The 136123-nt window shown below is 38.1% G+C and overlaps 2 protein-coding genes across 2 annotated transcripts; one reads left to right on the top strand and one right to left on the bottom strand.

Annotated features, from left to right (window-relative positions):
• The first annotated feature begins 15099 nt into the window (after positions 1–15099).
• On the top strand, positions 15100–25820 carry LOC104088052 (carboxylesterase 15). Its single transcript, XM_009592692.3, has 2 exons — positions 15100–16019; positions 25362–25820. Exons 1-2 carry the CDS (start codon positions 15364–15366, stop codon positions 25687–25689), a joined length of 984 nt encoding a protein of 327 aa, XP_009590987.1. The 5' UTR covers positions 15100–15363; the 3' UTR covers positions 25690–25820.
• A 49511-nt stretch (positions 25821–75331) lies between these two features.
• LOC104110753 (D-lactate dehydrogenase [cytochrome], mitochondrial) lies at positions 75332–110392 on the bottom strand. The gene is made up of 18 exons (XM_070191364.1): positions 109866–110392; positions 109152–109251; positions 108562–108662; positions 107658–107706; positions 105987–106079; positions 104854–104968; positions 102314–102374; positions 92325–92361; positions 92195–92256; positions 90440–90536; positions 85493–85567; positions 84850–84958; positions 83030–83139; positions 78897–78959; positions 77613–77692; positions 77378–77508; positions 76205–76248; positions 75332–75662 (listed from the first exon to the last, which is right to left on the bottom strand). Exons 1-18 carry the CDS (start codon positions 110126–110128, stop codon positions 75543–75545), a joined length of 1710 nt encoding a protein of 569 aa, XP_070047465.1. The 5' UTR covers positions 110129–110392; the 3' UTR covers positions 75332–75542.
• Positions 110393–136123: the final 25731 nt, after the last annotated feature.

Genomic DNA, 136123 nt, shown 5'->3' on the forward strand with positions numbered 1-136123 from the left:
TTCTGGAGGATTTAGTGGATTCTACTCCTCAGCTATGACCCATCACGACGGAGGCTCGGGCGGTCGGCCAGTCTAGTCTGCACTTCAGACTACTCATGGTGCTCCTGTTAGTTAGGGACCTCAGGGTACTCATATGGGGCAGTCATCTTTTAGTGCACCACCTACATAGGTTTCCTATAGTGATTATTATTCCAGTTATTAGGCACAGACTCAGTACCAACAGCCATGCCCGCAGAGAGGTTATTGTAAGTGTGGCGATACTAAGCTCATCATGAGAGATTGTCCCGGACTCGGGAGAGGTGGATTTTATCATATCACTCAGGTTATGGGCTCAATTCCAGATTCTACTCTACCTGCACAGCCAGCTAGGGGTGGAGCACAGGTGGGTAGAGGTCGCACTAGGGAGGCCCTATCCGTTGATATGCTTTCTATGGTAGGGTTGAGGCTGTTGCACCAGATGGTGTCATTAAAGGTATGGTTTCGATTTTTCATAGTTGAGCATCAGTCTTATTTTGATATGGTCCTGTTTATCGGAGTGATTCCTCCTATCTTGCTTCACATATGGGTATGTTTCGTAATTCTTGTACTCTACTTATGTGTTTACCCCTATTGAGAAATTCTATAGTGGTAGCCCATGTCTATTGTTTTATTTTGTTCACCATTGAGAGTTATAAGACTAGGATGAATTTTTTGTTACTCATTATGGTAGGTTTTGATGTGATTTATGGATGGTTTGGTTACGACTTATTATTTGGGTGCTCTACCAGTATGGGAAGTCTGTTATGTGTTGGGATTTTATTTCGCGAAATTGAGTTAGTGGAAGGTTTCGGTTGGTGTGATGTGTATTCTACTTGTGATTTAGAGTTAAGGATGGGATTCTCGTATTTTCGTGTGGATTAATATGTTTGGACCGGGGTATGTGTCGCGGTGGAGTTATATTACGAAGAGATCCTTGTGATTAGTTCATATGTTTTGTTTCTCCCTTGTGGAATGGATTCGTAGTATGATACCGATGGAGAGTTGTGCCTGTTGGACTTTTTCGATAGTACTCTCATATGTTTTTCTTTCCATATTCAGTCATATTCGAGTTGTGCTTGTGAGTTTAGATTGCGAGGTTTGTGCCCATGTGGAGTTAGGTGTGACTTGTTAATTTGGGTGAGTGGTTATGAGATCTTTATGTTTCTTGCACCGTTATTAGCATTTTGAAGGTTTGAGAAAAGGTTTTAGTTGATATGAGGTTATTTGCCGGTGTTGGATTCGATCATGGGTAGCTGTTGTGGTTAGAGATGTTATTATGGGCATATGGGCGACATATTACATCGGGTTGTCATCTCTTGTGGGTGTATGCATGAGTTGTTGCAGCTGGTTGAGGTTGATACCGTGTTTTAATGTGGGAATCAGGTTTTTGGGGTATGATCGGATGTTGAACATTTGGTTCTAAGGCTAATCGATATAGGTGGAGGGAATAATCTTCAGTTGAGATGGTGTTGGCGGGCTTATGTGGATTGGGGTGAAGTGGGATAACCCTCGAGTATATGTATGGTGATTTCATTCGGTGATTCCATGGCTTCGGAACCATTTTTGGCACGTTCGAGGATGAATGTTTGTTTAAGAGGGGGAGAATATAACGACCCGACCGGTCGTTTTGAGATTTAGCATTCCGTTCAATAGTTTAAGGTCTTGGGTAGCTTCGTATTGTGTATTATGACTTGCCTGTATGGTCGGTTTCGATTTCCGTGCATTTCAGAGTTGATATGGTAGGATGATTCTCATTTCAGAAGCTTAAGTGATAAAAGTTGTCTGGCGTTTTACTTTTATGTAGATGACTCCGGAATTGTGTTTTGATGATTCCAATAGCTTTGTATGGTGATTTTGGACTTAGGCGTCTGTTCGGATTTGGATTTGGAGGTCCGTAGGTTAATTTGATGCATTTTGGTGAAAGTTGGAAAGTTGAAAGTTTTGAAGGTTGAGAGGTTTGACCGGGAGTTGACTTTGTTGATATCGGGTTCGAATTCCGATTTCGGGAGTTGGTATAGTTCCGTTGTGTCATTTGGGACTTGCATGCTAAATTTGAGGTCATTCCGAATTGGTTTGATAGGTTTCGGCGCGAGTTTTGGAAGTTAAAAGATCATTAGTTCGTTAGGCTTGAATTAAGGTGTGATTCATAGTTTTGATGTTATTTGACGTGATTTGACGCCTCAAGTCGGCCCGCGTTATGTTTTGGGATTGGTTGGTGTAATTGGACGGGGTTCTGGGGGCCTCGAGCGTGTTTCGGACGAGTTTCGAGTCATTTCCATGTTGTTGAGGAGGTATGGTTCTGGTGCTTTGTATCATCACATTTTGAAGCGCAGATGCAGAATCGCTTCTGCGTGATTTTTGTCGCTTCTGCGAGTTCTTGCCTGGTCAGGCTTTCCGCTTTTGCGGGTAGGCGAGCACAGGTGCAGGGTCGCTTCTACGGGCAGGCGACCGCAGATGCGAGTTTTTGGCTCAAGGTGACTGTCCTCTTCTGCGGAACATTTTACGCTTCTGCAGTATCGCAGATGCGACTTCCTTTATGCAGATGCAAATTTTGTGTCTGGTACGCTATCATCGCATATGCGAGAGCCCACATGTGCTTCTTTGTCCGCAAATGCGGAATACCTGGGCAGCATCATATATATCGAGGGTTTGGTTATTTTTATCACTTTTGGAGTTAGAGATCTCGGTTTTGGGCGATTTTGGAGGGGATTTTCACATGTTGGATTAGGGTAAGTATTTTTTACTCGAATTTGGTTATATTTTATGATTACCTCTGTGTTTTTATCAATTAATTAGTGATTTGAATTGGGAAAATTGAGGATTTTTGTAAAAACTTTCTACAATATAAATGATGATTTGAAGGCCGAATTAATATCGGAATTAGATAATTTTGGTATGGTTGGACTCGTATCGGTATGGGTGTTCAGATTTTATGAGTTTTATCGGTTTCCGAGGTGCGGGCCTAGGATTGATTTTTGGGTTGACTTTTTGGTTTTCATTAAAGATCAAAGCTTTATTATCCGGAATTGATTCTTATAGCTTTTATTTATGATATTAAGTTATTTTGGCTAGATTTGAGTCATCTTGAGGTTGTTTCACACGAGAAGGTCATTTTAGAGTATTGATTTAGCTTATTTGAGGTAAGTATCTTACCTAACTTTGTATTGGGGAACTACCCCTTAGGATTTGGGATTTATTGTATTATTTGAATTATGTGAAAGATGTGTACGTGAGGTAACGAGTGCGTACTCAGACTTATTTGTTGAAATTGACCGGTTTAGACTCTTAGGCTTCTTTCATGTATTTACGTGAAGTTGTCAGCATATGTTATATCTTTTATTTGTCAAGTTTGCTCTCACATGCTTTATTTGAAGTTGTTAGCACATGTCATATCTTTTACTTATCAAGTTTACTCTTATATGCTTTATTTGAAGTTGTTACCTCTTTTATTGTTATGTGGCTTCCTTTATTGTTGAGTTATTCTTAATTGAAATCGTTGTTACATGATATCCTCTCGTGCTTATTTATTCTCATGCATTTAGAAGTAGTTGCTAGTTCATGCCGTATCTTTCATTGTTAGCTTGTGTCATATACTAGAATTCGAAGTTGTTCATTTCATGGAAATACCTTCATTATTGAGTTTATTCTTAAGAAATTAATTGAAGTTGAAGTTATTGAAAGTCATTAACCCGGTTTAGTTGAAGTTGTTGTTTAATGGGATATTATTCATTTGTTGAGTTATTTTTCCCTGTTCATTTTGTTGCTATTGAGATTTTTTACACGTCGTGTTTGAGCCGTAGGCTATATGTTGTGGTGATATTGTTATTATTGTTTTGGAAAGGTTGTGGCCTATGGGCACTTGTGGTACGAGTTGATATGTCGTGTTGTTGTGTTATTAGCATGTGTGAATTTGTTGTATGGATTGATTGCTGTTATGCGGAGCATAAGGGTGGCATCCCACGGTTGTTGTTATGCGGTGCATAAGACTTGTGAATAGCTCTCCTCAACTTAAGGCGCACCTACTCCTTCTCCGGATTTACCCGGTGAGCACAACTCTTACTCGGGTAGGTGGTGCCGTTTTCCGGCAACGCAAGCTTGAAAATAAATGGAGAAGTCATTCATTCATAGCAGAAAAAGCGCTCACTCACTCGTATCTGAAAAGGCAGGCGGGGGGCTCTCTATCCGTGGCATCTCACTGTTGTGTTTATGCGGAGCAAAAGGATGGCATCTCACTATTGTGGTTATGCGGAGTATAAGGGTGGCATCTCACTATTGTGGTTATGCGGAGTATAAGGGTGGCATCTCACTGTCATTGTCTGGGCGGAGTGATACGGGTGGCTATCAGAGTGATATGGGTGGCTAATGATATTTTCAGGGCGGAGTGATACTGGTGTCTATCGGAGCGATAAGGGTGTCTATTATAATGTTATCAATACAGAGAGTGGCCATGTCAGGGATGATATGTGATGGGGGCACTATGTTGCTGATATTCGTGTGATAGTATGATTTTCCTTGTGTATGTCATACACCTTACGTGACTTGTTGTGTTGATTTCAATGAGCTACTCGATGTCTTTTATATTACTTGTTGACTTGGACTAAGATAGTACACTCGCACAAGCATACACCGTAGCATGCCACTTATACCAGTTCAGGAATATGAATCTTAACATTTATTGATCATTCCCATGTATTCTTGTATTATCTGCTTCCATTATGACATTGAGCATGTGACCACGTTGAGCGGATTGTGATAGTGAGTTTGTGACCACGCCGGCCGGATTGTGATATTGAGCTTGTGACCATGCCGGGTGGATTGTAATTGTGAGCCTGTGATCATTCCGGGCGGATTGAAATATTGGCACGTGAGTTGTCTGTGCAGTTATGATTAGTAATGTAGGCACAAGGTGCCGTGAGCATATGTTTTGTGGTTTGAGACTCGTGATATGTGATTATGAGATGAGGTATCTCGGAGTAATTCGTTGTAAGACTTGTGTTAGAACGGCTTGATTAATTGGTTGTCATGTGTTTTCCTTTTTTTGTTTTACTGGTACTTTAACATTGTTCTTATTACCTTACTGTTTATATCACATGTTGATTCTTGTTTCCATTTACTAATTCTTGCTTTCATTATTAGCTTTATACCTCTATATTGCAAAGGTTATTTTGACTAGTAGGTGTCTTGACTTGTACCTCGTCACTACTCCACCAAGGTTAGTCTTGATACTTATTGGGTACCGACCGTGGTGTACTCATATTACACTTATTTATATTTTTGTGCAGATCCGGGTATTGGAGATATCGGACTTAGGCAAAGTTAGCTTCTTGATCGCGAGGATTCAAGGTAAAGTTGCTTGGTCGTCATAGTCCCTTGGAGTCCTTTCCCCCTTTATTGTACTATCAGCTTGCTATCCGAACAGCATTGTATTTCGATTTTTGAGATTTGTCTATGTATTTCGTTGTGAGACTTATGTTAGAACGTCTTGATTAATTGGTTGTCATGTGTTTTCCTTATTTGGTTTTACTGGTACTTTAACGTTGTTCTTATTACCTTACTGTTTATATCACTTGTTGATTCTTGTTGCCATTTACTAATTCTTACTTTCATTATTAGCTTTATACCTCTATATTGCAAAGGTTATTTTGACTAGTAGGTGTCTTGACTTGTACCTCATCACTACTCCATAAAGGTTAGGCTTGATACTTACTGGGTACTGACCGTGGTGTACTCATACTACACTTATTCATATTTTTGTACAGATCCAGGTATTGAAGATATCGGACTTAGGCAAAGTTAGCTTCTTGATCGCGAGGATTCAAAGAGTTGCTTGGTCGTCATAGTCCCTTGGAGTCCTTTCCCCTTTTATTGTACTATCAGCTCGCTATCCGGACATCATTGTATTTCGATTTTTGAGATATGTCTATGTATCCAGCTAGAGTTCGTGACTCTGTATTACCTAGTCTTGGGAGGTTGTTGTGATTATTGCCGCGCAGGCTTGTTCACCTTTATTTTGCTTTTTATATTAAACTCTGTTTTAAATATCATTGTTAAACTAGCTTAATTGTTGTAAGTAATCGGCTTTCCTAGTCTTAGAGATTAGGTTCCATCATGACGCCTAAGGCGGGATTTTGGGTCGTGACTAGTGGAAACCAAAGCAGGTGCATGACGAGATAACTCTATAAACCTCATAGCATACTCAAACACAGTCATACCCCTGGTGAAGCTGTTCGAACTCGGTGCGCAACTCATCCCTGCGGGTCTGTGGAACAAACTCTCACAAGAAAATATCAGAGAACATGGACTAAGTAAGTGGTGATGTGCCAACTGGCCTGCTCGCCTCATAAGCCTGCCATGATCGATATACCGACCCCATAGCTGAAAAGTGGTAAGGTCCACCCCGCTCGGCTCCATCGCACCCATAGTACGTAGAATGTGGTGACACTGATCCAAGAAATTCTGTCGATCCTCAGAACCCATCCACTGAACTAGGGAGGACGGAACTTATGAAACCTCTCCAAACTTCTCTGCCCCTCAACTGACACAACTGGCCATACCTCAGGCTGAACTGCAACTACTAGTTGTACCGGCTCAATACCTGGTGTCTGATAAGCATGAGTCGGCTGCTCTGGTATACGATCGGCGAAAGTCTGGGCTCCTCCTCCAACTTGTGAAGTAGCTGGTGCAACTGTAATCAACCCTACCTGAGCCAAAGTCCCAAACATGCTCAGGAAGTATGCCAAGGTCTCTTAGAGCCCTGATATAGCAATAGGCTGCACAGGTGCTTGTTCAACGTGCTTAGGCTCCTGATCCTTAACTGGAGCTGTAGAGGCTCCAGAACTGCTGCTTTGTCAGGTGCTCTAGCTGTAGCACGTGCCCCTCATCGGCCCCGGCCTCTCACAGCTATAGCAGAGGGCGTAGGTGTCTGATCATCCGATAAGGTAGATCGTGTCCTCACCATCTATGAGAGAATAGAAAGACAAAGGCTCAAACCCTAAAATCAATAAATCTGCACAATAAGGAATGAAAGAAGTGAAATCCTTCTAATAGTTCTGTAGCCACTCGAAGATAAGTACAAACGTCTCCATACAGATCCACAAGACTCTACTAAACTTGCTCGTGACTCGTAGAACCTATGAACTTAGAGCTCTGATACCAACTTGTCACGACCTAAATCCCACCATAGGGGTCGTGATGGCACCTAGTCTTTAAAACTAGATAAGAGGACATAAATGTAGAAATAAAGGTAATACAAGTCAAAATGGCGATAATCAAAACATATCCCCAGAACTAGGTAGTACATAGTCACGAGCTCTAACAGAATACATGAGAATATCTCAAAATACAGTATTGTTTGAAATATATAAATAGTAGAAATGAAGTAAAGAGGTGACTTTGAAGCCTGCAATCAGAACATGCAAGGATACTTTGAAGTCTCCAATATGTAGAATGTCTCACTGATAATCAGCCTGATCCGAAGTACCTGTATCTACACAAAAATGTGCAAAAGCATAATATGAGTATACCACAATGGATACCCAGTAAGTATCAAGATTAACCTCGATGGAGTAGCGATGAGGTTCAAGTCATGTGATACTCACTAGTCAAATAATTTGTGCAATATATCAAAGAAACCGACAACAACAAGTATAATTGAAAGCAACAACACCAATCCCCTAGCATGTGTGATAAAAACTCAATGTACTAAAACCCATCTTTGTCAACAAAACATCAAATAGGAGTGGGGCTTATGATAGAATATCAAATACAACCAATAAATCAAAGTAGTACAAGACAAAAACCTTAAGAAACAAACATGCGATTAAAATATCAACCCCGTCTCAACACAAAAACAACATCAAGTAAGACACCCCGGAATATCGCATAACATCATCAATAATGCCACCCTTTTTATGCTACATGTGTGTATAACAATGATATGCCTCCATTATTTCATCACATGCGCATATAGCCACTCTTAATTTGCCACGTGGGCAGCCCGAGACAATGCCACCCTTATATCGTCCCACGCACACAGCAATAGACATAATCGCACGACAAAGACCTCGTGCTGACACCCCCAATCAATCCGCTCAATATGTCTACATGTGCCACAATATCACAAATAATAATTTCATCAAGATATAAGCTCATAACTTATTAATAAAGTGCACGAAGACATAACATTAACATAGAGGTGATTAGGGGGTGTTCAATAAATAAAGCATGACTATGGCTAAGTCACTGTAGTGATTATGATCATGAAGTTAAAAAGTGGTTTAAACATGTTTCATGTAAATTTCATTATCAATTTAAGGCATATTAATAGCATACGGTCCAATCCAGTCATAAATCACATATAGCACTCGTGTACACGCTCGTCACCTTGTACATACGTCACTTTTCACATAACACAATTTGGAAATTTAGGCTAATTCTAAGGGATATTCTCCCACATAAGGTTAGGCAATATACTTACCTCAACAAGCTAAATCAGTACTCTAAAAATCTCTTCCCGTGTGAATCAATATTTGGACGGCTCGAATCTAGTAAAACTAACTTAATAATATAAATAAAAGCCATAGAAAACACCCCAAACAATAAAGCTTTGATCTTGAACAAAAATCAAAAAGTGAACCCGGACTTGCCTCCCGGAACCCGACAAAAGTCATAAATTATGAACATTCATTCATTCCAATAAGAGTCTAACCATACAAGTTTCATCCAATTCCGACTCCAAATCGGGGTTCAAATCCCTATTTTTCATTGAGAAAAGTTTTTACTAAAATTATCAATTTCTTCACTTAGATTCATCATTCAATTTCTAAAATCAAGGTTGGATTCATGAATAATAATCAAATCCGAATCAAAAACACTTACCCCAATCCAAATCGTAAAAATCTCCTAAAAATCGCCCAAATCCAAGCTCCTAATCTTAAAATATGATAAAATAACTCAAACCCTCGAAATAGGATATTTAATGAACGTGCGTGCCCAGTTATACACTTTGGGATCGTGGGACCTACTTCGCAATCGCGAAGTATATGCCAAAGGCTGCTCCAGAAAATACTACACGAACGCAACATCATGAATGCGATCGCGATACACCAATGCTCAAGCTTAGGAGAATGCGGAACCCTTTCGCGAACGCGAAGGCTAAGCCATCTGACCTCCCCAGTCAAACCTAGACACTATGTGATCGCGACCCACAAGCACGAACGCAAAGCTTCAGTTGCCCATCTTCCGCGATCGCGACCTAACCTTAGTAAATGCGAAGAACAAAAGTCTACCAGCTACCAAACACCCTCCACGATTGCAACGTCCCTTCCATGATCGCGATGAACACCAGCACACCAGAAGACAGCTGATCCAAAACAAGGGGAAATGGTCTAAAACCACTCTGAAACATACCCGAGGCCCGGGGACCTCATCCAATCATACTGACCAATCCCAAAACATAATACATACCTACTCGAGGCCTCAAATCACACAAAATAATATCAAAACTACGAATCGCACCTCAATCCAAACTTAATGAACTAATGTGAATTTTCGAATTCAAAACTAACGTCGAACATGCCTAAACAACTCATAATGACCTCAAATTTTACACACAAGCCATGAATCACCATACAAACCTATTCCAAGGCTCAGAATCTCAAACGAACATCGATAATCACAAAGTCAACTATGGGTCAAACCTGTGAACTTCTAAACCTTTAAACTTCTAATTGTTGCCAATTAGAGCCAAATTAACCTAAGAAGCTCCCAATCCAAATTCGGACATATGCCTAAGTCTAAAATCACCATCCGAACCTAACGGAACCATCAAAACTTGGATTCGAGGTCAAATACACAAAATTCAAATTTGATCAACACTTTCAACTTAAGCTTCCAAAATAAAAACTAAGTGTTCCAACTCAATCTGAAACCTCCCCGAAACCAAACCAACCATTCTCCCAAGTCACATAACAACAAAATACACCTACGGAAAGCATCAAATAGGAAAACAGGGCTCAAATACATAAAACAACCGGCTGAGTCGTTATATAAATACGACACACTAACATGACATGTGTTGTGTTACTCACCCACATTTGAGTGCGTAAACTTGACTTTTTTTTACGCAAACACAATTGCAACTTGTTTTGTATTATTTGTCCCTCTCCCCTTTCTTCCCCTTTTTCTCCGGCAAATTACTACCGTTCAGTTAAACCATCCCTACTGCGTTTCACCCCACAGAACACAGAAGAAAGTTTTTTCCTCGTTTGTCTTTTCTTATTTTCTATGTACTTTTGTCTGTTCTTCTCTTGGAAGATCCAAATCCATGAATTTGAAAAGATTATCAATATATGACCAACAATGTCTCTTAAAATATCTCAAATCAATGAACTCCTTTTGTACTTTCATTTTCCTCCGCTTAGTAAAAACAGAGGACTAAAATTTTGTGCTCCATTGAGAGAACTAAATCAACATATTTTTCTCTCTCTTCTCCTCATCGACCCACAAATACTGTGAGAAATTATATGAATTTTTAAAAAAAAATCAGAATCAAAGAAACCAATTATAGATGATAATAATAATCAATTAACCTTTTCAAAACCAAATTAATTTGAGTGTATTACCAATAAATGCTGAATCCAAACCACATATAAAATCCTTGACTTTGATCAAAGGAGTAAAGCATCCAAAGAAAATAAAGCCATCTTATTCTCCTTCTCTCGAAGAAGCCGGGAACTGGAAAAGGGAAAAGGGGCGAGAGTATGAGGGCTTTACTCATAGGTGAAGCAATGATTTAAAGTTTGTATTCTAAATTTTGCACTAAATTCATATTTCGTCTCAGTTACTGGATTCACAATTAAATATTTATACATATTTAATAAACCTTCTAATACAAATAATAATATCTAAACAAAAGCTACTGATATTTATCCAAATAAGTACCTAATACTCTATAGCTCTGCCAATGTCTTTACTCTGTCGTGGAAAGAGGTAGGGAAGAAAAAAACCCAAGGAGAGGGAGAAATGGTGGGTCTAGTTGACAAAAATTATAAATGTGGTGGTTGAAGAACCAAATAGGGGAGGAGGATATGGCGGCATCATGGTGGTTATGGGGGTGAGGAGGAAGGTAGGAGAGGGGAAGGTGATGGGTCTGATTGTTGGGGACCGGAGGATTTGTAGATTCAAGGTGTATTTGTATTTACCGATGTGGCTCATTTTTCATTGGTTATTTTGCCACATAATTGTGCAACTAATATGTACATAAAGATAGCTCCAAAATAGAAGGGCAAGACAAAACACAAATTAAAATAGAAGGCATTGAAATGTTATAGGTGTATACGGTGAAAACCTGTCTCAGAAGATGAGTGAATTAGGAAGCGACACGTGTCAATCAATAGTGATTCAATCATATTGACACCGGATATAAACATGTTACCGAATAAGAAGAAATTCAAGATATGACCGTTGCAGTAACGTTAGAGAAGACCCCAAGATTCCTCTCGTCTTAATTAGCCTTTATTAAGTTGTATTACCCTTTAGTATTCTTTATTGCCTTTTTACTACCTTTTATTGTAGCATTAATATAAGTAATCAATTGATAAATCATATCTCTATTATAAATAGAGATTTTCATTCTATTGTAAGACATCAAGAAACACTGATAGCAAAAGACTGGTATTATTTCTCTCAAGTTTTACACCAGTGTTACTGAGATTTTCTAATTATTCTTGATTCCGGTGGAAACATTCTGAAGCACAGGCTTGTCTTTTATTTAATTTTATATATTTTAATCTCTTTGTTCTTTATTACTTTATTTTATCGGATCAATTTAATCCACGTGTCTATAAATCATGATATAAATTCAATTGTACCGTTTTTACAATAAACAGTTTGGCGCCCATCGTGGGGAATAGATAATTGTGGTGTTATTTTGATATGTTCATTTTATATTGATGTTCTTTAAAAGTTTTTTTGTTTTAATCATACTATAGTTATGGCACACAATGATATCAATAATTCGCTTAATGTTGGAACAAACTACAACGGCGAGCCCGTGGACAATCTTCATGATGGAAATCAACAGGATGGTTCAACTAGTGAAACTCGTCTCGATGGGAATGAGCCAACTTCTAACCGGGTAGAAATAAAGATTCGACATGAGAGGAGTCCTACCCCTGATGATATGGATGGTGAGCCGGTGGCTGTTATCGTAAAATATCGAGAGCACAACAATAGAAAATTATGGACCATCTCTCAAGACAAGATCGAATAATAACTAGCTTCAACAAGCAATATCGGGGGCTTCGAATAATTCAAATGGTGGAGTCTGAGTCCCTCCTGGTGTCCCTATAAATCAAATGGCACCAAGAACCGGTAATACCATTACCCGGGGGAAGTTCATAAAAAACAACAGACAAGCATGCGGTGTGGGTAGCGGATCTGGAAATGAAAACAATGCAAACGATTCTTTCAAAGCCGAACTCATGAGATGTATGAGAGAAATAAATTCTCAAATAAATCAGAAGTCTAAGGAATTTCATGCCCAGATAGATCAGTTCCCGAGAGCACCTCCGGTCCTAAAGGGCCCGGACTCAAAAAAGTATTTTCAATTGCCGTTCAAACCGAGTGCAGCTCCATATTTAATTCCAAAAGGATTCAAGATGCTGGATATCCCAAAATATGATGGAACATCGGATCCACGGAAACATGTTATAACTTATACTACAGTTGTGAAGGGAAACGATTTGGCTCCACATGAGATCGAATCAGTCTTGTTAAAGAAATTTGACAAAACCCTAACAAAAGGGGCTTTCACATGGTATTCTCTTTTTCTTGAATACTCAATTGATTCTTTTGAAATGCTTGCAGATTCTTTCATTAAATCTCATGCTCCAGCAAGGAAAGTGCAAGCTAGAAAAATCGATATATTCACAATTGCTCAAGGAAACTCGGAGTTGCTACGAAAGTTCGTGATAAGGTTTCAAAGGGAACGCATGCTATTGCGGCAGTACCGGATGAATGGGCAACAAAAGTATTTACCAAGGGTCTCAATCCCTTAAGCTCTTATGCCTCGAGGAAGTTAAAGGAAAGTTTGTTAGAATTTCAAGCAACAACGTGGAAAGATGTTCATAATAGATACGAGTCAAAGATTCGTGTAGAAGATGATCAGATAATTAAATCGACATCTTCTACGGACCGGAATCAAGGTCAATTGAACTTTGACAAGAGGCATTCCAAACATCAGTTTGAACTATACCCGTCAGGATCACGGACTGACATGAGGCAGGGGCGTACCCAAAGCGAGTCGCCAGAAAAATAACTTTGATGAAAGACAATAATATCTACGGAGGTTGGGGACCGTTGCATCACAGTAATAGAAATCGCGACAATAAGTACCATCTGAAGATGGCTCCGGAATAATTCATACAGGTACCAGAGATAGCCCGAACTGGCTCTGGAATAAAGAAAAGGACTGGGGACTGCCAGATCAGCCCCGAGGAAAAATAAATCATAATAAAAAATTGATTAGACCCAATAAATGCAAGTGCGGTCGTAGTACTCTTGCAAGATATTTTTGTTCATTTTCTGTAAATTGTTGTACATACAAAGTTGTAAACACTTGTGTACAGTCATGAATAGAATAAAGAAAAACTTTCACTATCTAAAAATATTCTCGTATATGTTTGAATGAACAAATTCATTCTTAATATTTGCTCATACTTATAAGCAAATAATCATTACAAATCCGAATATTTGTGCTCGGATGAACATGAAACGTCCTCTTCATAAGCACCGTAAACATAAGGGCCCTCTCTTATGAAGCCATCCAATCAAATGGCTAAAGATCGGATGTCTTATTTCCCGATTATAAAGCTAACCGGAAGCATTAAATTTCCGGACTTTATGAAAACCAGAAGTACAAAATTCCTAGTCATTAACATACCCGGTCTTAAAGGTTGGGAGGTTGTATATGTTTCCGGGTATAACTAAAAATTCAAGAGTCAAAACTCAAAGAAAAGCTTTCGAATGCAACTAAAAACCCAAGAGTGAGAAACTTAAAGAAAAGTTTTCGGGTATAATTAAAAATTCAAGAGTTAAAATTCAAAGATTAAAAGTTTCGGGTGAATACTAAAAACCCGAGATCAAGTTTTCTGTGATGGTGGTACTTTTTCAACGCCAATCGATCATCAATGAAAGAATAATAAGTGGTGGAGTTGTCATTTGAATCCCTAAGTCTGCACTCTTTTTTTCTTCGCCCGGTTTTCATCCCGATTAGATTTTTCCGGCAAGGTTTTTAATGAGACAGTAACGAGGGTGAAAAACTTTCACTTCCCGGTCACATCATAGTGAGTAACCAGAAAGTGGTGAGACTATTTGTATACGGTAAAAATCGGTCTCACAAGATGAGTGAATTAGAAAGCAACACGTGCATGTCAATCAGCAATGATTCAACCATATTGACACCGGATACAAACCTGTGGCCGAATAAGAAGCAATTCAAGATATGACCGCTGCAGAAACGTTACAGAAGACCCCAAGATTCCTCTCGTCTTTATTAGCCTTTATTAGGATTTATTACCCTTTAATATTCTTTATTGCCTTTTTACTATCTTTTATTGTAGCATTAATATTGGTAATCAATTGGTAGATCACAGCTCTATTATAAATAGAGGTTTTCTTTTTATTGTAAGACATCAAGAAATACTGATAGTAAAAGACTAGTATTCTTTCTCTCAAGCTTTACACAAGTGTTACTGAGATTTTCTAATTATTCTTGATTCAGGTGGGAACATTCTGAAGCATATGCTTGTCTTTTCTTCAATTCTCTTTACTTTAATCGCTTTGTTCTTTATTACTTTATTTTATCGGATCAATTTAATTCACGTATGTATAAGTCACGATACAAATTCAACTATATGTAAAAAAAAAATAGGAGTGGTAGTTAATTACCAAGAACAACCACTTAAAATGTATCCAAGGAGATGTTGACACCGACTTTGCAAAACTACGTTTAATTTTTGGGCCATGTACGTGTAAGCAGAGTGGTTTATTCCCCCACTTTTTCTTTTCCAGAACCTCAAACGAAAAATAAGAGATTTTGTGTTCTCTTTCTGGCTGACAAATAGGAAATTTTCATTCCACACCCTGTGCAAATTATACATTTGCATGTGGTGGGCGATTTTCAGCACTAATTTTACCAAAAAGACCCTTAGGATAGTTCAATTGAGCCACATCCGTCGGTTTATGCTCCCTATTTATAGTCCTTATTTCCAGATTTCCTTCACCTCTGTGCCATCCATATCTTCCTAACCAAATTTTCACACATAAACAAATATACACATAAATATGGGCTCTCTTCCTCATGTAGTAGAAGACTGTTTAGGTATCCTTCAACTTTATAGTGATGGCTCCATTTTCCGATCAAGTGACGAACAAATTGACTTCAAAATTACTGTCCAAGACGATGGTTCTGTCGTTTGGAAAGATTGCCTTTACGACGAAAAAAACAATCTCTATCTCCGTCTTTACAAACCTAAATTAGCAAACAAGCTCAAAATAGTCTACTTTTTTCATGGTGGAGGTTTCTGTGTAGGTTCACGTACGTGGCCTAATTGTCATAACTGTTGCCTCCGTCTTTCCTCTGACCTACAAGCGCTTGTCATCGCTCCCGACTATAGACTGGCGCCCGAGTTTCGTCTGCCTGCTGCCATGGACGATGCCTTTACGTCCATGCAGTGGCTGCAGAATCAGGTGTTGTCGAAAACGCCTGATTGTTGGATGAATGAAGTAATAGTTGATCGAATTTTTGTAATTGGAGACTCATCTGGTGGGAACATGGCGCACCATTTGGCCCTGAGGCTCGGGGTTGGCTCGCCTGAGCTGGCGCCGGTTAGAGTACGGGGTTATGTTCTCATGGCGCCATTTTTCGGGGGGAGTTTGAGGACTAAGTCTGAAGCTGAGGGACCTGCTGAACCTTTCTTGAATGTGGAAATTCTTGACAGGTATTCAACTCTTTCTTATATTTTATTTTTGTCTTTGCTCCTTTTTCGTTTTTTGCATGGTCATGACTCATGAGGGCCAAAGAAAACTTTAAAGATTATTTTGACTAGTTAATTACTAGGAATTGTACTATTTTAACCATCATCGCCATTATCATGGAATCAGTGGCCACTAAGAGTAAGACACCAATATGGTCAAAGAATTGAATGATGTTCAACGTAGCTAGCATGAACTTTGCATCCCAAATGGAACGTTCCATTTAGTTGCTTTTAATTTGTCGATTTAACTCTTTATTACTCCTTTCATTTCTTTGTATGCGATGATATTAGACTGAAAATAAAGTTTAAGGAAAAAAAAAAGGGTATAGCTATAAAGTTATATCATTAAAAGTAAAACAAAAAATTTAATATTAGATAGCACAAATATAAATCATTCTTTTTAGAAAAGCAAAGAGTCACATCAAATAAAAACAAAAGAGGTAATAACTTTTTTTGTTGAGGTAATACTTTTTGATTTTATAAATAGGTATATATATTTTCAAAATATAATCAAGAAATTCAATACTCTATATATTTCGAACTCCAAAACATTGACAAAAAAGGAGGTACCTTATAGTAATGCCAAGTCTATGTTTTTAATTAATATATTTCAAGAGAGGTGGGTTTCATGCAAAGATATATATATATATATATATATATATATATATATATATATAGACTGGCATTGTAAAATTATTTTACATTTTCAATATATATTACTAATATTTAGTTAGTTAGTAATTAGTAGTAATACTTATTTTAACGATTTACTTGTAATGACATAACTTTGGGATTATATTTACGTCGTCTTGATATAAAAACCTTAGTGCAAGCTGACATAAGAAATTAGATAGGTCTAACCGCCATAAAATTAATTTGGATAAAAAGGAAGAAACCCTATTAAAAGAATTTGTGTGCGTTTATACGTTAAATATATTTGACCAAGATTCCATAAAGAATTAGGAAAGATTTTACATCAACATCATCTTAGCACGATTACAGTCCTTTCCCAATAAATACAAAATCAGTTGATTAGTATATTCTTAAAATCGTGACTGGGATACCTTGCTTTCTAATAAGAACATCTTTTATTCTTCTCTTTCAATTACTGAGCAGATTGAACGAAAATCTATGTACCTTGTCTATATAAGCACGTCTTTTGCCTTGGAGAAATCTGTACTTGTTCCGGTTTGACATCCTCGTTCTTGTATTCCACAAAATTTTATCCAAATACATGAACTTAATCAAAACTAGTATTTTAAACACTTCTAACCATTGACCAAGCTGATGTGGCATAAATATAACAGAGGTGGACAAAATACTTGGTATGCACGCTCATAGTGAGCATGAAATGGTGGCTAAATCAGAAAATGATAAAAAATTAAAAAGAGAAAGGAAAAAAAAAAGTATAACAACTCATATCATCTTTAACCCATCAGCCTCTTCGATTTTGGCGTTGGCACCGCCGCCTTCTCCCGTTCCACCATCACCATCTCCACCGCCACTACCTCCTTCTACTCTTCCATCATCACCGCCACCTCAATAAATTTTAGAACTGTTTTTGAGCCATTTCTTTTGCCGCCACACTACCACCTCCACTATGACAAAGAACTGCCTCCTCTTCTCCCTATTTCTCCGTCAATTCAGTCCAAATGGGAAAATAAATAAAACAAAAATCTGATTATTTGAAGTGTTGGTGTCTATTTTGGATGAATTTTTGGAGTTCTCAACTGGGTCGAGCTCAATAGATTTGATGATTTGGTTCTCAAAGGCAATCTACCACCAATATAAATTGGACTTTTACAAGCCTTCTTGTCCACAAATTCCATGGCCTTAAACAATTCAAATCCTCCTTTGATGTTTTCTTTTCGTTATCCTTAAAGATTAAAGATTTGCGGCTATCGACAAAATTAGTTGTTGAATTATTACTCTTGGTGCATAATTTGGATTGGTACATTGAGTGAATTTGGGGTTTTTGACTTTTTGTAATTTGGGAAGAATAGAGTAGAAAGAGGAAGTTAACCAGAGAAGAAAACCTTGAAGGGTGGAAAAAGTAGCTTGTCACCGTGTGAGAATTTGTGAGCTTTCAAGGGTGAAAACGGTGGTGAATAGTGAAAGGCAGAGAGCTGAAAATGCGAAGAGAGAAGAAAAGGTGTGGGGTTCTTTTTCTTTTTTTTTGAGAAAAATCAATTGATTTGAAGATTTTATAAACAGTAAATTTTTGTAAAAGTAAATTATGATATGAATATTATTTATCTAAGTGGATCTGATGTGTCCTCCATATCAGGGAGAGTGAACAACACACATTATCGGAGGTGTTTAAAATATTAGTTTTGATCGAGTTCAAATATCTGAATAACATTTTATGAAGTATAGGGATCGGGATGTCAAATCAGAACAAGTACAAGGTGTCTCCTAGGCTATTCTGCCTTTAATAATCAATGTGAATTTACATAAAATGCAGGATAGCCAACATATTTATTAACTGTGGCTTATATTTAACAAGGATCTTTACGTAGAAACTAGTGTTAATCACGTTATAAAATAAAACTTCCAAGAAATTTGTAAAAAGATAAGATAGTGACAACTCATGATACACATAAAAAATAATCCACCAGTTCCATTATGTGGTCCTAATTTTGTATATTAGTTTGTTTAGAAAGTATTGGCACATTCCTATCTTTAAAATAATAGTATAATTTAACTTTAAACTTATCATTTTATTGTTATTGAAATGTCTTTATAATCATAAAAATCTCATTACAAATTTAAGACCACAAATTATAAAAGTATTTTTTTCTTTCTTAAATTTTATATCTAAGTTAAGCGATGTCACATAAATGGAAATGGGAAAGTAGGTGGTAGTCAATCAACTCCGGAAAAATCCCATCTAAGAAAATCTAAAATATACATGATTAAAAGAAACGTAATTACACATTCTTCATAAGCACTATATGAAGAAAGAGTGTGAATGGGATCTTATTAGGCTCTTTAGAATGAAAATGACAGAACCTTGTCATTGTGATAACTGATAAGGATTGATAAAAACTTTAGTGGGATTAAGACAATGCACACAAAGGGATATAAAAACAAAAGGCTTTAAATCAAAAGATAATGTTTAAAAAATTTGACTCTTGGTGGGTTGTGGAAGCATTGGCTTATGGTGTCGAGGGAAAATCTACTAAACCAACTATAGGCCACATCTCAGTACTTGCCATTTCCAACTATCAAGTGTTAGCCCCCTGAGTAGTGGAGATGTGACTTTCTTGGAATATACCTCTAAAGGTACTCTCTTTTTGGATTTGAAATGCTTTTCCAAAATTAAATTCAACTTTATTTAGGATGCATTTGGTATGAAAGAAAATAACTTTCAGAAAAATATTGTTTATAAGTCATCAATATTTCGGTGTTTGATTGTATAAAAATATTTTTCGGGTAAAATATTTCCCACTAAAAGGTGAAAAGTGACTTCCCTCACTTTTTGACGACAGTCATTTTTCTTCCCAATTATCTCAATTTTTAACTTTCTATCACTGCCTTAACCAACACCTAAATGTTATTATAAATACACAAAATTTCATCAAAATACTAGCTTCTGATTTGTTAATATCAATCTTTAATATATAAATGCTTTTTATGGAAATAATATTTTCAACTCTCCAACCAAATACCATAAAATATTTTTCAGAAAATAAGTCTTTTTTTTTTTTGAAAAATAATTTCCACCATACCACACCCAAAGTTTAAAAAACGCTTTGTTCTTTCGAAAATCAAATCTAAATATTATTCTAGTCAGAGAACAATTCAAATGCACGTTTCTTCACAAAAATAGCATAATTGTTTTGTTTACATAGAAGATAGTCCAATTACAACATTTATCCTAAATATTTTTTTCCAAAAGAAAATTTTCATAAATAATTAAATAAAAACCAAATTCAAATGCCTAACGAAGCTTTTCTTTGGAAATAGTCTTTTATTCTTCTGAATTTTCATTTTTCTTTACCTTCTCCTGTCAATTTAAAGAGGCTCACATAATGAAGAGGTAATTAAGTTTAGATGATTGTGTCATAGTTCCCTTTTTTTGAAATGAGCATGATAGTATACTTTAACCCGTATAAGGAAAGCAGATATCCACGTATCACGAAAAGGGAGGAGGGAGAAAACAAATATATAACAGTCTCTCTTTTTATTTGTACTAGCACAAGATCTTTAAACATTTTGTAATACTAGCCGTATTTTAGCTTCAATGAGTAAATTGCTTCTAAAAGTCACATAAACATTATTAAAAATGTATTTGAGTTATAAATTAAAAATATAATTAAATAAATTAGAATTGAATCTTTTGGTTAGTTAGTGCACGAAAAAGGTTGCATCCTATTTTATAATTTCTAAAAGATGATAAAACTTGTAAGTCAAGGGAAAGTTAGAAAATTATTTGTAAGTATCTACACTACTAGAAATCCGGTAAAAACTGACCAACGTTGGTCGGTAATGGCCAAAAATCGATCAAAATGCGACCATTTACGTGTGAACAGTATTTTTGTGGTCAGAAAGGCATACCGACCAAAGTTGGTCGGAAATTACCGACCAACTTTGGTCGGTCAATTAAATTCAAAAAAAAATTGAAAAAAAAAAAAACCGACCAAAGTTGGTCGGTTTTTTCGGACCAACGTTGGTCGGTATTTTAATTATGTAATAAAAAGATTCAGCATCTGGGAATCGAACCGGGGTCTGTACTGTGGCAGAATATTATTCTACCACTAGACCATTGGTACATTTTATTTTAAGACAGTCTTTTATTTGATTTATACACTTTAATTATATTTTCGCACGAAAATTACCGACCAAAGTTGGTTGGTTTTTTTAAATGACCGGCCGAATTAACCGACCAATTTTGGTCGGTTTTTTTAATATTAATTTTTATTTATTTTAATTGAAAAACCGACCAAAGTTGGTCGGTTTCTTGAAAAATAAATTTCGCGGGACTCAAAAATAGTTTCCCACATTTTTGCGCCAAAGAAAACCGACCAAAGTTGGTCGGTTTCGTAAAAAAATTAAAAAATAAAATATTTTGAAAAACCGACCAAAGTTGGTCGGTCGACCTTGGTCGATTTTTGCCGAATTTCTAGCGGTGATAGTCTAAAGATTGGCTACATAGTTATATAAAATTAAAAAGAATCATCATTTGTCACACCCTACAGTTTTGCAAATAACAAAGATCAACAAAATTAGAAAAGAATATATAATCAAAAAAACTTTTACCCATATAAATAATTCTTTTATTTGAATTGTGTATCTAATTATTACTTATACTTTACTGCAGTTGAACAATGTATTCGGCTAAAAGAATCATTTGAACTTCAAGTTTAATCGTAAATTATTATTTTTACTATAACAATATTTTGAAGTGAGCCAATGCCCATCATTGGAAAGCTAACCTCAAAGTTCAAGTTCTTTTATTTCTACTCAAACTTAATGCTACTTCTTTTATTATAAAATAAGAATTTTTAACTGGGAATTTTGTTTTCGCTTTGATATATTCAAAAATAAATAACAAACATGAAATCTATCATAATTTTACATTTTCTAATGAAGGCGTAAAATATTTAAATTTGATTGGGATAACTCAAAGTTCAAAACCTCCTATATCAATGCAAACTAAGTACTACATTACTTGTTATTACTGTGAGTTTAGTCATAATTTTTTATTGGAGTACATAAAAAAATAGCTTCCCTATATAAAGAGACGTTGTCAAAAATTCCATAACAATAAAAGTAATAATTTTGTAGTTAAATTCAAAGCCTTAATTTTTTTAAATAAATGTTTAGTTCAGTAAAATCTTAAAAATAATTGTAATATGTGTGACCCAACTCCTACTTATAACCAAACATGGAAAATGAAATACTCATAATACTAAAAAATAGTTAAGACGATAATGTATGGTGGATAAAAATTATGATAAACAATGTATGAGGAGCAACATTGTATTTTTAAAAATTATTTTTCTTGTTTTAAATGTGAAGTTGTTATTAGAATTCAAAATTTTAAGCAAAAAGATATATTAAAATTCAAAATATTTTCTACAAATATCATTTCGTCCTTTTATTTATTAATTAATTAACAGCTTAACTTTTTGACCCATCTCTTTTTCCATTTCCTTTTCTTGCCATCTCATCTTTCCTTTCATTTATCTGTTCTGATTTCTTCTTATTACTCTTTCAAAGGAAATATCAGTTTGCCTCATGTACAACATCAAAGTAAAAATTCCAAGTATTAACTTCGTATACATTAGTTCATTAAGGAAGTAAAATATATTTATTATACATGATTCAAATAAGAAATTTTTTTATACAAATATAATCTTATAACTCTAATTTAATTCCTAGATATTATGAAGGAAAGATTTGATAATCATAATTTTATTTGATTTCAAAGTTCTAAATATTAAAAGACTATTTCGTCTAATGCGAAATATATTTTTAAAGGATAAGACGAATAACATTTCGTTAAGGGTCTTCATGCTTTTAATATAATATAGATATAGATATAAATATACTCACAACATTCAGTAGTACTGTTATTGACTAAAAAGTTAACTTTATGTGTTTTATTCAATTTTAACACTAGCATTATTTAGTAGAAGACGCTATTTTGTATAAGTCAAATTAACATTTTTAATTTCGTGTCTAATTAAATAGTACTGCCACATAAATGAAACGCAAGAGTATGTCTTTAATAGTTTGCATTCTGGTCCTATTCTGTAGCATTTGCTGCTGTCAATTTGTAAACTTTACTTTCGCTATTTGCTACTCATGATTATTGCCAAAAGCTATTCCCGTTCCCGTTCATGTCCCACCTCTAACCTGCACTATTGATCTCACATTCCACCTAATTTACTACTATTTCTTTTTCTGCTTTCTTTCTCGTATTTTGTTGAAGAATAATTGGAAATATGGATTGATATATAATGTGCGGAGAATCAGCTTTTCCAAATTCTGATCGTTTTGAAAGAAAATAATGTGTGGTCATGGTTCGTTTCTACTATAGTCTATATGTATCTGAGACACACTTGATGTTAAAGTTAAGGGAATTTAGAAAAATATATCTTATTTTTCTTTTTCTTTCTCTAGATATCTAACGTAATTTTAATTTCTGTATAGGAACTTTCTTAAAGTAATATTACAACATGGACTAACATAAGATTGTATAATGCAAAGTAGCAGAAGAATATAAGTACACGAGTCGTTAAAAAATTAAGTACTTTGGTATCGTCTTTCCTTGTCTTTTTTTTTTTACACTTTTTCTTCTATTCAATGAATTTTAAGAGGAACGTAACTCTATTGTTCCATACAGGAGCGTACGTAGCATTAAGGTGACGGGTTCAACTGAACTCATAATTTTGATGCGGAGTATAAATCTATATGTAAAAATATACTAAAATAGCGACAAATAGTAAATATCAACTTATAGTTTTAAAAATATAAATAATTTAATGCTAAAAATCTTAAAGGTTGGAGTTATAAGGTTTAAACCCTAGATCCCCGGTTCCATATAACATAAATTTTTGGAGGATATGCTGAATCTGTATGCTTTATCTTGAGTTCAGAAAGTATTTTAATTGGAGGAAAAAGGAGTGAGAGTCATGGGTTCGAACTTATAAAGTGGAAACTAAAACACTTGAGCTCCCTCTCTGTTCAATTGAAAAAGGAAAATCCCAAAATTCGTATCTCAAATAAATAATATTATCTTAACTGTATACAATTGGAATGTCAAATGCTCACTTTCTGTCTGAGCATGACTAGATAATCACAAAGAACAGACGGCAAGTTTTTATTATAGGTAATGGCATGAGCTCGAGCAATATATATATATATATATATATATATATATATATATATATATATATATAAAAATAAAATTGGCGAGCTTTATGTCTTTCCAGAAGATATCCACTTTTAGAAGATAAGGAAAATGATTCTCTCCGGGTTATCTCAACAGTTATTAGATAAAATCACGCTTTAAGGATATGTATGAGCTAAATGAATGTTTTCTCTAGCTTAAAACAACTTGTTCTTGATTCATTTGATGAGCACTACACATTTGTGTCACGTATTAATGAGACAATAATAAGTATAAAAGTTTAACTTAATAAAGAATTTTGCAAAAGGTTGTTTTTATGAATTGACGCACATGGACTAATGCATCAGTAGGTCCGCGTAGAACATGACCAAACCATCTCAAACGTTTTCTTGTTTTATTGTTAATGTGTGATATTTGCACCTTCTGCCGAATATGTTTTAATCTCATATGATCGCACATTCCATCTTAGCATTCACATCATTCATCTTACGGATATATTGGATTTTAGAAGCCCAACATCCACTACTATATTATATTGTCGGTCTTATAATTATTTTGTAGAACTTATATTTCAGTTTGATAGGTACCCTTCTACCACATAATACCTTGGTAGTACTTCTTTATTTCAACCATCCGATTTTAATTCTATGAGTAATATTTTCATCTATCATTTCATTCTCTTGAAACAACGAGCCTAGATATCTAAAGTTTTTCTACATTATCTAACAAAATGTGTTTAATTGCAGGACAATGTAAAAACTAGTTACTAGATAAAAAGTTTGTTAAAGGAATGTACTGTTTTATTTGCAGTGTAGCATTCCAAGGAAAATAGTACTCCCTCCGTCTCAATTTCCGTGGAATCGTTTGACTAGACGAGGAATTTATGAAAAAATAAGAACTTCTGAAATTCGTGGTTAAAAACAAGTCTTAAATATTTATGTGGCTATAAATTATCCCATTGATAGTAAAAGTGAAATTTTTAGTTAAATTAATTTTAAATATAAAAAGAGATGAATTCTTTTTAGGACGAACTAAAAAAGAAAGCCTGCCACATAAATTGGGATATAGGCAGGGGCGGAGGCAAAAGCCGAGCTGCGGGGTCGGACGAACCCAGTAACTTTTGTTCAAACAATGTTTTTGTATTAAAAAATTGCTAAATATATGCAAATATTAAATTTAAAACACAGTTACTAACCCATGAAGTCGGCATTCTAAAACCTAGAACCCATAATTAAGGTTGAAATCCTGGCTCCGCCTCTGAACACAGGGAGTATTTAATATCGTTCTTGAGTCAGTTTCATATCATCATTTGTCTTTCTAGCTGTCAATGAAAATCGAAGGAAAAAATGAGTATGAAACTTTGCTTCCTTTTTAATACGAGTATATACTTTATATATGTTTATCAGTTTGGAATTGTGCTCTATAATCGGCTAACGATGTATTAGGTTTTGGAGGCTATCACTTCCAATTGGAGCGACTGCAGATCACCCATTAGCAAACCCTTTTGGGCCATTAAGCCCAAGCCTAGAGCTCATGAAGCTTGACCCACTACTGGTAATTGTAGGAGGAAATGAACTTCTCAAAGATAGAGTTGAAGATTATGCAAGGAAGTTGAAAGAGCTAAAGAAGGAAGTTGACTATTTTGAATTTGAAGGAATGCAACATGGGTTTTTCACAAATGACCCTTTCTCACAAGTTGCAAATCAAGCTTTGCAAGAGATCAAATATTTCATTTGTAGGAACTCTTGTATGAGTTATAACAGCACAAGCTAGCCATATTTACTCTAGTTAGTGCTAGAGAAAGTATGTTATTTATAATATTGGATTGAAAAGGGTTTTAAATAGAGTGACATCAATAGCCGAATTCAACCTTGTTAAGGATTAAGGCATATTTGTTGTTGTTATTATTGTGTAAGGTAGTGTTAAATGGTTGTTTACTCTAGTTAATTAGTTACTACTCAATATGTATGGGATTTGAAGCTGGGGTTAAATTGTGAATTAGGGTTGTTAGGCTTGAGGGACTTCCCTATTTCATTAGAATTTAAAAGAGCGCTGAAGAAGCTTTATTTCAGTTGGTATGTGTTACTGAAAGGTTTGAATAAGTAATTTTAAGAAATTATGACCATATTTTTAAAATTACGAAAATAATGACCAAACTAATGAACCAACAGTATAATTTGATCTCTTAAATCGTTATGGTGCATTTAACAATACTAATTTCGAGATACGTGCGTTACACGTGTGTCCAATAGAAGTTATACAAATAGTATAATTGAAGTATAATGAGTAACAGAAAATATAAAGGCAAAGAGCACAAGCTTGAAAAAAGATTATATTATTTGTAAAGAATCAAAACAAAGCTAAAAAGTTATTTTTATAAACTTTATAATAAAAAATCAATATTTACTAATCAAATATGTAGTAGCGTAAAAGAAAAATATTATAGAGTTTATGTATTATCAGAGTAATTTTGGAAAAATATATTTTAAATCCTCTCACTTTATTTAAAAGAAATAAAAGAGGGCTGTTTAAGAAAGAAAAGGAACAAACCCTTCATCTGAGTAGAAATTACTCGAGTAAGAGAATGGAATTCAAATAAAACCCAAGACCACAAGTGAATGTGAAAAATACGTAAAGTTTAAAATGACTATACTACGTAGGCGTTTGGACATAAGAATTATAAAATTCGAAAAAATGGCGAAAATTTTTTTTAAGTGAAAATGATATTTGAAATTTAGAGTTATGTTTGGACATAAATTTCAGTTTGGGCTGTTTTTGAAGTTTTATGAGTGATTTGAGTGAAAATTTTGAAAAACAGCTTTTAGGAATTTTTTAAATTTTTGAAAATTTTTAAAATACATATTCAAGTGAAAATTGGAAATTTTATGTTAAAGTTTTTTTTGAAAAAAACTTTCATTAAATTTTATGTCCAAAAGGCCGGAGTCCGTGTGATGACAATAAACGTGGAAGTCTTCTCCTATCTTTGCTTCTTCCATTAAATGACTTATCCAATTGTAAAAGGTCATCTAGGAATTGGTATTCTTAAATTCTGGAACCCTACCTCCTCTGCATAACGACAATTGTTTGATATAGGATGATATAGCTTCAATTTAGTTAGTAGCACCAACATTAAGGTTAGAATCCATATACCTATAGAAATTAAAAAATTAAATAAATAATGGCAAAGAAGGAAGATGTTCTTTTTAACTTTTTAACATAAGTACTGGAAAATATAATTAACCAAAAAGAGAATGTCACCAATTTTTGAATAGTTCAAATAGATCATTTAATGAGAGGTGATTTTACTTTTAGATAGAGGGTAAATTGGTCGTTTAGTTTTTGAAGGATATCTTAGTAAATTAACTTTACACCAACAAAACTTCATTCTTATAATATACAAGGAGGACAGAGCTTTCGATTAAGTATTTGTGTGGGTCTAGCTCTGCTTTCAAAGGATTTCTTTTCTTAGCTTCACCGACATAAAAAATAATTCATGTAATAATGTGATATGATAATTTACGGATTCATTGGAGCCACTTAACTTTTGATCTCCGGAATATGAATATTGTAGCTATTCCCTGCTTAACCCGCTTTTTGATTTATATGAGATTCTGAAAAAGGGAACAAATTGACCCTAGCAAATAGTTTGATGCACTATTTATTTTTAACCTTTTGAGTGGAATGCAGCAAAAGAAAAGGAAAAATAATTGTGGACTGACCCCATCCCCTCCACTCCATAGGAACTACAAGATCGTCAGCTTAGAACGTCAGCTTAAGTATACAAACCACGTATTACTAGTAATAAGGGAGGGGTAGGGTGGAAAAGTTAGCCGAAAATTTGTGAAACAAACGAAAATGCATAATTTTCTTTGAGAAATACTGGGGAAAAAAATGACATTACTTTATTTCAGAATATCATGAAAAAATTACCTATCACTATTTGTTCTATTTTCAAAACTGTGCAAAACAAAAGGAAAAAAGAAAAAGAAAATCACAGACTGTGCTTGCTTATAAACGGATTGCATTTCTTTGTCTCCTTTTTTGTATTCTAGTTGTAAACTGCAGCTTCTTCGTGCTTCCAATTTTCCATCCGGTGATCTACACCGCTTTGAGGCCGAACTAATGTAAAAATTTAATGGGGTAGTCAATTTTTTACCCTTCATCACTTCCAACTATGCCTTATAAAAAATAGTTTTTAAAAGGTATTTTTGGGACTCGCTCGGGACTCGCACCTGGGCGGGGCACTTGCAAAACGCCATGGGACTCATGTATGAGGCTTAGTTCTGCGAGGCTTACGCCCCAAACGTCCGGTCATGCGCCCTAAACACGCCTAACGCCTAACGCTCGGGGCTCGCCTAACAGTTCTAACGCAAATCATATGTCGAATTGCCTAATTAATATCATCGACCTTCAAAATTCTTTAACAAATTAATGATAAAAGTTCTATTCATCGATAGAAATATGAAGATTGAGCATAACTCTAATAATGAGACATAGTATTGCGAATTTATATCTTCACTTGTTATTGGTCGTGTCTTAGTTCATTTGTCCCTCATTGTTATACACTTTTATTAATTTGATATCTTAAACAAATTTGTATTTAATCATGAAGGTGTAATATTTTAATTATCGTACTAATAAGATTTATTAATTATTTACTTTTAGGAAGGTAAAATGTGAAGTTTGATCATTTTTTTTAAAGAAATTGTAAGTTTTTAATTATTTGAAAGTTAAAGACGCTATACGTGATTTGTATGCACTAGTTATACTTAAGAATCATGATAGATATTTTTTTTTATGAGTTCCTTTAATTTTCTTTTAATTTTTAACTTTTAATTTATATCACTACGAAGACAAGTTCGAACAATTCTTAAGTTATAAAGATTGTAATTTTATTTTAAACTAATTAATTAGCAAATACTAAAAAGCAGTAAAATTATCAACTAACAAGGATGAAATTGAAGACAAGATTAAGGAGGCTAGAGTTATGATTTCTCCAATTTTCGGAATCCTTCTCGCTACATCTCCTATAATTTCGCTAAGTATTCTCTAATGATCGTGAGCACTTTAAGTATCGTAATTCTCTCCCGGCAACTACAATAATTTACTAGACATATTTTCCCGAACTACGCTAGCTGACACTATCTTACCACTCACTATGATCACACCATGTCTTTGTTATTCCTAAACTCACCTTTAAACCAGTTGTATTGATTCCTTCCATATGTTAGGAGTGACATTATTCAACAACCACATATATATGTACCCTTTCCTAAGAAATACATAATAAATAGGCACAGCCAATTGATGGTCATTCAATCAACTGAAATAAGCACGTAGTTAAACAAGTAGAGAAATTCAAAGGCTAAATTATATTAAATGTAATAAAAAGTCATCCTCCAAGAGGTTTCATCAAATCCTAGATAAAAGAGTTTATCTACTCATAACCATACTAACAATCATGATAATATTCGAAAGCATTAAATCACATATTAAGGAAGAACAGAGAGAAAACTCTTGTTATTCGTTGCTTTCAAGTGTTCCCGCAACCTTTTGCCTCTCCAATAATGTCCAACTCCCAAAAACTAGCTTTAGAACCCCTTTTATACATGTTGGGGGCGTGTAGGACTGAAACTACTAAGTCCCATGTAGCGACCTGGACCGGTTATTTTGAGTGTATTAGCCCATATCTACTAATTTATGCTTCCTCTATGTTGTATTGAGGTTACGTGTTTCGCCGGGGTGTTTGGTTTTGGTTTCGGGTGAATTTCGGAGTGAAATAGGACACATAGTCCCTAAGTTGGAAGGTTAAGTTGTAGGAGCTGACCGTAGTTTGACTTGTATGAAGACGACTCTGGAATGGGGTTTTGAAAATTCCAATAGCTTAGTATGGTGATTTGAGTCTTAGGAGCATGTCCGGATGTTGATTTGGAGGTCTGTAGGTAGTTTTGGCGTTAATTGGCGAAAGTTCGAAATTGGTAGAATTTTGGGAAGTTTGACCGGGAGTAGAATTTTTAAGATATCGGAGTTGAATTCTGATTCTGGAAGTTAGAATAGGTCTGCAATGTCAATTATGACTTGTATACAAAATTTGGTGTCAATCGGAATTGTTTTAGTATGTATCGGCGTCGGTTCCGGAATTTGGAAGTTCATAGTTTCTTAAGCTTGAATTTGGGTTGCGATTCGTTGAATTCATATTGTTTGATGTGATTTTTGGCCTCGATTACGTCCGTTAGGTATTTTGGAACTAGTTGATATACTCGGACGGGATCCCGGGGACCTCGGGTGTGATTCGGATCGATATCGGATCATTTTAGACTTGTGTAAATCTGCTGAAGTTGGGTTGTTTCTGGTGTCTTCTCACCTGCGGAGGGATTGGCCGCAGGTGCGGGCTCGCAAATGCGAGCCACCGGTCGCAAAAGCAGATTTTGTCTAGCCCAGCTGGGATCGCAAGTGCGATCAATTGTCCGCAGAAGCGGACTCGCGATGCGGAGGCTGCCTTCGCAGAAGCAGAACTTGGGGAGACTGTCTTGGGATTGACCGCAGATGCGGTACTTTCTCCGTAGAAGCAGTCTCGCAGATGCAAGCCCTTATCCGCAGAAGAGGAAACCCTGGACTTAAGCTAGGACTGTACCTGCGATGGTTTTTCCACAGGTGCGGCGTCGCAGAAGCGACCCATAGGCCGCAGAAGCGGAAGTCGCTAGGCAGAAAAAGGGAATTCAAGGGTCTGATTTCATAATTTATTTTGGGACTTTGAAAGCTCTGTTTGAGGCAAAATTTTGAGGGATTATCAAAGGAATTTTTGGGGTAAGGATTCTTGACTCGTTTTTGATTAATTTCCATGAATATACTGTTAATTACATCTTCTAATTTGTGTTTTGGAGTTTAAAATTGGGTAAAAAGGTATAGAAGTTCTCAGACTAAATTCTTGAGTTTTGATAGGCAAAATGGGATCGGATTCAAATAATTCTTGTATGGTTGGATTTGATATCGAATTGGTGTTCGGGTTTTAAAATTTTGGTCGGGTTCCGAGACGTTGGCTCGGGTTGACTTTTTGGGGCGATTTCTCAATTCTTTGCTAAGATCATAATGTCATTATTTAAAATTAGTTTTCTATAGTTATATTTATAGTATGAAATTATTTTGGCTAGATTCGAGCCGTTCGGAGTTGGAAAATCGAGGGAAAGGCCTTCTAATTGATTGATTTAGCGTGGTTTGAGGTAAGTGACTTGTCTAACCTTGTGTGGGAGACATTCCCCTTAGGATTTGGTACTGTTATGATAAATTATGATATGTGAAGGTCGTGTACGCAAGGTGACGAGTGCATATACGTGCTAATGTTGAGATTTCGATTTTAGCTACGTAGTTTCTTTTGCATGCCTTAATTGAGTTACTTTAGCATGTTATAGTCACCATGTCTAGCCTAATTTCACATATCTACTTGTCTTATCTCTTATTTGAAACTTGTACTACATTTTAGTTGAATTACTTGCTTCTTAATTCCATATTCATTTTTTAACTGTGGAAATTCTTTACTTGAGATTTGCTATCCTTGAGATATCTTGTTGTTGAGTTTGATATTGAGTTGTAAAGGATGTGGTTTCTATTGAGGCAAGATGTAAGTGTTGAAGTGTCATTTTATTTAGTTTTTATGTTTGGGCTTCCGTGTTATTGTTGAGGTGATTGTTTGGTTGTGTACACGAGGTTCTGTCGTGCAGTTGTTATTGTTTGCATGAGGTTTATGCCGTGTCGTTGTGATTATTATTACGCATGCGGTGGTATAAGGTTTGGGTGTTGAAACGCATGCGGTGAGATAAGGTGGGCTTGATACGCGTGGCTAGTAGGGGAACTACTAGAAGCCATGCAGTGTGAGAAGGTGGGCTAAAATACGGGGTGCTATTTCGAGAAAAATAATTTTTAAAATTAAATTTAAAGGTTCCCGCGATGATATAAGGAAAAGACTGTGAGTTACTTTCATGATTTGGGACTACGAGGCGGTACCTCGGGAGTACCCCTGTTGATCTTCTTTATTTGTTGTATTGTTTGGTTGTTGTTTCCTTAACATGTAAAATTCTTATTTTCCTTCCGTGTTGTATTAGCTTTTCCTTGATTCCATTTTGTATTAGCTTTTCCTTGATTTCGTGTTGTTACTTCCCGTCAATTCTTTATTGTTTCACTCCCCTGTCATTTTCATTATATAATCATATCTTCTGTCTTGTTTCTTATTATCTCCAGTAGGGCCTTGACCTGACCTCGTCACTACTCTACCGAGGTTAGGCTTAACACTTACTGGGTACTATTGTGGTGTACTCATACTATGCTTCTGCACATGTTTTGTGCCTCGGTATTAGCGCGTGAGTGACTTGCTTTGGAGAGTTCAAGGTATACCTGCCCGCATGCGCAGGCCTCGAAGTCCCTTTCTATCATGTTCTTTTCTTATTTCTTTGCATCTTTATAGACAGTAATGTATAAGAGTATTCAGTATTGTATCTAGAGCTTATGACTTATATTTTTACCGGATTTTGGGAGATGTACATGTTGAGTTGCAGATTTTATTTCATATAGTTGTCGATATTTTTGAGATTTAAATTATTATTCAGTTATTCCGCATGTTTGTTAGGCTGACCTAGTCTTAGAGACTAGGTGCCATCACGATATCCTTCGGAGGAAATTTAGGGTCGTGACATCCCAACCGAAATAGGACAAAATTCTCGCTAGGTCCGGGGGGAGGGGGCCGCCTGGCGCCAAACTTTGTACTGCGCTGCCAATGGTGCCGTGGGAGGCGCCTGTCCCTAAGCTGGGTGCCAAACGTTTTTCACTTTTTTGCTCTACTGCCTTTGGCATTTTGAAAGAGGCTTGGCTCCAACCTGGATGCCAAAATCATACTCCTTCCAAATTCTTCCGTTTTGGCTTCAATTTACACGCAATCCTTTCATATCACTTCCGATTGACCCCTACACATATAAATATTATTATTAAACTCTAGTCACAAATGTTTACTATAAAGTTAACAAGATCGAGGCATAATATAAGGCAAATTACATGCATATGAATTTTTAGCCAAATATCATCACCTCACACTTAAGTTCTTGCTCGTCCTCGAGCAACCTAACACTTTGCTAACCGAACAACGCCACACAAGACATCATATAACAGAGGAACATTTAGCAATTCAACACACTTCACCTATGACCATGGTTGATACCAACAATTAAGCCATTAAATATGCATTAATGCACTTCCTAACTTTCACATGCCGAAATATAAGTGAACAATTCAACACTCAAACAATCTGCCCATAACCACCCAGCCTCAAAGACCGATAAACACTCCCGACTTATATACTCACTCCAATAAGAGAAGTTTAATAAAGTTACCTATTCGCCATAGAATTATGTTCCCTCAACAAAGAACAAGAGAGTATGTAGTCCACACATTCAAATCAAAAGTTTCAAATGTAAGTCAAGGATATCATGAACAAAAATAAATTGCTCATTCTCATAAAGAAATTCACGTGTGCCCGCGGTCGTACCATAGGCTTGCCCGTAGTGTATGTCTCTACTAATTTATGTTCACAAAGTCTAGAATCAATTAGGTCTCTACGGATTGTAATGTAGGCTAAGGGATGGGTAGGATATATTTTGGCATAGTGACTAACCCTCCTAAGCACTTTAATACACTACACTTAACTTCCAAGTACACACTCTTCATGACCAATTCAAACAATACCACAAACCATTCACAATTTGGCCCTTTTCTCCTTTAAGTACATCTATACATCCACTAGCCCCAATCAAGATGAATAGAGGTGTATGTTCTCTTTTAGTCTTTTTGTATTTTTTGGTTTTTTTTTCTTTCACACTCTCCATAAGTTGGTTTGCCCAGCTAATAGTCTTTCAAAACACACGTGCACCTTTTGGCCTTTCTATAATTCTACTCAAAAGCTACTCGTGCACTTTTTGACCTATTTATGGTTCCACTCAAAAGCTACCCCAACTCTCACCTTACTCTTCTAGCGACTTAGGTGCTTTCTCATGTAAAGGTTCAACAAGACTCGACTAAGAATAAAGTGGGAATCGGGTCGTAATGTTGTGCCAAAGAAAAGGTTTATAGGCTCAAATGAGTTATCTAAGGATAATTTATTTATGGTGGCATAACAATTCAATGGACAATCAAAAAAAATGCCTATTTCATCCCCTAGACTCAGGAAACCTAATTATTTCGCTTCGACTAACACGTGGGGCAAGTTCTAGATTAACACAGGATAGCACATAATACATTCTAGACCTCACATTACACAATGCACGTGACCCATTCAGGGCAGTTCCATTCCAACTCTTAAGTTAAATCAAGGAATCACATAGGCAAGAAAAATTAAGCAATAAGCACTACATGAACAACGAGTCAAGAAACTGAGAGAAGGAATCACAGACAGGCTATTCAATCTACTTAAGACATCAAATTTCATCAAAACATGTAGGGAATGGTAACTTTTATGCTAAGGCCTAACTATGCTAGCATCCAACAGGTCAAAAGGCACATATGAGCACTTAAGTTGTCTTCCTTCAGTTCTATTCTAAAATAAATTACTCGGTTCAAGTTAAATTCCATGGAAAGGAAAAAACACAAGGGATTATTACTACCTAAGGAAAATAAAAAGATATATTTTTATATTTTTGTTTTTTAGTTTTTTTTTATTTTAATTTAGACTCTAATCACTCAAGAAAATTGTCTAGGAGATCCATAGTCGGTAAAAGTCCAACTTCTTTTGTACTTTTTTTTTTAAATTTATTTTCTTTAATTAAACTAACACAACTAAAATAATATAAAAAAAATTCTCATCCCATACTTAAAATTGTGCATTATCCCCAGTTATACTATAAATAATAGAAGGGTAAAAGAAACTCCCTGGTAGGCCAAAGGCTAAAGCATTAGCAGCTCATGAGGTACTCAGACTTTTCCCAGGATTGGTCCCTTATAGGGCTGTTCAAAACCGAACCGTAACTGATAACCCATCTGCATAATTGGAGGGAGGGAGACGAGGGTCTATCGGAAACAGCCTCTCTACCCTAGGGTAGGGGTAAGGTCTGCGTACAAACTACCCTCCCCAGACCCCACTAGTGAGATTATACTGGGTTATTGTTGTTGTATATTTATATTTTTACCCTTATGTATATAAATTATATTTTATTAATTTACTAATCCTAAATGAGTATCCACATTACTGCTAGTTGAATTGTCTAGTCGTAGGTAATTAGAAAATTAATGAGTATCCACATTACTGCTAGTTGAATTGTCTAGTCGTAGTTAGGGGTGGGCGTTCGGTATTTCGGTACGGTATTTAATAACTACGGTTAGGTACTTCGGTATTCGGTAAATCAATTGTACTATGGCTGTCCAACGGGACGGGACGGGACAAAATTAACGGGCCGGGACGGGACGGGATGATATTTAGCCGAGACGGTGACTGGACAGGATGAAACGGGACGGGACAAATGGGGCAAAACGGTAGGCCCATCCCGTCCCGCTAACAAACGGGACAGGACAGACGATAGGCCCATCCCATCCCGCTAACAAACGGGATGGGACAGAACGGGACGGGACCGGTTCGCGGGCCTTAAGTGTCGTTTTTAAAAAAAAATTATTTAAGCATTGAGTTTGGCAACGGATATTCTTTTGACAATGACTAAGTTTTTAAAATTTGCAATAGCTAGTTTTTTTACTTGTTTAATAAACTTAAAAATTAAATAGAAATTAGAAAACTAAGTAAAGAATTATATAATATTAAAACAAAAAACTTGTAATGAAATATTCTAGTAATTATAAATTTATAATAGAGTTATAATTTATTTATTATAATTTCAAGCCATTAAGTAACTAAGTAAGAGTGTAAAATAATTCATAAAAAATTCAATGCTTAGAGCCTTTTATTTTATTAATATAACTTTCAAATCTCACATACAAATATAATTCTTTTGAAGAGCACCTAATTTACGCAGCCACCTTCTAGGAAGGGTTCTGTTTGAACTAGGCCTCTTAGTATCCAATTACAAATTATCATACTAATATTTGTAAGCTCCTATATAATTTCGTTGTAACTTATCTATAATTTCTCTCGGACATTGTTCTGGAATTGGCAATGTTGATTGATGTTCCATGAGTTCCATGTCGTCATAGCTCCCAGTGCTAAGTATCTCATTGTATTCTTCTTCTTCCCTAGTTTCATCACCTGTTATTTTCATAGATTTATATTTATCAAACATTGATCTAACATAAGAATATATGTTAGCTTGGCAGTCATCGAGAGATGATTGTTCATTTTCTTGAATTGCTAAATTCTCATAAATTTTACGAACAAGTCCATTTGCACCTCTTAATTTTAAAGATGGGTTAAGTATAGTAGAAATTAAATAAACTTGGGGAATAGGAAAAAAATACTTTTTAAATTTTGCAATCATTTCATTAATAGCCGGTGCATAAGTTGGATTAATTTTACAATCATTTCATTAAGCTAGTTGCTGCAGTTGTGTTAGCACTTAGAGAAGTATTATCTAAGGTGATAGTTAAAATTTTATCAATTAGTCCATAAAATTCAGCAATTTGTAGAACAGTAGTTGTGATATATGCTCCAGTATGTTTTGAATCAACAAACTTATAACCAATAATACGTTTTTGCATGTTCTAGTGATGATCAACCCAATGACATGTAACAGTTAAATAATCACAACCATTAAGACTACGACCTATATCAGATGTGATAGACACTTTACAATCTAAGTGAAAAAATACACAACGAATATACTGAAGATATTCGGTTTGAAATTTAAAAATATCATTTCTTACCGTGGTCTTAGGAAAACCTTGAAAAGTAGGATTATAAGTTTCTTGTATATAATGCACAAAAAAAATAGGACGCGGGACGGAACGGGACGAAACGGGACGAAATGGTCATCCCGTCCCATCCCGTATCCCGTTTAATATGGGCCCATCCCATTTAGAATTAAGTGGGACGAGACAGAACGGGACGCGGGACGGGACCTGGACGGGACAGGACAGGACGGCCCGTCCCGTTGGAAAGCCTTAAATTGTACGTATCAAATACCGTACCAAAATAGTTCGGTGCGATTCGATAGTTTTTATTTGGTTCGGTACGATTTCAATACGGTTTCGGTAGCCAACCAAACTAAACTGAAATGATTTTTACGTTAGTATAAAACATTAAACATAGCTGGCCAAATGAGTTGAAATCGAGCATATAGAATCAGAATCCCATAACAAACAAAAAGAAATTAACTCTCTGTTGTGAATTTAGCAGACACGGATAGACCAAACTTTAGAAAACCCATAAGATCTAATTATCTCATCTAACTATGAAGTAATGTGACAACCATCTGTTGGGGATAAAATGAGGAAACAAAGACGAAAATCACTGACTCAAATTTTCAAGGGAAGTACCAGTGGTTGAGACCCAGAAATACGACAAGGGAAATGATATTTCGGTATTTCAGTATACCGAAATATCAAAAACTCAATACCGAGTACCGTACTGTGATGATCTGATAGATCATTTTGAGTTTTAGTCTTTATTTCTATGTTTCAAGACCTCGAATATATCCGTTTAGCATTCCTCGATTTGCATGCACAGTCCGTATCTTTTTCCGAAAAAAATTTATGTGAAAAATTGAAGAAAATGTAAATTTTAGCCTTAAAATGATTTGAGTTGATTACGGTCAACATTTTATGTAAACGAACTCGGATCAGTATTTTGACGGTCCCGATAGGTCCGTATCATGATTTAGGATTTGAGCGTATGTCCGAAATTCAATTTGAAAGTCCTTAACTTGATTTAACGAGATTTGTTGAAAACTAGTAATTTGAAGGTTCAAAGAATTTCTAAGTTTGACCGTAGGTTGACTTTATTGCTATCGGGTTCAGATTTCGGTTTCGGAACTTAGAATAGGTTCATTTCACTATTTATGACTTGAAACGGAGTTGATTTGGCGTGATTCGGACGTCCGGTTGTAAATTTGAAAGTTCTTAAGTTTCTTTGAAAATTTCATATAGTTTGATGTCCGATTCATAGTTCTAGGTGTTATTTTGGTATTTTGATCGTGCCGAGTGAGTTCGTATGATGTTATTATACTTGTGTGCACGTTTGGGTTGGAGCCCGAGAGGCTCGGGTGAGTTTCGGATAGGCTATCGACCATTTCGGATTTAGGAGGTTGCTGGTTTTCAATAATTTCTGGTGTCTGGTGCGTTGTTCTTCGCGATCGCGAAGGGTAACCTGGCTGCGGTGGAATTTCTTCTATGCGAACGCGAAGTTGAGGTTGCGAACACGAAGCAGTGGTGGGATCACCCTTCACGAACACGACCAATACCACGTGAACGCGACGGGTAATGGACCTAGGAGGGGATCTGTTGGGTGTTCTACAGGAATGCGAACCAAGGGTTGCGAACGCGAAGGCCGGGGGGAAGGGCCATCGCGAATGCGAAGGCTAATTGGGCTGCAGTACTTCGCGATCACGTCATGTCCTTCGCGAACGCGAAGAAGACCTGACGCTAGTCATTTAAAACTTCCAAAAGTCGGGATTTTCTTCACTTTTCACCATTTTCAAGTTGGAGCTCGGCCAAGAGGCGATTTTGAAGAGAGATTTCATCCTAACTTCATAGGTTAGTAGATTTTAACTCGTTTTCTTTCATTTCCATCAACACCCATTGATTTCTAACCTTTAATCTATGCTTTTTCATGGTAGAAATTAGGGATTTAGGGAGAAATTGAGGATTTTGAGAAATTGAGATTTAGACCTCAAATTGAGGTCGGATTTTGAGACTAATCACATAATCGGGCTCGGGAGTGAATGTGTAATTGAGTTTTGGTATGAATCTCAGGTTTTGACCAAGCGGGCCCGGGGTTGACTTTTGATGACTTTTTTCTGAAATCATTAAAGATTAAATTTTTTTCACTCGTGGGTAGTTTCTAAAGCTTATTTTAAATTGTTTAAACTATATTTTATTAGATTCGATTGGTTTAGAGGTGAATTTTAGAGGAAAGGCCCCAGTTGAGCTTTGATTTGATTGCGGGGCGAGGTAAGTGTCGTGGTTAACCTTGACTTGAGGGAATAGGATTTGTTAGTCTTTTTGCTACGTGTTTTATGTGTGGGAACAACGTCTATGTGAGGTGACGAGTACTTATACGTTGTTGTTGGGTTAAAGCATGCATGTAAAACTTGTTTACTTGTGTTTTATTGCATTGTTAATTATGATATTCATTCTTAGGTTAGGTTATTACTTCTTTGATTATTCGTTTCGTAATTATTGTTTATTTCATAATTGTTGAGTATTTTTGGAAGTTGAAGTTTGGTATCTTGGCATCATATTTGACGTTAAATACATTCTCCGCATTACTTATTTCTCGAATTTATATTATCATCATTACATGGTGTGAAAGAGTGTAAAAGCACGAAGGGTGATGTCGTGCCATTACATTTATCTCATTTATCGATTATTACATAGTGAGGAAGAGAGTAAAATCACTAAGGGTGATGCCGTGCCATTTATCTCATTTATTCATTATTACATGGTGAGGAAGAGAGTAAAAGCACGAAGGGTGATGCTGTACCATTCATCTCATTTAATCATTGTTACACGGTGAGGATGAGAGTAAAAGCACGAACGGTGATGTCGTGCCATTTCATTTTACTTATATCATCATTTCATGGTAAGGACGAGAGTAAAAGCACGAAGGGTGATGTCGTGCCATTTTCATATCATTAGATTAACTGATTTACCAATTGGTGATTTACTTGGTTACTTCATGATTTCATACCTGTCGTAATTGTTAAATTTTTCCCCTTCTTGTGTGTCCCCTCCCAGTTTGTACATTACCATTCTCTGTTATTATTGTTGCTTTATATATACTTGTACATGTTCATTTACGTGGGTGTCCTATCATAGACTCGTCACTACCTCATCGAGGTTAGGCTCGACACTTACGGAGTACATTATCGGTTGTACTCACACTACACTTCTGCACTTCCTGTGCAGATACTGGTATTGATCCCCGTGATGCGTGAGGTGAGTCATCTTGGATCACTGCTTACGGAGACTCGAGGTAGATCTGTTGCCGTTCGCAGAACTTGAAGTCCCCTTCCTTTTCCCACTTTTACTGTTCACTTCCTTCGAATAGTTGTATTTATTTCAGACTTTATTTGTAGACTTCTAGTTGCTCGTGTACTCGTGACTCCGAATTTCTGGGAGTAGATATTATCATGTGACTTATATTAGTACTGTGTCAGATTGGGTTTCTATTTCTCGTTGTTTATCATCGTTGTGTCTTTAACTGTTAAAAATTGGCTATTTAGTTATCTCACGTGTTACATCTCGCGTTTTCGTACGTTAAAGTTTCGTCTTCAGATAATCGACGTAGGCTCGGGGATGAGATTATCTTGAGGTTATAAGCATTTATTCTATTTATAATAGGCGATAAGTAAAGTGTCGTGAAGGTTAAAGGGTAAACGAATCAAAGAAAATGAGTTTCGTTGAAGATTGTCGATTTAGAATAAAATAAGGTGCGAGTTATAGTACCCGGTATTTATGAACTAGTGCCATACAAGGTACTACATGACCACGATAGTAGGGTACATAAAGTATATTAAAAGTGAATAGTATTTTAAGTATTTTGAGATAATTCTTAATTATATGGATTATTGGTTAATGAGAGAATTAGCAAGTTAATTAAAATTAGTGGGTAATTAATTAACAACCTTGGATAAGACCAAGGAACCCAACGTGGCAGTCCCAAGTAATGAATAAAATTCATTACATTTAGGTGGCCAAATTAGAAGCCTTGGAAAGGTTAATCATCCTAAGTAGGGCCCACCTAAAGGATAAAAGTAACATTTCTAGTTTAAATTAATTACTAAGGAAAGAGTTTCAGCAAATATTTCTTTGCATAGCAACGTTATATCTCTTAAGAAAGAGTTTCATCAAAGATGATTTTGCAATAAGCAACGTTATTGCTTCGAGCATTTTATACGCAGACTACTTAATATTTTAGCAACGTGGAGTTTGCGATTCTAAGAGAGTACGGTGCAATCTTTCTCAAGAATATCATATGAATTATTCCCTATTTCGATCTCGCTGTCACGAGTTTTGTCGCAATTGTCATGTGTTAGAAGGATTGTCCAGAGAACCGGCTCAGGAATGTTAAGGCTATCCCTTCTTTCTTTTTGGCATGATCCAAATGATACAAATGAAACGAGCAAACGCACAACTTTTATAAATAACAATACTCATAGAAGTACTAGGGGTGTCTATGTTCTTGATTCCCCACGTGACATATTATTATATCTTCTGTTCATGGGTCTTAGAAAAATACGTAGTTGATAAAGTTTATCCGAAAGGTATATTTATCTTATTAATATATTTTTTTATGCATTTCATCCATTTATACATGCACATTGACCCATGACCAGATGGCGTTATATACGCATATATTATATGTATATGGGATATGAGAAAGGTTACGGCGTTATATACGCACCACCACCTGATCAGCTGGTACATGTTGATGATTTTTCCCACAGTGGCCGAGATGATATGATGGGATGTCCTTAGAGACTTGGTGATATTATGTATACCTATACCTATGCATGACACGACATTTATACGCACGTGTATGACATTATAAATGTTTCAGGATTTACAAAGTAATTTAGACTTACAGGAGGAATTTTTTATTCCATATTTCATCTATGTCTGTTATGTACGGATTTTTATGCCTTACATACTAAGTACATTATTCGTACTGACGCACTATTTCCCGGGGACTGTATTTCATGCCCGCAGGTTCAGGTAGACGAGCTGACAGTCCCCTTCTTAGGATCCTTGATCAGCGAGAGTTGGCGTGCTCCACTTGATCTGGAGCTGCTTTTGATTTTGGTACGATATACTTGTATACAGATATGGGTATGACGGGGCCCAATCTTGTACTTGTATAATTGTATATTCTATTAGAGGTATGTAGACAGAATGTATAGTTGGATAGTATGTGGCCTTGCCGGCTTCCAGTTTTGGATATGTAGTTGTCGATAGCAGCCTTGTCAGCTCGCTCCACGTATTTCACAGGTATATGTACATATGTCTTTTGGACAGGTTTTCCTCACGCATGTTATTCTCGTAATTCAGCGGATGTTATTCATTTTTATATCTTAGACGCATGCTTAAAGGTGTTCGACAGGTAGGACTCGGGCTCCCGTCGAGGCCCATCGGTTTGGGTCGCGACAAAAGTGGTATCAGAGCAGTTCTGTCCTAGGGTTGTCTACAAACCATGTCTCGTAGAGTCTTGTTTATGGGTGTATTGTGCACCGCACTTATAAACGGGAGGCTACAAGATATTTAGGTTGGTTATTTTTTCTTCTAATCCAGATTGTGCGATAGAACTAAGTCGTAAGTATCCACTTCTAATCTTTACCTTATTTATGTTTTTAGTGATGCCTATTACTAAACGACAGGCGCAAGCCGCTAGCACGGGTCAGAAGGCTACAAAAGTGTTAGAAGGAGATATAAGTTACACTATGGAGTCAGACCTATCGGAGATCATGGGTTCTATTGAGGAGGATCCTTCCGAGGATCCATATGAGTTATCCGTTCGAGCAGTTTCGACCTTGTCGGTAGCAGATGGGGTGAGATGAGTTCCGACCTTACCAAGGCCCTTAGTTTCATTATCAGGGCCCGTTGATCAGGGTATAAGGGGAGTGGTGCATGGATTGGCACAACCGGGTTCCCCTCATGCTCAAAACTATGTTAGGGTATTTATAGACACCAGTTCTTTTGAGGTTCCAGATACTCCACAGTCTTGGGAGTCCGTCAATCAAGGTTCGTCTGTGTATATTATGGGATATGCAGAGGAAGAGGATAGTAGTCGGGCCAAGAGGAGGAAGGTAACTAATAAGGATATAAAGATTCTGCTTCGAAGTGTGTCTGATCGAGGCTCTCATATAGGACGAGGCAAGGGCCCTCTACTGTAGACTTCCTCCAGATGTCAGCTTTTGGTTGGTGAGCTCCACTTCTTCTTGGAGTATTACTAAGTCAGAGTTCTGAATATTTTAGGTTGTTTTATGAGGATGTAGGGAGCCTTGTCCCGACTTATATATATTATGGTTATGTTTTCTTAGAGGTTTTGCAGACAATATCACGTGTATAGTTTTGGGTACGACATGTCTACGGCCTTGTCGACCCCTATGTATCTATATAAACCTTTTTCTAAATTAGTTATGCGAGTTAAGTCCTAATATTGTTACTTATATATATATATGGATGTGGCCCGTAATGGCACGTTATAGGTTTGATAATAAACAAGGATAAGGTACGTGGTGCTCTATTGGGTAGAACTTGATGTTATAATGGGTATGGATTGGTGTGCTTTTTGTTATGCTAACATCGAGTGTAGATCAAAGATGGTTCGATTTCAATTCCCAGGAGAGCCTATTTTCGGAGTGGAAGGTAATACGGCATCGCCGAAAGGTAGAATTATTTCCTATCTCAAGGCAAGGAAAATGACAAGAAAGGATTACATTTATCACTTAGTTCGGGTAAAGGATGTGAAAGTAGAGTCACGAACCGTTCAATCTATCCCTGTGGTTAATGAGTTTCCCGATGTTTTTTTTCCGATAAGCTTCCTGGTCTCCCGCCAGAGCAAGAGATTGAGTTTCCTATTGACCTATTACCAGGTATTCAGTTAATATCTATTCCTCCCTATAGAATGGCACCTGCAGAGCTGAGAGAGTTGAAGGAACAACTAAGGGGCTTGCTTGAAAAGGGCATTATCAAACCTAGTACATCACCGTAGGGAGCACCTGTGTTATTTGTGAGGAAGAACAATGGTTCCTTGTGGATGTTATCGATTATAGACAGTTTAATAAGGTGACGATCAAGAATAATTACCCATTCCCTAGGATTGATGATTTATTTGATCAGTTGCAAGGTGTCAAGTGTTTCTCGAAGATAGACGTGAGGTCCGGGTACCATCAGGTAAGGGTTAAGGAGAAAGATATCTCGAAGACAATATTGAGGACCAGATATGGGCACCTTGAGTTTCGTGTCATGTCATTCGGTTTGACTAATGCCCCAGTAGTATTCATGGACTTGATGAACCGAGTGTTTAGACCCTTTCTAGATCTATTCGTGATTGTATTATCTGATGATATATTAGTGTACTCTCGTTAAGAGACTAAGCACGCAGATCATTTTCATATCGTGCTCAAAGTTCTACAAAAAGGTAAGTTGTATGCAAAATTCTCTAAATGTGAATTCTGATTCAATTCAGTAGCTTTCCTTGGGAATATTATTTCAAGTGAAGGTATCCAGGTTAATACACAAAAGATTGAGGCAGTAAAGACTTGACCTAGACCCACGACACTGACGGAGATTTGTAGCTTTCTCGGTTTGGCAGGTTATTACAGGAGACTTGTAAAGGGATTTTCTTCTCTTTCAGCACCTTTGACAAAAGTGGTGTGAGGACGTGATGTCTAGCTTGATGTTCCAGAATAACATAAGAAAATCTAGGGTGCAAGCAAGTTGAAGGAAGGTTGCGAATAAGTATAAATAGATATGTGTAGGTCGCAAGCTAAAGTATGGTAGAGCGACAAGGTTTTAGGAAGACAGGAGTAAGGATAAGAAAAAGTAAGTGAAAAGGTGGAGAGAATGGATAAGTCCTCGGGATTAATCCCATGAAAATAAGAGAAATGATGGTCTCTCTAAGTTATAGAAATCTTAGTATATCTTGAATGAACTCAAAGGTGTCTAGTAGCGTTTAGAAGAGGTGGAATGCTGCCCTGGTAATAGAATAAAGGCGTAATTATGATAGATAAAGGATGACGTTTGGGCTTTCGAAAGGGGGGATTTCATGAATTGTAAAAGATTAGAATAACCATGTAAGTTGACTCAGAAGGGAGCTAAGTTTCAGTGGACTGATGCTTGCGAACGGAGTTTCCGGGCATTGAAGGATAGACTAACTTCAGCACCGATTCTAATACTCCCAGAGGGAACCGATGGTTATGCTATCTATTATGACGCTTCAGGTGTTGGATTGGGTTGTGTACTGATACGGCATGGTAAGGTTGTAGCTTATGCTTCTAGACAGCTAAGAAAGCACGAGAAGAATTACCCGACCCACGATTTAGAGTTGGCCGCGGTGATTCATGCACTAAAGATGTGGAGGCACTACTTGTATGGCATTCATGTTGATATCTATATGGATCATAAGAGCCTTCAATATATCTTTAAGCAAAAGGAACTGAATTTGCGCCAAAGGAGATGGTTGGAGCTACTTAAAGACTATGACGTTGATATTTGATACTATCCGAGAAAAGCGAACGTAGTAGCCGATGCCCTCAGCCGTAGATATATGGGTAGCTTGTCATATACATAGCCAGAGAATAGGGGAATAGCCCATGAGATTCATCAACTAGCTAGTTTAGGAGTTCGACTATTGGATTTAGATGATACCGGAATTACTATTCAGAACACGACAACACCCTCTCTAGTAACTGAAGTGAAGGAACGCCAGTATGAGGATCCTGTGTTAACTCATTATAGAGATACAACCCCTCTGGAGGAGAAGACACCATTTGAAATTACAGGATATGGGGTCCTTAGATATCGAGGGCGATTATGTGTCCCTAATGTTGCAGGGCTGCGCCGGCAAGTTATGGGAGAAACTCACTATTCTCGTTATTCTATCCATCCAGGAGAAACAAAGTTGTATCATGATATTAGGGAAATATATTAGTGGGACGGTATGAAAAAGGATATAGCAGAGTTTGTTGCTCAGTGCCCTAACTGTCAGCAGGTTAATATTGAGCATCAAAACCCCGGTGGATTATTGCAGGCTATAGAGATTCCGACTTGGAAGTGGGAAGTAATTAATATGGATTTCATCATAGGCTTACCTCGTACCCAACGTAAGTTCGATTCTATATGGGTGACTGTTGATAGACTTACAAAATCAGCCTATTTTCGGCCTGTTAGAACTACATACTCCGCAGAGGATTATGCAAGGCTTTACATTAAGGAGATAGTACGACTTCATGGTGTCCTTATATCTATTATCTCGGATAGAGGGGCTCAGTTTACAGCTAATTTCTGGAGGTCCTTCCAAAAAGGATTGGGGACTCAGGTAAGTCTTAGTACATCATTTCATCCCCAGACAGACGGACAGGCTGAGCGTACTATTCAGACACTTGAGGATATGTTACGGGCTTGTGTGATAGACTTCAAGGGTAGCTGGGATGATCATTTGCCGCTTATTGAGCTCGCGTATAATAATAGCTATAATTTCAGTATTCAGATAGCTCCATATGAAGCTCTTTACGGACAGAAGTGTAGGTCACTTATAGAGTGGTTCGATGTTGGGAAAACTACGTTAGTAGGACCAGAATTGGTACAACATGCAATCGAGAAAATTAAGCTTATACAGGAAAGACTATTAGCATTTCAAAACCGTCATAAGTCTTATGCAGATAATCGACAGCGAGACTTGAAATTTCAGGTTGACAATTGGTTATTCCTAAATGTATCACTGATGAAAGGCGTTATGAGGTTCAGAAAGAAAGGAAAACTCAGTCCTCATTACATCGGACCATATAAGATCATACGCAAGGTAGGACAGGTAGCATATGAGTTAGACTTGCCTTCTGACTTGGAATCTGTACATCCAGTCTTTCATGTGTCTATGCTCCGTAAATGTATCGGAGATCCTTCCAGAGTTGTGTTTGTTGAGGATGTTCAGGTCACAGAACATCTATCATATAAGGAAACTCCCATTGCTATACTAGATAGACAGGTTCAGAGATTGAGGATGAAAGACGTAGCTTCGGTTAAAGTACTTTGGAGAAACAACAATGTGGAAGAAATGACTTGGGAGGCCGAAGAAGATATGAAGTCTAGGTATCCTCACTTATTTCCTCTTCCATAGAAGGATCCGACTGAGACATCATAACCTTAAGGTACGTGTATGGATTCTTGTGTTAGTTATTACCATTGGTCTTATGTGACATTGAATTATTGGGTTTTCTATATAAAAGGTTGATAGTAGTACTGTTACAAAGGCGACCCTGCCAAATTTATATAGATCCCAAGAAATTAAACATTCGAGGATGAATGTTTCTAGGGAGAAGGATGTTACATCTCGCGTTTTCGTACGTTAAAGTTTCGTCTGCAGATAATCGACGTAGACTCGGGGATGAGATTATCTTATGGTTATAAGCATTTATGCCATTTATAATAGGCGATAAGTAAAGTGCCGTGAAGGTTAAAAGGTAAACTAATCAAAGAAAATGAGTTTCGTTAAAGATTGTCGATTTGGGATAAAATACGGTACGAGCTATAGTATCCGGTATTTATGGACTAGTACCATACAAGGTACTACATGACCACGATAGTAGGGTACATAAAGTATATTAAAAGTGAGTAGTATTTTAAGTAATTTGAGATAATTCTTAATTATGTAGATTATTGGTTAATGGAAGAATTAGCAAGTTAATTAAAATTAGTGGGTAATTAATTAATAACCTTGGATAAGACCAAGGAACCCAACGTGGCAGCCCCAAGTAATGAATAAGATTCATTACATTTAGGTGGCCAAATTAGAAGCCTTTAGGAAAGGTTAGTCATCCTAAGTAGGGCCCAACTAAAGGATAAAAGTAACATTTCTAGTTCAAAATCAATTGCTAAGGAAAGAGTTTCCGCAAATATTTCTTTGCATAGAAACGTTACATCTCTTAAGAAAGAGTTATATCAAAGATGATTTTGCAATAAACAACGTTATTGCTTCGAGCATTTCATAAGCAGACTACTTAATATTATAGCAACGTGGGGTTTTCGATTCTAAGGGAGTACGGTGCAATCTTTATCAAGAATATCATACGAATTGTTCCCTATTTTGATCTCGATGTCACGAGTTTTGTCGCAATTGTCATGTGTTAGAAGGATTGTCCAAAGAACCGGCTTAGGTATGTTAAGGCTATCCCTTCTTTCTTTTTGGCATGATCCAAATGATACAAACGAAACGAGCAAACGCACAACTTTCATAAATAACTTTACTCATAGAAGTACTAGGGGTGTCTATGTTCTTGATTCCCCACATGACATATTATTATATCTTCTGTTCATGAGTCTCAGAAAAATACGTAGTTGATAAAGTTTATCCGAAAGGTATATTGATCTTATTAACATTTTTTTTTATGCATTTCATCCATTTATACATGCACATTGACCCATGACCAGATAGCGTTATATACGCGTATATTATCTGTATATGGGATATGGGAAAAGGTTGCGTCATTATATACGCACCACCACCTGATCAGCTGGTACATGTTGATGATTTTTCCCACAGTGTCCGAGATGATATGATGGGATGCCCTCAGAGGCTTGATGATGTTATGTACACCTATACATATGCATGACATGACATTTATACGCACGTACATGATATTTTAAATGTTTCAGGATTTACAAAGTGATTTAGACTTACAGGCGGAATTCTTTATTCCATGTTTCATCTATGTATGCTATGTACTGATTTTTATGCCTTACATAATCAGTATATTATTCGTATTGACACCCTATTTCACCGGGCCTGCGTTTCATGCCCGCAGATACAGGTAGACGAGCTGACGGTCCCCCTTCTTAGGATCCTTGATCAGCGAGAGTTGGCGTGCTCCACTTGATCCGGAGCTGCTTTTGATTTTGGTACGATATGCTTGTATACACATATGGGTATGACATGGCCCAGTCCCGTCCTTGTACAGTTGTATATTCTAGTAGCGGTCTGTAGACAATATGTATAGTTAGATAGTGTATGGCCTTGGCAGCTTCCAGTTTTGGATATGTAGTTGTCTATAGCAGCCTTATCGGCTCGCTCTACGTATTTCGCACGTATATGTACATATGTCTTTTGGATAGGTTTTCCTCACGCATGTTATTCTCGTAATTCAGCGGATGTTATTCATGTTTATATCTTAGACGCATGCTTAAGGCTGTTCGACAGGTAGGACTCGGGCATCCAACGTGGCCTATCGGTTTTGGTCGTGACATCACATCGGCTTGCCTAGCACGTGGATGTTAGGCGCCATCACGACCCCGAGGTTGGGATTTCGTGTCGTGAAAATTTGGTATCAAACCACTAGGCTGCCTAGGCCTCACGAGTCATGAGCAAGCTTAGTAGAGTCTGAAAGATTGGTATGGAGACGTCTGTACTTATCTTCCAGAGGGTATGGAATTTTAGGAAAAAGTTTCAATTCTTTCCTTCTCTACCGTGCGATTTTATTCTATCATTGATGATTGAACCATTTTATTCTAGTTCTCTCGCAGATGAAGAGAACACGCACAACATTTGCAGCCGAACAGGAGCCGGAGCCCCTTGTGGCAGCTACTACCAGGGACAGAGCCCGAGCCCGAGGTCGAGCCAGAGGCACAGGCAGATCTCAGCCTAGAGCTCGAGCAGCAGCACACGCAGTAGAGCCTCAAATTGATCCTGAGGAGGAGGTCCCAGCTCAGACCGCACCTGTCGGACCAACTTAGGTCCGGAGGGATTCATAACCACTCTAGTGCTTCAGGGCGCTCTAATCCACTTGGTGGGCCTTATGGAGAGCGTGGCCCAGACCGGTGTATTTCTGGTGGTACCACCCGTCTCTTGGGCTGGGGGAGGAGCACAGACTCCCGCTACTCACACCCCGGAGCAGGTGGCTCCCTTATATGAGACTCCAGTAGCTCAGCCAATTGGGGTGGTTCAACCGTTTTTTGCGGCACGGGCCGGTGATAGGCCTGTTATATCTTCTGAGGCCTTGTTGAGGCTAGATAAGTTTACCAAGCTCTTTCATGTTCATTTTAGTGGTGCACCTTCTACGGACCCACATGATTACTTGGATCGTTGCCACGAGGTGTTGCACAACATGGGTATTATTGAGAGCAATGGGGTCAACTTTGCAGTGTTCCAAATGATCGGTCCTGCCAAGAGATGGTAGAGAGATTATGTGTTGACTAGTCCAGCTGGTTCACCTTCACTTACCTCGTACCAGTTTTCACAGCTATTTCTAGAGAAGTTCTTTTCTTTCACTTTGAGAGAGGATTATCGTAGGCAGTTTGAGTGCCTTCAACATGGTAGTATGATGTTACCCAGTATGAGACTCGATTTGTGGACCTAGCTCGCCACGCCATTATTTTGCTCCCTACTGAGAGGGAGAGAGATGAGATTCATTAATGGGCTCACTTTCATTATCAAGCTACAGATGGCCAAGGAGACCGGTGATGATATTTCTTTTTAGAGGGCCGTAGAGATTGCTAGATGGTTCGTGGTCAGGAGAGAGGGCAGGTATCTGATAAGAGGCCTCGTCATTTTGATAGTTTCAGTGGTGCCTCGTCCGGAGGCAGGGGTACTTTTGGTAGAGGCCATTATCCAAGGCCATTTCAGTCAGCGCTTCAGGCATTCCACGATGCTTCGGGTAGTCGTGATCCTTATGTATCTCGTCTTGAGCAGCTAGCCTACAATGCACCATCAATTCTTATTAGTGCACCTCCGATCCAGAGTTATCAGAGTGGTTATCCAGGTTGACAAGGCCAGTTTCAGGGTCAACAATCGCAGCAGCCGAGGGCTTATTATATTTTTGGAGATCTGATGTACCTTTCTATATTTTGCCCCAGATCACAAGGCGGCATGCACCAGCAGGGTTCTCGTGCCATGTTCCGGCACCGGTTGCTTCATTGCCCGCTCATCCAGCTAGAGGCGTGGGTCAGGCTGCCAAAGGTGGAGGTCAGGCCATTAGATATGGAGATCAGTCCATTAGAGGTGGAGGCCAGCCAGCTAGAGGCCGTCCGAGGGGCGGAGGTCAAAGTGGAGGGGCCCAGTCCCATTTTTATGCATTCCCAGCTAGACGTGAGGCCGAGTCATTTGATGTTGTCATCACATGTATTATTCCAGTTTGCCATAGAGATGCTTCAGTTCTATTTCATATGGGCTCTACTTATTCTTACGTGTCATCCTATTTTGCTTCATATCTGGTTGTGCCTCGTGATTCCTTGAGTGCTCCTGTGTATGTGTCCATGCCTGTGGGAGATTCTATTATTGTAGATCGTGTCTATCGCTCGTGTATGATTACTATTGGGAGTCTTGAGACTAGTGTAGACCTCCTACTTCTTGATATGGTGGACTTTGATATTATTTTGGGCATCGATTGGTTGTCACCGCATTATGCTATATTGGACTGTCACGCCAAGACAGTGACTTTAGCCATGCCGGGGTTGCCTTGATTAAAGTGGAGAGGGACTCCTGGTCACTCTACCAGTAGGGTTATTTCTTATGTGAAGGCTCGGCGTATGGTAGAAAAGGGATGTTTAGCTTATTTGACCTATATTCGTGATTCTAGTGCGGAGGTTCCTTCCATGTATTCGGTACCAGTTGTGCGTGAGTTTTCGGAGGTGATTCCTACAGATCTTCTTGGGATTCCACCCGATAGAGATATTGATTTCTGTATTGACTTGGCTTCGGGCAATCAACCCATTTCTATTCCACCATACCGTATGGCCCCGCCAGAGTTGAAGGAACTAAAGAAGCAGTTTCAAGATTTGCTTGATAAGGGATTCATTAGACCTAGTGTCTCACCTTGGGGTGCGCCCGTGTTGTTTGTGAAGAAGAAGGATGGTTCGATAAGGATGTGTATAGACTATCGACAATTGAACAAAGTCACTATCATGAACAAGTATCCGTTGCCAGGGATTAATGACTTATTTGACCAGCTTAAGGGTGCCAAGTGTTTTCGAAGACGGCTTTTCGGACTCGGTATGGGATTATGAATTCCTACTCCTCTACGTTCTTGACAACCCATCTTTATCTCAATGGAGTCTTTCATTGGAACGTTTCAGTCCTCTTCCCCATTACTTAGAAAAAGTGAGTGATGTCATTTGGGTTGACAAATGCCCCAACAACATTTATGGATTTAGTGAACCGGGTATTTAAGCCCTATTTGGATTCTTTTGTGATCGTATTCATTGATGATATCTTGATCTACTCTCGCAGTCGAGAGGAGCATGAGCAACATCTTCGGATTGTATTTCAGACTCTGAGAGATAGTCAGTTATATGCCAAGTTTTCAAAGTGTGAGTTTTGGTTGGATTTAGTTGCCTTTTGGGGGCATGTTGTATCGGCCGAGGGCATTAAAGTGGATCCTAAGAAGATTGAGGCGGTTCAAAACTGGCCTAGACCTACGTCAGCTACAGAGATTCGAAGTTTCCTGGGTTTGGCGGGTTATTATCGCCGGCTCGTGGAGGGGTTTTCATCCATAGCAGCCCCATTGACTAGATTGACCCTGAAAGGTGCTCCATTCAGGTGGTCTAATGAGTGTGAGTTGAGCTTTCAGAAGCTCAAGACTGCTTTGAATACGGTGCCAATGTTGGCGTTGCCCACAGGTTCAGAATCCTATACGGTGTATTGTGATGCACCGCGTATCGGGCTCAGTACAGTATTGATGCAGGATGGCAGGGTGATTGCATATGCGTTACGGCAGTTGATGGTTCATGAGAAGAATTACCATGTTCATGACCTAGAGTTGGCAGCCATTGTTCATGCACTGAAGATTTGGAGGCATTACCTCTATGGCGTATCGTGTGAGGTATTCACGGATCATCGGAGTCTACAATATTTGTTCAAGTAAAAGGATCTCAACTTGAGGCAGAGGAGGTGGTTGGAGCTGTTGAAAGACTATTGTTGAGTCGTCCCACATTGGTGGGATTTGAGGTCCTTGGTCTCCTTATATGGTCTTAGGTAATCCTCACCTTATAAGCTAGCTTTTGAGGTTGAGTTAGGCCCAATGTCCATTTATCATGGTATCAGAGCTAGGCCCATCCCAATTAGTTATCGATGCTGGGCCTCCATTTATGTTGTCCACGCTCCAGTTTGCTTTAGTTTGAAACCCATTGGCTAAAGTAATAGTGGGAAGAGACTGTGAATACACAATATTCGACAAAAGAGATTTATTATCAGATATATGATTAGAAGTGCCCGAGTCCATGACCCATGGTCCAAGAGTACTAGACTAGGAAACACAAGCAAAAGAATTACCAGCAACAGCAGTATCAATCTAAGCAACCAAGGCTACTTGTGGAGATATCTTCTTACTTGCTCGATACTGAAGGAACTCATCATATTCTCCTTCAGATAAAGAAAATCCAGAGTTACTTGTAGTCTCGGTCTGAGTAACATAAGAAAATTCTTGTTGTAAATTTGAAAGTTCTTAAGTTTCTTTGAAAATTTCATACATTTTGATGTATGATTCATAGTTCTAGGTGTTATTTTATTGTTTTGATCGCGCGAGCGAGTTCATATGACGTTATTACACTTGTGTGCATATTTGGGTTAGAGCCGGGGGGAGGCTTGGATGAGTTTCTGATACGCTATAGACCATTTCGATCTTGGGAGATTGCTGGTTTTCAGTGATTTCTGGTGTCTGGTGCGTTGTCCATTGCGATCGCGAAGCCACTCTCATGATCTCAAAGGTTAACCTGGACTGGGGTAGAATTTCTTCTATGTGAATGCGAGGTTGAGATCGCGAACGCAAAGCAGTGGTAGGATCACCCTTCGCGAACGCGACCAATACCACATGAACGCGATGTGTAATGGGCCTGGGAGGGGATTTGTTGGGTGTTCTACATGAACGCGAACCAAGGGTCGCGAACGCGAAGGCCGGGGGGAAGAGCCATCGCGAACGTGAAGAACATCTCACTAACGAGAAGGCCAATTGGGCCGCAGTGCTTTACGATCGTGTCACGTCCTTCGCGAACGCGAAGAAGACCTGACGCCAGTGATTTAAAACTTCCAAAATACGGGATTGTCTTCACTTTTCACCATTTTCAAGTTGGAGCTCGGCCTAGAGGCAATTTTGAAGAGAGATTTCATCCCAACTTCATAGGTTAGTAAATTTTAACTCATCTTCTTTCCTTTTCATCGACACCCATTGATTTCTAACCTTTAATCTGTGTTTCTTCATGGTAGAATTTAGGAATTTAAGTAGAAATTGGGGATTTTGAGAATTGAGATTTAGACCCCAAATTGAAGTCGTATTTCGAGACTAATCACATAATCGGGCTTGGGGGTGAATGACTAATTCGATTTTGGTCCGAATCTCGAGTTTTGACCAAGCAAGCCCGGGATTGACTTTTTTTGAATTTTTTCCGAAATCATTAAAGAATGAATCTTTTTCACTCGTGGGTAGTTTTTAAAGCTTATTTTGAATTGTTTGAACTATATTTGGTTAGATTCGATTGGTTTGGAGGCGAATTTTAGAGTAACGACCCCGGTTGAGCTTTGATTGATTACGGAGCGAGGTAAGTATCGTGGTTAACCTTGACTTGAGGGATTAGGACTTGTTAATCTATTTGCTACGTATTTTATGTGTGGGAACAATGTATATGCGAGGTGACGAGTACTTATGCGTTATTGTTAGGTTAAAGCATGGAGGTGGAACTTGTTTACTTGTGTTTTATTGCATTGTTAATTATGATATCAATACCTAGGTTAGGTTATTACTTCTTTGATTATTCGTTTCATAATTATTGCTTATTTCATAATTGTTGAGTATTTTTGGAAGTTGAAGTTTGGTATCTTGGCATCATATTTGACGTTAAATACATTCTCTGCATTATTTATTTCTCGAATTCATATTATCATCATTACATGGTAAGAAAGAGTATAAAATTACGAAGGGTGATGTCGTGCCATTGTATTTATCTCATTTATCGATTATTACATAGTGAGAAAGTGAGTAAAAGCACGAAGGGTGATGTCGTGCCATTCATCTCGTTTATTTATTATTACATGGTAAGGATGAGAGTAAAAGCACGAAGGGTGATGCGTGCTATTTCATTTTACTTATATCATCATTTCATGGTAAGGAAGAGATTAAAAGCACGAAGGGTGATGTCGTGACATTTTCATATCATTGGTTTAACTGATGTACCACTTGGTGATTTACTTGGGTACTTCGTGATTTCATACCTGTTGTAATTGTTATATTTTTCCCATTCTTGCATGTCCCCTTCCACTTTGTACGTTACCATTCTCTGTTATTATTGTTTCTTTATATATACTTGTACATATTTATTTACGTGGGTGTTATGTCATAGCCTCGCCATTACCTCGTCGAGGTTAGGCTCGATACTTACGGAGTACATTGGGTTGGTTATACTCACACTACACTTCTACACTTCTTGTTGAGATGCTAGTATTGATCCCCACTGTGTGTGAGGTGCGTCAGCTTGGATCACTTCTTACGGAGACTCGAGGTAGATCTGCTGGTGTCTGCAGACCTTGAAGTCCCCTTCCTTTTTTCACTTTTACTGTTCATTCCTTCGAAATAGTTGTATTTATTTCAGACTTTATTTGTAGACTTCTAGTTGCTCGTGTACTCGTGACTCCAGATTTCTGGGAGTAGATATTATCACGTGACTTATATTAGTATTGTGTTAGAATAGGTTTCTATTTCTCGTTGTATATCATCGTTGTGTCTTTAACTGTTAAAAATTGGCTATTTAATTATCTCACTTTGACTTGCCTAGAAAGTGGATGTTAGGCGTCATCACGATCCCGAGGTTGGTATTCCGGGTCATGAAAACTACCAAAATATTGAAATACCGTAAAATATATACCGAAGAATACTGATAAACCGATACAGAAATACCAAATTATTTCTGTCAGGTTCAGAATTCCGTTTTTCGAATTTTATGCTCACCCCTTATCGTAGTGCAATCGTGAATGCACTTTAGCGCTTAGTATTCCCACACAATCTATTACTTCCATTGTTTCTTGATACTCTCTATTGTTTCTTGATTACTCTCCACTTGTCAAACTTCCTGCGGTTTTGCTTCCCCTTTTCTTTTTTTGTTTTGGAAACAAGTATTATCTCCAAGGATGAAAAGCAATCCACTGGAATCAAGAGGTACAGTAGCTCTCTTTTTCACGGCCCACTATTAGTATCTACAATCTAGAATAATGCTGATTTAAAGGCATAGTAGCTCTCCTCATTTTTATTGTCTTCTCTAAAATTACCCGATAATTGCTAACTCGATACCGAACCGCCCAATAGCATAATGGTTGGCTAGCGAATTAGTACATCTAAAAGCTGAAAATCGATAAGCCAACATCCTCTATACTCACGGTAGAGAAGTATTTGGAATGAGGCCTGACACGCTCAAATACATAAACTTTGAGATATTCAACATCCTCTACACTAATGACACTAGAGTCAATTAAATATGTATCCTCAATATCCTTGGTTGACTCTAATATCACTTCTACAATATCGGCATCATCAAATTCTAATTGGCTAGGTTGTTGGTATTCTACTCTGAACTCATCTATTAGCACCTCAATTTCTGCCTCTAATTCACGATTTTCTTGACTACTATCCGCAATATTAGCTTATTTAGCATTTAAAGCCTCAACCAATTGACTCACTTGATCCTTCAAGTTGCGAATAGCCACCTTTTACCTTTGAAAAACAGCCTCCTGCCTTTGTGTTTGTAATTGGTTCTCATTATTTTGTGCCAAGAGGCACATTAACAAATCCTTGATCTCCTTTAGGTGGGCGTCCTCAGGTTCTTTATTTCTATTAACCTTTAGAAGAAAAAGTAGAACCATCATAATAAGGGATTGGGGGAGGATAAGAATTATAAGTACAACAAAAAGAGTGACCATCTTGACCACCATACACATCACACGCATTCCACACATATGATTGAATTGGTGCATATAAATCTCTCCCGTGAATATTTTGATAATTTTTCACGAGTAATTTCCTCCACAATAAGCATTAGAAAGATTAAAAGTAGAACTACCAACATCCAAGTTCTCACAATTCCAATATGCCATGATTCTCGTATCACAAAATAAAATAAAATTAATGTTCAAACTTGAACCCTAGTAATATTCACACCTACAGCTACATCGCTAGTTCCCGATAACGGCGCCAAAATTTGATTAAGGCCAACTATGCCTTATAAAAAGGACTAAGCGGTCGCTGCAAATATAATCCGTTCTAAGAGCCCGGGGCCGAATCCCACAAAGAACTAAGGTTTAACTGTAACTGTTCAATATCAGAAGACAAGCTCGAATAATTCTTAAATTATAAAGATTGTAATTTTTTATTTTAAACTAATTAATTACCAAATACTAAAACAGCAAAATTATCAACTAACAAGGATGAAATTGGAGAAAAGAATAAGGAGGCCTAGAGTTATGATTTCTCCAATTGTCGGAATCCTTCCTGCTACGTCTCCTATAATTTTACCTAAGTACTCTTTACTGATTGTGAGCACTTTAGGTGTCATAATTCTCTTTCGAGAAACTACAATAATTTACTAGACATATTCTCCCGAACTACGCTAGCTGACACTATCTTACCACTTACTATGACTACGTCAAGGCTTTGTTATTCATAAACCCACCTTTAAACTCGCCGTATTGATTCCTCACACACGTTAGGAGTTACGTTATTTAACAACTACCTAAATATGTATCATTTTCCAAGAAATATATAATAAATAGACACAATCAATTGATGGTCATTCAATCAACTGAAATAAGCACATAGTTAAACAAGTAGAGAAATTCAAAAGTTAAATTATATTAAACGTAACGAAAAAACATCCTCCAAGAGGTTCCATCAAACCCTAGATAAAAGAGTTTAGCTACTCATAACCATACTAACAATCATGATAATATTCGAAAGTATTAAACTACAAATTAAGGAAGAACAGAGAGAAAACTCTTGTGATTCGTTGCTTCTAAGTGTTCCCGCAACCTTTTGCCTCTCCAAAAATATCTAACCCCCAAAACGTAGGTTTAGAACTTTTTTTATACATGTTGGGAGCGTGTAGGGTCGAAACTACTAAATTCCAGTTGAAAATAGGACAAAATTCCCGCTAGGGCGTCACGGGGGGGGAACCTGGCACCAAGATGGGCACCAAAGTTTGTACTACGCTACCAATGGCGCCGTGGGAGGCGCCTGGCCCCAAGCTAGGCGCCAAACGTTTTTCACTTTGTGTTCTGCTGCCTTTGGCATTTTGAAAGGGGCTTGGCTCCAACCTGGACGTAAAATCATACTCCCTCCAAATTCTTCCGTGTTGGCTTCAATTTGCACGCAATCCTTTGATATCACTTCCAATTGACCCCTGCACTATAAACATCATTAGTAAGCTCGAGTCACAAATATTCACACTAAAGTTAACAAGATCGAGATATAATGAAAGGCAAATTACATGCAAAAATATAAATTTTTAGCCAAACATCAGCCCTCTATTTTAAAATATTTAATTTATAGCTAGTGTTGGCAAACATTAGAAAAAAGTCTGTTTGCTCCTCCTTTATGTCTTCTTCTTCTTATCAGTTGTGTTCTTCCTCTTCCCTCTCTTATAAGATTCCTTGTGGAGAAGGTTGACTCTAAACTTAAACCATTGGGGCGAATTCCCTTATTTTAGGTTTTATGTATGACAATTAAAACTCTCTTTCTTATGTGAGAGAGGAAGTGTAATTATTCAAGTTCTTTTAACTTGTTATGTCTTTGAATAAGTATTGCGGTTAAGTAAGTTTAGTTGCGGTAAGATTTCTTATTTATTGCCCTGATTTGAAACTTAAATAGTAATGAAAAAATTGTATAGCTGGTTGAATTGAAAAAACAAATTGAGGAAGAACTATAAAACTCCATGAAAAAAGAATGATCGAGCTTTGGTTCGAAATTCAAATTCCAAAAAATTCTAAAAATGAATTCAAATTTATAATTCATTTTGAAGCTGAAATTCATAGCTTGAACTAATGATACTTTATGGTTGATGTGACTTGAATCTAAGAAGGAAAAATCAGGGCACACCATTGTTACTAAAAAGCTTGGTTCAGAAAGTTGAACTCAAAATTTGTTGAATAACACTCAGTCTGCCATAATTTATGTGACAATCTTTCCTTTTTAAAAATATTTTACGGGAGTTAGGACGGAGGGAGTATCATTTGAGTATTGATAAAACTTGTTGAAATATTAGGTGACGCTAAATTCGAAGTCTGAAAGCCTTTGAAGCTCATTTGAGGAGGGTTAGATCAAAATTTGAAGCTGAAGAATAAAGAAAGAGCTGCAACTAACTTCAGACATTTGGGTAAAACTTTAGACAAAAGCTTTAGACATTTGGATAAAATTTCAAGCAAAATCTTTAGATATTTTATCAGAAGTTAGGCTTTGGCAAGCCCAGCTTCATACATGTATATCTATTTTTTGAAACGTCAGACTCGTGAGTCTGAAGTTGATTTTGAAACGGTTAAACTTATAAAAACTTATGAACTTCAGAAATGCCTTAGGTAGGGGTCCTCAAAGTGGCTATTTGTGCACTCTTTCTTCAGACAACTAATCCAGGTTTGTGCCGCGTAAGGCTCATTGAATGAAAAATCCTAGAAAAAAATTAGTTGTGTTTCCACTTTTAACCCTCCTATTAGAGTTTAACTCGGTATTTAAAAAGTTATTAACATTTACCCACTCCTTTTATATGGAAAAATATTTGCACAAAAATACTCCTACATACCTAAAACATGGAATAACTCCAATTGTTGATGGATTTCGAAGTTTTGACAAATAGAACCCCAACACACTATACTGGAGTTTGAAAATACCCTACAGATGAAACTTCAGCGCCATATGCCGGAGTTCGGAGGTTTTAAAAGTAAAACTCATGTGCTATATGATGGAGTTCTAAACTAATAGTTTCCAGTGGCAAAAGAGTTCGCCACTTCTGAGAATGCCAAAGCATAAAGATATAATAGCACCTTTGAATGAGCCGCATTGTACAAAGATCAAAGTCATCATTATTTGTTGATATTCCAAAAATATCTATTCAACGACATGAAATACTCGTAGAAGTGATCTGCTATTTCGTTTGTATTACAAGAAGGAAACTAGGAGTATTGAGTAACACTTGGCCTAATATAATTTGTCTCTGCTAGTGTTTTCATTCATTTTTTTTAGTTTGTTTGTTATTTTATTCATGTTTGAACCCCATAAATTATTATTAGGTTTTGAACTTATAAAGGTTTAAAGCCCATAAATCATTGTTGGATTTTGAATTTAAAATTGTTTGAACCTCATGAATTATTGTTGGATTTTAAGGGTGGGGAGCTGTTAAAACGGGTCAGTTTAACCCAGCCGAAGCCTCGCGGGCTTTTAAATTTGATGGGCTAGGGCGGGCCGGCCCTCCATCTAAATGGCTAACCCAACCCAGTCCTAAGAGATCCGCGGGCTAGGGCGGGTCGGCCCTTCAATTGTTTTAGAAAAAAAAATTCTTTAAATATTTTTTCGTGACATAGTCTCTTAATCGTATGAACGACTTCAGTTTGTTTAGAGCGTACAAGAATCTTGATATTTAATAAGGAATCTCGTAATTGAAATACAAATTCTCTATATCTCTAGCTCTTCTTTTTTAACATTACATGGATATTTTTTTAATACTTTTCTTTCACTTTTCTCAGGTTCAGGGATTGCTTCAATAAGTTTATATGTTGAGGTTTTTTAATTTAGGTTTAACATCATTTGCCGATTTCATCATTATAGTCCATAAAAATTTTTAAATTCATGAAATTTGCTAGTGTTGTCAATTTTCTTTGGGTATTAAAACTTGACATTTTTCTATACTGAATAGCAGTTTAATTATTAATAATATATTAAAATAACCAAACTGATCATTGGCCACTTAATGTAATAGTTCTTTTGAAAAAAATTATTATTGGCCACTTAAAATTTTCCTAGTTCGTTGTTAATTAAGCAAAAGAAAAACTAATCTTGTCATACTACATGCATATCAAAAATTCTAGTTGATATGGAAGGGTAAATGAGCAATCTAAGGTTGAGGAATGGGGATTATAGTTAATAGTTTTTTTTAGTTTTTATTTTTTTTAAATATTAAATATTTAAATTTAAATTTAATTAATTTGTGACCCTCACTGGATTGGGCTAGCCTCACGGGCCAAGTCCATTTTTCCGGCTCTATTGGCGGTAGAAGGGGTGGCGGTGGAAAGGGGTGGGTGGGGTGGGGCTGGAGGGAGAGGGGAAGGTAGGGGGTAGGGGAGGATATGGAGTGGGGGTGGCAGGGGCAGACGCATGTAGATCGAAGCATTGTCACATGCCACCAATTCATCAAAATATTTTATTTAAGACTTTTTGAAGATGACATGGGAAGAGTAAATGAGTACATATTATATGAAGTGACACCACTATTTGTTAGTTCAAAGGTTCGGGTTCAATTCAGTCTGCGTACATAACTTTTCATTTTTTGAGCTTGCTTCTCTAGAAAAAAGGGGATGAAATTTTTGAAGGATTCTAACCTCTAAGCTCCCCAATAAAATAAAAGGCATAAACCAATGAGATAAAAAAATATTTTAGAATAGAAAAGCAATAACAATTCTATTCGACCTCTTTTAAACGCTCAGTTTAGAAAAAACCCCTCCTTGAATTTGCAATTTTTATTTGTGTTGGCTTGCTGCTACTGTACTCGGCTTCTCATTCTCGTCATCTTCCCCAACTCCTTTGGGTTATCAACCATAAATTAATTGTGATTTTCTTTGATGTTTAATTTATGAAAGAAAAAGGTTTCCTTTCGTCTTTTATTTCTCATGGTGGAGAAGCATTTGATGTCTAAAAGCTAATTTCATACCTGCAGATGCTAATCGATGAACGGAAAAGGTCGAGCAGGAAAGCTTCACACAGCTGGCGTCTACGAGACCCTGGCTTTTTTTATCACCTCACTCAAGTATAGGTTGAATTTGGCTTAAGACGCTCTAATGGTAGCATATAGTATTATGCTTGAGGAATTTATGTTAACCCTTTTGTTGTATCTATGTCCTCGTTTAAAAATGTAAGGAATAAGATAATGAAAACTAGTATAAGCTTTAATTATTACGACAAGCAGATCTTATTGGTCTAATTCCTGGTAAACAACTCAAAATGGACGACCGAACTCATTTTCTCGTCCATAATTTCAGGGCCAAACTTTAATGGGAGGCCTTATTTTTCAAAAAAATAATTATGTATATATTTATTTGAAGTAGATTTCTCTAACTTTTTGAGAACTAAGTTTTTAATAATTTTTTACATAAACCATTAATCTCTCCCGTGACACTATTGATTTTAGGTAATAGAACTTGATTCAAAAAATTGATAACTTTATATTAAAATTATTTTTGATGTTTCAATATTCTTGTTGCAATGATGAAAACCTGAGAAAAAATAAATAAAATATGGAGTTTAAAAGTCTATTTACTCATTTTCTAATGATATTTGTAATATTTTTTTAATATATATACATATGTAACGACTCAGCCGGCCGTTTCATACAATTGCATTCCGTTCAGGTATTTGAAGTCTTGAACAGTATCGTATGATGTATTATGACTTGTGTGAATTATCGGTTTTGATTTTCAAATTATTCGGAATTGATTTGGAAGAATGAATTTCATGATTGAAGTTTTAAAGTTGGAAGAGTTTACCAAGTTTGACTTTTTAGTATTTGACCTCGAAATGGAGTTTTGATGGTTCCGTTAGGTCCGAATGGTGATTTTGGACTTGGGCGTATGCCCGAATTTGCATTTGGATATTTCTAGAAGGTTTCGGCGCTAAGTGGAAAAAGTTAGAAATTTGAAGGTTTGGAAAGTTCATAAGTTTGACCGAGAGTTGACTTTGAGGATATCGGATTTAGATTGTGGTTCCGGGAATTGGAATAGCTTCGTTATGTTATTTGAGACTTGTGTGCAAACTTTGAGTTCATTCCGAGTTGATTTGATATGGTTCGACACGAGTTTTGGATGTTGAAAGTTCTAAAGTTCATTAAGCTTGATTTGAAGTGTGATTCATCGTTTAGATGTTGTCATGCATGATTTGAGGCCTCCAGTAGGTCCATGTTAGGTTATGGGACTTTTTGGTATGTTCGGACGGGGTCCCGAGGGGCTCGGGCGTGTTTCGGATTGATTTCGGGCCATTTTCTTCAAGTTCTCACTGATGGTTGATGCTGATTTCTGGTGTTTCAAACCTCCTTCGCGATCGTGAAGATTGGGTCGCGATCGCGTAGTGTATTAGAGGATTGCGTAGTGTATTAGAGGAGCTGGTCTTTTCCCTTCATCGCGTTTACAATAGTGGTATCGCGTTCACGTACCTTTGTGAGGCATGGGCATCGCGTTCGCTTCCTTATGCTTGCGTTCTCGTAGAGCAGAGACAAGAAGCTGGGGATTGGGGTGAATTCTTTCGCATTCGCAAAGTGGATGATGCGATCGAGTAAGGTTGGAGCTGTTGTGAATCGCGTTCGCGAGGCTATGCCGCAAACGCATAGAGTACTTTTGGTGGCAGATTATTTTGTACATCGTGAACGCGATGGATTTTCCGCGTTCGCGAAGGGGTCGCCTGGGCAGTGCTTATAAAGTACTCTATTTTGGAGGTTTCGGCTATTTTTGCATATTTGGAGCAATGGAGCTCGGATTGAGACGATATTTGAAGTAATTTCTACCATATGGATTGGGGTAAGTGTTCTCTACTTAGTCTTGGTTTTATTTCATGAATCTATCTTCGTTTTTGGCATTTGATTGAGGATTTCAAGAGAGAAATTGGGGGTTTTGTCTAAAGTTTCATAGAGTGCATTTTTGAGTTTTGAACGTCGATTCGGAGTCAGATTTGAGTGAAACTAGTATGATTTGACTCGTAATAAACTGGAATGTTGGATTTTGTGAATTTTGTCGGGTTCCGAGGAGCGAGCCCGAGTTTGACCTTTTGGTTGACTTTGGGCTTTTGATTAAAGATTCAACAATTTTCAATTAGGTTTGTTTCCTTTAGCATTATTTGATATTCTTGAGTTGCTTTTTGCTAGTTTCGAGCCGTTCAGAGGTTGATGCGTGCGAAATGGGATTTTTAGAGTATTGTGTGGCTTGCTCAGTATTGTATTTGGCTTGTTCGAGGTAAGTAATACTTCTAAATTTGGTGCTGAGGGTAAGAATCCTAGAATATGCTTGTTATGTGTTCGGTGTTGAGATGACGCACATGCTAGGTGGGGGCATGTGGGCGTGCACCGTGTAAATTATGACTCGGTTGGAATTTTGTGATACTGTGTAGTTACCCTATCTTGTTTTTATCCATGAAATCTCTACGTGTTAGAGTAATTGAGTTATGATCCATGATAGAAACCATGTTTAGCCTATATGCTTATTATGTTGGGACCCATTGAGGTCATATCTGATGTTGAGTTATTTGTTTAAATTGCAGTTACATACTCAGTCATACTCATTCATTTGCATATCATATCTCAGTCTCTGTTGTCATTTATTGATACATCATATCATTATTTTAGGCTGATTTTCATAACATTGTGAGCCGGAGAGACCGGAGAGATTGATGACTGAGTTGGGGCCTGAGAGCCGGATTTTGAGTGATATTGATAGGATCGGGCTGCATGCCGCAACAAGTTTTATTGATTCATGATAGGATCTGGCTGCATGCTGTAGCAGGTATTATTGATTCATTATGGGATCAGGTTGCACGCCGCAACATGCATTATTGATTCATGATGGGATCAGGTTGCATACCACAGCAGGATTTATTAGCGCTTGGGCTGGATCTGCCCCTCCGGAGTCTACACACCCACAGTGAGCGTAGTTACTATTGATTCACGATGGGATCGGGATGTGCGCCGCAGCAAGTTTTATTAGCGTTTGGGCTGAATCTGTCTTGTACAATGCTGAGTGACTGAGTGTGTTGAGTGATTGAGCGTGATGAGTGGGAGTGTAAGACTGTGAGATTGAGTACTCTGAGAGAGTGAGTACATGAGTTCATCACCGTGATGAATTGCATTCGATATGCATGCTTGACATATAGGCATAGAGATGCATTTCCTCATGCTACCCGGTTTTGGTGACATTCATGATTTCATGTGCACATTGACATGTAGGCATAGAGAAGTACTTCCCCATGCTATCTGATAATGAAACATCTTATTTATTGTTGAAAGGTTTAGGAAAAAACCACAGTTTTTCTGACTTACTCGTATTTTGGTGATTTCGGTGAAGGAATTTGGAACTGTTACACTTGAAAAGTATGACTATTTTCTATAACTGTGAACTAGCTGAGTATCACATCTCCGAGTTATTTCTTGTACCACTTTTATTATATTGTTATGAGTTGTTGTTGGCTATTGGTGTTAGACTCCGACCTTTGTCCCAGCTCATCAGTACTTTCAACCTAAAGTTAGGTTTATTACTTATTGAGTACATGGGGTCAGTTATATTCTTACAATACTTCTGCACCTTGCGTACAGATTTTTTGTGTTGTTGTTGCTGTATATGGTGAGAGGTGGCATTGAAGACGTACCTGCGTTCCGGTCATTGCTGGCTTTTGTTCTTGGTAGCTTTAGAATTATTAATCTGTTTATGTATATTTCAAACGGATGATGTATTTATTTCATACCAGCTTTGTAAACTCTAAATCTTTGAAGCTCATGATTTGTTGTACCAGTCCTTGGAAATTCTTTGTATAAAAGCACAGTTGTATTATCATTACATCTAAATTTTATTGGAATTGGTTTAATGTTAATTGGCTTACCTAACGGATTGGGGTTAGATGCCATCACAACTAGTTGGATTTTGGATTGTAACAAGTTGGTATCAGAGCCCTAGGTTCATAGGTTCATAGGTTCTACGAGTCATGAGCAAGTGTCTAGTAGAGTTTGCGGATCGGTATGATGACGTCCATACCTATCTTCGAGAGGCTACAGTGCATTTAGGATAAACTTCCCAACTTTTTTTCCTTAACGTGCGACATTGATTCAGCTTGAAGCATAATTCTTTGAATTCCTTCCACTCACTCGTATGTGTATGTGAGCGCCCGGTATCAGTTGTGCATCGACGACTTTTGATTCCATGGATGAGGTGCGAGATGTATTTCCTGTGTGCTGATGATGGGCCAGTCTGGGAGACTTGAGGCCAGGTTTTGACTGTAGCTTGAGCACGGTAATTTCGGTTGTGTGAGCAAGTGGTCGGATGTCTATATGATGAAGTATGATGTGACTGCAAAATGTGTTCAGATGGTTTGAATGTGATGAGAAGAGTTTGCTTGGGATGTAAAAAGGACTATTGGGTGCTTGATTTCTGTCTTAATGTGTTGTACAATCTCGAGTTATGAGCGTGTTGTAGGAAGTTTAATGTTGTTCATTCGTGGGGTGAAGTAGATTCTTATGTTCTGTTGACAAGCTTAGACTCGGGAAGATTCAGTGAATGCTTAGTTGTTATGGGCATGGTAGGACGTAAGAGCTGCCAATTTGAGGCTAAGCAGGTGGGTTATCTTCTGTGGGGTGGTCTACGGATGTGTGATCCTTATGATGTTGTATGGAGAGTTTCTTTTCTACCAGTGGGTTATAGGTGTTGCGATTTGAGTTTGGATTGGTTGAGAAAATTGACCTAACCGTCACGAGGATGAATGCGAGCTTAGCGGATGATTTGAGGTATTTTATGGTTGGTGTTATATGAGCTTATGAAGGATTTAGTTGAATCTCACTGCGGTATTATGGCAGTAATAGAGTATAGGCATTGTGAGTTATCGAATGTTTTGATCCATGGCTTTGAGCCAAGTGGAGGAGTCGGCTATCGACGATTTGATTGCATGGCTGCATGTTGTATTGGTTTCGGTATGAGGCAAATTTGTGGATCAGTTATGACTTGCAGAGGCTGGTTTTGAGGATGACTTAAGCAAGGAAATTTTTGGATGCATGGTGTATTACATTTTATAGGTATATGGGAATCATGGAATGATTGAGTTGTTATTGTGGAAGATGTAGTGCGCATGGAGTAGGAATTTGCTCGGTTGCGTTAAGGCGGGGTTACTTCTTTAGGTGTTGTCGTGCTAATGGGGCACAGGTCGTTCGGCCTGTTTGGGTGGTGCAATTGAGATTTGAGCAGAATAGATAACTCTCGAGAAAGTTCTAATGGATTCAAGAATTATATATAGCAATTGAGAATTTATTCGGATTTGTATATAGCTAGAATACGAGATTTGCGTCGGATGGTGTCGGGGCTCGTGGTATTTCTGTATCACTATGGATTCTACATTTCAGTATCAGGAAGGTGAAGGAAACGACTTTAGATTCACAGAAGGTCTCTTTAGAGTAGGAGTACCGGTTGTGGTACTTTTGAGGTGCTTAAGAGGGAATACAGTGGCTTATGGGCCTTAGGGCGGTGTGGTTTTATGCTAGGATCTCTTGTGGTGAGCTTTGGGTAAGGATCGTGGTATTCTGGAAAGGAGAAGTGTCACCTTGAGGATAATTAGGAAGGAACTCGGAGAAAATAGGACAGATTGGTAGTAGGTTGGATCAGCACGGTAATGGATATGATCGGTTCTTTGGGTACTTATGATGTGGTGAGTCTCTACAGGTGTTTTGTGAAAATACTCTTGGGTTTGGCGACCTGCGTGGCTTGGTTGAGTTAGAGAGATTTATTTCTAATGGTTTGGTTATGTGCAAATGGATTTTGGAGAGTTCTCGATTGTTTCTACCACGGGTTGAGATGGATATTTCCTACCGACGTGAAGAGCATGTTACGTATTGTGATTTTCTCCTAGATGGGATCAAATGGAAGGTTTCCGACTGACTAGGTATGTATTCTGCTTGTGACTCAGAGTTGATTATGATATTCTCGTACTTTTCATATGATGGCATGATAGACGCGGTGTGTTTTACGGGATTAAAATTTGCATGTGCAAGGTCAAGGTTCAGTTTTGAAGGGAAGGTCATGAATTCTTAGGCAACATGGACGGTTTCAAATAACTAGATGAATGATATTACTACTTGGTATTGCTTGAGGAGGGTGTACATTGAGAAGGCGCACTAAGTTTTGACTTTCGGATGCTTCATTGGTATTGCAGTACTCGCCTGGTTGATCGACTGCTGATGTACAGATTTTGCTATGTGGCATGGAAGAATTATAGAAGTATTTCTCGTGGGGATGATTATGTATGAGAGACGTGTTAGTCATTCGAGTGATGGAGTTGGGGTCGGCTATGGTGATTCAGGTGTTCTATGGATTTGGAGACTGGGAGTCCTTAGAAGCAAATTGTTTCGGCGTTGCGGACTGTGCATATGTGGCCAAAGTCGGCTAGATGGTAGTACGTGTTATGGTTAGATCATTGTGGACTTTTAGAGGGCTATTTATCCATTGGGGGACGACCGTAGATGATTTGAGGGCCTATTGGTAGGCCCAATGAGGATGGGTATTCTACACCGTGTCAGATTTGTTGACTCAGCACGATCAGTGTTGAGAGGTGAGTCATTTGGTTAGAGTTAAACTTTTTCATATTCGGATATGTCCTACGCATTCCTCTTCTATGCTACGAGGGGTTGTGATTTGTGGGTTATGTTCACACATGGTGCAGTTCTGTTTGGGCCTTGTAGCGGAATTCAAGCGAGATGGTGATTCGGGTGAGGAATGGTTGATTGCGCCTTGGTTATGATCTTTCCATACTGTGGTATATTGTGTTATTTGCTTCTCCATGGTTATGGTCATTCACTTGTGTACGTGGTGTCGAATTGCTTATGGTTGTTGATTTTGAGCATTGGGGCTCGAGGTATTTCATATGGATCGGTGTTTGGATGGGTCACGTATTACAGCTGAGTTATGATAGGATATGATCTTTTGTGATAGATTCGTGAGTCTTGGTTCTACTGTGTATGATGGGTTCTTATCATTGCGTTGTGGTGGTACTTGCTGAGCTTGCGGAACGGTTCTCTCATTTGATATTTTTCATTTTTGAGTGCATTTGAATTATTGCGCATTGGTGCACAGATTGCACGGTTTGTGACTCTGGGTAGTATTGGTGTGGCATGTCTGTGGAGTGGCTTGTATTTGATGAGATGAAGTCTTTGGGCCTGAGGTGCTTGCTAATGAATTTGATTACGGTGTGTTCGGAAGAGTAATATCGGAAGTCAACTTACAATTTGGGCCATGATTCTGGTTAGGCGAGAAAGCTCTGTGACTTGTTGATCTGATGAGTGGTTATGAGTTTCTGCGTGTTTCTTTCATCATCGGCAGTGTACGAAAGTTTCGAATGAGGTTTTACTTGATATGAGGTTTATTGCCGATATTGGGTTTGTTTTGAGCAGCTACTGTGATCGGGAATTTCTGCTATAAGTATGCGAGTTGCATGGTATATCATGTAATTACATCTTTGGTTATGGTTATGGCTTGATACAGCTTGTTCAGACTTATACAGTGTGTAGATGCGAGATTCGGGTCTTGTAAGGAATTCCGGATATTGAAAATTGGGTTCCAAGGTTTATGAGCTATGGTTGAATTAAGGATCTTCAGTTATGTTGTGTCGTCGGGCTTATATGGCTTGGGGTGACGTGGGATCACCCCTGGGTATGTGCATGGTAAGGTTACACGGAGATTTGATGGCTTTGGAATGACTTTTGGCTCGTTCGAGGTTGAACGTATGTTTAAGTGGGGGAGAATGTAACGACCCAGCCGATCGTTTCATGCAAGTGCATTGCGTTCAGCTATTTGAAGTCTTGAGTAGCATCATATGATGTATTATGACTTTTGTGAATCGTTGGTTTTGGTTTTCAGATTATTCGGGATTGATTTGGAAGAATGAATTTCATGATTGAAGCTTTAAAGTTGGAAGAGTTGACCAAGTTTGACTTTTTAGTATTTGACCTCGGATTGAAGTTTTGATGGTTCCGTTAGGTCTGAATGGTGATTTTGGACTCGGGCGTATGCCTAGATTAGCATTTGGATATTTCTAGAACGTTTCGGCGCTAATTGGCGAAAGTTGGAAATTTGAAGGTTTGGAAAGTTCATAAGTTTGACTGAGAGTTGACTTTGAGGATATCAGATTCAGATTGTTGTTCCGGGAATTGGAATAGCTTCGTTATGTCATTTGAGACTTGTGTGCAAAATTTGTGTTCATTCTGAGTTGATTTGATATGGTTCGGCACGAGTTTTGGATGTTAAAAGTTCTAAAGTTCATTAAGCTTGATTTGAGGTTCAATTCATTGTTTTGATGTTGTCATGTGTGATTTGAGGCCTCAAGTAGGTCCGTATTAGGTTATGGGACTTTTTGGTATGTTCGGACGGGGTCTCGAGGGGCTCGGGCGTGTTTCGGATTGATTTCAGACCATTTTCTTCATGTTCTCACTGCTGGTTGCTGCTAATTTCTAGTGTTTCAAATCTCCTTCACAATTGCGAAGATTGGGTCGCAATCACATAGTGTTTTAGAGGAGTTGGTCTTTGCATCGCATTCGCTTCCTTATGTTTGCGTTCGCGTAGAGCAGAGATGAGAAACTGGGGATTGGGGAGAATGCCTTCGCATTCGCAAAGTGGATGATGCGATCGCGTACGGTTGGAGTTGTTGTGAATCGCATTCGCGAGGGCTATGCCGCAAATGTGTAGAGTATTTTTGGTCGCAGATTATTTTGTTCATCACGAACGCGATGGATGTTCCGCGTTCGCGAAGGGGTCGCTTGGGCAGTGCTTATAAAGTCCTCTATTTCGGATGTTTCGGCCATTTTAGCATATTTGGAGCTATGGAGCGCGGATTGAGATGATATTTTAAGTGATTTCCACCATATGGATTGGGGTATGTGTTCTATACTCGGTCTTGATTTTATTTCATGAATCTATCTTCGTTTTTGGCATTTGATTGAGGATTTCAAGAGAGAAATTGGGAGTTTTTGTCTAAAGTTGTATAAAGTGAATTTTTGAGTTTTGAACGTCGATTCGGAGTGGGATTTAAGTGAAACTAGTATGATTGGACTCGTAATTGAATGGGTTGTTGGATTTTGTGAGTTTTGTCAGGTTTCGAGGTGCAGGCCCGGGTTTGACCTTTTGGTTGACTTTGGCCTTTTGATTAAAGATTCGACCTTTTTCAATTGGGTTTGTTTCCTTTGGCATTATTTGATGTTCTTGAGTTGCTTTTGGCTAGTTTCGATTCGCTCAGAGGTTGATGCGTGCGAGATGGCATTTATAGAGTATTGTGTGTCTTGCTCGATATTGGTTTGGCTTGTTCGAGGTAAGTAACACTTCTAATCTTGATGTTGAGGGTAAGAATCCCGGAATATACGTGTTATGTGTTTGGTGTTGAGGTGACGCACATGCTAGGTGATGGGCGTGTGGGTGTGCACCGTGTGAATTATGACTCGGTTTGAATTCTGTGATACATTGTAGTTACCTATTCTTATTTTATCCATTAAATCTCTACGTGCTAGAGTAATTGAGTTGTGATCCATGTTGGAAACCATGTTTAGACTATATGCTTATTCTGTTGGGACCCATTGAGGTCATATCTGCTGTTGAGTTATTTGCTTAAATTGCAGTTACATACTCAGTCATACTCATTCATTTGCATATCATATCTCAGTCTCTGTTGTCATTTATTGATACATTATATCATTATTTTGGGCTGATTTTTATGACATTGTGAGCTTGAGAGACTGGAGAGATTGATGACTGAGTTGGGGCCTGAGGGCCGGATTGTGAGTGATATTGATGGGATCGGGCTGCAAGCCGCAGCAAGTGTTATTGATTCATGATGGAATCGGGCTGCACGCCGCATCAGGTATTATTGATTCATTATGGGATCGGGTTGCACGCCACAGCAGGCATTATTGATTCATGATGAGATCGGGATGCACGCCGCAGCAGGATTTATTAGCGCTTGGGCTAATCTTCCCCTCCGGAGTCTGCACACCCACACTGAGCGCAGTTACTATTGATTCACGATGGGATCGGGTTGCGCGCCGTAGCAGGATTTATTAGCGTTTAGGCTTGATCTTCCCTCTACAGTGCTGAGTGACAGTGTGTTGAGTGATTGAGCGTGATGAGTGGGAGTGTGAGACTGTGAGATTGAGTACTCTGAGAGTGAGTACATGGGTTCTTCATTGTGATGCATTGCATTTGACATGCATACTTGACATACAAGCATAGAGATGCATTTTCTCATGCTATCGGTTTTTGTGACATTCATGATTTCACGTGCACATTGACATGTAGGCATAGAGAAGTACTTTCCTCATGCTATCTGATTATGAAACATCTTATTTATTATTGAAAGGTTTTGGGAAAAATCACAGTTTTTCTGACTTACTCATATTTTGGTAATTTCGGTGAAGGAATTGGGAACTGTTATTCTTGAAAAGCATGACTATTTTCCGTAATTGTGAACTAGTTGAGTATCACATCTCTAAGTTATTTCTTGTACCCATTTTATTATATTGTTATGAGCTATTATTGGCTATTGGTATTGGACTCCGACCTTTGTCCCAGCTCGTCAGTACTTTCAACCTAAAGTTAGGTTTGTTACTTATTGAGTACATAGGGTCGGTTGTACTCATACTACACTTCTGCACCTTGTGTGCAGATTTTTTGTGCTGATGTTGCTGTGTATGGCGGGAGCTGGCATTGAAGACGTACATACGTTCCGGTCATTCTTACCTTTTGTTCTTGGTAGCTTTAGAATTATTAATCGGTTCATGTATATTTCAAACAGATGATGTATTTATTTCATATCAGCTTTGTAAACTCTAAATCTTAGAAGCTCGTAATTTGTACTACCAGTCCTTGGTAATTCTTTGTATAAAAGCACAATTGTATTATCATTACTTCTCTTAATGAATCTTATTGGAATTGGTTTATTGTTAATTGGCTTACCTAACGGGTTGGGGTTAGGTGTCATCACGACTAGTTGAATTTTGAGTCGTGACAATATAAAACATTTAACTTTTCTACTTTGAAATACTTAATATTTTCTTAAAAAGATTTGGGGCCTCACTAGAAGAGTTGTGGTGGGATAGATATGATTTATTTTCTTTAACCAGAGGTATTCGATTCGAGTATTTGGAATGAAAAAAAAAAAGGAGCGGTTCTACTTTAATGGACTTTACATGGTACAAATTCAAATTAATCAATGTCCCAAATTAAATACAAAATATCATGTAGAAATTGAAAACAAAAAAATTGGAGCCGCAAAAGTCTGAGGCCTAAAGCCCCGCTTTGGTGGCTTCACCCTCTGGCCGCCTCTGCTAATTTCTAAAGGGGCATAAGCACTTCACTTGTTAGAGGACGGAAATCATACACTTTGCATCCGTGCTAACACTACAAAAAGCTTTATAGTTTGTTTGGTCCACCCGTAAAAATCAGCTTATTTTACAAGTGCTTTTTTTCAAAAGTACTTTTTGATGAGAAGCAGTTTATGTTTGACTAATTTACTTAAAAAGCACTTTTGAGTAACAATTAGTGTTTGGCCAAGCTTTTAAAAACTGCTTCTAAGTGTATTTTTCTCAAAAGTGTTTTTCAATAAAGTATTTTTGGAGAGAAACTATTTTTTTCTGCTTCTCCAAAACTGCTTCTACTTTTACTTAAAAGGCACTTTTTTTTCCTCTAAAAAATTAGCCAAACACTTCAACTTTGAAAAAAAATAAAATAAAAAAAGTACTTTTTAGCTTGGAGAAGCTTGGCCAGGCTATTAGTCTTGATCCCTACTGTTATTGTGCCGTCTTTCCGCAACAAAGAAGCCGATGCGTTAGGAGTCAAGTGATAGTTCGCTACTAGTTAGCTCCATGTACTCCTGTTAGTTGAATTAGTTAATTACTTACAGTTTAGTATTTTGAGCTCTATAAATATAAAAATAGCACGGGCTAGCTAGTTTTCGGATTGGTAATTGAAAAATAGCCATCGTTTGCAAAATCATTGAAAAATAACCATTATTTTGCTACAAAATGGACCGGTCCAGCATAATATACTGGAGATTGGTGCACCTGTGTATGAACTTCCAGCATATTATGCTGGAACTCCAACACGCGAAAAGTTCCAGCATAATATACTGGAGATTGGAGCACCTGTGTATGAACTTCCAGCATATTATGCTGGACCGGTATATTATACTGAAACTCCAGTATATTATGCTAGAGTTGTAGTATAATATACTGGAACTCCAGTATATTATGCTGGAATATTTTTCGGATTTTGAACAGTGTTTTCGTTCAGATTTATCTTTACATGAAAAGTGACTAAATTTCGATTACTTTTAAAACTGTGGCTATTTGTCAATTCCCACTTGTAAATCTAGCTATTTTTGAATTTCTCCCAAATACAATGTAGATCAATTTCCTAGAGTTTCTATTAGTAATATTATGGCAAAAAAGGGACTGAGAAGCTCATTGTAGGTTGCAGCAAAACAATTATCATGTGATTCTTTAACTAGTTCAAGAAATTCTCTAAATCCTTTTACCTCCACCGTGAAAACATTACAAACAAAAGTAAAGAAAATCAATAAGGCTGATTAGCAACACCCGAGAAGTGACGAGATAAAAACTTCTCTCCACTATGCACCGAGCCAAGTTAATCGAAGTCGGGGAAAAAGCATTATTCACGAATCAAAGTGAGTTCGACCTTTTTGGCTTCTTTTGATCGTAAAGCTCCGTTATAAATAGTAATTATTTGTTCTATGTTTTCAAGTTAATCTTTTTACATTTTTAGAAGCGATATGTTAATCCAGAGTATAAAAATAAATGAATAAACATTTAGAATTTTTTGTTTTCTGTTATTTAATGTTGCGTGTAAAGTACAAATTGAAGTACAAAATTAACCTTTAAGGTCCACACTTAAATCATAAAAGTGCAAGAAAATAACACAGAGCATGCATTTATTAATGGGTACATAAGATACGAGTAAATCTTTTCCGAGTAACAAGTAATAGCTGCTGGATCAATGGTGGAAGGAGAGCATACGCCATTATACCAGAAGTCCTTATTTTCAAATAAAGTAGGTATAATGCTAACAATGGGGTGCGGGTACACCAAGCCGATGAAGGCAAGATATGCATTTTCCATACACACATTTGTCTCATTTTAATTTTTAACAGCTAAGGTTAAATTGCTTAGTTTAGCATTTACATAGAGTGCAGGAAAGACCATTAAATCTCAAAAGGTTGTCATGAGAAAGAGAAAAATGGTGGGCTGGTGTGACAGGTGGAGTCAGACAGAAGAAATGGTGGCTGAAGATCCCAGCCTGCATTTGGTGGTCAGTCTGGAACGAGAGGAACTCCAGATGTTTTGAGAATGTTAGCAACTCCATTCAGAAAATCAAAATGAACTGTTTAGTACTCTTTCTTTTTTGGCGTAAAGAATGCCCCGTAAATGATTGTGACTCCATACTTGATATCATAGAATCCTTGTAAGCTTTTTGTAGTTGGGGGGGGGGGGGAGGGGGGGTTATTTTACTTTTTTGGGATGTATTCTGTCACTTTTAGCAGCACAAACTTTGTGCTGTTTTATATTTATAAAATGTTATCATTCTCAAAAAAAGAGAGAAAAATGAACATAATCAAATGAACTGCTGCAATGTTTCCTGTGTAATTCAACTGCTTACAAAACTTATTTAATCTGCATATATTGTTAGCATCCTGCAGTAGCAACGTCTATGCTAGTACAGAGGAGACTCAAGCTGAAATAGGATACATTGTTACAACACATATTCAGGGAAAAGAAGGAAAAAATATATAAGTAGATCATTTCACACTGCTATCTTAGAAGCAAACATGAGGGGGAATAAGCTTCCCGGGATTCATGATATTGTTTGGATCTAAAGCACCCTTTATCTTTTTCATCGTCCTCAAGTTCTCGATCCCAAGTTCCTTTTCAAGATACTGAAAATATAATGCAATAGAAGTCAGTAAAATCCAGTTACTCACACGATTTAGAAAATTAGGACACTGGAAATTAGTTTGGGTTAACAGAAACAAGACGTAGAAAATTGAAAGCATCCTAATTTTTTAGTCAAGATGAAGTTGCATAAAACTTAAAATGTCCAATAGCAAAACCTTTTGTTCAACTAGTGAATGCTGAAAAAATATGAATTCTTCTAGTTTGCAAAAATGGTCTCCATTGCATAACATTATGGGTTCATATAAGCTTTCTCCCTTTTCCCCTTTTTGAGGTGCTGAGGTTTACAAAGACACGGTCATCAAATGTCAACAGAAATTGCTTATGTAATAAAACTCTTGCACACTGTTTCTCTGGTGTACCTTATGGACAGTGTAAGGTTATCCGATATTCATCACTAGGCAAGTGCTACAGTATTTTGTTACATTTCGGCTTATAGTAAAGTGATGATGTTAATGTGAACAATTGTGCCATCCTATTTGTAAGACATCAAAAAGCCAAAAGGACAAGTGTTTGAACATCATACCTTCATTTTCCCAGTACCGACACCATGTTCTCCAGTACAGGTGCCTGTTCAGCAAAAGAATGAAAGTGGTAAAACACCATCCACGTGCCTTTGATGAAATGGTACTTTTAAAAAACGTGGAAAGAGTCTATACACAGTGAGCAACAGAAAGAGTTTCAGGTGAATCGCCAGAGCTGCAAAAGTTACTATAAACACAATGCAAGTTCAAAGTTCGCATACAAATTACATGCTTAAGATAATTCTGTTGAAAGGTTTTGAGACAAATTCAGGAAAACATATCAGAGGTTAAGACAAATCCAGGAATCAAATCCAGTTGACTGAATACAGGCAGAAGATTTTAATATTGAAAAGAGGGTGGAAAAAAGAGAGGTAGCTAAGCTTTCTTGCCCCATTGGAACAATGTCAGTCAAAAAACTTTTCTTGGCGATTCAGCTTATTGGACAAGCAGACCAAGTAAGAATAAAGATCAAGGGTCAGACTCTGCAGCTTCTGTATTAGCTATATCTTTTCAAACCCTGGTAGTGATGTACTGATCAGAGAATTAATCATGGCCCAAGGTAACTTTATCCTTATGATCTTGCTTTCACATGGATTGTAACTTCAAAGACTAAGAGGTCGTTTAGATGATAGTATTTGATAATTAATCTTAGCATAAAATCCCGCACAGAACAGTATATGGTTGGCCGCATTAAAATAAAATAATCGCTGCGTAACTAATGCATCGTTTGTTGGTGGGTATTAAATAATACTCGCATTAAGTTATGTGGGATCACCCGGACCCCACACATAGCGGGAGCTTAGTGCACCGGACTGTCCATTAGGTTGTGTGGGATCTTCGTATTATTTAATGCATGATAGAATGTGGAATAAGAATACATGTATTAGCAATACGGGGAATAAACTATTAAAGACAAAAATGCCCATCTAAAGTAAGTAATCATGTATTAGAATCTCTTCATTATTAATTACCACATAATATTCCCTTTATTATTAATCACCGTATAGCCAATCCTAACATTATAATCCCCGCACACCTAGTATGTGAACCAAAAGACCCTTATATGAAACTAGGCTTGTTGTTTCCTTTTCATATTTCCTTCTTCTTTGATGAGGTGTTGGATGGATATTGCAGAGGAAAGGAGAGGATCACTAAGCCCAAAATGCAACTTGTACCTTCCATTGATAAAGCGGTATGGACCATGAAGTGGTTTAGCCTCTCAGCTTCTCGTCGTTGTTCCTTTTTGGTAGGATCAAATAGAACTATTGTATGGAAATTTCCATCACCGGCATGAGCAATAACAGTGCTGTTAAAGAAAAACAATGAGCAATATAGATGGTAGAAACTCGTAACTTAATGTCCATAAAGTCCAACATGTCGAGTCCAATAATTTATACAAACAAGACATACCATATTAAAGGAGAAGCATCCAATTCCTGTTTTGATCTTGATATTAATTCAGCAAGGTGTGACAAGGGTACACAGACATCCTGCAACAAAAACGAGTGTGTATTTCAGATAATCACATTGAAAATAAAATAAAAATGTTAACAAGTTAATAAGAATGTCCTCACTTAAAATTAAAACATGTGCAGAAATGAGAAAATATCCAACATATCATCTCCTATTGGAATCACCTTATTAAAAGTGCTTCTGAGTTGGGATTTTAACTGATATAGAAAATAAGTATCTTTGCAGAAATGAGAAAATAATATATCATCTCCTATTGGAATTACCTATTATAGTGTCCCCAAGTTGGGGTTTAACTGAAAGACACAACAAAATCTGAAAGCTAGTCTTTATTTTTTATTTTTTAAATTATTTTTAATAACCGTGATGTCCAGGGTTAGCCTGCTGAAAGCTAGTCTTTATTATCTATTGCATAAATCAAATATTGATTGGCAACGCCCTAACGTGGTTCAAGGAGCTCATTTTTTAGTACAAATAAGTATGTGCATGAGCCAACTTCCATCACTACAATCCTGTATTTAGTTATGGGACCAGCACTCAAGGCGACAAAGATTTTCAATGCCACAAACATGGAGGCAGAATGACAAACAGACAATTTAGGTTCCAAGGGAATGGAGATTTAACTTTCCGCAGCAGAACGATAAATATACTTGAAAAGTACGCTAAAGTCTAACCAACCCTCTGTGACACTATGAGCAGAATGCTTTCCGAATATTTATAGGTTCCAAGATGCTATCTAGTTCTATTAGGATTTTATTTTCAGTTCCGGGAACATCCATTTATAATATTTCATCTACATTTAGCGAAATTTACGACTTAAACAGTAAGTGTCAATTATGAATCTAAAGGTAGCATCACCATCAAGCTCCCAAATTACCATATATTCATCAATACTTGTCTTTTTTCCACTCATCTTTGGGTGGAGGTAGAGGGATGTGGCATGTGGGTGGGTTTTTTTTTTTTTGGGTGTGTGTGTGTGTGTTGGGGGGGGGGGGGGGGGGGGGGGGGGACTAAAGATCATAGTGCAAATATATCCATATGAATCAGATAAACTTTGATAGATGAAAGTAAGAAGGAAAACGTGAACACAAAAGTAATGTGGTTGGAACATTTCAAATGAACCTGAGATCCAAATGAAAATTTCCAAACCTAAAACATTATAACTAAAAACATAGAGCATGTGTTTTCAACCCATTTCAGTGTAAATTAGCAGTAGAAACAAACCGTTATCATCGCCTCAGAATTAGGTTCCATTGCAAAGCAAGCCCAAAGTGCTTCCTTTCTTATCTACACGGAAGAAGCCATTCAACAATTAATAAACAACATTGTTAGACGGGCCAGTTACTAACTATTCAAAAGTTGGCTTGTATACAACATGGAATCACATTTTCGCTGAAGTCACTGAGTTACTATGATCCATCACATCCGCACCAAGCCAAGTGGAATTTGAAGAAAGAAAATTGTTCAACATAGACGAGATGAGGGTTGTATGGTTAAGAAGTTTTTTCTCACCTTTAGTGGTAAACATCTAATGGGAGTAAGATGTGGATCTCACTAAGCAACAGGATACCTTTTATAGTGGAATGGATAGTTCGAAAATTTATTTTGGTTCAGTTGTTTCAAAGCTTGATCATGTCTTGCGTCTACCTCCAGATGCACCGATCTATAGGTGTAAAACCATGGTGAGTGAAGGTGTTAAAAAGGGACGAGGTAGAGAAGGAAGTAGTCTCCAAAGACCTACAATTTCTTGGAATCTTTGCAGACTTAGCGAAAATAGAGCATGTTAGATAGTTATGTGAATATATATATATATATATATATATATATATATATATATATATATATATATAATTAGTCCTAGTCCCGTGTGTAATAGGAGTAGGTTATGTATTATGTATACTTATTATAAATAGGGCTCATTGTAACATAGTGAAGAATATCAATAATATATTTTTCTCCGGTGCTTTCTCACATGGTATCAGAGCATTAGTGAGAAACTTATCGCCGTGCATCATTTCAGCGACTTCGGAGAAGAAAGAACTCGTCGCCGTGCAATTTTCCGGCGACTTAAGAGGCTGTCCGAAACAAAATCACCTTCCATTGGTGTTGTGCAAAAACCAACACCACCACAAGATTCCTCAAGATCGGGCAACCAAACACCAGTCAACCCCACCGGAAAATATCTTCCCATGTGCCCTCACGCGCCGGAAGAAGAAGAAATTTTCCGACAAGATCTGACCCACGCGTCGGCGAGATCTGACCTCCAGCGGTGCCTTATGTGTGCTGATGTTACCTTCTTTGAAATTCGACCATACTTCATAGGCCTAGGTGGTCACTTAGACATTTCTGAGGTGCTACCAGTTCTATCTTTTGGAGATTCAGTCACTATTTCCCCTTCACCTTCTAGTGGCCTTGTATGTCGTTTGCGCCGGTCACTTTATGGTCTAAAGCAGTCTCCTCGAGCCTGGTTTGGTAAGTTCAACGCAGTTATCCAGGAGTTTAACATGACTCGTAGTGAAGCTGATTACTCTGCGTTTTATCGGCATTCTGCTTCAAATCTTCTGGTCGTTTATGTTGACGATATTGTTATTACCGGCAATGATCAGGATGGTGTTAGTAAGTTGAAGCAACATCTCTTTCAGCACTTTCATGACTAAGGATCTGGGCAGATTAAAGTATTTTCTGGGTATTGAGGTCGCTCAATCTAGCTCAGGTATTGTGATCTCACAACGTAAGTATGCCTTAGACATTCTTGAGGAGACAGGAATGACAGGTTGTAGACCTGTTGACTCCGATGGATCCGAATTCTAAACTTCTGCCAGAAAAGGGGGAGCCGTTCAGCGATCCCGCAAGATATAGGCGGTTGGTTGGTAAATTAAATTACCTCACAGTGACTAGACCTGACATTTTCTTTCTTGTGAGTGTTGTGAGTGCGTTTATGGATTCTCCCTATGATAGTCATTGGGATGCAGTTGTCCGCATTCTTCGGTATATAAAATCAGCTCCAGACAAAGGACTATTGTTTGAGGATCTAGGCCATGAGCAAATCGTTGGATACTCAGATACCGATTGGGCAAGATCACCTTCTGATACACGTTCTACGTCTGGATATTGTCTTAGTAGGAGGTAATTTGGTGTCTTGGAAGAGCAAGAAACAGAATGTGGTTGCTCGGTCTAGTGCAAAAGCAGAATATCGAGCAATGGCAATGGTCTAATTTGGATCAAACAATTGCTCAAGGAGTTAAAATTTGGTGAGATCAGCCAGATGGAACTTGTGTGTGATAATCAAGCTGCTATTCATATTACATCAAATCCAGTGTTCCATGAGAGAACTAAACACATTGAGATTGACTGTCACTTTGTAAGAGAAAAGATACTCTCGCGAGATATTGCTACAAAGTTTGTGAAGTCGAATAATCAGCTTGCAGACATTTTCACCAAGTCCCTCACTGGTCCTCGTATTAGTTACATATGTAACAAGCTCGGTACATATGATTTATATGCACCAGCTTGAGGGGGAGTGTTAGATAGCTATGTGAATATATATATATATATATATAATTAGTCCTGGTCCCGTGTGTAATAGAAGTAGGTTATGTATTATGTATACTTATAAATAGGGCTCATTGTAACATAGTGAAGAATATCAACAATATATTTTTCTCCCGTGCTTTGTGACATAGCACAAATGGAAGAAAAAGATCTATATAGGAGTATCAATTAGTTAGGAATATGTTCAAGTCAATGTTGCTCGGACTCTCCGAAATGTAGATGGGCGCGTGTCGGATCCTCCAAAAGTAGTGCATTTTTGTAGGATCCGACACGGATGCGGCAATTGTTTCGGAGAGTCCGCGCAACATATATGTTAGTACATTATAGGTCATTAATGTTTTCTAGGAAACTTTTAGCCCTATTAAAAAAATTTATGCGAATAGAAATTTAGAGAACTTCTACTACTTCGTTTTTGTTTTTATTTTGTATAACATTGGTCTGAGATTAACTTAAATGAAAACAAATAGCCAATGAGGATTCATATAGCCAACCACAACTTGTTTGGGACTGACTACTGAGGCATAGTTGTTTTTGTTTCAAAGTTTCCAGTAACAACTTATGTTGGAATTGAAGACTCGATCATGCTGATGACAGCCAAATGAAGGAAGTAGTTAGGAGAGTAATACTAGGCTGAAAGAAGGTACTTCCTACAAATTTTCGAAAGATATGATCAAAATTTTCATAATTGTATCTATTAAGGATTGACAGAATTTGGAAGGCACCAGTCAAACCTTACTTTGAAGACTATGATGCAGTAAAAAATGTATAAATTGAAATTAAGCAATTGTCCCAATCACAGGTTTCAAAACCTCTTCCTTTGCAAAAAAACTTACATGACAATTTATTGCATAGAGAAGAACGTAAAACTACTACTCGAAGCACATCTTTTCAAAGTTTTGACAAAAGCATGCTCAAGCAAAAATATTGCTCCTCTATTTATTCTTTTTTTTTTTTTTTGGTTTAATCCTCTATTTATTCAAATTATCAAAGAGGTGAGATTACCATGTTACATGAAGCTATCATGGGGAACTCACAAAGACATAAATGGGCAGGACAGAGCAAAAGGGAGAATCACACAGACTCGACTTTTCACCTTCCAATCATAGTAAGAATGATGAGAACTAGAAAATTACAATTGTACAAAGAAACAAATTCAGGAATTCTATTTTTCCAAATTTACATCCATGGTTTTGTTCCCTTTTCATTTTTAGTAGGAAAGATATTTTTCTCAATTAATTGAATCTGTATTGAGTTGTCTGTATTTCTCCTCCTTTCGTGGTTCTTTTTGGTCAAAGGTAAGTTGGATCTAAAAAACATATAGGAATAAGATTACGAACTGCAATTATTGGGAGGTACTCAATACCTTGGGTGTTTAGCTACAAAACTTGCATGCTCCATAAGTCCATCCACGAGAAGCCTTATCATTTTTTTATTATGAGCAAATGATGCTAAAATCATTACTCTACAAATGTTAAAAGCTCTTATTGTGCTAGTCTATTTTCTTTTAAACAAGACAGATAAGACCAGAAATCTGGAAAGGTTTTCATATTCTTTTCTTATTTTTTGAGACTATAGGAGGAGTAGGGCTTTCATAGAAGTTATCATTTGCTAGCTGTCATTTACTTGAAATATCATAAAACATATCCATGTTAATGCAAACACTAATATTAGCCCCTCATTTTCTAAGATCTAGTTTGACAGAACTAAAAACACAAGCATAGGTACTTTTATAATGAAAAATTGAATAGAAACAGAACGTAAAAAAATTATAATATTGAATAGACAGAACTAAGACAATGAAGTACCTTCCAGAGTTCCTTTTTCTCGTCAGGTTTTTCAGCGAAAACAAAATCAGAGCCATTGTGCTGAGAAGCTATCTTCTGAACAATCTGCGTTTGCTCACGCGAATACGCCTCTGATAGATCACAAAAATCAGTAGCTAGTTAAACAATAGGTAAGTGGCATCAGTATAGTTAGTATGTTCACTCACAACCCCACAATGAAAACAATAGTTAGGTTCAATCGCGAATATTCAGAGTGCATATCATAGTAATCTTCAGAGGCACCCTTGAAAAGGGCCAGCTGGAAGTTCAATGTGTTCTGCAACTGAGTTTTAATCCCTCTACCCCATCGAAAGACAAAAGAAAGGGTCAATCTTCCTAATCTACTGGAAGGAATAATTTGTTAAAACTCTGGTTAATCTATATTGTCTGCTGGAAACAGCCTCTCTATCTCCACAAGGTAGGGGTAAGGTCTGCATACACACAACCCTCCCCAGACCCCACTCCACTATGTGGGATTACACTGGGTATATTGTTGTTGTTATCTGGTTAATCTATATGCACTCCTATCACAGGTTATCTGTATTGACTCTTCTTGACTTACTATTCTCAGTAAGGTGCTTGAGTTAACACCTATACTGATCATCTATTGGAAAATTTGTGTCACGTTATAAAAGATTGAAAGCAACTTGTTTGGTCGGATTTATAAATCAACCACCTTCAAAGAATTCATAATTTAATTTCTAATAGCTTGTTTGGATAATGACTAGGGATCAGTAAGCATCTAGAAATAAACAAATCTGATTCCACCAAAATCAGATCTCTGTACTGTAAGGTTTCAATTAAAAATCTTTTTTCAAAAATACATGACAAAAGAAAAATAAAGACAGCGCAACAAGTTAAGGCTTTTTGTATCAACTATTAGTCTCATTAGCACATAAATCTGGCGTAAAGCAAACTCAAGATATACCAGACAGAAAGGGAAGTGGAATTTTGGAAGAGAGGGAGGAGGAAGAGCGGTGGAGGAGAGCGCGGAATGAAGATGAAAAAGAGAGTGCCAACAGGAAAGAGGGGATATACTGCTCGAGTTCAAGTGAACGAGATATCCTAAGGACTGCTGGAGAGAGAGAAAGGAGAGGAGTGGTTTGACAAGGAAGCTTCCATCATCTTGGCCGATAAGGGACTGAACAAGATAGGGCAACTAAATGGCGCCTCCTGGGACATCATTCCAGATGTGCTAAATGCATAGCCATCATCAGTTGGACTTGGATTTGAAATAGAAAGTCAATGTTTTGGTTGTCCGGCCAAACAAGTAGGAAGACTTTGGGAAGGCCAAATCCTTCCACCCAAATGATACCTATTTTTATTATCAAAAATTGTCAATAGAATTATAGAAGCAGGCAAATTCTCATTTATGAACTATGAAGTATAAAAGGAAAATGAGATTGCCAGGAAGCCAACTGATGCAACTCTGAGGTTGTGGCATAATAGTCAATGAAATTGGAATGGACCATGAGAGACACTTGTTCAAATCCCAGCGGAGGCAAACAAGTTAGGTAATTTCTTTCCATCTATCTAAGTTTTGGTGGAAAAAGTTTCCTAATACATGTTCTAGTGGGAGATAGAACAGGTAACCGGTGGATTACTCAGGATACGTGAAAGCTGGCACGGACACATGTTGGTATGCTGTCTTCTACTACTGCTTATGAGATTAAAGATTATAACACAAGTTAAACTAGGCATTAAACAATTATATGGTGAGACGGAGATTAACAGAAGTTTTAGTATTCATACCATAAAAATAAAAAAGACAGGACTTTTTATATCAAACTTGCACACTTCACCTGTGCCTACAAATTCAAACATCAAAGTTGGAACCTCCGGAAATTTTTTGTCATTTGCGAGATTGATTGCTCTCACTTGAACTTCATCCAAGAGCTCCACTCTTGACACCTAATGTGCATTGGAACAAAGAATTACTTCTATCTCTAACAGAAAGTTATGGTTTCTATTTTGAATTGTCAAAAATGTAGAGTCAGAGGCCCTCATTTTCCCCATTGCTGAACTAAACAACAAAAATGAGCTCCCACACTAACTCTGCCGAGTACAATTACAGTGTTCAGCTTAAGCAAATGGAAGCATGAAAAGAAAATAAAGATTCAAAAACCGTTAACCTATTTGATATCCTCTGGAGATGTGACTGAATATAATTTCTTACACTAAGACAATAATTAGAGACGTTTAAGTCTATTAAACATTGGCTTAATCTTAAGTTAATCATAAACAAAAGGACTTTCTAAAATCTTTAATGGAAATGAGTCCCATATTTAATCAGGCATAATTTGATTTACATGAAACTAGTTGGAATCTGTCAATGCAGTTAGTGGAGCCATGCAGAGAACAGTACATTTATATTAGGAGACTGGTCCAACAAATTTCATTAGAATTTTATTATGATTATTCTAATGCATTTAGTTGAGTTCTGACCTGTATACCAGAATGCATAGTGGCTATAGCAACGTCTGCAGCATCTTTAATTGTTGGAAAGTTACACATTGCAACCTGTACCAATATCATGAAAAATGCAAGTTCAACATAAAGCTATTTACAGCACAATATGAGAAGACACAACTCTCTCTAAAGTGGGGGTACACAGACTGGCCTAATAGTAGGGACTAACATGAAAAGTATGATTAAGCTTCTAACTTAACTGAGATACAGGGTGTCCTAATACAGAACAAATTCATTGCATCAATCCTTAACGACATTTTATAGATCAAACCCAGCACATTCAAGAATTTATAATTGCACAGATAGCACCAATAAGGCCTAGTTTCACAGGTAAGCCTGAGGTCACAAGAACCTAAAGTTCTTTCAGGTCTCCATAACAACAGGGTAGTATGCATTTAGTATCAAGTTCTTTCAAGTCTCGACAGCATTAGGGAAGTATGTAATCTTACCTCAAAAATTTTCAAGTCTCCAAAAATTCCCAGTCATATTATGAAAAATCGATGTTATCATTTATTTATAGCATTATTTGAATATCTATTCCGATGGATTTATGACCTATGGAGATGTTAGAATCTCAAAGAAATTCTACTCCCTGTGTTTCAATTTATGTGAACTCATTTCTTTTTTAGTCCGTGCCAAAAAGAATGACTCATTTCCATATTTGAAAATAATTTACCTTTATGCAATGATTTATAGCCACACAAAATATATGTGCTTCATTTTATACCACAAGTCCAAAAGTCTTCTCTTTTTTCTTAAACTCCGTGCCCAGTAAAATAGATTCACATAAATTGAAATGGAGGGAGTAATATATTCTAGGACCTTGTAAATATAATGTAACTCAATTTACCCCTATAATTATGATTTTCTTTCCTTTCTTAGAATATGTATGCTTAGCTATTTAAACCCCAATGGCTTGACGGAATAATCAAGCTTCTCACAAGTATCAGAGCGTTTAATGAGAAAATAATCTTTGGGATGACTCGTAGTGAAGCTAATCACTCTATGTTTTATCGGCGTTTCTGCTTCAAATTTGTGTGTTTATTTAGTGGTGTATGTCGATCATATTGTTATTACCGGCAATGATCAGGATGGTATCACTAGTTTGAAGCAACATCTTTTTCAGCACTTCCAAACTAAGGATTTGGACAGATTGAAGTATTTTCTAGGTATTAAGGTCGCTCAGTCTAGCTCAGGAATTTTTTTTCACAGCAAAAGTATACCTTAGACATTCTTGAGGAGACAGGATTCATGAGTTGTAGATCCATTGACACTCCTATTGCCAAACTTCTACCAAGACAAGGGGAGCCTCTTAGCGATCCCGCAAGATATAGGCAGTTGGTTGGCAAGTTGAATTATCTCACAGTGACTAGACATGATATTGTCTTTCCTGTGAGCATTGTAAGTCAGTTTATGGACTCTCCTTGTAATAGTCATTGGGATGTAGTTGTCCGAAGTCTTCAATATATAAAATCAGCTCTAGGCAAAAGATTGTTGTTCGAGGATCGAGGCCATGAGCAGATCATTGGATACATAGACGTTGATTGGGCAGGATCACCTTCTGATAGACGTTTTACGTCTGGATATTGTGTTTTAGTATGAGATAACTTGGTGTCTTGGAAGAGCAAGAAGCAAAATGCATTTGTTCGGTCTAGTGCAAAAGCAGAATATCGAGCAATGGCTACGGCAACATGTGAGCTAGTTTGGATCAAACAACTGCTCAAGGAATTGAAATTTGGAGAAATCGGTCAGATGGAACTGGTGTGTGATAATCAAGCTACTCTTCATATTGCGTTAAATCTGGTGTTCCATGAGAAAACTAAACACATTGAGATTGACTATCACTTCGTCAGAGAAAAGACACTCTCAGGAGATATCATTACAAAGTTTGTGAAGTCGAAGTTTCACCAAGTCCCTCACTGGTTCTCGTACTAGCTATATTTGTAACAAGCTCGGTAAATATGATTTATATGCACCAGCTTGAGGGGGAGTGTTAGATAGTTATGTATTGTATATAAGTAGTCTAGTCCCACATTTGAATAGGAGTAATATGTACTATGTAGAGCATAGCTATAAATAGGGCTTCTTGTTGTATATTGAAAAGTGATATACAACAACAACAACCCAGTAAAATCCCAATATTGAAAAGTAATATCAATAATATAATATTCCCGTGATCAGCTTCACTACGAGTCATGCCAAACTCCTAAACAAGTGTACTAAATTTACCAAACCAGGCACAAGGAGACTGTTTTAGACCATAGAGTGACCGGCGCAATCGACAAACAAGGCCACTAGACTCCTCTTGAGCAACAAAACCAGGTGGTTGCTCTATATAAACCTCATACTCAAAATTACCGTGAAGAAAAGCATTTTTAATATCCAACTGATAGAGAGGCCAATGGCAAACAGCAGCCATGGATAAAAAGAGACGGATTGATGCTATTTTAGCCACAGCGAGAGAAAGTATCATTGTAATCAAGCCCAAATATCTTAGTATACCATTTGGCAACAAGGCGAGCCTTAAGCCGATCAAGCTGGCCATCCGGACCAACTTTAACTGCATAAATCCAACGGCAACCAACAGTAGATTTGCCTGAAGGAAGAGGAACAAGTTCCCAAGTACCACTTGCATATAAAGCATACATCTCGTCAATCATAACATGTCGCCGTCCTGGATGAGAGTAGGGATGGAAATAAAGGACAAAAAAGATACAAAAGCGTAATTGGGTGATAACAGACGATGATAACTCAACCGACATAATGTGGATTAGGATTAAGTGTGGACCATATACCTTTCTGAAGTGCAATCAGTAAACTAGGAGGAGACAAGTCCACAGTAGGAGCAGGGTCAGGTGCTGGACGTGAATCAGCTGGGCCTGATGCTGGGTGCAGACAACAATGAAAAGTCAAAAGTGGTGTTCCTGTGACTAGGGATCTAGGAGGAGCAATATTAGATTCCTCAACGGTTGGTATTGGTAAGACTTATGTGGTTGAGGATGTAGGAGGAGCTATAGTAAACTCCTCAATAGTCGATATAGATCAGGCCTTAGATATATCAAGGTGGTCAGAAGAGGTAAAGTAAGGCCTAGACTCAAAAAATGTGACATCAGCCGACATTAGGTACCTACGAAGCCCTTTTGAACTCGAGAATACGCAAGAAAGACACACTTGAGAGCATGAGGAGCTAACTTATCCTTCCCGAGAGCGAAGTTATGAACGAAACATATACTCCCAAAAACACGAGGGGGAAGAGAGTATAAAGGCGACTGAGGAAACAATATTGAACGTGAAATCTGATTATGGATGGAAGATGAAGGCATCCGATTAATCAAATAACAAGCCATGAGAACTGCATCGCCCCAAAAATGCAGCAAAACATGAGACTCGATGAGAAGTGTGCAAGCAGTCTTAATAAGGTGCCTATTCTTTCTCTCTGCTACCCCATTCTGCTGAGGGGTATATGGACTAGACGTCTGATGAATAATTCTATGAGAAGTCATAAATTGCTGAAGCTGAGAGGATAAGTATTCTAAGGCATTATCACTGCAAAAGATGCGAGTAGAAACACCAAACTGATTTTTTATTTCAGCAAAAAAACTCTGGAATATAGAAAACAACTCAGAATAATCTGTCATTAGGAAAATCCAAGTACATCTTGAGTAATCATCAATGACACAAAAAAAATAACGATATCCTAAGGTTGAACTGACTCTACTAGGACCCCATATATCAGAATGAACTAAATAAAAAACAGACTCTCAACACTACTTCTCACGAGTTCAATCCTAGATTCGTAGATAGTATTCAATTGGTGATCAAACAATCAAATAATTAAGCATGTGATTGAATTAATAAACCAGGGTCATTTGGAAACAGCCTCTCTACCCTAGGGTAGGGGTAAGGTCTGCGTACACACTACCCTCCCCAGACCCCACTAGTGGGATTATACTGGGTTGTTGTTGTTGTTGTTTCCCATCAACTCTTTCTCCCAAGTTATATTTCTAACAAAAACAACAATTGCTAGAAGAAAAAAAAATTGAAAACACCCATCAGGTGTTGACTAGATTTGGTGGCACCAGTGTTCATGTCAGATTGACACCACTATGCCTCGGTGAAGTCATAAAACCATATGACACAGTATATATCACCTCTTCCCATATAAAATTCGAAAAAAATAATCAAGATAATGAATATGACAAGCTAGGATTGAATTGAATCCCAAATAGCATTCAATTTTTAACAATCTGAGGTCAAATACAAAATGGATAAACATAACTATAATCAACTTCAACCGAATTACACAATAGAATTAGATCAGATACAATCTCCTTTTATTTTTTTAGGTCAGATACAATCTTGATCTCAAAGTTGCTAGACCGTTTACATATTTTTCTCCAACGACGTTCAGTGAAACCTAATCCATGACCCCTACCCATTTCAAGTTGCATAATTCACTAATTCAGAGTGGGGTAAAATTAAGCTTAACGTTGTGACAGGAGACAGAATTGATAATTGACCTATTTCTTTTCCTTACCACCCAATTTGAGGATTGATCTACAGACTCTGCATCGACAAATAGAAAAATATTTTTTCAGAAAGTGGTTTTCGTAAATAGCTGTGGAAGTCTTTCTATCCGTTGCACTAGACATAGCCATGCGATAATATGAACAAGTGTCAAATATCACTCTTTCTTGATCAGTAAAGATATTTAATTATCATGAATGAGAAGATTCAAGTTTCACATTTACCATTTGTTCAGAAGACCATATATTGATTATGAGTTCTCCAACAGTAGAATGTCTGAATGTAATTAGATATTCCCCTAGTACGTTGAAAACATTTACAGAGCTAAATGTTGCGAAAAACAGGACTCGTACTTAAGAATATCTACATCAAGGAAAAGTAAAAACAGTAAAATACCACTGAAGACTGTGGAAGTTTCTGCAAGCGCAAGGTTATTTCAGTTATAACGCCTAAAGTGCCTTCACTTCCAATCATCAGACGTGTCAAATCGTACCTGCAACAAGCAGTTTCACCACTTTTAATGAATGCTAGCTGGACAGTTTCTTAATGTAAACAGTACAATCAGAAACTGATACCAAAATTAAAACAAAGAATCATATTTTAACTGAGAAAGCAAAAGATACTACAGATTTTTAACACAAGAAACACTCAATGATCATTCAGAAAAGTCTATGCATATCAATAGTCATCACATTTCTTCAGAATGATAGAACAGAGAAGTCTCTATGAACAACTAATAGAAGTGTTATAACGGAAAAGCCTATTGTATCCTACATAAGACGATGCAGTACTAGCTACTCATCCACATCTGCATCATCTCTCAGTCAGTCTAGCAGAATGTTTGATATTAGCGATGTTTTCAAAGGATCATTGCATCAGTATATGCATTAGCTGCAGTTTACTGGTCATGTCACCGTTTCATTGCAATCTAGTGCATTGATTGTGGACTACAATTTGGAAACTCTTTGAAATGGAAAGGGTGATGCTGGAAACAGCCAAAAGCTTAGCCCCTAGTTGAGCGTTTATGAGAAAAAGGAGAAGATCTGGAGTTGGGAAGTAGTCCATTTGGCACTTATGTGCAATATTGAGAGAGAGAAACTGACAAGCTTTCAAAGGCATAGAGAATAGCTCTGCACAGATGAGAGGAATACTTACGGCTTTCTATAAACCTTTGGAGCACGTAAGAAATCCCAAATAGTGCAGATAATTGAATGCTCTTTGTAAAGAGTCATACTTTTATCTAAAACTATTACTTTTGTACACTTCTTAAATATGGGTGTCTCTTTCTCCCGACCATACATCAATAAAATCTTAACATTATCAAATAAATTGGTCGTATTATGGGAATTTATATTTAAATATTCATCAGGATATGACCCATATAAACTATCCAGAAACATGTTCAAGATTCACCGGTTGGGTACATACTTGAAAAATGTTTAAACATGAATGCTACTTTCAAAATTCATAATCTTAAGACAAAGGAAAGACTCTGGAGTTTGAAATCCATGTCTATCTAAGTTGACCTGAGGCTAAGAGGCTGACTCCTAGAATCTCACCTTCCTCGTTGACATTAATGGAATTTCGTATTTACTAAATTATCAAGAGAAATAATGGTAAATAATGAGAGCTAACAGCATTATCATTACAGCTATTATATGATTGAAAATCGCATCACCTACTTTCATTCTTCATTAAGGATATTAAAACAAGATCAAGTTGTTCGGAGAGCAGTGTTGTCAACAGCGAAAAGCTCTAAAAAGCGCTCCAGGTCTATTGAGGCTTTAAGCGCAAAGCGCAATTAAAATGTCGGCTTTATTAAAAAAAGGCGCAATGAAGGAAAGAAATAATTATATATGTAATTCAAGAAAAAAGAGTAACAAATTCACTCGTGATGTTTTACTTAACAACTAATACACCTATTTGTCGATTATTATTGTTGTTTAGTACTGCCCGATTCAAGATAGAACTCGGAAATAAGGCACACGCCTTAGTGCCTTGCTTACGGTGAAGCGCAGCCTAAGCAACGCGAAGCGCGCTCTTTTCTGAGCTTCAAGGCTTAAGCGCGCCTTAAATGAGCCTTTGACAACACTGTCAAAGAGAAAAGGAGATCAAGTTAGAAAACATCGAGACTGATGTAAGAAAACGCACCCAGCAGCACTTTTTCTGGCACGAGATGCCGTCCTCATAACTTCTCCATCAGCTAGAACAACCTGCAAGAGAACTATATCTAAAATTTGGCTCTGCCATCAATACAAGCCTTTGATATCAACTTACTAACCTTAAGATTGATGACGTTATCCCGCATTGTACCATACCTACATGCTAAGAGAGAAAACTCTTAGTTGGAAACAAGCCAAAGAATAGCGAATTTAAGATCAACAGAACCAAGATAGTAGTAAATCCAATATTTGTGGGGCTACAGTTAGAGAACTTTTTATCCAAATTGCGATATAATATATTTCAAAACTATCAACGGGCGTAGCCAACTTCCTCTTGCATTTTTTGTGGGGCTACTTTAGATGAATCCTCAAGAACTACTAGGTAAATGTAAAGGTCAAGGACGAAGAAGCTTAACGACATAATGAAGAATATATGGAATAGATCATGAAGAGGAGCATATTTTTTTATGCAATCAAATCAGTTTTCCAAATTGTTATTCAACTGCTTATTTTCAGTTTCAGCACTTCTATCCAAAAGTGTAACTGCTTCTTTATAAAATAAAATCAGCTCCAGCACTTGGTGCTTAAAAGCTACTTTTTAAAGCTAAGCCAAATGGGCTCTAAGTCCACCACATGTAGAAACTTAACACAACACATAACAAGTAGATAGCCCAAAGCTAGTAGTTCTATTTCCAAGGTCTCTAACTTAATGTTTCATGGTTTAAATTTAAAATCTGTGATTACGAATCATGCAATATCTATTAATTTGGAAATAAAGGTGCTTGGAGGTCAGGAAATTATCAGAGTCACACACCTCTTATTTGCAAATGACGTCTTTGTTTCTTGCAATGCGAAAAATAGTGCTGACAATTGGCACAATTCATATCCGTATTTTACCAACCCGCTTGCATTTAAACGGGTTGGTGAGTGACATTAAAATATGGGTCAAATGTGGATTGAGAATTTTGAGCCCCTTTTTAACCATAGAAAAGTGGATTAAAAATGGGTAAAATATGTGTTTAACATATTTCAGACTGAATTTGGGAAAATCATGTCTTCTCTCTCTTAAACAAGGTTGTTTCTAACCTTGCATTGACAGACAATTATCCTTTTTAAAGCTTACCAATCACCTGAAATGCCATATTTTTTTTATAAGGTAAATAATTGTATTAACATTGAAAAAATCTCCCATGTACAAGAGGTATACCAAAGTGGAGAATCTACAACAAAATATTATTCGCTACACTCAGTCATCTATACAAATAGGAATCTCATGGGTTCACCAAAAAGCAATCAAAAACAAAAGACAATTCCTCAAGTGTACAAAATCATTTTCAATCCCCTCGAACGCTCTCATATTTTCCTCCATGCGACCCACATAAGAGCTAGCTAGCAACCGCCGATGTCCTTTATCTTCTTCTCCTACTTCTACCGGCCCAATCGTGCAACACATCTTTGTTAGTGCCTAGCATCACTCAGCTATTTACCAAACAAATTCAAGATTACCCTCCACAGAACCAACGCCACCCTAATGCACCAAAAGATGATCAACTTCTTCACCCGAACATTTGCACATATAGTACCAGCTAACATAGGTAATATTTCTTTTGCTTAGATTCTCAACTATCATAATCGCTCCCCTTGCTACCAAATATGCAAAAAAATAAAAAGCACTTTCCTGGGCGCCCTTGGAATACAAACCAATAAGTGAGGAAAACATGTCTCCTCTCTCACCACCAACTTCTCATAGAAAGATTTGGCTATGAATAATAGACTATATGGACAAGCTTCTAAAATCAGATTATTTTGAGAAATATTTTTCTCAAAAGTGTTTTTCAAAAAAGTACTTTTGGTGAGAAGCAATTTGGTGTTTGGCTACTTAATTTGAAAAGCACTTCTGAGCAGTTCTGAGCAGCAATTAAGTGTTTGGCCAAGCTTTTAGGAAGTGTTTCTAAGTGTATTTTTCTCAAAAGTGTTTTTCAAAAAAGTGCTTTTGGAGAGACTATTTATTTCTGCTTCTACTCAAAAGCACTTTTTTCCTTCAAAAAGCTTGACACCACACACCTTAACTTTGGAAAAAAAGTACTTTAGGCCAAAAAAATACTTTTGGCTCAAGAGAAGCTTGGCCAAACAGCTATAAACCCTCACTCCTCAATGCCCATCTCCATAAATCCTTATTAGATGGATGTATGATATGCTTTTATAGTACCTTCAGCAACCTTTGGAACTCCCCAGCTCCCAGTTTTGTAGATTTCTCCTAACCTTAGATCCCAAAGTACTTCCCCATTATGCACCCTTTGAATCTATTGGACTGACAAATCACTCTGGTTCGAAACTCTAAACACACTAGGGAATGAAACCCTCAATTTGTCCTCCCATACCACTTACGGTTCCAAAAGCTAATTATTCTCCGATCCCTAACCCTTAAAGTAATATGACCACAGAAGTCTTCCCACCCCTCCATGATACTCCTCCATATACTACACCCAAAACAAATGATACTCCTCCATATACTACACCCAAAACAAATGATACTCCTCCATATACTACACCCAAAACAGGTTTGAAATAGATTTAGCCCCCCCCCCCCAACCCCAACACACACACACCTCACCACATAGTACCATACTTCTCTACTACTACCTCCTTCCATAAAGCATGCTCCTCCACCCGAAATCTCCATAGCTATTTCCATAGCAGAGCTTTCTTGTACACCCAAACCATTCCCCTCGCAGAAATACCACGTTTATTGGAAATTTATTGATTGGATCAGAAAATGTAACAACAGTACTATTTTCCCTGGCATCCATGTCGCCAAAGAAAGAAACCCAACGAGAGGAACTGACTAGTGGGCTAGGAAAGGAAGAGCTGAACGTTGTCAAAGTTATCCATTTTGTGCTGGCACTGGACGGAAGTTTTTGCAAGGAAGCATCTCAGACCTGGCGGGCATCTTTTGCATCGATATTACCACTAGCGAAATGGTTGGATGAACAAGATGGGGTGGGTGGGGAATGGATAGTAACAAAGAGGCGTGAGATAGCAAAGGTGACGGGTCGGGATAGAGGTTGAGGATGTCACTGTGTGATGATGCCGAGAAGATATGGATGTAAGGCAGGGGTGGTGGAGGCATTGAATATTGGCCACTTATTTCATTTGGCGCGTGAGTTATTTATAGACGATTACAACTAAGAGACATAAGAGCCACAAGTGGGAATTCAATTATTCCAGGTTATAATGATGACAGTGAGGAGCCAAACTAGGTACTGGTATTTAATTCTTGTACAGAATATGAGTTACCCAAACGACCTGTTAACCAATTCTAGACCCATTTTAAATATGGACAGGTTGGGTGTTTGAGCAATTTTTACTCAACCAGTTTTTAACCCGCCCAAAACCAATCCGACCCACCCATTTGCCAGCACTAGCCGAAGGTAACCAGCTGGAAGCCTTGACACATGTGCTTATGTGGTTTCAGACTGTGATGGACTCAAGATCAACCTCAAAAAATGTGTGATAATCCAAGTGGATGAAACGGATAAATTGATATTCTGGCAGGCGTGCTTAGTTGCAGGTTCGGAGCCCTCCCAACCACTTATCTTGGTATGCTTTTGTGTTCATCAATGAAACTACACTTGATCAAGAAAATAATAGGAAAAAAAAATTTGGAAATCACATGATGTGTTAGTGATGATTTTCAAGAAAAAGGAAGAGCTTCTTGTATTTCTGTATGTTAATTTACATCAAGAGTACTGACATTTTATATAATGAATCCTATGGCTAAACTAGGAAATGAAATCACAATCAAGCTACAGAATAAAATCTACCTATAATTAGGCTAGAGAATAAAATCTAATCTAATCATATCTTTCTACTAATTACACTAATCAACACTCCCTCTCAAGTTGGTGCAAAGATGTCGCACATGCCCAACTTGCAAACCAAAGTGTGAAAAGTCTTTTTGCTGAGACCTTTTATGAGCACATCCGCTAGCTGCTTTTCTAACGATACATGAAGCAAACTCAAGGTACCACCAACAATCTTTTCTTTGATGAAATGTCGATCAATTTCAACATATTTTGTTCTATCATGTTGAACAGGATTATGAACTATACTGATCGCAGCCTTGTTGTCGCAATATAACAAAAGCTTCCCTGTTTCAGATAACCTCAATTCCTTCATTAACTTTTGTAGCCAAATAAGTTCACAAACACCCTGGGCCATTGCTCTATATTCTGCTTCTGCACTGGATCTGGCAACTACATTTTGTTTCTTGCTTCTCCAAGTAACTACATTCCCTCCCACGAGTAAGGGTGTCAATGGTTCGGTTCGGACGGTTATTTTATAAAATTTGTACCATACCAATTTTTCGGTTATTCTATTATGTATAATCAAAATTGGACTTTTCGAAACCGTCCCAATCTATGCCGGTTTCTCTTCGGTATCGGTACGGTTCGGTTAATTTTCGGTATTTTTTTTAAATATCATGTAAAATTCACCAGTAGAAGTAAAATGCAATAACATATGTTCTTTTATAGGACTTAGCAAAACTCTCACGACATTTTTACTGTTTAAAGATTGATGAATTAAAAAAATGAAAGATGGCTAGAGTATAGATCCATCAACTATTCTACAACAACGTAAAAGAAACCAAGCAAAGGCAAAAAAAATATAAATCACACGAGTGAAAAGATATTAACCAAGCTGGGACTCAAGAATAAAGTCTATAGAAGATTAAATATTCAAAAAGATAAATCTAAATTATATGAAAGGAAACATATTCAATACATTGTAGTTTGTTACTCATAATCACTAAAATACTTTGTGTCTTGCTAATGAAGATACTTGAAATAACTTAGTTTAAGTAGAAGTAGCATAATAGGTTTTAGGAATTAGTATTTTGAGTTTAATTACTTGTTGGCTTGTAACAATTTTCATAATTCCAAGGCCCAAAGAAAACTTTAATGCATTATTATTTTTAAACTTACTACATAAATATATTTTTCACATGTAAAATTTATTCGGTACGGTTCGGTATTTTCGATTTATTTTCATAAAATAAAAAACATACCCTAATTATCGGTGCGGTTATAGATTTATATAAAAACCTACGGTTTTCTTTAAAAGAAACCTAAAAATCGGTTCGGTCGGTTTAGTCGGTTTTCGAATATCCATTGACACCCCTACCCACAAGTGTACAATAACCAGATGTAGATCTTCTGCCATCTAGAGATCCAGCCCAATCCGCATCTGTAAAGGCTTCTATCTGGAGGTGACCATGTTTGGAGAAAAGTAACCCTTTCCTGGTGCAGACTTCAGATACCGCAAAATGTGAAAGACAGCTTGCATATGAGGATCTCGTGGATCGTGCATGAACTGACCCACCAAGCTAACTGAATAGGCTATGTCTGGCCTAGTGAGAGAAATGAGTTTTCCAACCAACCTCTGATATCTCTCCTTATCAATTGACTTTCCAACCCTAGTTTTTTTTTTTTGATTTGCACCGGGTGTCCAAGTCTCTTTGAGTCCCGACTAATCTCGGGGGTGCACAGGCCCTCGGCAAGGAGTTTCCCGCAAGTGCACCACGGTTAATTCAGGTTTTACCGAACTTGAGACCTTGAAAGGGAGCAAACCCCAAGGCTCAAGTCAATTGCCACCAGGCCAACCCCTGAGGGTTTGTAACTTGTGATTGCTTTCAATGGGAGATTTTGCTAGTTTGCAACCTATCATACCAGTTTCTTTCAAGAGATCTAGGATATATTTCCTTTGAGAAATAAAGATTCCTCTTTTTGATCTAGGAACCTCAACTCCCAAGAAGTATTGCAACTTCCCTAGATCTTTGATCTCAAATTCTTGGGCTAACAGCTTTTTCAATCGGGCCCTCTCTTCATTGTCATTCCCTGTCATTACTATATGTCATCAACATAAACTATGAGAAGAGTGAGTTTACCCTTTTGGTGTTTTATGAAGAGGGTATGATCGGCATTACTTTGTTGGTAACCGAAGAAGATCATCGCTTTGGAGAATCTGTCAAACCAAGCTCTTAGAGATTGCTTCAATCCGTACAAGGCTTTCTTCAGTCTGCACACTTTTCCTTGACTTTGTTCAGTATCAAATCCAGGAGAAATCTCCATATACACCTCTTCTTCCAAGTCGCCATGAAGAAATGCATTCTTCACATCAAACTGTTGTAAGTCCCAATCAAGATTAACTGCACAAGACAAAAGAATTCTAATAGTGTTCATTTTTGCAACAGGGACAAATGTCTCCTGATAGTCCACTCCATAAGTTTGATTGAATCTCTTAGCCACCAGTCTTGCTTTGAATCTTTCTATCGAACCATCAGCTTTGTGCTTCACAGTAAAGACCCATTTGCAGCCAACCAATTTCTTATTTAGTGGTGAAGTGACAAGATCCCAATTCTCATTCTTTGACAAGGCCTTCATTTCTTCAATCATAGCTTGCTTCCATTTAGGATCTGCAAAAGCTTCCCTCCAATTCTGGGGAATGGACACAGAAGAAATAGACAAGGCAAAAGCTCTATAGGAAGGAGATAAGGAATTATAGGAGACAAAGTTAGATAAGGGATGTTTGGTGCAAGATCTGACTCCTTTTCTGTGAGCAATAGGCACATCTAACTCACTAGGAAATGTAGATAACTCACCAGTAGAAGAGGTTTCAATAGCAGAAGAGGGTTCAGCTTCAGCAAATTGCATCATGACTTCTTCAGCTCTCTTTTTCCCTGAATAAGTTATCAAATCAGGTTTATCCAAACGCCCAATAGTCTCCCCCTGAATTCTTTCTTCAATTTCACTTTCTCCGGTCTTAGTGGCTTCAACAGTGAGAATCATCTCTTCATCCTTATAGCTCTCCCCCTGAAGAGGTGATGGTGTTTTATTGTAATAGGGCTCAGATTCTCGAAAGGCAACATCCATGATGACGAAGGATCTCCTAGAAGGAGGATGATAGCATTTATACCCTTTATGCGTTGGAGAACACCCAATAAAGACATATTTAATAGCTCTAGGATCAAGTTTTCCCGAAATCCTAGTGTGAACAAAGCAAACACAACCAAACACCTTCGGAGGAACAATATAATCATTCCTACCCTTCAAAGCTTCCAAAGGACTCTGAAAATTGAGACTTTTAAGTGGCATTCTATTGATAAGGTAGGCAGCTACTAGAATGGCATCCCCAGTAAGGTTTTGGTAGATTCATAGTAAACATTAGAGATCGTGCCACTTCTAGCAAATAACTATTTTTCCTTTCAACAACCCCATTTTGTGCACTAGTATAAGGACAACTAGTTTGATGGATTATTCCAAAAGACTCCAAATAAGCACCAAAATCTTTACCCAATATATTCTGTGCCATTGTCAGTTCACAAGATTTTTATCTTGACCTCAAATTGGATACAAATCATCTTATGAAACGACTGAAAACAGGAGAAGACTTCATTTTTGGCCTTTAACAAATATACCCAAGTCATCCTAGTGCAACAATCAATAAAAGTAACAAACCATCGATTACCAGACAAGAAAACTGTTTGAGTGGGACCCCATACATCAGAGTGAATAGTCGAAAAAGGGATGGTACTTTTATTATCACTTAAAGGATAAGAGTTTCTAGTGTGCTTGGCATATTCACAAGCACCACAAAACAAAGATTCAAACTCAGTTCTAGAAAACAAACTAGGATATAATTTCTTTAGAACAAAAAAGGATGGGTGCCCCAACCGTCTATGCCACTATATTATTTCTTGGTTGACGTTCTTATTTCCTCCAAAAAAAGCCTTGACCAAAGTCTCGAGTTCCATCAATCCAATATAAGTCATCATGCAATCTACCACTGCCAATCCTCTTCCTTGTTTGAAGATACTGAAAAACACAATAATCAGGGAAGAACTCGATACTACAGTTTAGATTTTTGGTGATGGCGCTAACTGATAACAAGTTAACGGGAAACTCAGGTACATGAAGAACGGTTGACAATGTAATATCAGGTGTACAGATAACAGAACCTGTTCCAGAGACAGGAGTTAGGGAGTCATTGGCTATTCTGACACAATCCCCTTTGGGACCAGAAGAGTAGTTTTGAAAGATTTTAGAGGAGCCTGTCATGTGTCTATTCGCACCAGAATCAATAATCCAAGAATTAAGATAGGCACTAAAGGCAATACCTGACTGCACATAATTGGAAGTCCAACATTAGAAGTGTCAAGTTTGTTCAAGAGACGACGAAGGTGTTGAACTTCCTCCGAAGACAGAGTTTCTCCTGAAGCAGTTTCTCTAATGTTTTCACATTTTCTGTAATATTAGCTAGACCCCTTCATAGACCGACACGCTTGCCTCCACGACCTCTAGTTGGTCTACCATGCAGTTTCCAGTATGTCTCTTTTGTATGTCTTAGACTTTCCACAGTAATCACAGTGCAAGTGATCTTTATCAGAAGTGAATGACTTTGTTTGCTCATGAGACACAGTTAACCCAGACTTCTCGGTTGGTGCTGAATAAAGCATGACTCCTCGTCGGCTCTCTTCTTGTTGAACATAAGAGTATGCATCCTCAAGAGAAGGAAAAGAAACTTTACCAAGAACTTGAACCCTGATCTGATCGTACTTTGGGTTCAAACCGGCTAGAAAATCATATATCCTTTCTTTTTCAACCAATTTCTGAAAGAGAACTACATCATCGGTACACTTCGCTTGGAGAACCTGATAGTAGTCAATTTCCTGCCATAACCCAGTTAACTCGGAAGAGTAGTCAGGGATAGTCAACTCACCTTGCTTAGTGGCATGAATCTTATTTCGAATTTCAAAGACCTGAGCGTCATTTCCCTTACGAGAGTAAGTGCACTTAGTAGAATTTCAGATCTTTTCGGCAGTATCAAGCAATAAATATTGTTTAGAAATTCGAGGGTGCATAGTATTTAAAAGCCATGTCATAACTAGGGAAATATCTGAATCACATTGACTATAGCTAGCATCAGTCACAGCATGTGCTTTCTTGCCTCCCGTAATATAACTAAGCAACTTTCTAGACTTAATAAAAAGCAAACAAGATCTTGACCAAGCAAGATATGTACTAGCCCCATTCAATTTAACTGCGCTAGCTTGTGAAACAGAATTAACCATTTGTGAAAGAGAATTATTTGTTGATTTGGTGTCCCTATTATTTCACAAGTAGCAGTCCAGAAGCCAAAAAAAGGAATCACAATCTAAAATAATCAAACCTAGAGAAAGAAATTGCTCTTTTCTACCAAAGTATCGAACCTGAACTCCAAGGATGAGAGAAAAAACATCAAACTTCGCTGGAGAACAAGATCTTAGAAGCTGAAACCCTACCTCCGGTGAGTGAAAAAAAAATTGGAACTGGGGTAGGCTCAGAATTTGATGGCGATCTGAAAGGAGCAAAACAATTCCAGAAAAAGTCGCCGGAAGGTTGTCTACTCGTCGGCGCGTGAGATATACGCGTCGCCGGAGTCAGAGCTGTTGACAGCGCGTGGCGGCGCGTGGAGAGGTCCTTCTCGGAGCTGCTTACTGGGGTTTTGTCGCCGTCGCCTGAGGGAGCTTGTAGTGGTGTTAGTTTTTCCACACTACTGGTATATAATTGTTTCGATGCGTACAGCCACCGTGAGGGAGGAAAAACTCGACCTCTTCAAAGAACTGGAACCCTATAGTGCTGCTGTGGGAGAAAACTCACCTCAAAATGGCAGCAGAGGCTCTGATACCATGATGATTTTCAAGAAGAAGGAAGAGCTACTTGTATTTCTGTATGTTAATTTACATCAAGAGTACTGACATTTTATACAATGAATCCTATGGCTAAACTAGGAAATGAAATCAGTAATTGCTACAATCAAGCTACAGAATAAAATCTACCTATAATTAGGATAGAGAATAAAATTTAATCTAATCATATCTTTCTACTAATTACACTAATCAACAGTTAGTTATTCAAAGTGCTTTAAAGTTTCCGATAACACTTTACGGGGGGGAAAAAAAAAAAGGAATTAAAGTATGAAAGCACACGAAATATGATTAGAGAACATTTTCCAGCAACAAACATGAAAGATGAGAATATCTCTAAGGGAGCAGTCTCAGAGCAACTACCTCACAGCTAAAGAACCAGAGCACCGTGTAGCACACATTCCCCCGATGGTTGCCCCAGGTCCTGAAACATGGCATGTTCACACATCTCAAAAGTCAAGTACATACAGAGGAAATATCATCTGTGTTAAGTAGAGACTTCATATATAAGAGTTACAATTTCAAATCGGCAATGGAGCATAGGAAAAGAAAGGGATTACAGCAAAGGCAGGTAACACAATTTGGACCTACAAGCTAATAGCAAGAGGATTTAGAGTCATGTCCATTAAAAAGAATACTAAGCATGAAGAGAGCTAAACCAAAATCACTGCTGATCAATAAAGATAGGCATACAACTACAATTATCTGTAACCCGGACCAGTTTTGGAGAAAAAGATCAAGATGAATATTCGGATGCATTTTAATTCATTCATGTAATGTGATGCAGCCAATTGAACTGTAATTCTGGATATATGGAGTAAGGAAATTGACTTGAAGTTTTCTTTTTTTTCCACTACAAATTTGGCTGACTTTGGATGTATTTTTTATAATAGATAAATGTAAAAGGTTGACTTTCGGATATAGTTACTGGAACAATGAAATAAAACACAGTGCGAGGAACTTTTGGACTTGATACCAAATTAGCCGAGAATTTGAGATCATCTCTAAAATTTAACTTTTTCTGGTTTTACTCTATCTTTTCCGGAAATTACAGGTCAATCAGAACTAATAAACAAAAGTTGCAGCAACTGGAATTGTTGAATTATATAGCATCCTGTATCGGGCATAAAAAAGCCATCCAACAGGGTTTCTAGTGCCTTAGGCTATTCCATCCATTACCTCAAAGTTTAAGGTCGGATGTTCAGATTCTTTTACATGCTATCAGAGCCAATCTTTTCCCAATCTCGCACTCAAATATGTATTGAAGTCCTTGCGTGAACACAAGAATTGAGTTACACATACAGGATAGTGTATATTTATATAGTGTTCTCATCGGGTATAAAAATAGCATTCTGAGAGATCTATAATGGTTTTAGCCTTTAAAGCCACTTCACTAAATACCTTAAAGTTTTAGGTTGGATGCTCAGATCCTTTCACATGAATTTTAGTACAAAAATTAACTGTAAGAAAGGAATGAAAGTGAGTCAAAATATAGATTTGGGATCTGATTCATGCCTATTCAACTATTTTTCGTCATCTCCCACCTTACTTGAATGATACTGAAGAAAGGACAAAAAAATTGTTGTTCATAAGATTAAGCCAAATGTCAAGATACTACAATATATTCTCCGCACAACGCGCGGGTATAAATACTAGTAAAAGATAAAAGGTGAGATTTGATCTAAACTTCTGCAACAAAGTGAACAACGTATTCAACAATGACAACTTTAAAAGAATAAGAGGCAATATCTGGGAAAAGGAAAAAGAACTATACCTATATATGTTTCTAAAAATACTTTTCTGTAAGCAAAAAAGAAAAGTTCAGTCAACTGGAAAACAAAGTTTCTTTAGCCAGGTCAAAGTTCCGAAGCTTCTTGTAGGTCACTAAACTGAAATACAACTTCTATGATAACGAAGGCACAACTTTGACAATGCAATGATTTAGCTGGGTTTAAATTCAAAGAAAAACAAAGAGATGAAAAGATATAATTTCTGCTCAGCATACTATCTTAACCCATGTTGCATCTTAGTTGCACCAATTTAAACTGAAAAAGGATTAAATAGATCACTTCAGAGAGAGGTTCTTTATTGTATTATTTTTGATAAGTAACTTTGGAAAGAGTTTTGTAATACCAAACTAGTTTAAACCTTTTCTTCTACATTTTACAGTTGGAAATCAATACCATGTTCTTGGTTCCTTTTCTGGGAATAGTACAGAAACACCTTTCGCCATATTTCTTAAACAGCAACAAGGAAAGCTTCACGTTACCAACCAATCATGAAAGTGGTTTTTTCAATTATTTGAAGCAATTACCACCAGATTCAATTACACATAGTCTGAACCCAAAATTCACTGATACATATTTGAGAAAAGTCCCGAGTTCGTTTCTCGGAACACCCCCCATTTACCAGACCCCACTTGTGGGATTATACTGGGTATGTTGTTGTTTTGTATATTTGAGAAAAGTATTGTCATAGTATGGCAACTAAGAAGATCATATAGCAATCGAGTGGATAATATGTCATTCCCTACATCACTCCAAATACCGCAAACCTGTGCATAGAATATGTTGTTTGTGAAAAATTATGTCTCTTATGTTTCCGCTTTACTTTCAGAGTGTTTTCACCATCTCTTACTTTTCTAACAGTTAAGATCTTCGTAAATGCTTAAATCACATATATGAAAAACATCAATATTGAGTTTGTGTATATATTAAGAACACATTAGTACCATTGTGTTTATACAATGTTTAGGGTTACTACTTAGCAGTACTTATAAAAAAATAAATCGTAAATTTGAAAATCATCTCAAAGCACAACAAAGGATTTTATTCAAAGATAAAGAGAGTAAGGGTAGGGAAAACTATGAACACTTTTAACCAAAGGAAGATAATAGGACTAACCAGGATCAAGGGGAAAAAAGAGACCATAGGGCTTCAAGTATTCATTGAGCTCCATCCATCCAATGCCTGGTTCAACCACCACATCCATGTCCTCAACGTGCAAAGCTTTAACACGCTACATTTTGAGTAGTTCACAGTGAAAGTAAGAAATGGGGACAAGGAATCAGGAACTATAATGCAAAAAGGCCATAGCAAAGGCGATTTTTTCATAACTGCAATTGCAAAGACAGCCTTCATTTTTAACTGACATTGCAGCATCAAACTTAATAAAGATGAACGAAATCAATATATACATAACATAAAAGTTAGATTTTTTTTCTTTTACGACCACATTATAGGTTAAATTCCCAGCAAAAAGGAAAAACAGCTAAAACCAGGGTGGTATAGGTTAAATTCCCAGCAAAAAGGAAAAATAGCTAAAACCAGGGTGGTATAGAGAGACGGCGGTGAAGGGCCAAAGCACTTCAGAAAACACTGAGAGTATCTGGCAAAAGTTGATCTTGATAATCCACTTTGCCCTTCTGTTATATACAAAATTTTCCCCGTGGACTATCGTAAGAGCAAATTCCTCAGTATACACTAGTTATGTTACGTTAGAGCGGGGCAATTCCATAGTAAATCAATAACTAATTGGGGTATTTTATTATCTGCAATACATGGATCTTGGTTTACGAAGAAACTTCTATTGATCATTGATGCACTAAATCTCAACTGGTTAATGATGGACCCTAACAAGTATAATCAAACCAAAAAACATACAGACATTAAATATGAGTTTCCAACGATCCTGGATATCAAGCCTAGGTGAGATGCCAGATGGAATCATCAGTTTATTACAAAAATCTTTTTTAGAAAAAAAAACACCAAAAATAAGGACCAATACCTTTATCATCAGTATAATCTGCTCTAAGAATACACAATTCCAAAGCAAACTCAACTGCATAGATTTAATGTCAAGATGGTTGACAAGATACTATCAAGAAGCATATAACAACCAAATGTGGTTTATTATCCTTGTGATCCATAAAGAGGTATAATTATGTGACTTAATCGAATTAAATAGGACGGTGTGTAAATGAAATTTCAAAAGCCTTCCTTTAAAAAATAAATGAAATTTCAAAAGTAAGACTTACATTCATCAATGTCATATCAATGCAAACACCGCCGTTGGGGGATAAGGTGTGTCCCTCAATAGAGGTAGCTCCTCCGTAGGGCACAATAGGGACCTGCAACAACGATTTCCTGAATCGAACTGGATGATGTGCATAAATGAAACAAGTATAAAATCATATGAATTGTGTAGTCAAGGTTTCTGACAAGAATTCACTAAAGAACATATGGTTTATTGACAAGTTATGCACAGATTATAATATAACTATTGCAATACTGATGAATAACAATCACAGGACTATTTGTATTGGTTATCGGGTGCTTGGCTAACCGCATAACATCTTAGTGTCTAATCTAAAACTTGTGTTTGGTTAGAAATTGGATAGAGATTTGCTTCCAATACTACCCTTGGCCTGACAACATTATTCTATCCAATAATACTTTGTTGACTATAATGATTAGCAGCATTATCAAAAAAAATAATAATAATAATAATAATTATTAATTTTTATCGTATCAAATAAAGAACAATTGTAAGAGGATATATAAAATAAGGTATACTACAATATGAAATAGATGGAGAAACAAATATTGCATTCCCCTACTAACATGAAAAATATTTTAAACACATTCCTATAACTTTAAAATCAATACAAAAAAAAAATACTCAAGGCAAATGAAACATATCAAGTAAGAAATGACTAACTAAACAAGTGAGAATATATAGAACATCTTTTCAATTTACAACAACAACATATCCAGTATTATCTCACACCGTGGGGTCTGGGGAGGGTAGTGTGTACGCAAACCTTATCCCTACCTTGTGAGGATGGAGAAGTTGTTTCCAATAGACCCTCGGCTCAAGAAAGTATAAGAACCACATTAATGAAAATATAGACCAGAAGGGACAGTACCAAAAAGCCATATAATAACAGAATAAAAACAACAAGCCAGTAAGGTGATCAACAATGAAAGAAAACAACGGTTAGGCATAAAAACCTACTACCAACAGAAAGCGAGACTGCGTGCCAATACTATTGTTATGAACAATCTAGACTACCTACTCTACTACCCTAATCCTCGACCTCCATACCTTCCTATCAAGGGTCATGTCCTCGGTCAGCTGAAGTTGTGTCATGTCTTGCCTAATCACTTCTCCCCACCTCTTTATTGGCCTACCTCTACCTCTCCGTAGGCCCTCCAATGTCAACCTCTCACACCTCCTCACCGGGGCGTCTGTGCTCCTCCTCCTCACATGACCAAACCACCTAAGCCGCGCTTCCCGCAACACGCAAAGAAATGGTTAACTAAACACGCAACAATATAAAGGACACCTTTATCATTTACGTATTCTAGTGCAGGTATTGTTAATACGCCTTCTGTTATTCCACATGGAAAAAATGCAACCAGACACCCAACTGTTAATCTAGAATTTTGTAACGGGAGTATTTCCATAATGTAAGTGACCAAACAGCCCCTAATGCTAAGGGTATTTAATTGTACTTACTGCATAGTATCTATGTCATTTAAGCATAAGAAACTCAAGTTACTTTTCAGCACATAAAAGACATAGGAGATCGCCACTTCCATCAACAAACTAATGATTGAGAAAGCTCAAGTGCTAATTCATTGCCTTCTGTACAAAAGTTAATGCAAAATAATAGAGACAAAATAGTTCGAAGTGCAATACAGACCTTGTGTTTGTTGCAAGACCTAACTATCTTAGACACCTCCTCCTCAGATCTGCATTTGGGAGAGAATGATAGTCATTATGTTTTTCAATTAGATAAAAGCAATCACCATGAATAATAAAATAGCTATAGCTTCACCTTGCTTAAAAAGCTAGGTTTTTGTAGTGATTTATTGATCTTGAAGGCATAATGATATGCAAGCCGATAACTAGTTCTTCGTCTTCAATTGATTTTGTTTTCCTTACATTGTAAACAGGCTCTTTCAAGTGGCAATAATATCATCTTCAAGAAAGAGAAACCGTACTAATTTCTAATACTATGGAATTTGTCAGCATTAAGTTTAGAAGTATCATACAATGCACATTGATTACTTGAAATTGCAATTAATCAGGTTTGTATAGGAGGGTGAAAAATCTAATTTTTATTTACTTGGAGATACAAAGGTGGAAACATGTAACTATTAATATGCTACTCAAGAAGATAACAGTAAGCAAAAGCACTGTCATCTGCGGAAAACCAAAGATTATCTTAGAATGAGGGAAAAAACAACCATGTTCTCTTTGAGACTAGGGAGTCCAGAAGTCAAACCCTCCTTAACTTTCAAGGCAAACTTAGCCTGCTGAAATTCATTTTGTTTCTCTGTTCTATCTATTTATGATTTGGGGAGAGGGGACGCCTGACGTAAAACACATGTTAACCTGCCCTACAATACCTAGGCCGGATAAAACATGAAGCAAATTACTTAGTGGCTCAGAGGCCAGCAAGGTAGTAAGAATACATCCCACATCGGACAAAAACTTATATAGATTGCAAATCCTGGTCTACAAAGGAATAGAAATAGAACAAAGAATTAAGAAGGAAGGAAAGCAATAAGAATAGAAACCTTGGTCCAAAGAATGAATCTGACCTTGGATAAACTACGACATCAGGGATGTTTACTGCTTTATGGAAGCTGTTCTGTGGCTTCCCATGAACGTATCTCTCATCTTCATCCAATGTCATGTTATCCTAAATAATAAAGTTATAACGACCTCAAACCAACTAAAATCTATATAAAAAACTCCACTATATACTGAAAATTATCATAGCTTCTAACGATGGTAGAACCAGGAATTTATACAATGGATTCAAAGAAATACTAGAATGTCACACCTAGAGCAATTTTTGAACCCCCTTTACCGTTTTACTAGAACTTTTCCTTATGTTAAGGGAACAGTTTAAATATAAAAAATAAAAATAAAAAGTCGTGTTTGCCCTATTTGTGCAGTGTAAGCTTTCAACGAAGGGGATTTAATTGAACCCCTTTCTTCAACTTAGCTCCGTCTGTGCTGCTATAGATTTATAAGGCTTGGCTAGCCGTGAAGAAAATTCTAAATTAGTTAAAGAATGAGGAAGCATGATAAATCCTTATATATAAGAAGCAAATCAAGAACCAAATCGTTATATCCAGATACACCAATTACATTAAGCAAAGACACAATATTAAGAATACAATACCTGGCAAATTCCCTTCAACTCTTCTATAAGCTGTGGAGGAATTTCCCTATGATAACCTTTTACCGCATAATCTGTGCTATCTTTGCCACCAATTTTCACACTTCCCAAAGACGAAATAATAAAATCAATGTCCACATTTCTAAATCATCCAAAAGATCAATGAAACAATTTATAGTTCGCCTGATAAATTTTACTATTCAATCAATCAATTATGCCTCAATCTCAGAATCGTCTCTATCGATTTCACTATATTCAAGTCCATTTCATTCCATACATTCTAATAATGAAATGCAGCATCTTCTACGTCAAAGCATATAACTTTCTGATTGTCCAACATGATTATGTTTCAGATACATGCTCATTTTGACAAAGAAAGAAATTGCAATTCTTTCCGTTGATCATCATTATTTTAAATTACCTATTGGCCAACATGAATTATTCATACATAAGCTCTAAGAAAAATCAAATTTCCAAATTGTTAAACCAAAAGAAGTATCATTTTTTCAAATAGTTAAAACCATCATTATTCTAATTTCTCTTATATCCCACATAAATATTCAGAAGAAAAAAAAGGTCATTTTCAAGAATACCCAAAAGAAAATGTCTATTTTTTCCAATTGTTAAAACACACCACAAAAGGGTAGAACTGTGAGGTAATAATTCTACTTCAGGGAAATACTTAAGGCATTACTAATTTATGAATAAAGTGAATACTTTTTTGGGTCAAAAAGTGAAGCATCACTGAGACAGAGTGAGTGTGAGTGGAGAGCAAGAGAACCAGCAGAGACAGCAAAGGCTAAAGGGATTAAAGAAGCAATCCATGAATTATTTGAAGGTGTCTTTCTTGAGCAAATTACAGGCTCTGTAAGGCTAGAAGATCGAATTTGGGGCCTCTGGAAAATTGAAGTTCGCTGTAGATTATTGCAAATGGGCTTTGAGCAAGAACGTAAACGGGTAAACAATGAAGAGAAAGACATGGCCAAAAGCTAATTACAGAAAACAGTATACAAGTGATTCACGCGTTGGTGGACTAATTACGGTCTGAATCTTAGAATTGGATACACCAAAATTTGGATGTTAGTATAATAATAGGCGCAAAGTTTGTTGTGGAGTTTTGGAATTATGATGTTGATTATTACAAGTGTAAAACAAAAGCGTGCGGATTAAAGACAGAACAATAGTACGCATCGGATAAGAACCCTTTATCCTTATTGATGTGTAGGAATTTATTTAAGGGTGAAGCTAACAAACAAATCTTGAATGAGAGAAAAGAGATGTATATCTATATATATTATAAAGTTAATGTGCCGATCTAGAATTATTTTTCAATTATAGTTATTGTTTGATCCAAAAACTGGTTTTTGAGATTAAACAATTAAATTTATATTTTTTTCAAGGGCCAGTAGCAATTTGTTTGATTTGATACAGCACTAGATAATGAATAAAGATAAATGAAAGATAGCAAAATAGATTAAAAAAGATTAATGCGACGGGAAAACTCTTCTTTATTTTCAATCTCGAGCAATCTCTGCTCACGAATATGACTGAATTACAAAGCTTAGTCAGAGAAAGGCTAGCACAAGATGGTATTTTTATTACAGAAAAAGTTTTTATGTGTGTATTCGATGATCCTTCTTTTGAGTGTTGGAGCACCTTTTATAGTAGTGAGAAGAGAATTGTCCTTCCGAGTTTCGAGACAGCACGCCAGTAGATTAGGTAGTGGTAGCGGGATCCTCGATATTGGCTTTTATTTTTGTGCAACATAGATATCCACGATCTATGGATAAGGTTGATTGAGTCTCCGAACTTATTTGACCACCTCTCGAATGCTTGACCCTTCGATGACCATAACCTCAAAATCATTCGAGTTCGGCAACGGTCCTGTCACTTGATTTCTAGGCCTTAATTTCCACGTGGGACTTTTCGGTCAAGCCACATAGAGAGGGTAATTTTTACCCATATAGTCACCCTCTCCCCCCCCCCCCCTCCCCCCTCGCACACACATACATACACACACTTGTCGGGCGATTCAATGACGAATGCTCGATAAATGGTAGTCTTCTTTTCTTGGTAAGAGTCTATTTTGCAGAGAATTCTTTCTTTGCAGGAAAGAGTTTCATCGAAATTCAATCTTTAGGATTGATGCGACTCATGTGCGGTATGCAATTAATACTCAAGAACACGTGATCATTTTTTCTTGGACTCCTCACCTGTTACGGTTTCCAGGCAATGATGACTACATATGATAGGGAACCTTTCCGGATTTTGGCGGTTTTAGAAGGAGAATTTTCCCGCCTATATATATTGGGTTGTGGGCCTTCCCATTAACTCAAAGTCCCTTTGCGGATCTCATTCTCTACCTTTCTTGTTTCCCTTATTTTCCAATCAATTATTCCTTCTTCTATCCCCCTATAACTCACATAAATGGCCAGGGCTTCAGCTTCTTTTCAATGGACGACCAGCCTTCTACGCCTTTAGCCAGTGGTGCTTCTTCACCTCCGCCACGAATCGTCTCCTTTTCTGCATTTATCACTTATGTGTGGGCTTCACTTGCTAGTCCTTCTGATAAAAAGCTCCCAAATTTCACAAAAGCAGAAAAGGGAAGCAGACCTCTAAGCCTACAGTCTGGGAGGCTCTTCCCAAAAGTTAGGATTACCGAGGAGTGATTGAAGCGTGGAGCAAGGTGGTAGGACAATGCGGGGATTCACATGTTGATAACATAGATTCCCTTGTCTGTGAGAAACATGTTCTCCAGATCCTTCGTGATTGTTAATGGGGTGATCGTGTCTTCATTCATGTTCCTCGGGCGGCCGAAAGGATTTCAGTCACAGACTGGGTTCCTCCTTCGTATATTCTTATTTGTTCACCCTTGGGTTTGAACTCTCGATATATCCTGTGATTTTTTTACTTTTGTCGCTACTTCAACGTGTGCTTAGGCCAAGTTGGCCGAATGTTTGGAGGCTTGTGACATGCTTCCATTTCTTAGTAAGTGTAGCCGACATTCCGTTCTCTCTCTCTATCTCTATCTCTCTCTCTCACCTTCTACATCTGTTTGCTCCCAAACCGCTCAGGGGAAGCATTATTTCTATGGCTAGTCGAGGTACTCGAACCCTCGTGGACACTGAGGATGACCGTGATAGGGGTGGTTTGATCGTTTTGTTGTAGTCACCACTCATGAGTTGGTCAAGCCCAAGGATGGGCTTATTTCGGAGAGGTGGAATGAAAGACATAAGCATAGTTCCTTTTATCAGCACTCTTTATTTTCCCCTCCCCCTTTCCTTATCTTATATTGCTCTGGTCTTCCTCCTTCTTTACCGGCAGCCATGTTGATAGCACTGGAAAGGTGTCTCGAACATTGAAGAGTGGGTAGAAAAGATTTTGGCATCCTCTCCAATAATGGAGAGGTCCTGGAGATTCATATCCGAGGCCTCGGAGTGGCGAGCCAAGAATCATGGTAAGCATTCGTTCCAACTGCATTTCAATCATTCGAGCTTCTTATTCTAACATCTCTCTCTCTCTCTCTCTCTCTCTCTCTCTCTCTCTCTCTCTCTCTCTCTCTCTCCTTAGTTTTTTATATATATCCCTTTTATTCTTTGAGAAAGGTCGCTCCACAAGTGTTGATAATGCTCCCCACCTCCGTTGATTCGGCTCGAGAAAGGGTCACGCAACTTTCCACCTTGAAAAGAAGAGTGGACCCTCTAGTTTCCATTTCGGTGGGTCTTCCTAAAAAAAGAACAAGGTCGAATATTCTGATAGGTCGTGGAGGTGTTCAGAGTTTTCCTAGATCTACCCCCCCCCCCCCACCACCCGATGAGCATCCTCAAGATACCACTCCTATTGAGTTGGAGGATTAGGGATCGGAGTCCCCCGACTCTGAATCAGCGGAAGAGGTTTCTGGGAACCAAATTTTGGATTCCCCTACTTTGGAGTTAGCGAGAGGTGAACCCTCTTCCTTGGATTGGGAAAAAGGGGTAGCTATGGCCGAGCCCTCCGAGAGACCTTCCCGTCTTCATCCACTACATCCTTCTATTCCGCTCCTCCCCCTTACCAGCTCTTCAACGAGCGCCGACGTTCTCCCGGTTCTGATTAATGTTCATGTAGGGTCAACCTTCTGAAATGTTCGGGAGAGGGGAAGGCATGGTTGGAAGGATTGATATTCCCCTTGGAGAGCGGGGAGTTGTCTGCCCAATCCGAAATCATGCAGGATGATGATATACTTCACTATACCCTCCGGGTAATGCCTCTGATTTCCATTTGCTTGATCTTTCTTCTTTCTTCGCTTACAACGTTAAGTTGTTTCTATGCAGGTGAATTTGATCTCGACCCGGATCAAAGAAAGGTTCTTTTTCTATGAAAGAAACATAAAGGGATTGAGGCAGCATGCGAAAGACTGAGAAGCTCATTGTGAAGTGGCACTTTTGGATAATTAAGACCTATGAGATGTTGGCCCGCCTGTACAAGGACGAGCTAGAGGAGTTGAGGAAGGGTTGAGAAGTTGGAGCATCATTGGCCAAGAAGGAGGCGCAAATAAACCGGTTGACCAAAGAGAATGCCACTTTGTCATATGGCTTGGTTTAGGCCAAGTTGGGTGCGTCGTATCTCGAGGAGAGCCTTGGTTCGTGGAAGGATTCCACCGATGCCAAATAGAGTGAGGTGGCATCTATAAGGAGGTAGGGACGACGTGGCCCGAGAACTTGATCAGTTGAAGCTGCAATTGCAGCAGGCACAAAACGTTATTTTTCTTAAGTCCAAGTTATCCACATTGGAGGATGTTCGTGCAGGGATTCCTGATCTGGAAGACTAGATAAAGAAGACAAGACAGGTCGTGGAGGAGGCTAAATTTGATCTAAATACGGCAGCTTTCGGAGGGGCATTCCTGGGGGATGATGGATTTGCTGGCCCTTCAGAAGGAGACAGCAAAGGACCTTCGAGTTCACGCCCTGGCCCTTCGACCCCTTAGGACAGTTCCCGTGGCCCGCAGTCCCCAAGTGGTCGAGGATGTAGTTCTAATGTGTAAGAGTCTTAAGGCGTCGCCCAGTTGGCCAAGTTATCCCCCCCCCCCCCCCTTTTTGTTTTTTGCTTGTTCCATTTGAGGTTATACCTCAGCCTTGTAATAAACCGTGCTTTAATGAAGAGTACTTTTGCCTTTAATCTTTTCATGACAAATTGCTATTCCGAATTACATTTAACCATGCCTTTCCGAGCTTTGAAGAGTCTTATCATAGTCCCTGAGAAAGCACACGCTTTGGGTAACACACAATGCTCATACGATGTCGACTTTGCATAGCTACAGGGATATGTGTTTGGTGTTTGCAGCTCGGGTTTGTCATTTCTCAGGAAAGATAACTTGAAAAGGCGTGTCATTCTGTCAGGCGTCCTTTCAAGTACTTGACGTTTGACGTCGCACATATTTAATGCAACCGACACATGGTCGTACCCAACCGTAATCATTATTTGGGGATGTATAAAAGGAGGAAGGTGGATCATTGCTTGTTCTTTATGATAGGCTAAAATTCTGTATTTTAGTCGCTTATTGCACTCTAATTCACTGCACTTTACTTGTGTTTGAGCGTTAATTGGTAGTGTTTTGCACTGATTGTGTATTTTATGCCATGTAGGACTGATTCCAAGTTATGTAGATGTTGTAGAGCTAATTTTAGCTATTTGGAGCTTTGAAGCATGAGTAAAATCCCAAGGGATTAAACCGGGATCGTGTTTGGGGGTCAAGGACCAAGTATGGACATTAAAAATTAAGATTTAATCCATACTCTGAAGAAATTGCACTACCACGGCGCGTGGTGCGTCGTGGTAGTACATTTCCGCTGCCTGACAATTTTGCTTGCTCTATGATAATCCCTACTAGCACACCGCGTGGCGCGTCGCCCCTACTAGCACATTGGTTGTGCATTTTTCCGAGAGCTATTTTCCTATTTCGGCTAGAAAAGGGTGGTTTCGTGCGGGCCCAACCTTACTTAGTATAAATACATGGAAAAATATTATTTTCGGGACTTTTGACATACTTTCGGTCTAAGGAAGCTAAGGAGGAGTTGGAAGAACACGAGCACAAGGATTTCATCATTCCTCCCTCACTCAAGACCCGAGTTTGGATCGAATCTATATTTTTCTATACTTTAATTATATTTGTGATGAATTTCTCCATGTCTATGGAGTAGTTCCCTTTAGGGTTTGATGGATTTGGTGTATTAGCGATTGTTTGTGGATTATAACTCTAATTTTATGTATTGAATCATTTTAGAAGATTTAATCGTTACATCTATATTCACTAGTTCATGTAATCGAGAGAGGCATAACTTGTAATATCTTTACATTATATTGTTGGTTGAGTTCATAGATTCTTCTAAGTGATCGAATGAGGCTAGTTGAATCATTGATTAAACCTAGTTAGGAGAATAATCGAAAGAGATTTTCTTAAAGACCAATCCACTACGTATTCTTACATACCTTCACAGTGCTTAATTTGGTTCATCTCGTGAAGTTAAGACTTAATCGAGAGAGGAGTTTCTGCTGAACGTTTGAACTAATAATTGAGTGAATTCGAAAGACTCACTTGAACATTAGAAGTGAATTATCTAGATTTAGATCTCGAATAATTATTTTGCACATATCCTATCAAAACCCTATCTTCTCCCATTGATAACTTTATTTGCTTATTCCTTGTCTCGATAGTCACTAGTCAATAGCTTTAGATTCTTAGTTAATTTTAATTATTAATCATATAAATCTCAACAGCTGATCCGTCTAGATAGCAATCAAGCTAGAAACTATGAGAATACTGTTTAAATCCAATCCCTGTAGATACGATATTATACTATACTATCTTTGATTAGCGAGCATAATTTAAGTGTATGGTTTGCGCTCATCACATTTTGGAATCGTTGCCGGGGATTGGCAATCAATAGTGTTCAGATTAGTTTTGGTTCTAATTCAGGATTTTATTTTATTTTATTTTATTTTTCTTTTTTATTCTTCACGGGTTTCCTCTTTCATATACAGGCAACAGATTGACTTCTCTGGTGTATGACTCGATCTTCTTCAAAGGAATTGATTCCATACAATCCAGAGGTAGAAAAGAGTCTGCCACAGTTGAGGAAAGAGAAAGAACTCACTTGAAAGTTTTTGGGGCAACCTTCAACCCAAGAACACATGGCTAATAACGGTGAAGATGAGGTAAACTTAGCTGCAAGAGAAGCAACACAACATAGAGAAGAAGCTGCAAGGATAGTAGCTGAGGCAGCCCGTAGAGCTGTTGATGAGACTGTCAACGATGATGAGGGTCGAAGATTCAATCTGAATCGACCCTTAATTGAAGATCAGTTTGAGAATGCGGTACCCCGGGCCTGGTAGAGCATTGGGTGATTATGCCAGACCAGTCTATAATTAGGGACTGTCCAGTGTCAGACCTCCACCAGTAGCAGCGAATAATTTTAAGTTGAAGAAAGGCTTGCTTCAAACTATCCAAAACAACTGTGTCTTCAGAGTAAAGGTGAATGAAGATCCTATCACTCACTTGATGGATTTTGAGGAAATCATGAACACCTTCCAGTACAACGGAGTGTCAAAAGATGCAGTATACTTAAGGGCATTCCCTTTTTCACTGAAGGATGATGGGAAACACTGGCTTCGTAGCTTACCAACGGGGTCGATCAGGACATGGAAATATATGACGAGAAAGTTTCTTAACAAATACTTCTCAGCTGCAAAAATAGTGAAGTTCAGAAGGGACATTCACAACTTTTGCCAGACGGACACCGAAATAGTTTTCGAGGCTTGGGAAAGATTCAAGGAGATAATGAGGAAGTATCAGCATGATGGGATTGAATTATGGATGCAACTCCAAGAATTTTTGGATGGACTGACACCTCCCTCACGACGAACTCTGAACACTCCAGTTGGAGGTCCTTTAATGAAGAAGACTCCTGAGGAGATTGTGACAATACTTGATGAGCTCTCTGAATATTCTAACCAGTAGCCTTCTGAGAGAAATAATAGAAGAAAATCAGTCGGGGTTCATCAAGTAGATTCCAATACAGCGGTGCAAGCCAAACTAGACACCATGGCCAAAGAGATAAGAAAGCTGACCTTAGCCAAGGTCCATAGCCAACCATCACCAGTTTGTGATTTTCTGTGGAATGGGTCATCCAACGCATGAGTGTCAGGCCATATCTGCAGATGAAATGGTAAATGCTGTGGGAAGCTTTGATAGAGGCAACTACCAGAGCGGTAATAATTTCAATCCGATGGGACAGATGCACCCAGGCTTTTCGTGGAACTCACCAAATTGTAGCTTGAACCCAGACAACAAAGTAACTCTAGACCCCAAGGATAAGGAACTCCAGGTTTTCACAATCAGTAGAGGCAACAATATCAGCCTCCACAGTCTAATCAGTCTAGCATGAAAGATCTAATGAAGGCTTCACAGATGAGAGGCTTGACGCCCATGGTGCAGCTATCAAAGAATTGGGCACATCTTTTCGGAACCTGGGAAAGACAGGTTGGGCAACTAGCTACTCTAATGTCAGAGAGGGTTGCAGGAACGCTCCCTGCTGATACTGAAAGAAATCCAAAAGAGACAATCAATGCAGTGTCTTTGAGGAGTGGGCACGAGTTGGAGAATCCCATAGCAAAGAAAAAGGAAGAATCGATCGAGAGACAGGGGGAGATTGTGGACTTGCCGAAAAATAACAACATTTAAGAAGGAGAAATGATGGTAAATGAGGATTTGAAGAAGAAGGGGAAGATTAGAGATCAGAAAAAGAAGAAAAATGACAATTCAACAATTAATGAGACTGAAGAGAGCAAATACATACCAGCTATACCTTTCCCCCAAAAGCTAAGTAGAGAAAAGCTAGACAAACAATTCGAGAGATTTCGGGGTATGCTGAAACAAGTTCATGTAAACTTACCATTCACAGAAGTGCTCTCACAGATGCCTGCTTATGCTTAATTCTTGAAAGAGATCCTTACGAAGAAGAGGAAAATAGGGGAGACCTCAGTGGTCAAGCTCACAGAGCATTGCAGTGCGATATTGCAAAATAAACTCCCACAAAAGTGTGGAGATCCAGGGAGTTTTACTATACCCTGCTCTTTAGGAACTATTAATTTTGATAAATCCTTATATGATTCTGGTGCTTCAATTAATTTAATGCCTCTATCTACCTACAGGAAACTAGAGAAGAAGATTGGAGAGATAAGGTATGCACCCATATCTTTGCAGCTGGCAGACCAAACGACTATAACACCTGAAGAGATAGTGGAAGATGTGTTAGTTCGGGTGGATAAGTTCGTATTCCCTGTGGATTTTATAGTGATAAATATGGAGGAAAACAAGGAAGTCTCTTTTTAACCCTAGGAAGATCATTCTTAGCGACGGGTAGAGCTATATTATATTTACACGAGAGAAAACTCATGCTTAGAGTGGGTGATGAGACTGTGACCTTTAAGATGGATGTAGCAAATGGGGCACAAAAGGACAAACCAGCTGCAAGTGTTGAGTGAAAAGTAAAGGGCTCGAAAGAGAAGGTTGCGGTGAGCGAGAAAGATAAGTGTGAGGTGTACCCAAAGAAGGCCGAGAAGAAGCTGTCCGCATGGATGTGTGCATTAGTTCGGGCGTGAGAGATGGAGCCCGACTTCGACTCAGACCCCGACTAGATGTTCAGGGAAGTTTCCCTTTCCTTATGCTTTTTAATTGTGTGCCATGGGGACATGCCACGACTTAAAGTGTGGGGTGGGGGATATTTATATGTATGTATGTATGTATGTATATATGTATATTAGTTTTCTTTTTGTTAGTTGTAAGAGTTAGAGATAGAAAAAAAAATTAATTTTTTTTAAAGTTTTCGATTTTTCCCGACGATATATATCATCAACAGGTTTCTTAAGGGATTAAAGTCGAATAAAAAAATATTTTATTTTTTCTTAGGTAGTGTAACAATTCCCCCTTGATTTTTTTTATGTCACGGTTCTTTTTTAAGGGTTTTTATTTAAATCGGGTGTAGTTAGTTTTTCATTTTTTTAGGAGTAGGAAACCTTGTGCGATGATTTGAAATGAAAGCAATATCTCTTGACTTTATTATGTCTTGATAATAGTAAGTGCTTTAGTTGTGACGCTTAAGCTCAGTTTTTGACTCTTGTATAAGTACCTTAAATTGTATGATCTTAACTTTGCTTAACTGCTTTGACTAGAGTTTCTTGATGAGTCCGATCTTGAGTGAGTTATGTGCCAGGTGTGTGTGAGATTTGTGTTATTACATGCATTGCATTTGATGTCTAGAACTTGCCCCCGTGTGTTTGCAAAGTGAAATAGTAGTTTTATTTAGTCTTGGAGGTGATAAAGGCATTTCTTTGTTGAGCTAGTTATATGCTTTTACCCACCTAATTGTTATGTATCTTAGTTAACCCATTGAGCTTGTAATCTTAATTTCATTGGTAACCACATTACAAGCCTTACCCATTTGTTTGGATTGACCATCTATTTGAACCGTTTACCTCTCGTGAGCACTTGAATTTGTTATGAACTTTGTAAAAGTAAAGTGTGGGGTGTTGGTTTAGATTTTGAGTGGAACTATTGAAATAGGAGAAAGGTGCATTGTTTTGAAAAAAGAAAGAGCCACTTGAATTGAAAAAGAAAAAAAAAAATAGTTGTATTATTGTAAAAAATATTCCTTGATAGTGGAAACTCTTGATATTTTTGTGCTTAAAGAAGTTGGGAGTTGACATATATTGACGTGAAGGTGGAGTTATGGTTTGACATAAGTATGGGGTTTGAATTGCTAATGTATATGTATTAAAGTACTTAGGGAGGTGTAGTCACTAGATCCAAATGTATCCTACCCATCCCGCAGCCTACATTACAACCAAATAAAGTCCTACCTGATCCTTGACTGAATGAGCTCAATTAGTAGAGTGTTACACTACGGGCAAGCCTATGGTACATCTTTTGTGGCACATGAATGTTATTTCTTAGAGTGAGCGAATTCTTTCTATCTTGAGTTCTTAATTGTTCTTACATTTTATTATGTGTGAAACTACGCTCTATTGTTGCGTGAGGGCACTTGATTCAAGAAGGAAAGGTAATGTTGTTGACATCTGTGTTAAAGTAAGTGAGCAGGTTGTGAAAAATGTGTGGTGCTTTTAAATCAAATCTTGAGGCAAGGATGTTACATTAGAGTGCTTAGTCTGTCCTAAATATTCTTGGTATGATGGGTTAGGAGAGTTTTTTAAAAAGGTAGTGTCTACGTGAAGTGTAGTTTGATTGCTCGAGGACGAGCAATGGTTTAAGTGTAGGGTGTTGATGGTAGGATATCATCCCGTATATTAGTCGCTTATTGCACTCTAATTCACTTCACTTTACTTGTGTTTGAGCGTTAATTGGTAGTATTTTGCATTGATTCGCTATTTTATACCTTGTAGGAGTGATTCTGAGTTATGTAGATATTATGGAGATAATTTGAGCTATTTGGAGCTTTGAAGCCTGAGTAAAAGCCCAAGGAATTAAGCCGGGATCGTGTTCGGGGGTCGAGAACCAAGTCTGGGCATTAAAAATCAAGATTTAAGCTGTACTCTAAAGAAATTGCACTACCGCGGTGCGTGGTGCGCCGTGGACCGTGGTAGTACATTTCCGCTGCCTGACAATTTTGCTTGCTCTATGATAATCCCTACTAGCACACCGCGTGGCGCGCCACCTGGGGCGGCGCGCCTGTGCATTTTTCCCAAAGCTATTTTCCTATTTCAGCTAGGAAAGGGTGGTTTTGTCTGGGCTCGACCTTACCTGGTATAAATACATGGAAAAATATTATTTTCGGGACTTTTGACATACTTTCGACCTAAGGAAGCTAAGGAGGAGTTGGAAGAACACGAGCACAAGGATTTCATCATTCCTTCCTCACTCAAGGCTCGAGTTTGGATCGAATCTATATTTTCTTATACTTTAATTATATTTGTGATGAATTTCTCCATGTCTATGGAGTAGTTCCCTTTAGGGTTTGATGGATTTGGTGTATTGACGATTTTTTGTGGATTATAACTCTAGTTTTATCTATTGAATAGTTTTGAAAGATTTAATTGTCGCATCTATATTCACTAGTTCATGTAATCGAGAGAGGCATAACTTATGATATCTTTTCATTATATTGTTGGTTGAGTTCATAGATTCTTCTAAGTAATCGAAAGAGGCTAGTTGAATTATTGATTAAACCTAGTTAGGAGAATAATCGAAAGAGGTTTTTCTAAAGACCAATCCACTACGCATTCTTGCATTCCTTCACAGTGCTTAATTTGGTTAATCTCGTGAGGTTAAAACTTAATCGAGAGAGGAGTTTCTGCTGAACGTTTGTACTAATAATTGAGTGAATTCGAGAGACTCACTTGAATATTAGAAGTGAATTATCTAGAGTTAGATCCCGAACAATTATTTTGCACCTATCCTGTCAAAACCCTATCTTCTCCCATTGATAACCTTATTTGCTTATTCCCTGTCTCGATAGTCACTAGTAAATAGCTTTAGATTCTGAGTTAATTTTAATTATTAATCATATAAATCTCAACAGTTGATCCACATGGATAGCAATTAAGCTAGAAACTACGAGAATACTATTTAAATCTAATCCATGTGGATACGATATTATTCTATACTATCTTTGTTTAGCGAGTATAATTTAAGTGTATGTTTTGCGCTCGCCAGTCCTCTCATCCCTTCTAGCCTTCAGTTTTGAAATTTCTTATGAATCCCAAATATCTTTTCCCTAACAACTCAAATACTTTTTCCATAAAATCAAGTCTCATTTTTGCCTAATGGATTCTCACAATAAGTGCTTCTTAGACCAGTCACCTTCTATCTCTCCTACGATGCACGGGAGGAAGATTCGCACCACGCCGACATAAAAAAAGACGTTAGTGTGCACTGCCCCTTCACCACGGAAAAAGAGGAGGACCACCAAAAAGGTGAATTTAGCTTTTCAGCTAGAGAGGACGGTCCATGACATCGTACCCAGGGAGCGGAAGAAGGACAATGGCTTGAACGTTAAGGAAAAGTTGACGGGGGATCGGAATGCTTCGATTTTTCACTATCCCACTCTTATCACCAATGAAATCATTTTCCGTGTTCGAAAGGATAGCAGGTAGGAGGATCGACAGAACTTATCCTTGTTCTTCCCTGCGGTGGCGAAAGGTTAACCAGCCATCGTCCCGGATACTCATTTATAATTACCACATACCCTTTTTTCCATAGGATTTTCCCTTCCTATCGATGACGTCGTTGCCAAAATATGTATTCAGTATAAATTGTGCTTGGCACAAATTCGCTCTTAGATCTGAATGCTCATTATATGTCTCCACCACCTGGATAAGGGTTCAACTGTTGATTATGTTGAAGAGTGCTTGTTTGACCAAGCTTCTAAAAAAAGTATTTTTTTTAAAGTTGAAGTGTTTGGCCAAGCATTTAGAAGAAAAAAATGCTCTTGTATTGAAGCGGAAGCAGTTTTGGAGAAGCAGAAAAAATAGCTTCTCCCCAAAAATACTTTTAAAAAAAATACACTTAGAAACACTTTTTAAAAACTTGGTCAAATATTAATTGCTGCTCAGAAGTGCATTTTAAATTAATTAGTCAAACACAAACTGTTTCTCACCAAAAGTACTTTTGAGAAAAAGCATTTCTCAAAATAAGCTGATTTTTTAAGCTTGGCCAAACATGCTATAAATTCGTTCCGCCTTCCAGGTCTGACACTAAATGTGCTAGTTGTCCATACTTAAACGTGATCTATTTGCATGCCTGAAATGGAATGCTCCTTTATAGGTTAAGTTTTCTCAAATAGAACAGTCTTACATTAATGGCATCTTCTATCTTGTAGTTACACAGTTTTTCGTTCAACTACTTTGTTTAAGAATGCCAAGATTCAAAAATTCCTGAGCATTAGCCTCCTTTAGATGTTTAGTATGCATATTATTTGTTCTGTTTATAAGAAGAAGGTCGAAAACTGCATGCCATAGTGGTAAATACTTTGGTGTCATTCGCCGCTTAACTAGATTTTCGTGGATCTAGCTAGATTTTTAGGTGACAGTGTATGTGCGAGTTTGTTTACCCGAAAAACGGATAAAGTTGAATTTATACGTATTTCTAAGGATACGTGGTATAACTTGGCACAAATTGAAAAGTGAGTAGAAATATATTGAGTATTAACTGTATAAATAATGAAATAAAAACCAAATTGAATAGAGAGCTATTTTATGAATAAGCAAGATGAATCAATCTATCAGCTCATAATAAGATGTTTCCTATATATGTATCGATATGTTTTTCTCTATCAATAATATGAGAGTGTATCAATGCCTTGATCATGGATCCTTTACAGAAATAGTAGCTATCCTTCTTATAGTGGAGGGATCCTATTTTGGATGTAATTAAAAAAATACATAGTGGGGAACCTATGGTAGAATAGTTTTTCACTAATTCCCGCCGAGATTCTCTCTCCTTAGTGCAGCTGTAACGGCTTTTGTCCCTTGGCTCGAACTCGATCGGACTTGGTATTGGTTGGTTTTCAGATTTAGAGCCCGATGTTGACTCGAGCCCGATATTGACTCAGGGCCCGATATTTACTTGGGCTCGGTTTTGGACGGTCTCTGATTCTCAAGCTCGATAACGCCGCTTCGCATCATAGCTCGATTTGGATTCGAGCTCGGTAATGACTTCGAGTTTGGTATTTGATCGGTCCCAGAAATTTAAGCTCGGTAACCTGGCTTCGGATCTCATACCTGATATTATGAAGATGACCTTCGATTCATTACGTCCCAATCTTGACTAATCATACGAAGGTCAAAATCGGTTTTGACCGTATACAGATAGTCCCCTCATTTCTCGGGAAGAATGTGGCAAGAAACGACATGATTTTCAAGCGGTATGATTCGACATACACTGACATTTGCATCGAGCCCGACCATGACGTACGTGATAAATATCCCATCGGTTCAGTAACCAAGGCATTAAATGCATGTTAGATGATGGTCAGCCATTGCTGATATTGAACCGTCATTGCCAACCCTATAAATAGCTCCTATTTTTATCATTATTTACTTTTACATCTTCAATTTCCAAATCTTCTAAGTTCTTTCTTGCGTCTTCTGAGTTCTTCATCTGTAAATATGTGATTCTTACTGCAAAATCTCTTTTTAAAACACCAAATCTTTGTCATCTTCTTCTATTTTCAATTTTTAAAACCAAATGGCGAAAACGTCAAAAACCATTCCCCAAAAAGAAAGTGCTTCTTCTTCGCGTCCCGCTGGCGACAAAAAACACCGGTGGAGCAACGACCGGAGGAGTGCGTTCCCGAGGGGTATGTTCTTACTTCTGATTTTAAGATCGATAAAACCTCGTCGGTTCCTGGTCGAAGTGAACCAGTATCGAGGTACATGTGCTCGATAACTGAAGGACACCTTGAGCGGTTAAGGAAAGATTGTGACTAGGAGAACAAATAAGTGATAATCCCGGCTCCCGAAGAGGATATTACTACCCATGTGAACGGGTTTTTGAGTGTGTACACTTACCTTTCAAATTGGGCCCCCTCGACCCTGTTGTCATCAATTTTTGCCGCCAATACCAAGTAACTCTAGGTCAAATCCACTATTCTTTTTGGCGGATCGTTATCCTTATCCGCTTCTTCATGAACAAAGTCGAGGGGATGCCTTTCACCCTCGACCACCTCATTAGATTGTACAGCCCCCGCCTCTATTGAGGTGGGTTAATAAAACTCCAGCACCGGGCCACCAAAGTGTTGTTCTAGAGCATAGACGAGGACAAGGACCGAGGCTGGATGGGCCGGTTCGTTCGAGTAAAGACTTCCGACCTAATCCCGGCCGAGAAGATGCCATTTCCCGAGGAATGGAATATAAAGCGTAAGTACAATCCTACTGTTAGCTCCCATTGTTTTGCTCCTTCATATCTTTCTCACCGATATCCCTTATTGTGATGTAGCAGTTTCTTGGATGCCTAGTGCAGTTCCTAATCTTAAGAGTTGGGTATGGGACCTGGCTTCAACCTCCACATACGCCGAGCGCTCGTGGCGCGACTTATCAAAGGGTCGATGAGAGGCTAAAAATCATGGTAAGCCTCTTTCTCATGTCTTCGTTCATTCGAACAAAATGTCTTTCCTATATTTAACCAATTTCCTTGTGTGTAGGCCTGGGAAAAGATACGGTCATGAGGCCCCCGTCTGGCGAGGAAAGTACTTTGGCCCCGTTCCAAAACCGGTGAAGGACAACAAAAGAAAAAGGGCCTCTACCTCCGAGGATCCAAAACTTAAGATAAAGATGGATCGTAATCTGAGGAAGAACAACATCCCTTTGATCGAAGAATCAGCTCGGCGTCTAAGGGATAAAGACGAAGAGGTATAAGAAAACGACGGGTCCATATTGGTGGCCCGAGTGAAAAATATCATCGATGCCTCAAAGGCAGCTGGGTCGATGGTGTTTGACGAGGCTCCATCTTGAACTGAGGGGATGTCAGAGAAGGACTCGGGCAAAGTCCCCAAGTCATTAGAGATCGAGGATGCCTCCCACCGAAGCCAATAAACGGTGGGTATATCTGAAGGGGTCTGCCCTGAAGCTCTTCAAACTGAGGAGAACGCCCCAAGCGATTCGCTTGGGGCAATAGTAATTGGAGACTCACCTACTCTCCCTGCTTTTTTCGAAGGGGCAATTCGGGAAGCCCGAGCTTTGGGGACCCTCGAGGTAGACGGGGCCCATGAGAGAGAGGACCCCTTTCGTGATTTATTTACCGGTATTGAGGATGCTGGCGGCCCGAGTGACGCATCGGGTCTTTTCTTCGAGGTTCAACGAACCCTGAATCGGGTAAGTCTCGATTCCCTTTATTGATGTCATATTTTTCCATTTTCTGCCTAACCTTTTCTCTTTTTCATATAGGCTTTAGCTCTTCATCAAGAGGAGTTTTCCAAGTCTCGGACGGAGCTGAGCCGACGTGAGACCGACTTTAGAGGGCTTTCGAAGGAGAGAAATGTCCTCAAACTTCTTAATGGGCAGAAAGAGGAAGAGATCAAAGATCTTCGAGCCGAGTTGGCCAAGACATATCAAGATCAGACCGGCCTGACCGAGCAGGTAATGATAATCTTAAAAACTCATGGGCTCGATTCAGGAACAGTGGCTAATATTTCGATCTCACAGTTGCAGCAGAAGCTTGAGGTGATCGAGCTACTTTGTGAGGAGGTCGATACGATTAGGACGAAGGCCTTGGGGTGGAAAGAAGGCATGGACCCCTTAGCTGCAGAAAAAGAGACTGCTCGAGCCCAATTATCATTGGCCGAAAGTCAACTTCAAGACATGAAGGAGAAGAGCTCGGTTCAAGCAAGAAAGATAGAGGAGCTCGAGGCTCGGTTGGCTTCCGAACTTGCCAAGACCAAATCTGAAACCGAAAAAGCAAAGGCAGAGACGGATGCATTTGTGGCCGTCTATCAGGCCGATGCTGAAGCCGCTCAAGTACAAGCGAAAAAGGCAGCCGAGACCGCTCAAACTCGATCATATTGGGTTGCTGAACTCTCCAAATGCCAATCTCGGAGGGAAACCCTCGAGGAGATCCATGCTCGAGGTTTCGATCTTACCGAAGAGATAAAAAAGGCTAAAGAGCTTGAAGCCGACACCGGAGCCTTGGCTTCCGATGATGATGATGGGAGCAAGAGTGGGTCTGAGAGCAGGGAGGAGCCCGATGGAGAAGAGACTGCCCCCAAAGATAATCAGGAAACTTAGATTTTTTTCCATTTTGATTTTTTGTGTAGGGTCCTGATCGGACGTTGTAGATAATCTTATATATATATATATATAAAGATCTTTTCCTTTCCCGACTTGTCTTTATTTTATTCTCTGCCTTGCGAAGATTTTGTTTCATTCAAGCCTTTTGAAAGTTTTCATAATTTAGAGGCTTTAGGCAATTTGATCGAAGTTGGACCTTGTAGTCTTTATAACCGAGTGAGCGTTTGCTCGAACTTGAATTAAAAAGTAGCCCTTAGGCTTTAATAGTCGAGTGTATTTGGTTTCTCGAATTCGAAGTAGTGTAGCCCGTAGGCTTTATGGTCGAGTGAGTGATTGCTCGAACTCGAAGTAATGTAGCCCGTAGGCTTAATGGTCGAGTGAGTGCTTGCTCGAACTCAAAGTAATGTAGCTCGTGGGCTTTATGGTCGAATGAGTGATTGCTCGAACTCGAAATAGGATTAGCCCTTAGGCTTAATGTAGCCCGTAAGCTTTATGGTCGAGTGAGTGATTGCTCAAACTCGAAATAAGATTAGCCCTAAGCCTTAATGTAGCCCGTAGGCTTAGTAGTCGAGTGAGTGATTGCTCAAACTCAAAGTAATGTAGCCCCTAGACTTTATGGTCGAGCGAGTGATTTCTCGAACTCAAAATAAGATTAGCCCGTAGGCTTAATGTAGCTGGTAGGCTTTATGGTCGAGCGAGTGATTGCTTGAACTCGAAATAGGATTAGCCCTTAGGCTTAATGTAGCCCATAGGCTTTATGGTCGAGTGAGTGATTGCTCGAACTCAAAATAAGATTAGCCCTTAGGCTTAATGTAGCCCATAGGCTTTATGGTCGAGTGAGTGATTGCTCGAACTCAAAGTAATGTAGCCCGTAGGTTTTATGGTTGAGTGAGTGATTGATCGAACTCAAAATAGGATTAACCCTTAGGCTTAATGTAGCCCGTAGGCTTTATGGTCGAGTGAGTGATTGCTCAAACTCGAAATAAGATTATCCCTTAGGCTTAATATAGCCCGTAGGCTTTATGGTCGAGTGAGTGATTGCTCGAACTCGAAATAAGATTAGTCTGTAGGCTTAATGTAGCCCGTATGCTTAGTAGTCGAGTGGGTGATTGCTCGAACTCGAAGTAATGTAGCCCGTAGGCTTTATGGTCAAGTGAGTGATTGCTCGAACTCAAAATAGGATTAGCCCTTAGGCTTAATGTAGCCCGTATGCTTTATAGTCGAGTGAGTGATTGCTCGAACTCGAAATAGGATTAAGCCGTAGGCTTTATGGTTGAGTGAGTGATTTCTCAAACTCGTAATAAGATTAGCCCTTAGGCTTAATGTAGCTCGTAGGCTTTATGATCGAGTGAGTGATTACTCGAACTCGAAAAATGATTATCCCTTAGGCTTAATGTAGCCCGTAGGCTTAGTAGTCGAGTGAGTGATTCCTCGAACTCGAAGTAATGTAGCCCGTGGGCTTTATGGTCGAGTGAGTGATTGGTCAAACTCGAAATAGGATTAGCCCTTAGGCTTAATGTAGCCCGTAGGCTTTATGGTCGAGTGAGTGATTGCTCGAACTCGAAATAAGATTATCCCTTAGTCTTAATGTAGCTCGTAGGCTTTATGGTCGAGTGAGTGATTATTCGAACTCGAAATAATATTAGCCCTGAGGCTTAATGTAGCTCGTAGGTTTAGTAGTCGAGTGAGTGATGGCTCGAACTCAAAGTAATGTAGCCCATAGGCTTTATAAGGTAGCCCTTAGGCTTATAAGGGGATCGATCTAGTTGATTTTTCGGTTGGCAGTCCCCGATTTATGAGGTAATGGTCGGCCCTTAAGCCTGTTTGCATAATAGATCGCAAAATAAAGGATAGATTCTAAGATATAAGATATCGGTAAAGGAGAAATTTCTCTTTATGTCATTATACATGTGTTCATGTTTTGTACCAGGGATCGAGCAAACTACACGAGCATGGTTCGTTTCGACCATTTGGCTCTTATAATTCTTCCTATCGAAACCCTATTGTCATGAAGTAACTCCTTGCATCGAACTTAATATATTCGATGGTAATGCCCCCCAGTATTCGAGGTTGATTGTAAAGAGGCATTGGATACTGTTGAATTGTTCTAAGTTAGCATGATCATTGGTTGCCTCATTAAAAACCTTGCCGAAAAACCCATTTGGGATAAAACCGGTCTAAGGGAAAAAGAGTGGAACGCGTGCTTTTAGGCCTAAAGACTTCGAGTTGAATATTCCATCCTTGTTTCTGATCGATCACCTGCAAAGGTTAATTTCGAAATATAAATGAGCATGGGGGGGGGGGATCGTACCTTAATAGTAGTAACGTTTTAGGTACGACACGTTCCAATTGCTTGGTAGATATTTGTCGTTTATTACACCGAGCTTATAGGATCTTTTTCCGATGATTTTGAGAACCTGATACGGTCCTTCCCAGTTCGGACCCATTTTTCCTTCATTTGAATTTCGGGTGTTGAGGGTGACTTTCTTTAGCACCAAGTCCCCGATTTTAAAATATCGAAGATTGGTTCTTCAATTATAATACCTTTCGACCCGCTGTTTTTGGGTGGCTAATCGGACGAGAGTCGCTTCTCTTTTTTCGTCCAATAATGCTAGGCTCGTGTTCATCGTCTCATTATTTGACTCATCTGTTGCATATCAAAACCTGATGCTAGGTTCTCCGACCTCAACCGGGATAAGTGCTTCGGCGCCATAAACCAAAGAGAATGGTGTTGCTCTGGTACTCGATTTTGAGGTTGTGCGGTATGCCCATAGGACTTCGGGTAGTATTTCTCTCTATTTTCCTTTAGCGTTGGTTAATCTTTTCTTAAGATTTTGGATGATACTTTTGTTGGTCGATTCGGCCTGTCCGTTTTCGCTAGGATGATAAGGTATTGATAGGATCCTTTTGATTTTGTGGTCTTCAAGAAATTTAGTTACCTTACTTCCGATGAATTGCTTTCCATTATCATATACAATCTCGGATGGCATCCCGAACCGACATATGATGTGGTCCCAAATGAAGTCTATCACCTCATTTTCTCTAACTTTCTCGAAAGCCTGTGCTTCAACCCATTTAGAGAAATAATAAGTCATAAACAAACTAAACTGAGCCTTACTTGGGGCCGATGGGAGTGGGCCGACGATGTCCATTCCCCATTTCATGAAAGGCCAAGGAGATAGGACCGAGTGGAGAAGTTCCCCAGGTTGATGAATCATGGGCGCATGCCTTTGACATTTGTCACATTTTCGAACGAATTCCCTTGCATCTTTGCCCATATCGGTCCAATAATATCCTGCTCTGATTATTTTATGGACTAATGAATCGGCACCGGAATGATTCCCACAAGTGCCCTCGTGAATCTCACGTAGGATGTAGTCGGTATCTCTCGGTCCCAAACGTATTGCCAGTGGACCATCAAACGTCCTTCTAAACAACGTTCCATCATTGGACAAGGTGAACCGGGCCGCTTTTGTGTTTAGAGCTCTCGATTCCTTAGGATCCGATGGAATTTTCCCGTTCTTGAAGTACTCTATATATTTGTTTCTCCAATCCCAGGTTAGACTTGTGTAGTTTATCTCGGCATGACCTTCTTCGATTACTGATTTCATGAGGTGTACGACAGTCCCCGAGTTGAGTTCGTCATCCTCGACCGACGACCCTAAGTTTGCAAGAGCATCGGTTTCGCTGTTCTGCTCTCGAAGTATATGTTGCAAAGTCCATTCCTTGAATCGATGCAGAGTCATTTTCAATTTATCCAAGTACCTCTGCATTCGATCTTCCTGGACTTCAAAAATCCTGTTGACTTGATTTACTACGAAGAGGGAATCACATTTAGCCTCCACGACCTCGGCTCCCAAACTTCTAGCTAGTTCGAGACCTGCAATCACGGCCTCATACTCAGCCTTATTGTTAGTCAATTTTGTAGTTTTAATAGATTGCCTAACTATATTTAATACGATGCCCAGTCCGGACCCTTTTGCGTTCGAGGCACCGTCCGCAAAGAGGGTCCAGATTCCCTAAGAGATACCCGATTTTATCAGTAATTCCTTTTCGATATCGGGTATGAAGGTCGGCGTAAAGTCAGACACGAAGTCCGCTAAGATTTAAGATTTGATAGCGGTTCGAGGTCGATACTCAATGTCGTACCCGCCGATCTCTATGGCCCATTTGTCCAATCGACCTGAAAGCTCAGGTTTGTGTACAATATTTCACAGAGGATAAGTTGTTACAACATGTATTAGATGACACTGGAAATATGGATTTAATTTCCTAGAGGTACTTATTAAAGCAAGTGCTATTTTTTCTAAGTGTGGATATCTAGTTTCGGCCTCGCCTAGAGTTAGAGTGACATAATAAATAGGGAATTGCGTACCTCGTTCTTCTTAAATTAGGACTCCACTTACTGCTACCTCCGAGACAGCTAGATACAGGTAAAGTTGTTTGTCTACCTTCGGGGTATGAAGCAGCGGAGGGCTCGATAGATATCGTTTTAGTTCTTCCAAAGCTTGCTGACATTCCGGAGTCCATGTAAAATTGCTTTTCTTTTTAAGTAGAGAGAAAAATCGGTGGCTCCTATCCGAGGATCTCGAAATGAATCGTCCCAGGGCAGCTATCCGTCCCGTTAGCCTTTGCACGGCCTTTACATTAACTACTACTGTGATGTCCTCGATCGCTTTGATTTTATCGGGGTTGATCTCGATCCCTCGATTGGACACCATAAAACCGAGAAACTTGCCCGAGCCAACCCCGAAAGCACATTTTTCGGGATTGAGCTTCATATTGTACTCCCTTAGTATGTTGAAAGTTTCCTGCAAATGCTTTATATGGTCTACTCGCAGGGATTTAACTAACATGTCATCAATATAAACTTCCATTTATTTTCCTATTTGCTTTTCGAACATTCTGTTTACTAAGTATTGATAAGTTGCACCGGCATTTTTTAGGCCAAATGGCAGTACATTATAACAGTAGGTCCCGTACTTGGTGATAAATGAGGTCTTTTCCTGATCCTCTGGGTTCATCTGTATTTGGTTGTACCCGGAATAGGCATCGAGAAAGTTGAGAGTCTCGTGGCCAGCCGTGGCATCGATCATACAATCGATATTAGGCAAAGGAAAAGAGTCCTTAGGGCATGCTTTATTCAGGTCTTTATAATCTATACACATTCAAAGTTTATTCCCCTTTTTAGGGACTACCACCACATTTGCTATACATTCGGGGTACTTTACTTCCCGAATGGACCCTATTTTAAGAAGTTTGGTTATCTCGTCTTTGATGAAGACGTGTTTGACCTCAGACTGGGGCCTTCTTTTTTGTTTCACAAGGTGGAATTTTGGGTCCAAGCTTAGCTTATGAGTGGTGATTACTGGTGGGATCCCTGCCATGTCAAGATGGGACCAAGCGAAACAATCTATGTTAGCTATAAGAAATTGAATAAGCTTTCTCCTAAGCTCGGGATCTAACCCCGTGCCCAAGTATACCTTTCGTCCGGGCAAATATTCGATTAGTATGACTTGATCCAGTTCTTAGATTGTTGATTGGGTGGCGTCGGAGTCATCAGGAACCACGAAAGATTGAGGGATCCTATGCTCATCATCTTCGTTAGTCTTCTCATTCTCTAGTTGGGTCGAAGCTGACGTTTGTGATTGTTATTTGGTATTTCGTTCCTCCTTCGAATCCGATCCTTTTGCTGATGATAATGATGATATCAGAATTACTTCATCGATGGAAAATATTTATTTTGTGGCCGGTTGTTCCCCGTAGAATGTTTTGATTCCCTCCGATCTTAGGAACTTCAAAACCTGGTGGAGGTTCGAGGGTACAACCCTCATTTTGTGGATCCACGACCTTCCGAATAGGGCGTTGTATCTCATATCGCCTTCGATCACGTGGAACTTCGTTTCCTGGATGGTTCTGGCCACGTTAACTGGTAAGATTATTTCGCCCTTAGTAGTTTCACATGCCATATTAAACCCGTTTAGTACCAAGGTTGCGAGCACGACCTGGTCTTGTAGACCGAGTTGCTCTATGACCCTCGATCGAATGATGTTGGCCGAACTACCTGGATCAATTAACACATGTTTAACTTGAGTTTTATTCATAAGTACAGATATTACCAGTGCGTCATTATGTGGTTGCATGATTCCTTCCGCGTCTTCGTTATTAAAGGACACGGTTCCTTCAGGGGTGTAATCTTGAGTCCGAGATCGCTTTTCTCTTACAATCAACATCTTAGTGCGTTTAAGCACCGGCCCCTAGGGGTATCGATTCCACCCATGATCATGTGGATGATGTGTTATGGCTCTTCTTGTTCGTTTTGTCTACTGAAATCCCTATTTTTGAAATGGTTTTTGGCCCTGTCACTTAAAAATTCTCGAAGATGCCCTTTATTGAATAACCAAGCTATCTACTCTCTTAGTTGCCTGCAATCTTCCGTTCCGTGGCCATGAGTGCCATGATATTCGCATATTTGACTGGGATTCCTCTGGGCAGAATCGGTCTATATAGGTCGAGGCCATTTATTATCTTTGATGCGTCCGATAGCCGACACGATAGAGGATGCATTGATGCTGAAGTTATACTCCGACAACCGAGGTGCTTCCTTGGGTCCGGTATGCCTGTCAAACCCATTTTTGTTCATCAGCCCACGAGGTTGCATGAAGGTTCGCTACCCCTACGATCTCCATTATACGGCCGATATCGATCCTTGTTTGCCCTTGTTTCTCGGTCGATATCCCTTTTAATATCGGACCCAGAACCCAACTGGTCGTCTTCGACTCTTATTTTTGATTGATATCGATTGTGCACATCGGCCCAAGTAATAGCTGGGTACTCGATCAAGTTATTCTTCAGCCACCGTGAAGCCATCGAGCTTCATTCGTTTAGACCTTGAGTGAAAGCTTGAACAACCCAATCGTCTGTGACTGGTGGTAGATCCATTCGTTCCATTTGGAAACAAGACACGAATTCTCTTAGCCCTTTGTCTTACCTTGAATAGGTCCGACTTCCTGGTCTTGACTTTTATGGCCCCAACATATGCTTTTACGAAAGAATCTGCAAGCATGGCAAAAAAATTGATAGAGTTAGACGGTAAATTATGATACCATATCATTGCTCCCTTTGACAGGGTTTCCCCGAATATTTTCAATAATACAGATTCGATCTCATCGTCCTCTAGATTGTTCCCTTTGATGGCACATATGTAAGAGGTGACATGTTCGTTGGGGTTGGTCGTTCCGTTATATTTAGGAATTTCAGGCATGCAAAACTTTTTTGGGATCAGTTTAGGAGCCGCGCTTGGGGGAAAAAGGCTTTTGTATGAATTTTTTGGAATCTAAGTCCTTCAATATCGGTGGTGCCCCCGGGATCTTATCAACCCTGGAGTTATATGTTTCTACTTTTTTGTCGTTTTCCTCGATCCTCCTTTCTCCTGACTCTACTCGTTTTGTCAGCTCTTCGAGCATCTTAACAATTTTGGGATTAGTCCCCGATTTTTGTTCATTTGATCTTACTATTGCTGGCCCCGTTTTGTGGGTGACTTCTTGGGGTGGACTGAGCTCGAGTCTGGTTGGTGCCTGGGTTTGACTCTGCAACTTGGCTATTGCTACTTGTTGAACTTGCAACATCTCGAAGATCACACGCAAACTGATTTCGTTTTCCTCGGCGTTTTGGGTATTTCGAGCTGCGGACCGGGTTCCACCATAAATGCTATTTTTAGGGTCGGAACGTTGGTTCGCCTCGATGGCCGCATGTGAATTGACGTCTATTGGCTCTTCGACCCGAGTTCCAACGGGATCGACGAGTGGCCTTTCACCCCTAGGGGTTAAGTTGTTGTTCTCATCTTGAAGGCCGGCTTCGTTGTCGATAAGTAGGGCCATTAATTGAGAATTTGTCATTTTTAACCTGGAATTAAAGTTACTTCCAGGAGCAAGTATAAAATGGTGTGTTTTGTAGAGATTCGTACCAAACAACCACTGTTATCCTTGGACCCATGGTGAGCGCCAAACTGTTTACCCGAAAAACGAATATAGTTGAATTTATATGTAGTTCTAAGGATACGTGGTATAACTTGGCACAAATCGGAAAGTGAGTAGAAATATATTGAATATTGACTGTATAAATAATGAAATAAAAACCAAATTGAATAGAGAGTTATTTTATGAATAAGCAAGATGAATCAATCTATCAGCTCGCAAGAGGATGTTTCCTATATATTTATCAGTATGTTTTTCTCTATCAATAATATGAGAGTGTATCAATGCCTTGATCATGGGTCCTTTACAGAAATAGTAGCTATCCCTCTTATAGTGGGGGAATCCTACTTTGGATATAATTAAAAAATATATAGTGGGGAACTTGTGGTAGAATAGCTTTTCCCTAATTTTCGCCGAGATTCTCTCTCCTTAGTGCGACTGTAACGGCTTTTTGTCTCTTGGCTCGACCTCGATCGGACTTGGTATTGGTTGGTTTCCAGATTTAGAGCCCGATATTGATTCGGGCTCGATATTGACTCAGGCTCGATATTGACTCGGGCTCTATATTGACTCGGGGCCCGGTATTGACTTGGGCTCGGTTTTGGACGGTCTCTGATTCTCAAGCTCGATAACGCCGCTTCGCGTCATAGCTCGATTTGTATTCGAACTCGGTAATGACTTCAAGTTCGGTATTTGATCGGTCCCAAAAATTTAATCTCGGTAACCTGGCTTCGGATCTCATACCCGATATTATGAAGATGACCTTAGATCCATTATGTCCCAATCTTGACTAATCATACGAAGGTCGAAATCGGTTTTGACCGTATACCGAGTTATATTTGCTTTGAATGTAAACGTCACTATTTTATTTTGGTGCTCCTTAAACAAGCATGTTAAGGATCTTAGTGCAGAAAAATTTGAATAAATATAATTCATAAGTTAAAGGGTTATTTGGTTCACAAATGACTTATACTAGGATTATAATACAGGATTTATCATGCAATAAATGGTTTGGGTCTATTAATGGCGGATATAATGTGGAAATTGTTATATGGTTAATAACAATTCAGGATTTGTTATGTATAGATTGTCTACTTTAGGGGTATTTTTATGTTTATAGGCCTTTTTTAGGTGTGGTAATACACATATCCTTATTTTGCATTCTATCCTACGTAAAATAATACACTGATTCCAGCATAAGTTATACTGGTATTAGTAACACAGTTA

The sequence above is a fragment of the Nicotiana tomentosiformis genome, chromosome 1 (assembly GCF_000390325.3).
Source record: "Nicotiana tomentosiformis chromosome 1, ASM39032v3, whole genome shotgun sequence".
NCBI classification, from domain to species: domain Eukaryota; kingdom Viridiplantae; phylum Streptophyta; class Magnoliopsida; order Solanales; family Solanaceae; genus Nicotiana; species Nicotiana tomentosiformis.

Excerpts from the sequence above, each read along its gene's own strand:
- LOC104088052 (XM_009592692.3), top strand. The coding sequence starts at position 15,364 with ATGGGCTCTCTTCCTCATGTAGTAGAAGACTGTTTAGGTATCCTTCAA. Across the intron at positions 16,020-25,361 it reads AATGTGGAAATTCTTGACAG|GTTTTGGAGGCTATCACTTC; the intron begins GTATTCAACTCT and ends ACGATGTATTAG.
- LOC104110753 (XM_070191364.1), bottom strand. The coding sequence starts at position 110,128 with ATGTCTTTCTCTTCATTGTTTACCCGTTTACGTTCTTGCTCAAAGCCC. Across the intron at positions 92,362-102,313 it reads TCTGGTTCTTTAGCTGTGAG|GTATGGTACAATGCGGGATA; the intron begins GTAGTTGCTCTG and ends CTTAGCATGTAG. Across the intron at positions 75,663-76,204 it reads TCGGTACTGGGAAAATGAAG|TATCTTGAAAAGGAACTTGG; the intron begins GTATGATGTTCA and ends TTATATTTTCAG.